General features: G+C 38.6%; 1 protein-coding gene across 2 annotated transcripts; it reads right to left on the reverse strand.

The window, feature by feature from the left end:
• Positions 1 to 40,084: 40,084 nt before the first annotated feature.
• BBOX1 (gamma-butyrobetaine hydroxylase 1) lies at positions 40,085 to 104,276 on the reverse strand. 2 transcript variants are annotated; one of them, XM_056134850.1, is made up of 8 exons: positions 104,075 to 104,276; positions 100,719 to 100,974; positions 99,184 to 99,298; positions 84,321 to 84,519; positions 63,738 to 63,843; positions 55,244 to 55,440; positions 43,317 to 43,483; positions 40,085 to 40,477 (listed from the first exon to the last, which is right to left on the reverse strand). In XM_056134850.1, exons 2-8 carry the CDS (start codon positions 100,935 to 100,937, stop codon positions 40,317 to 40,319), a joined length of 1,164 nt encoding a protein of 387 aa, XP_055990825.1. In that variant the 5' UTR covers positions 100,938 to 100,974; positions 104,075 to 104,276; the 3' UTR covers positions 40,085 to 40,316. The 2 variants fall into 2 exon arrangements, with proteins under 2 accessions (XP_055990825.1, XP_055990817.1); XM_056134842.1 differs by having other exon boundaries at positions 100,719 to 100,971; positions 104,075 to 104,275.
• Positions 104,277 to 144,179: the final 39,903 nt, after the last annotated feature.

Below are 144,179 nucleotides of genomic sequence, written 5' to 3' on the forward strand. Positions count from 1 at the left end.
AGGTCCCATAGGGGACTATTATAAGATCCCAGTTGAGAAGTATCTTAAACAATTGTTATGGAATTAATGGTAATTTGTGGCTGAGGGTTGGTTAGATTTGTGTTTGGGAAGTTGAGGCAGCTGCTGTCAAGTGCTGAATACATTGGGAGCTTCCATACAAGGTTATCTAGAAAAGCAATGTTGGGCCTCTATATGGAGTACGAATGTAGGGGAAAGTATAAAATCAAATTCTCTTTCAGACATAGAATTCAGGAGATAGCAAGTGACTAGATGTCTAAATTGGAGGAGAGGAAGCAGCATTAATTATTTTAGATGATGTGCTTTGATAAAGGAATGCAGGATGAACTCTTCATTGAGTTAGGAGACAGGCTGAAGAATCAGATGTCGACTATGTATGGAAAATATAGAATTTTTATATTTAGCTGGGAGATTGGTTCTGCTTCTGGAGTCTTTCTTTTAATTGCTTAGTAAATCACTTAGGTATTGTAGGAAACAGAATATTTCATATATATATAAATGACAAATATTTATGCATTAAATATCCCATTCTGTTTTGTGCAATTGAGGGACTAGGAAAGGTACATATTGAAAGGGGATAGAAATACTTACTGAGTAACCTTCTTGCTTGCTTCTAGTACTTCCAAATTTAGAGTTTTCTTAAATTTAGTGTCATCTAATTGAATCATTCTCCTCTATTTTATCTCTAAGTCATCTTATTTTTTTTGTTTAAGATCACATTAAAAGACACACACAAATTTATACTGATTTTGTTAGAAATTGTGTCTTCTAAATTTTTTTCTTTCAAAATACACTCTAGAAACCCCATTACATACAATACATGCTAGTAACATTTACTGTGATTTTATAGGGAGCAATTTCCTGACAGAGCAGTGCAGAGAAGCTACATAGATCAGTTTGACCTATGCATTTTTTCTTTTCTTCCTCCCCATTCTTCCCATCCTATCTTTCTCTTCTTTCCTCTGCTTATTCATCTAACTCTATCAGTAAGCCCTTATGACCAAGTCACTTAAAATCACTTAACTTCCCGTTAGTCGTCGATTTGCTCGAGCGGGTGCCAGTAACGTCTCCATTTGTCCCTGTCGCGTGCTAGTGTAGCCCAATGGCATCTCTTCGCTCCGGGAACATGGAGGGCCTCAAACCGATCGTTCATGACCTTGACAAAGAAGTCTGACCATCTGGTAGGTGGGCGGCCACGCGGTCTCTTGACATCCCGTGGAATCCAATCAGTAACAGCTCTAGTCCAACGGTCGTCTTTAAATCTCATTACGTGACCAGCCCATCTGATTTTCGACACCTTGGCAAATGAGACAGCGTCCCTGATCCTTGATCGTCGACGGATGTCAGAACTCCGGATTCGTTCTCTCATTTGAGTGAAACGTGATATTCCAAGCATAGCTCTTTCTATTCTTCTTTGGGAGACCTGAATGGCGTTCTCATCTTGTTTGCGTAGGGCCCAGGTCTCTGAGGCATATGTTAATGCAGGAAGAACAGTGGAATCAAAGAGATGTGCCCGGAGCCGGAGGTTCTTCGTCCTCTTAGCTATTTCTTCGACGTTCTTGAAGGCGTTCCAAGCCGCTCTCTTCCTCCTGCGCAGCTCGGGTGCCAGGTCATTTGTCATGTTGACCTCTCGACCTAGGTACACATAGCTGTTGCATTCGGAGATGGTCGTTCCATTGAGAGCGAATGGGGCGTCAGGAACAAGGCTGTTTCTCATAAACATTGTCTTCGTAAGATTCAGCTGTAGTCCTACCTTTCCACACTCACGGTCAAAGTCGGCCAGCATTTGTGCCGCTTGGCTGATGTTTGGTGTTATTAAAACAATGTCATCAGCAAAGCGGAGGTGGTGTAGTTGCCGACCATCTATCTTCACTCCCATTCCTTCCCATTCCAGTCGTCGCATGATGTTCTCGAGGGTGGCACTGAAGAGTTTTGGTGAAATGGTATCACCCTGCCGCACCCCTCTCTTGACATCAACGCCCGAATCGGACGTTTACATTTGAATAGATGTGGCTCACTGCCTGCAGTTTCTATCTTCGTTGTCTACGCACCAACATCTCATTATGATGAAAGAGAAATCGAGAAGTTCTACATGGAGCTAGAGAAATTCTATAAAGAAGACCACACCTTCTACAAGATCATTGTGGGTGATTTTAATGCCAAGATAGGACCGAGAAGATCAGCTGAAGAACTTCACATCGGAACCCATGGCCTAGAATGGAACGAACAGGGTGAGAGACTGTCTGAGTTCATCATGTCGACCAAGACCATTCATGGTAACTCACAGTTCCAGAAGGCAGAATCTAAACGATGGACATGGGAGTCTCCCGGTGGACGATTCCACAACGAAATAGACCACATCATATTCAATCGACGGTTTTGCCTGACTGATGTCGCTGTTGTCCCAAAATTTCGAACGGGATCGGACCACCGTCTCCTTCGTGCAAAATTCTACTTCACAGAGCGGGGAGAAAGGGCTGCAAAGTTCAAAAAGAGAACTCCCAGAACGACCACCAACTGGGAACTCTTTGGTACTATTGCGGCAACATGGGAAGATGCCATTGTTGACAACATTGACGAGGAATACGATCGACTGGTTCAGCACCTCCATGAATGTGCGAGGAACGCCAAGAGAGAGATAGCCACAAAAAGTCGCCTATCTTCGAAAACTCTTGAGCTAATTCGCCAGCGTGGTTTGGCGCATGCCTCAGGCAACCGCAAGCTAACGTCCGAGCTTGCAAAGCAGTGCAGAGATGCGATCAAGGAAGACCTCAAAGAGAGAAGAGCAGAAGTACTGGTAGATGCGGCAGAAGCCGGGAAAAGTATTCGTAACGCCCGCCTGTCCTTCGCCAACTATAAGACCAAGATGACTGCCCTCCGACGTCCTGATGGATCCATCACATCCTCCAGAATGGCAATGGAGAAGATTATCCATGACTTCTACTCAAATCTCTTCGATAGCCATGTCCACTTGCCGACATACCAAATTCCACAGGATGGGTATGTCGTTCCCAACGTTCTCCCTTCCGAAATCCGACACGCCATTTCGTCAGTAAAGAAGCAAACAGCACCTGGCCCAGACAAGGTCAGACCTGAACACCTGAAGAACCTGCCGTCAGTACTCATCAATACACTGGCTCGGCTCTTCACTCGCTACCTGTCTGAATGCAAGGTTCCATCTCAATGGAAAACCAGCAGGACCGTACTACTGTTCAAGAAGGGAGACATCCATGACATTGGCAACTATCGCCCGATCTGCCTATTGTCTGTCATCTACAAGTTGTTCACTCGAGTCATCCTGAATAGGATTGGCAGAACACTAGATGAAGGACAACCATGTGAGCAAGCAGGGTTCCGCAAAGGATTCAGCACCATCGACCATATCCACACGATAACCAAACTCATTGAGGTTTCTCGGGAGTTCAAGATGCCGCTCTGCTTAACGTTCATTGATTTAAAGAAGGCCTTTGATTCTGTTGAGACGGAAGCGGTCATTGAAGCCCTAGCCAATCAGGGCATTCAAGCCCAATACATCAGGATCCTCCGTGAGCTGTATTGCGGATTCACTACCAGGATCTCACCATTCTACAAAGAAGTGATCGTTGATGACCAAGTAGAAATCTAAAAACCATTTAATGCCTAAAATTCCCAAAATGGAAAAGAAAGAGCACAAGGTATATTTATAAAGAGTTAAATCATGGAAACTGGTCAAAACCTTTCCAAATAAAGTGCAGTTTTTGATTTAGTATGGATTCTTTTTCATTTAAAAGGTTGGATCAAGGAGAGAGAGAGAGAGAGAGAGAGAGAGAGAGAGAGAGAGAGAGAGAGAGAGAGAGAGAGAGAGAGAGAAGAGGTTAAGGTGCTCACCTTGCAGGTAGCCAACCTCAGTTTGATCCCCAGCACTAAATAAAGCCCTCCAGAGCACTTACAAGAGTGATCCCTGAACACTGAGTAAGGAGTAAGCCCTGAACATGGCAGAAAATATCTCTCTCCCTGCCTCCACCCCCACTGAAAAGATTATGGGGAAAACTTCACTGTCACTGTCACTGTCCTCCCCTTGTTCATCGATTTGCTTGAGCGGGCCCAGTAACATTGTGAGACTTGTTACTGTGTTTGGCATATCAAATACATTACGAGTAGCTTTCCAGGTTTTGCTGTGCGGGCAAGATACTCTCGGTAGTTTGCCGGACTCTCCGAAAGGGGTGGAGGAATCGAACTTGGGTCTACTGGGTTGGCTGTATGCAAGGCAAATGCCTTACCCGCTGTGCTATCGCTCCAGCCTGGTGAAAACTTAGCATCCTTTATTTACTTTTATTTTTAGTTAATTTGTCATTGGGCTGGAGTGATAGCCCAGTGGCTAGGGCATTTGCCTTGCACATGGCCAACCCAGGCTCAATTCTTCCATCCCTCTCGGAGAACATGGCAAGCTACTGAGAGCATCCTGCCCACATGATAGAGACTGGCAAGCTTCCCGTGACATATTCGATATGCCAAAAACAGGAACAACAAGTCTCACAATGGAGACGTTACTGGTGCCCACTCTAGCAAATGGTTGAACAACAGGAGGACAGTGAAAGTGACAGTGATCATTGGTTTACAATACTGTAGAATTTGAGGACTTTAGTTTTACACCTCTGTGTATAGAATTCACTATACCTGTCACCAAAGTCCAACGCTGTCACAGTGGGATAGCAAGATACCCTTCAATCCATCCCTTCTAACTCCCTTCCTTTTGCTCCAGTAACTAATGTAGTATTTCGTCTGCATTAGTTTTGTTGCATTCTTCAGGTTTAATTGCTTTTGTTATTTAGATTAGTTATGAGTGAAACCACATGGCAGTTGTCTTTAATTCCCTTATATAGTTCACTTAGCATAAGCATCTCAAGTCTTATCTATGTTTTTCCTACATGATTTCATCTATTAACTGCCAGAGTAATATTCTATACTACAGCTAAAAATCTCTTAGGGAATAAAACAAAATATTAAAATGTGAAATCTGTCTAGCAACTTAGCAATAACCAGAACCTGCAGTTTTTATCTTTCCACAAATTCTCTAGCCCGAGGAATATAGGTATGCTAACTGCCTAAATGTGTTTTTGGTGACAGTTGATATTTTGTGTGTATGTTTATTTTATTTTAGGCACTGTGATTTACAGTACTGTTAATGGTAGGATTTCATAAACAAAATGTCCCAGCACCACACTATCCACCAGAGTGTGAGTCCCTCTGCTGTTGTCTTAGTTTCCTCCTGTCATTCTGCTTCACCCTGTCCCCTGCCACGGTAATCTTCATAGAAGATTTGGTTTGGTTCATAGAAAAGAAAAATAGAAGGTAGAGTTACTTCCTGTATACTCCCATCCTTAACATGAAAATGTTCTGGTACTGTAGTGCTACACGGGGTATAATTGTTTGAACCTACATGGAGCTATCATTATCTCTTAGTCATAGCTTGCATCAGGGTTCACTCTTGGCATTGTACATTTTATGGATTTGGACAAATGCCGACATTTTTCTATTACTAGTACAGCATACAGAAAACTTCCATTGCTCTAAAAATTCTCTTCCAGAAACACCTTCATAGACATACCCACAAATACTGTTTTAATTGTTATCTGATTATCTTTTACACCAATTGACACATAAAATTAACCATTGCAATAAGATTTGCTTTAAAATTTATATGAATTTTAAGGACTTAATCACTTGATCAGTTGACTTCCCATTAATTGTCAATTTGCTAGAGCGGGTGCCAGTAATGTCTCCATTTGTCCCTGTCACGTGCTAGTGTAGTCCAATGGTGTCTGTTCATTCTAGGAACACGAAGAGCCTCAAACCGATAGTTCATGATCTTTTTTTTTTCTGCTTTGATTAGATTCATTGTTTCAATAAAAGATTCACCACTATTATTTAGAGTTTACCCCCCCACCCCCCCGCAAATCAGACATGCTGAAAAAGCATTGTGAAGTGATTTGCTTTCTACAGCTGGGTTCAAGAATTAAATGTTGGTTTTGGATTTCTGCTATTTTACTTATTGACTCTGGAAGTATTTCTACTGAAAGTCAGATAGTTAAGAAATTGGTTTCTGTGCTCTGGAGTCGTGGCCGTGCCGGAGAGCCGCTCGTGGGGGGCAACTGGTGGCCTCAGTAGGGTGTGAAGGCCGGACCGAAACGCCCCCCTTCCCATGAGGTTTTAGTCGCCCCCACACCCCCGGCTCATACCTGCTGTCCACAATGCTCCCATGCGGCCGCCATCTTTCTTTCCAGAGAGAAGAGGGCGAATGGGGCAACACCCTTTCCCCTCCAGACAGACATGATGGCCTGGATTAACGCATAGTCCGTTCACTTTTCTGCTCCAAGCTGCTGGGTTCTGCATTAAGTCCTTGTGCTTCTGGGGCTATGGCCGTGCTGGAGAGCCGCTCGTGGGGGGCAACTGGTGACCTCGGTAGGCCATGAAGGACGGACTAGAACGCCCCCCTTCCCATGAGGTTTTAGTCGCCCCCACACCCCCGGCTCATACTTGCTGTCCACAAGGCTCCCATGCGGCCGCCATCTTTCTTTCCAGAGAGGAGAGGGCGAATGGGGCAACACCCTTTCCCCTCTGGCAGACATGATGGCCTGGATTAACGCATAGTCCGTTCACTTTTCTTCTCCAAGCTGCCAGGTTTTGCATTAAGTCCTTGTGTTTCTAGGGCTGTGGCCGTGCTCCAAACTTAACTCTGATTTTCAGGGAGAAACGCTGGGTGGTTTACTTCCCATTGATCACTTTGTATATAGAGAGATGTCGCGCGGCCGCGTAAGCAATTCTGAGGAAAAGTCCTAGTTCCCGCATACTCGAGCTGTGCTTGTAGAGGCTTCTGGTCACCGGGGTTCCATCTGGGGGAGGCGGGATGCGGTACCTACCCCACCTGGGACTTCCCGATGATCTTGGCTCTTTTTGGAACCTGTTTTTTTTTTTTTTCCTCCAGGAGTGTGGATCCCGCCCTCCATGTGGCCCTTCTCTTCGGCTGTATCGATAGTTCATGATCTTGATGAAGAAGTCTGATCATCTGGTAGGTGGGCGGCCAAGTGGTCTTTTGACGTCCCATGGGATCCAGTCGGTAACGGCTCTAGTCCAGCGGTCGTCTCTAAATCTCATTATGGTGTCCAGCCCACCTGATTTTTGACACCTTGGCAAACGAGACAGTGTCCGTGATTCTTGATCATAGAAGGAGGTTGGAACTCTGGATTCTTTCTCTCATTTGAGTGAAATGTGATACTCCAAGCATAGCTCTTTTAATTCCTCTTTGGGAGACCCAAATAACCTTCTCATCCTGTTTGCATAGGGCCCAGATCTCTGAGGCGTATGTTAATGCAGGAAGAACAGTGGAATCAAAGAGATATGCCCGGAACTGAAGATTATTCATCCTCTTAGCTATTTCTTGAAGGCGTTCCAAGCCGCCCTCTTCCTCCTGCACAACTCAGGTGCCAGATCATTCATCATGTTGACTTCTCGACCTAGGTACACATAACTGTTGCATTCGGAGATGGTCGTTCCATTGAGAGTGAATGGAGCATCTGGAACGAGGCTGTTTCTCATAAACATTGTCTTTGCAAGATTCAGCTGTAGTCCGACCTTTCCACACTCGTGGTCAAAGTCGGCCAGCATTTGTGCCGCTTGGCTAATGTTTGGTGTCATTAGAACAATGTCATCAGCAAAGCGGAGGTGGTGTAGTTGCTGACCATCTATCTTCACTCCCATTTCTTCCCATTCCAGTTGTCTCATGATGTTCTTGAGGGTGACACTGAAGAGTTTCGGTGAAATAGTATCACCCTGCCGAACCCCTCTCTTGACATCGACGATTACTTCTTTGTCGAATGGTGAGATCCTGGTAGTGAATCCGTAATACAGCTCACGGAGCATCCTGATTTTGAATGCCCTGATTGGCTAGGGCTTCAATGACTGCTTCAGTCTCAACAGAATCAAAGTTCTTCTTTAAATCAATGAACGTTAGACAGAGCGGCATCTTGAACTCCCGAGAAACCTCAATGAGCTTGGTTATTGTGTGGATATGGTCGATGGTGCTAAATCCTTTGTGAAACCTGGCTTGCTCGCATGGTTATTCTTCATCTAGTGTTCTGCCAATCCTATTCAGGATGACTCGAGTGAACAGCTTGTAGATAACAGACAATAGGCAGATCGGGCAATAGTTGCCAATGTCGTGGATGTCTCCCTTCTTGTACAGTAGTACAGTCCAGCTAGTTTTCCATTGGGACGGAAACTTGCATTCAGACAGGTAACGTGTGAAGAGCCGAGCCAGCATATTGAGAATTTTAAGGACATAAAACAAGAAATCTTACTTTTAAATTTACTCAGTTTTAAAACTTCTGAGTGAGTTCTCATACTTAAAGGTCTATGTTCACCTTGCAACCAAAACTACTAGTGTGGATTTGTTGGTATTCATTCTCTAAATTTATTGTCTATAAAGTGACTGTTTCTCTTTCATTTTTGGAGGATATATTTTATGAATATAAGGTTATAGGTTTACAGTTTTAGCAATTTAAAGATACATTTTATGTCTTCTGGTTTCATAATTTTTGATGAAAATTTCATTCTTGTTTGCATTGTTGTTTCCCTTTATGTAATATGTTCATTTCTGGTTACTTAGAAAATTTTCTCTTTATTTTTTAATTTTGAATGTTAAAAAATATTTAAATTTAATTGAGTCACTGAGAGATATGGGCTGGAGCAATAGCATAGTGGGTAGGGCGTTTGCCTTGCACGAGGCCGAGCTGGGTTCTATTCCTCCATCCCTCTCGGAGAGCCCAGCAAGCTACTGAGAGTATCCTGCCCGCACAGCAGAGCCTGGCAAGCTCCTCTGTGGTGTATTCAATATTCCAAAAACAGTAACAACAAGTCTCAAAATGGAGATGTTAATGTTGCCTGCTTGAGCAAATCGAGGAACAACAGGAGTACAGTGCTACAGTGCTACCAAGAAATATATATATAGTTATAAGGCTGTTTATGATCAGGTTTCAATCATGCAATGATCCAACACCCATATTTCCACCAGTGCCCATTTCCCACCACCAATTACCCAAGTTTTCCTCCCCACCCAGAATCCTCCCCTCTCCCGAGCCTGCTTCCGTGGCTCTATGGCAGGCACTTTCCTTCTCTCTCTCTCCTGAACACCATGGTCTATAACACAGATACTGAGGTTATCATGTTTGTTCCTTTACCTGCTTTCAGCACGTAGTTCCTGTCCAGAGTGATCATTTCCAACTATTTTGTCGTGTTGGTTCTTTCTCCATCCAATTGTATTCTCCCCCAGCTCTTGAGGCAGGCTTCCAACCACAGACTAATCCTCCTTGCCCTTGTTTCTACTGTCCTTGGGCTTTAGTCTCATATTATGTTTTTTTTTTATATTCCACAAATGAGTGCATTCATTCTATGTCTGTCTTTCTCCTTTTGACTCATTTCACTCAGCATGATACTCTCCATGTTCACCCATTTAAAAGCAAATTTCATAACTTCATTTTTTTCTTTTTTTATTTATTTTAATTTTTATTAGTGAGACACCATGAGGTACAGTTGTAGACTTACAAATTTTTGTGTTTGGGTTTCAATTATACAAAGATCAAATACCCATCCCTCCACCAGTGCCCATTTTCCACCACTGAACCCAGTATCCCTCCCACCCCCATACCCCCATCCTACCCTGCCTCTGTGGCAGGGCATTCCCTTTTGTTCTCTCTCTCTCTCCTTTTGGGTGCTGTAGTCAATGCAAAAGAGGCATTGACTGGCAATCATGTTTGGTCTATAGTCTACTTTCAACATGCATCTCCCATCCTGGGAGAATTCTCCCAACACCCTTTATTTGGTGCTCCCTTCTGTATCTGAGCTGCCTTTCCCCCTAGTATGTGCAGCTGGCTTCCAAGCTATGGAGTAAACCTGGTAATTATCTCGGCTATTGTTGGGTGTTAGTCTCCTATTTTGTTACTTTATGTTCTCCAGATGAATGCAATCTTTCTATATCTGTCCCTCTCTTCATGACTCTTTTCGCTTAGCATGATACTTTCCATGTAGTGCCCACTTGTATGTCAATTTCATGACTTCATCTTTTCTAATAGCTACATAGTACTCCATTGTGTAGATGTACCAACGTTTCTTTAACCAGTCATCTGTTCTCGGGCACTCAGGTTTTTTCCAAATTCTGGCTATTGTAAACAGTGCTGCAATGAACATAGAAGTGCAGATGTCACTTCAACTATACTTTTTTGCCTCTCTGGGATATATTCCCAGGAGAGGTATTGCTGGATCAAATGGGAGCTCAATTTCTAATTTTTTAGAATTGTCCATACTCTTTTCCAAAAGGGTTGAACCAGTTGGCATTCCACCAGCAATGAAGGAGTGTCCCTTTCTTGCCACATCCACACCAACATTGGTTGCTTTTGTTCTTTTGGATGTGGGTCAGTCTCTGTAGTGTGAGATGATATCTCATTGTTGTTCTGATCTGCATCTCCCTGATGATTAATGATGTAGAGCATTTTCTCATGTGCCTTTTTGCCATTCGAATTTCTTCTTTGAGAAAGTTTCTGGTCATTTTGTCGCCCCATTTTTTGATGGGCTTGGAAATTTTCTTCTTGTGGAGTTCAACCAGTACCTTGTATATCCTTGATATCAACCCCTTGTCAGATGTTTATTGGGTGAATATCCTTTCCAATTTCATAGACTGTCTTTGTATTTTGGTCAATTTCTTTTGAGGTGCAGAAGCTTCTTAGTTTAATATAGTCCTATTTGTTTATCTTTGTTTTCACTTGCTTGGCCAGTGGGGTGACACCTTTGAAGATATCATTAGCTTTAATGTCATGGAGAGTTTTTCCAACTTTGTCTTCAAAGTACTTTATGGATTCCAGTCTGATGTTGAGGTCTTTTTTAGTCCATTTTCATTTTACTTTTGTACATGGTGTTAGACAGAGATCTGAGCCTATTTTTTTGCATGTAGCTTCCAGTTTTGCCAACACAATTTGTTAAATTTTGTTAAGGCTTTCCTTGCTCCACTTCACATTTCTTGCTCCGTTATCAAAGATTAGATGATCATATGCTTGGAGGGTGATGTTAGTATGTTCAACTCTGTTCCATTGTTCTGCAGCTCTGCCTTTGTTCCAGTACCATGCTGTTTTAATTTTTACTGCTTTGTAGTAGAGTTTGAAATTAGGGTGGTTGATTCTTTCCATTTTCTTTTTCCCAAGAATTGCTTTAGCTATTCATGGTTTCTTATTGTTCTATATGAATTTCAGGAGTATTTGCTCAGCTGTTCTCTGGCCAGGGGTTGTTTCTAGATTCTGGCTATTGTGAATATTGCTGTGATAAGCGTAGAAATGCAGATGGCATTTCTACAGTGTGTTTTTGGGTCCCTGGGATATATTTCTAGAAACAGTATTGCAGAGTCATATGAAAGCTCAATTTCTAGCTTTTGAGGAATGCCCATACTCTTCTCCAAAAAGATTGAAAGATTTCTTTGAAGAATGTCATGGGTATCATTATGGGGATCGCATTGAATTTGTACAATGCTTTGGGAAGTATTGCCATTTTGACAATGTTAATTCTCCCAATCCATGTGCAGGGGATATCTTTCCATTTTTTCGTGTCCTCTTTTAATTCCTGGACTTCATTTTTCCTACCTGCTGTGTAGTATCCCATTGTGTAGATGTACCATAGTTTATCAGGTCAGCTGTTCTCTGGTCAGGGGTTGTTTCTAGATTCTGGCTATTGTGAATATTGCTGTGATAAATGTAGAAATGCAGATGGCATTTCTGCAGTGTGTTTTTGGGTCCCTGGGATATATTTCCAGAAACAGTATTTCAGAGTCATATGAAAGCTCAATTTCTAGCTTTTGAGGAATGCCCATACTGTACTCCAGAAAGATTGAACCAGTTGGCATTCCCACCAACAATGAAGGAGTGTCCCTGTCTCTCCACATCCACACCAGCACTGGATGCTCCTGTTCTTTTTGATTTGTGTCAGTCTCTGTGGTACAAGATGACATCTCATTATCATTTTGATTTGCATTTTCTCTTTATAAATTTTGGTTTCAGCAGTTTGACTATTATAGGCCCACATATGAATTTTGTCTATATTTACCATGTTTAGTGTTTCAAAGTTTTAAAAGCTATGTGGATTATTGTACAATAAATCATTAAGTAATTTTGGTTTTTCTTTTGTTTTCTTACAACATTGATAAGAAAAATATTGACTTTCCACCAATTCACTGTTTGTCTGGAATTAACTGTGTGAATCTTCTTTTGTCTTTTGTGTGAGTTTTCCCTAGATCAATCAGTTTCCTTCATATTCCAAAGATTCACATCTAAGTTTAATTGCTGTGTCATCATTGGTCCATATAAAAGAACATGGGGAAATGCAAGAGCATGTTCTGTGCTAGAGGAATATTCTGTCCCAGATTGGTTTCTGTCTGGTTACTCATGATTGTGAACTGAAATGAGTATAGATTGCCAAAGTAGTCTCCCAGATTTAGTTTTAATATTAAGGTAAATAAATTATTCATGTAATATATTTTTATTATGGTGTAAGATTTTTATATGTTCCCCAGAAGAACAATTTGTTATATTGTCATCATTTTATAACTAATTCACATTTTCCTTTAGGATTATGCTACTGTTTTTTTATACAATAAATAATTTTATTCATCAGACTGTTATTTCTAGATTCTCAATTCTATTACATTGAGTTGTTTGGATATCTACTACTATTATTATAATGATTGGGTTGAAGTGATTGCTTATTAAGAACTTGAATCATTGATGCCTGAGCTGAAATTACTCTAAGGATAGTTCTGTAACCAGGAATCAAGGCACTTTTTCTGAATTATCAATGTTAGATATAGCTTCCCATTTTAACTGGAAATGCATCAGTTTTTTGAGATGCCAAATGTGAAAGGTAAAATTGATCAAAAATAATCATGTAAGATGATCTCATAGTTTTTTTTATTTTTCCCTTTAAATAGATACACAATTACTGTCTGCCACTAAAGGGAAGCAAATGGTATCTTAGACGATCTTATTTTAAAAATTTTCCATTTGGATCCTAGTTCAGTTTCTTTGTAGATAATCCTTCTGGGAAATAACTTGGTGATGACTTCAGATTCAAGGTTCTTCAAACTAGATATCAGGTCTTCCTTTAGTTCCTGGAAAAGAAAGTACATTATTCATCATCACCAATACTTTTAGTTGTTTCCAAGAAAAAAATGCTAGACTATTCCAGATGTCATTAGATACTGGCATTCATGAGAGTTCTGTTTTCATTCTGATTAAATCCAATATTTCAGACACTGTCCAAAATTTGAAAGAAAATTGTAGAGGGGCAATCACAAAAACCACTAAATAATTTTTCCTTTTATGTGGATATTTATATTCATTACATCCCTTTTCCTACCTGGTTTTGGTCCAAGAATTGGGGCTCTCTAAGTGTGACCTAACTTAAAACAACTGGGACTGCAATTTTGCCCAGTATATTAAAATGGAAGTTCTATGATTTATGCCTTAATGAAATGACATATTGGTATGCATTCCATCTATGTACACACTTTACCTACCACCAGTCAATGAGCTAGGTCTCTCTTTTTCTGACTTAACCCAGAACAACTCGGGTGGCAAGATCTGTAATTTTTCATGAATGTGTTAATAGAAAAACCATGTGATTTATGACTTTAAACATAAATGAACACTAAGCAGTTGGGCCAGCACGCTGATATTTCTTGGAGAGAAACCACTGCAATATTTGGGCTCATCAAGTATTATTGACAGTGATATTTTCCATATGGCTTCCAAAGAATGTAAAGTTTAGTTTAGAGCCACTGCTTGCATCATACATAAGTGAGCCAAAATCACACTTTTTGAAATCATTGTCAATGTTTTTATTATTACGCCGATTTTAGCAATTTGGGAGTATTTACAGCAAGCATCTTCTTGGTCACACAGCATAACCTATTGGAAATGCCATCTTTTCCCAAGGATGGGAAAATTTTCCTCTCTTCTCATTATCAAATAAGATATTTGAATGATTTTTAAAAAAGAAAAATTTGGGGCTGGAGCGATAGCACAGCAGGTAGGGCATTTGCCTTGCACACGGCCAACCCGGATTCGATTCCCAGCATTTCATATGGTCCCCCGAGCACCGCCAGTAGTAGTTTCTGAGTGCAGAGCCAGGAGTAACCCTTGTGCATTGCCAGGTGTGACCCCCCAAAAGAAAAAAAGTCCTGTACCCCAAAGTGATAATTGCATCTTTATTCACTAAATGTCTTTTAAATGCTGAATATAATGGATATAGCAATGACAAGGGAGGAAAATAAAACCATGGATAATGAATTACAAAGAAATCCCTTTGATTATAGTCATGGTAAATACTTCCAAGGAAAACTTCATATAATAAAGAGAGTATGTGGTGGGCTAGAATAGAGGTAGAACACGATGTCTTGTGGCTGATAGAAGGATCTAGAGCCTGAATAACAGAGATGGGCTTAAGGAGACTATCTTCTTTTTATGCCCCCTTTTGTTAATATTGTGTCAAAGGAGGCAAGGGAAAATTTTTAATGATGAATCTGAAGCAAGTTTATGACAAGGAATTACTATTAAATAACTCAGAGATCTTTTCAGTCAGTACTAGAATTCTTGATTTAGTTTTGTGTTTAGCTTTTTGGGCCATACCAAATGGTGTTCAGAGACTACTTCTGGCTCAGTGCTCAGGGAGTTCTTCTGGTAGTACTTGGGGCACCTGTGTTGGGGATCCAACCCAGAATTTCTAAATGTATTCTAGCCCTTTCAGACATCTTTCCAGGCCTAGAATGCTGCTTTTGCACTGCAGACTCTGAATACTGTTTGTTGGTGGTCTGTGGCTCTCTTACAGTCAAATCCTCAGGATGGTTGTTTTAATATCAAGATTCCTAGAACTAGGCCTACTGAATTCAAATGGGATTTTATGTAGTTAGAGTATGCCTTTGAAAAAGTTTTTCATTGTAATTTATACTCCATAATTAAAGAATTTATGCACCAATTTAGATTCTCATGTTTATTAGATCTCTAATGATCTCTGGATATCTTTCACTTTCCTCTTTAAATAAATTCTGAGATTATGATTTATTTACCTTATGGCAAAGTAAAGTCATTGGTTAGATTTCACAAAGTTGCCAGGAGTCAACCTAATTCCACATGAAATTGAAATCCTCACAATGTTGGGAAGGGAAAGAGAAATAAACTAGAAACAAATTTGTGTTTGAATTCTGGCTTTGTCATTGAGGACATATGACCATGGAAAAGAATTTCTCCTCTTTCGTTCTGTTTACTTGTTTCTAAAATAATCAGCACTCTTCAAACTTCAATCATTAGAGTGTCACCTTGAGAATTTTACAACAAAATTATTATAAATACTTTTTTCTTAAGCAAATTAAGTTTAATTTGAAAAGCTGCTTAAATGGATTGCAAATCAGTATTTACTGTAATTATAAAATGATAGTAAAATATAAAACGATATAATGCAAAAGTCCACTTGTCAAACTAAAGTAATCTCATCTACTAATAATGATATTGTCACATTTTGTGAAACAGTGAATAAAGTCCCTAATATAAATATATTTATTAGAGTATTATAAAAATGGTTATTTCACTATTTCTGTGAAAAGAGTGTTCAAGTTAATGAGCAGTTTTTGAAAAATTAACTTAGGGTGATTATCAGGCAAAAATTTCATCATGAAATAATGAAATGCCAGTTTTTCCTCAAAAGAAGTAGATTTCAATGCAACTCAAACATCTAATTAAGTGCTTATATCAAGTATACAATGATTAAGCAAGAAATATTTTCCTTAATAACATATGCCAACACCATCTGTTTCTTTTTTAAAATCATTAAAACTAGATTGGAATTGGAAAAACATTACAGTTTTAGCTGAAATTCCAAATCTGTTCCCAATATACTCAACGTGCTTTCTTTGTTCATTTTTAGTTATATATATACATATACATATATATATAGTGAACATATAACATTGGGAAAGATTTAATGTAGAGAGGTGGAGCCTAGATGGCAGAGAAAGGGGCCTGGTGAATTGCACTGGGAAACAAAATTATCCTAACAGAAACAGCGATCAATTTTAAGAAGCCCTTGAGAAAGGAAGTACAAAACTCAAAAAAAAAAAATGTTCCAGAGAACTTCTGTGCTGGAACAATGACATTAAAGTGAGTAACTGATCACTGGTCTGGGAGGGTAAAGAAGGTGAATCAAAGGTAGTAAACCAGCAAGCAGGAGTTGGAAGCAGAAGTCCATGGCATGAACTAAGAAAGAGCAGTGAAACTGTGGGTCCTAGTCACTCCCATGGGCTTACAGCATTATAACAGCACAAAGCCTAGTCAGGAAGCCAGTCAAGTGCCAGAAAAGATTAGAAAAAGCTCAGAAACAAATACTAAGGCTGCCAGACATTTGGGGAGACATCACAAGCTAAGAATTATGACACTAGGTGGCACCAGACAATTTCAAGAGATCATACTTTACTCCATCGTTCCCCCCACCCACCCACCCAAAGCTTTGAGTTTCAACTAAGTCCCGCTAAGGTCCTTTGAATTCTGGCAATCTTAAACTCTGAACCCTATAACTGAAGCAAAAGGAGGTTTTGGAAACCACAAATCCAGAACTCCATCTATAGCGCTCAGAACACAGTTGTTAAAATGGTCAAGTGAGGATGACAGAAACAGCCTGGAAGGCTTTGTCGGCACCAATCAACTCTATCGCTTCTCAGACAAGGACCTTAGAGGTTCCATGAAGGAATATGTCATGAGCATACAGAGAACAATGGTACAGGCAGTCAATAAAGCACAAGGACCTATGAGGGGGGAAATGAGAAAGACACACACAGAGAATCAGAAATGACACCTGGACACATTTGGTGAAATAGAAATTTCAATAAAAAGCTTTTTGGAGCAGAGTGACAGTATCCAAAGTAATAATTCAACCTCCCAAGGATATAATATAGGAAATGATCAGAAAACAACAGGCGTAGAAAAAAAAATCTGAAGGAAAAGGGACAACATACCAGAGAATTATGGGGTGAGTTCAAGAGGAATTTCTGAGGAATAGAAAGGCACGATTAATGAAGAGCTACTAATCAAAGAAATTATAATGAAGAATTTCCTAGAGTTAAGGGAGCACATGCACTCAGATTTCAGAAGCTCAAAGTGTTCTAGCCAAAATAAACCCAAAGAGAAAACTGTAAGAACACATAGTGATAAAATGAAAAAAGCCAATGATAGAGGGTACTGAAAGATGCAAGATCAAGGAAGAAACTTACTTACAAAGGAACTCTTATAAGATTCACCACAAATACATTAAATGAGACTTTACAGTTCAGAAGAGAATGGTGAGTAAGTTCTTGTGTAATGTTCTGATACATGTATTATTGCAATGCTTACTATTGCAGTGTAACTATCCTGTCACTTAGTTACATTTCCTTTTTTATTTATTTATTTATTGCTTTTTGGGTCAGACCCAGCGATGTACAGGGGTTACTCCTGGCTCTGCACTCAGGAATAACCCCTGGCGGTGCTCAGGGGACCATATGGAATGCTGGGAAACGAACCTCGGTTGGCCATGTGCAAGGCAAACGCCCCACCCGCTGTGCTATCGCTCCAGCCCTTGAGTTACATTTCCTTTTGTGGTGAGAATATTTAAGGTAAACTTCCAAAAATACTATTACAATCAACAAATGATATAGAATCATAATGCTGAACAGTTCTTATTCTTCTTATTTTCTAATGGAAGTCAAAACTGTTTACCAAAAATACTGCATTTACCAGTCATTTAGTAACTACTCACTTATATATAGTGTGTTTTTTTTTGTCTCTTTACTCCTTTCACTCTGAGACTATGTCTGTCCTTAAAGAGGAATTAAAAATCTCCCCCAACTCCTCACTTTATTTAAATACCATGTTTCTAAAGCAACAAAATGGGAGACTAACACCCAGGAATGGCTCAGATTAGTACCAGGAATTTTGCTCCATGACTTGAAGGCCAGCCACATGTGCTAGGTGAAAAGGAAGCTCAGATAGAGAAGAGAGCACCAAATAAAGGGTGTTGTGAAGACCCTCCCAGGGTGGGAGAGACATGCTAAAAGCAGTCTATAGACCAAACATGATTGCCACTCAATGCCTCTCTGGCAAAACACAGTACCCAAAAGAAGAGAGAGAGAACAAGGGGGAATGCCCTGCCACAGCGGCAGGGTGGGACGGGGGTGGGGGTGGGGGGGGATGGGGGGTGGGAGGGATGCTAGGACCCGTGGTAGGGGAGGATGGGCACTGGTGGAGGGATGGGTACTTGATCATTGTATAACTGAAACCCAAGCACAAAAATTTATAAGTCTATAACTGTACCTCATGGTGTTTCACTAATAAAAAAATGATTAAAAAAAAGAAAAGTAAGTTATTTGTACAATTGAGAAATAAAATAACTATCATTTGAAAAAAAATACCATGTTTCACAAAGTTGTTCATGATGATTTGTTACAGGCATTCAATATTCCAACACCAATCCCATTATCACTCTTACCTTCCCTTCTTCAATGTCTCCATTTTCCTAGCCACCTCCACAAGCCTGTCCCCATAGCAGGCCCACAATAAGTTATTTTTTTATTGCTTAATCACTTAATCACTTAATCCCCGTTATTCATCGATTTATTCGAGCGGGTGCCAGTAACATCTCCATTCCTCACGGTTGCGTGCTAGCGTAGCCCAATGGTATCTGTTCGTTTTAGGAACATGTAGAGCCTCAAACCGATCATTTAGGGTCTTGACGAAGAAGTCTGACCATCTTATAGGTGGGCGTCCACGTGATCTTTTGATGTCTCGTGGAATCCAATCAGTAATGGCTCTAGTCCAGCGGTTGTCTGTAAACCTCATTACGTGTCCAGCCCATCTGATTTTTGATGTCTTGGCAAATGAGACAGCGTCTCTGATTCTTGAGCGTTGACGAAGATCAGAACTCCGGATTCTATCTCTCATTTGAGTGAATCGTGATATTCCAAGCATAGTTCTTTCGATTCCTCTTTGAGAGACCCGAATAGTGTTCTCATCCTGTTTTCGTAGGGTCCAGGTCTCTGAGGCATATGTTAATGCAGGAAGAATAGTGGAATCAAAGAGATGTGCTCGTAGTTGGAGGTTCTTTGTCCTTTTAGTTATTTCTTCAATGCTCTTGAAGGCATTCCAAGCCGCTCTCTTCCTCCTGCGTAACTCAGGTGCCAGGTCATTCATCATGTTGATTTCTCGACCTAAGTATATATAACTGTTGCATTCGGAGATGGTGGTTCCGTTGAGAGCGAATGGAGCGTCAGGAACAAGGCTGTTTCTCATAAACATTGTCTTCGTAAGATTCAGCTGTAGTCCAACCTTTCCACACTCACGGTCAAAGTCCGCAAGCATTTGTGCTGCTTGGCTGATGTTTGGTGTTATTAGAACTATGTCATCAGCAAAGCGGAGGTGGTGTAGTTGCCGACCATCTATCTTCACTCCCATGTTTTCCCATTCTAGTTGTCGCATGATGTTCTCGAGGGTGGCACTGAAGAGTTTTGGTGAAATGGTATCACCCTGCCGAACCCCTCTCTTGATATGGATGATTACTTCTTTGTAGAATGGTGAGATCTTGGTAGTGAATCCGCAATAGAGCTCACGAAGGATCCTGATGTATTGAGTTTGTACGCCCAAATTTTTATTGCTTATTACCACTAAATGACTAATGGAATGATCAAAAAATCTTTCCATAGAAGAAAATTTGTGAAAATTGTTGCACCTCACCATGAGGACGTTAAGACCTTGTCTGAAGGTTTGTTAAGCTGTTGTTGTAGCTTAAGCCTTCTTTTTTTAAATATATTTTCTTCATTTTATTTTTCCAAATTTTATTTGCCATTGTTTTTATTAGTGAATTACCATGGGTTACAGTTACAAACTTACAAACTTTCGTGTTTGCATTACAGACATACAATGATCGTTTACCCATCCATCAACCAGGACCCCTTTTTCCCTGTCAATGTTCCCAGCATCCCTTCTACCACCACCACTCCATCCCCCACCACTCCAACCCACCTCAGCAGCAGGGTATTCCCATTCATTCTCTCTCTTTTTGGGTATTGTGGTTTGCAATAGAGGTATTGAGCAGCCATCATGTTCGGTCTATAGTCTACTTTCGGCATGCATGTTTCAACCCGAATGGGTCCTCCCAACATCCTTGATGCTCCCATCTCTATCTGAGCTGCCTTTCCCCCCAGCACGTGAGGCCGGTTTCCAAGCTGTGGAGCAGACCTCCTGGTCCTTACCTCCACTACTTTTGTATTAGTATCCCATTCTGTTACTTTATATTCTACAGATGAGTGCAATCTTTCTATGCCTGTTCCTCTCTTTCTGACTCATTTCACTTAACATGATACTTTCCATGTTGATCCACTTAAATAGCTTAAGTCTTCTGTGCCAGTGTTTTTATTAGTCAAAATTGGCTGACTTCTATATTATATCCCATATGATCTGGTGTTCTATTACTGGGATGTCGGTGTTATAGAGTTTGGATATGTAATATGGCCACGAATGTGACCTTGTTCTCCAGAAATCCCAGATTGTTTGACTGGGCAGTACCTCTAGAGGCATAACAGCAGCTGTGGGGTATGGGAGATGCTTCTGGGGCATTGTTAGGGTGAGAACTGGTCTGCCTTCTCTGAAAAATTTTTGCTGCTAGTTGATCTCTTTTGAGATTTATTTATGAGTGTTTGGAATAAGGCTGTTACCTGAGCTTTCAGGCTGCCAGTTCTTCTGGAAGTACAGGGAGGTGGGAGGCAGGGAGGTATTGTGAAAAGACTGGAGTTTTCAGTCACAAATGCCAGTATTCCTGAAGTTTCTGGAGGATTAAGTTCTCTGGAGCTCAGTTCTGAGGTGGTGGATTCTGGTCGAAGGCATGGCATGACTTTGAGGTGTAGGAGAAACTGCTGAGGATTTGCTCTTAAAACTCTTATAGACAGTGAATAGTTGAGTGTTTTTTTTTTTTTTAAATCCATCTAATCATTTGGTGCCTCTTTGGGGAAGAATTCAATCTATTTACATTTAGCATAGTTAATATTATTGTTTTCTGGTTGTTCTATATTTCCTTTTCTTTTTTGAACCTCCAGTGCTTCTTTGTGAACTGCTGATTTTTTGTGCATCTTTGTGTGTGTGTGTGTGTGTCTATGAGGGGAGAGGGATAAGGTTATATGTCTGATTCCTTTCAATTTATCATTTGTAAATATTTGATTTGTATTTACCATGAGATTTGCTCTTATTTGTATTCCCTTATTTGTATTTACCGTGAGATGACAATAAGGCACTTTATAGAAATACCAGTATAAAATATTTTATACTAATAACAATTTCTATTATACACAAATTTCTACCCTTTTATTATAATTTTTAGTTTTTAATATGGAAAGTTGCATCTTTTTATATTATGTATAGTTAATAAATATTGGTAGCTATAGTTAATTATCACTCCTGTTCTGTAATTCTTATATGATAATTAAATGGCCATCTATCCACTATATTACATATTGGAGTTTTCTGACTTTAACTGTGTATTTGCCTTTATCAACATATTGCAAAATTTCTTATGTTTTCATGTTACTAGGTAGCATCCTTCCATTTAAAAATGAAGAATTCCTTGAACATTCTTACAGGAAGGCCTAGTGGTGGGTGATATATTTCCTCAGTTTCTGTTTGGAAAAACTTATTCTTCCTTTATTTATAAAGATTAACTTTACCCATGAGTGTTTATTTTTGGTTGACCTCTTTTTCCCTTTTAGCCCTTGGAATATATTCTTATACTTTCTTCTAGCTTGTAAGGTTAGTGTTGAAAAAGAATCTGCAAGTAGAATTTTTGTACTTCCCCAAAAGAAACTAAATGGGATGGGCTTATTGTGTAGGTTACAATAGTTTTAAACTTTGCTTCATTTAATATTTTCTCTTTACCTTTGATTTTTGTTATTTTTTGCTATAATGTATCTTAAAGAAGATCTTTTTTTGATTTTAATATTGGAATAACTAGCTTCATGTACATGTATATTCAAACCACTCCACATTTGGAGAACTCTTAGCTATTATTTCTTTAAATAATGTTTTTACACCTTATTCTCTTTTTTTTGGAAGCTATGCTATTTGGGGTATTGTATTTTCTTTCTTGGTGTCTGAAAGACCATCTTGGCTTTCATTGCAAATTTTCTTTCTTTTTCCTTTTCTTTAGACTGGTTGTTTTATTTTATTTTATTATTTTTTAAAATTTTTATTAGTGAAACACCATGAGGTACAGTTGTAGACGTACAAATTTTTGTGCTTGGATTTCAATTATACAATGATCAAATACCCATCCCTCCACCAGTGCCCATTTTCCACCACCATGGGTCCCAGTATCGCTCCCACCCCCACCCCCCCATCTCACCCTGCCTCTGTGGCAGGGAATTCCCCCTTGTTCTCTCTCTTCTTTTGGGTGTTGTTGTTTGCAAAAGAGGCACTGAGTGGGAATCATGTTCAGTCTATAGTCTACTTTCAACATGCTTCTCTCATCCTGGGAGGATACTCCCAACATCTTTTATTTGGTGCTTCCTCCTCTATCTGAGCCCCGTTTTTCCCTAGCATGTGTGGCTGGCCTCCAAACCATGGAGCAAACCTCCTGGTACTAATCTCGGCCACTCTTGGGTATTAGTCTCCTATTTTGTTACTTTATGTTCCCCAGATGAATGCAATCTTTCTATGTCTATCCCTCTCTTTCTGACTCATTTTGCTTTACTACATGATACTTTCCATGTAATACCACTTGTATGTAAATTTCATGACTTCATCTTTTCTAACAGCTACATAGTACTCCATTGTGTGGATGTACCAAAGTTTCTTTAACCACAGACTGGTTGTTTTAAAGTTCCTATCTTCTAACTTACCAGCTCTCTTTTTTTTTCTATTTTTTGACTTAATTAACTAAAGTTTTCAGTTCCCAAATTATACTTTAGTTCTTTTAATTGTTTTATACCTTAATTTTTAAGTGTCTATTTTTCTTTCTTTTACCATATTTGATAGTATTCAGGCACAGTTACTACTCCAGGTACAGTTCTCAGAGGTCATGCATGGCACCACTTGGCTGGTGCTGGGAATACAACATGGAGCTCCTATATATAAAGCATGAACTCTAGCCCATTGACCCATTTCCTGAGATTTAAATGATTACTTTTGGTCCTGGACTAATTTTTGGTCCTGGACTAATTTGGTCCTGGACTAATTCCTGACTAAATTTGGTCCTGGTCTAATTCCTGAGATTTAAATGATTAATTTTGGTCCTGGACTAATGTCAGAGGCCTCCAGGGTTGTTCCTGGTGGTGCTCTGTTCCCCCCCCCCCCCCAGATTTTGTTGCACTGTTTTCTTATAACTCATTCAATTTTCTTAATATAGTTTTTCAGAGTTCTTCATTGGTACTTCGAAGTTTCTACATAGCATTGGTTTAAATTATTAGGTTATATGGGATGGAACTGCCAGGTACACCTAACTAGGCTGAAAATTTCTGGGCTGCTTGGGGCTCAGAACAATAATCCAGCGGTTAAGTCACTTGCCTTGCCTGCGGTCAACTCTGAGTTTGATTCCCAGCACCCCAAATGATCCCCTGAGTATTGCTGGGAGTGATTACTAAGTGCAGAGCTGGAGTAACCTTTGAGCATCACTGGGTGTGGCCCCAAACCAAATCAAACAAACAAATAAACCAACCCACAAATTCAACTCTGTGATATTTTCAGGAGGGGAATGGATCAAGTCCCCACCCTGTTAAAGTTCAAGCAGCCACAGACACACTCCCAGCATAGAACAACTTCTTGGTTTCACAACTAATCTCAAGAGATGTCAAACCAAAGAAGTGTCCCAGTTTACAGCTCCTGGAGCATGCAGCAACATATAAGGCTGTGCAACAACTCCAAATTTCCCAATTTTGACATTCCAGTAGGAGCACAATGAATTATATGAGAAAGCAAAGTTGAAGCCAAGTAAACTCAACAAGCTCAATAAGTGAAAACAACACAGAGGCTCAAGTAGTAATATACTTGAGTACTAGCATACTCAGTACATCCTCAGACAATGACTTTATTTTTTTTTTGTGTGTATGTTGTTAATTTTATTTATTTATTGATTGATTGATTTTCCCCATGAAGTACTTTTTTTTAAAAAATTTTTGTTAGTGAAACACCTTGAGATACAGTTGTGGACTTACAAGTTTTTGTGCTTGGGTTTCAGTTATATAATGATCAAGTGCCCATCCCTCCACCAAAGCCCATTCTCCACCATCAATGATTCCAGTATCCCTCCCATCCCCCAAACCCCCCATTCCATCCCGCCTCTGTGGCATGGCATTCACTTTTGCTCTCTCTCTCCATTTTGTTGCTGAGGTTTGCAAAAGAGGCATTGAGTGGCAATCATGTTGGGACCATAGTCTACTTTCACCATGCATCTCCCATCCTGGGAGGATCCTCCCAACACCCTTTATTTATTTATTTATTGAATCGCTGTGGGAAAAGTTACAAAGCTTTCAGGTTTAGGTCTCGGTCATGCAAATATCAATCACATTTCCCTTTACCAATACTTATTTTTCACCACGAAGAACCCTAATAAAACTCCCCACTCCACCCCCCCAATGCCTGTGGGGCAGATGAATTCTAGTTAACACTCTATCTACTTTGACTAGATTCATTGTTTCGATAAAAGATGCACCATTATTATTTAGAGTTTACCCCCACCCCCCCACCCCCAAATCAGACATGCTGAAAAAGCATTGTGAAATGATTTGCTTTCTACAGCTGGGTTCAAGAATTAAATGATGTCGCACGGCCGCTTTGGATTTCTGCTATTTTATTTATTAACCCTGGAAGTATTTCTACTGAGAGTCAATAATTAAGAGATTGGTTTCTGTGCTTCTGGGGCCGTAGCCATGCCGGAAAGCCGCTCGTGGGGGGCAACTGGTGACCTCGGTAGGGCGTGAAGGACGGGCTGGAACGCCCCACCCCCCCCACTGTCCCATGAGGTTTCAGTCGCGCCCCCAACCCCGGCTCAGACCTGCTCTCCACAAGGCTCCCATGCGGCCGCCATCTTTCTTTCCAGAGAGGAGAGGGCAAATGGGGCAACACCCTTTCCCCTCGATTCCAGGGTTAATAAATAAAATAGCAGAAATCCAAAGCGGCCGCGCGACATCGAACCCAGGTTAGCTGCATGCAAGGCAAATGCCCTACCCACTGTGTTGTTTAAATAAAGTGAAGAAAGAAATTGTTAACTTATATTATTTTGATGATATGCTTCCTTTATTTTTTTCATTCCTTCAAAGTTAATACTCCTTTTATCACAGTGAATTAGCTGGGACTCTATCCAAAATTTACTAGCTGTCTTTAGGTTAGAAATCCTTTTATCAATTCTACTATAGAGTTTAGATTCTCTCAGACCATACATGGATATTGCTCCACTAAGTGAAACTTCCTCTGTGGCAGAGTTCATTAACTTGTTTGTCTTCTCTCTGTCTAACCTAAACACTCAGGGCCTGCTGGAAATGATCTCTTCTTTGCTTTTCTGAAGGTGTCACTAAAGTTCAAGTTTATCCTTTCTCTTTTTTTCTCACAGTCCCTAGCATCTGCTCTTTGTGGATCAAAGCATACTCGCATTGATCTCAGGCACCTGTATAGAACACAGGCTGCAGAGGGTATACATATGATTTTAGTACTGGGCCTCCCTGAAAGTTAATTGGGGAATCCATGAATGGGCTTTTCTCTGTTTTATGATGTGTTCCCTTGGGACGTTTAAAATGAGATAATATGAGCTTCATGCCATCATTGTCCTTTGGGAATTAAGCTTCTGATTTAATATTGCAAGTGCTTGAATAGAGAAATGAATCTTTTTGGCAGAGTCCTGCACAGCTGGGGAATTCGGGCAGCCCTCCACAACATTCCCTTTCACACAGGAAAGAGCACTGGCTAATTTGTTGAGCTTTAAACTGAGTCCTTAATTGAAGGGTGATTCCAACAAAGTCAAGCTCTTTCTTGTGCTTACTCCATTCAATTCAAACTAATAATTTTTTTTCCAGTAGAATGCTAAAACTTAACTTCTGGAAAACTGAATTGTATAGGGGGCATGTATTCTAGCCTCATGAGGAGGCTCTAGAACTGGTTCATAGTCTTCTGCAGCTGAAATTGAGGTAGGTTTATTAACTGATCCACAAATGGGCAAGACTCCTGGGTCCCTCAGCTTCTGCTGTTAGGCACCATAACCTCCACAGAGGCATTTATTGTGGATAAGGGCTGAATTTTTGTGTTAGGTTGGGGGTGAAATGAGTGATGTATTCTTAGATGCATCACTAATTAGACAGAAATGACAGATTGACAAATTGTTGAATTGACAGATTGCTGAAAGATCAATGTGGACAAAGAGTTATCAACTCCATGTTATTTTTAAACTTATCATCTTTTTCTTCTATTTATTCATTTAATTAATTAAATTTTTCATGATGTCATTTCTCATTGCACTTTGGGTTACTAAATATAGGGGAAGTGGGAAAAGCTTGGCAGATCTCTCTCTCTCTCTCTCTCTCTCTCTCTTTGTGTGTATGCATGCTTTAAAATTTTTTTTGAGAGGTAAAAAGTAAAAGTAAGTAAAGGCCCTCCCATTGATCTTCGATTTGCTCGAGCAGGCCCAGTAACATCTCCATTGGAGACTTTTGTTGTTACTGTGTTTGGCATATCGAATACGTCACGGGGAGCTTGCCAGGCTCTGCCGTGCGGGCGAGATACTCTCGGTAGCTGGCCGGGCTCTCCGAGAGGGGCGGAGGAATCGAACTCGGGTCGGCCATGTTGGCTGCGTGCAAGGCAAACGCCCTACCCGCTGTGCTATCGCTCCAGCCCCATTTTGAGAGGTAACCTTTTAAAAAATTATTTAGTCACTGTAAATTACAAAATTATTCATGATTATATTTCAGGCATATAATGTTCTAACACTAATCACTTCACCCATGAGAAAGGTAACCTTTAAAGGGAAATTTCCTCATTTTAGACTAACATTTTGAGGTCCACATTATTCTACTCATATTGCATGATTGGCAAAAAGGGGACAGTTTTGACCAGGCTTGCCACACTAATTATAAACAAAGGTATTTATTAAGATTGTAGGTGAAAATTAAAAATTAAAGAGTTTTTCACTTCAGAAGATAAAAACATAGCCAAAATTAGATGGCCAGACTAATAACGATGGGGCAGAAATCCCTCATCTAAAAATATTTAAACATCAGGATTTAGAAAAATATTCATAGGAGTTTTAGACATGTACTGTTCCAGCACCAAGCCCACCTACCAGTGAGTGTTCCAGGTTCGCTCCCACCTTGCCCCCCACCTCATCTGCCATAGAAACATTTTCCCCCACTTAAAAAAAATTAAAGTAGTGATTTACATAGGTTAGCTTTAGAATGCAAACCAATGCTATCTTATATATATGTACAAGTTTTTAAGATCCACTTATCTGTTGTTGGACATCTAGGTTGATTCCAAGTCTTAGCCTTTGTACTGACTAAATAAAATTAGAGAGTAAATAAAAAAATAGGGAGAGGAAATGAACAGACTCTTCTCTGAGGAAGACTTGTATATGGCCAACAAGCACATGAAAAAATGTTCATCACCTCTTATTATCAGGGAAATCCAAATCAAGACAACAATGAGATCTAGTATTATATTATTATATAAGATTAGATATGTGAAGATGACACATATTAAAAATAACGGGAATAATCTTATAAGTGAGAATGGCGCATATCAAATGTGCTGGGAACACTCTCTCTTGGCAGGGATATGGTGAAAAGGAACCTTCATCCACTGCTGGCGGGAATGATGTCTGATCCAACCCCTATGGAAAACAATACGGAGGGTACTCAGTAGACTAAGACCCAGAGATCCCACTTTGGGATATCTATCCCAGGACAGAAAGACAGGCACATTTTTTAGTTTGGTTGTTGAAGTTTGGATCTCATATATTTTCAGTGTTGTTGACTCTGTAGTTTGGAAACTTAGTTATACCACTCTTTTATACCACCAACATATCCAAGTTCCCTTGAATCTTGCCCCTGTTGCTTCTCAGCTTCATCTGTCTTTTTAAATTTTCTTGATTGATTTCTTTCCTTCTCTGTTCTCCTATCTAGATTCTGGGGCCAAGGGTGATCTAGGCAGCTCCTATTTAAGATATTTTATTTTCTCATCCACTTATTCTTTTTTTTTTGATGAAGCAAAAAATGTATATAAAACTTATTTAGAAAGGTATAAAGGGAGAGAAAGAAAGAAGTAAGTTAATGACTGGGAAAGAACTCAGACTTCTTCAAAGTGGAAATAGGCAAACACAGAGACAAGCAAGTGAGATATGTATTCAAAGGAGAACTGGAGCTTGAAGAACAAGATTTCTCATCTTATTATTTTATATAACAAGAAGAATTGAAAAAGGAAAGAAAGCTCAAGCACATCTCATTAAGATGTGGTGTTATCCCAAGCTAAATAAATAAGATTGTTCCTTTTTTGGGAAGAATGGAGTAATCATTGCTTCATTCAGAAATCTCTTATAATGATAAATACAATAATGGCATAGAAGTGTTTTTGAAAGTATTAAAAAGATCATCAGTGAAAAGATGATCTAGTTATATTTTATTTAATTTGAGGACTAACTGAGATCTTGGTAAGAATAGTATACTAATTTGAGTTCTATTTGCTTCAATATCATTGTTTGCTTCTCTTTCTTGTTTGCTTATAACTTACCAATCATACTGGCTTCCCATATACATTCTAAACTGGACCTCCCTTAGAATATTTTGGCTTGCTTATTTTTCTGTTTGATTGTTTGTGTATGGTGTATGTGTGTGTGTGTGTGTGTGTGTGTGTGTGTGTGTGTGTGTGTGTGTCTCAGGGGCTAAACCTGGTATTGCTCTGGTTTTGCTCCTAGTTTCATGCTCAGAGATCACAATGTTGGTGCTTGTGGTTAAGTTTGAACCATCAAGCTACAGCAAGCACTCTACAACACCATACTATCTCTGTACTAGCCCTTCTAACTGATATTTCTGATCCTAACCCTTCAGTTAAAAGATGGTTAAATTTTATTAAAATATGAATCTTGTGTCAAAAATAAAGCATGAAAAATTACAACTATATATGTATGTGTTGTGATGATCATCTCATGCCAAATATGTATGCTTATATCTGAAACAAATAGAACTTCCTATGTCAATTACACCTCAATAAAGAGTAAAAGAAACAATAGGCCTTAATTTTAATTTCAGGGAATCTAAACTACTTATGAACACCTAATGAAGTAATATTCCTTCTATTTATAAAAATATACCCATACTACAGTTATATCCATACTACTAGTGATCCTGTCAGAGACATTCTTCATTTCTCTTTTAGGGATTTTTATTTCTCACATTTAAAATTTCTTTCTGAGAATTTACATTTTGGTGCTTTCATCATTTACCTGTTCTTACATTTTGTTTACTTTTCCCAGAAAGGTAATTAACAGATAAGATCTACATTTTTAAAATGTCTGGTCTAATAATTTTAGCACTTTTACCATTGATGCTATTTGTTTAGCCTCTTCAGAATGTTTTTAGTCTTTTATTATGCCTGGGAATATTTTTGTTGAAAGGCGGGTATGATGTCAAAGCTGAAAGAACATGCAGTTAATAAGGCTTAGTAATGTGATAGCAAGAGCAGTTAGTGAGTGGAGAGAATGTTCCATAATTCTTGGTTGCATCTCAGTCTTTTGATGAGCTTGTGAGCCTCGACCATCAACTTCAACATTTCTTCTTAGCTCTTTTCCAGCTGAGGTGGTAAAAGATGGAGTTATTTCCTTTTTCCCCAGATAACTTCAACACTGATAAAATCCCAGGAAACTATTTTCATTAAGCGATAGCATAGCAGTAAGGTGTTTGCCTTGTATGTGGCCCACCCGACCGACCCAGGTTCAATTCCTCCACCCTTCTCAGAGAGCCCAGCAAGCTACCGAGAGTATCTTGCCCGCACAGCAAAGACTGGCAAGCTACCGGTGATGTGTTTGCTATGCCAAAGACAGCAACAACAGTTTCACAATGGAGATGTTACTGGGCCCGCTCAAGCAAATTGATGAACAATGGAAGGACAGTGACAATGACAGCTACAGTTTCTCCTGAAGACAGACCTCTAAGCACATTTTAAAATTGTTCCTTTTCTCCTAACCTTGCTGTAAGAATGGGTGTTTTTACTCTATGTATTATGAGAAATGGACAGAAAACCTAAAAATAAAGATAAAAAAGTTCAAGGACACTTTTATGTCTGTTTTGGAGTTGTTATCTTTGAACTTTTTTCACACAGGACATCTGTCAATTATAACTCAGTTTCCTGATACTCGTTCCTCTTGAGATTTCTGATAAATTTATTCTCTGTTTTGCTTCTCTCTCTCTCAAAATTTTTGGGGCAGTACTTTATCTGTGATCTCAATTGTCCGTTGAATTCAAGAATTTCTTGATTCAATAAAAAGAGAAATGCTGATTATTTTTAGTTTAATTAACATTTTACATGTTAAGTTACACTAAGGACTTCAAAGCACTTTTCTTGCCAGATTGAAAGCTATAGTTTCCTGTCGGCATGTTTTTGAATATAAGTGACTAGACTGCTAGACAAAGAGAAAAATGTTGAGGTTAAATTAGGTATGTACACTGAGAAAATTTTTCTACAGATGGAAGAAAGAAAATAAAGGAGGGTTTGCAGGAAAACACAAACGTAAAATATCTTAAAGAATAGCCTAAGGAAATAGGCTAAAGAATTCACCATCTACCGCAAAGTAGATTGATCACCCAAGTTATAGCTGAATGACTTTCATTTATTTTTCCAATGGTACTATTGAAAATTCTTATTGTTTTCTCCATCTGGCACACTCATGCAGTCTGTTTTCCTCTTCACCTAGATATGTATCTTATTTAGAGAAGACACTGCTTGGTTATAGTCAACCGACTCTCACATCAGGTTTTAAAAATCAGCAATACCATGCAGTCATGTGTACCGGGGATAAAGGTCTTCAGTCAGAGAGCAAGTTTAAAACCAATGAAGTTCATGTAAATCTTATTTTATTTTGGCTGTAATTAGTTTAGAAGAGTGTATCTGATCAATTCTCATTGAAGAGACAAGAGAGGAAATCTTTCAGAGGACTTCTGGGAAAAGGTTCTCTACTTCCAAGAAAGAAACACAGAAAGAGTGTCTCTCCCTCCCCATGTAACCATTTACAGATGTGGTGCCTGGATCTTGTGAAGCGTTTTACCAGCTTGAGATTGAAGCATATAAATGAATGAAGACAGTCAAGAGAGTTTGTGGGGCTGAGGATATAGAATAATGTAAGGAGCCTGCCTAACTCCTGAACTTTATGTTTTATAAGATGAAGCATTTCCTTATTGTTAGATATAGTTTTTTATAATTAATTTTTATTGAGGCGCCATGGTTTACAAAGAAATTCATATTTGAATATTCAGGCACACATGGTTCATCACTGTACAGAATTCTTCATCAAATAGCTCAACTGTTGCTTTTAGGTGAAGATTTTCCTGAGACCTCAGTACTCTTAAATTTTACTATTTTCTTACTTTATGTTCTCTAGCTTCTTGAACTTTTCATCTATTATCTATAGCATCCATAAATTCATGATTATTTTCTGTCTTTTTTCATTACTATATTAACAGTGCACTGAATAGTATCTGGCAATATTAATGCTCATGAATAGTTCTAGAATGTATGAATGAATAAAATCTAAGATTCACTGGAGCCAAGTGAAAAGAGTGAATGGGAAAATCAGGGAAGAATTTTTTTTTTTTTTTTGTTTTTTTTTCACTTCCCAGTACTTATTTTTCACCACCAAGATCCCCAATATACCCCCCACCCACCCCTCCCAATGCCTGTGAGGCAGATGAATTCTAGTTAACACTCTATCTACTTTGATTAGATTCATTGTTTTTGACAAAAGATGCACCATTATTGAATTTACACCCCAAAATCAGACCTGCTGAAAAGGAAGTCTCTCTCCGGCATGGCCATGGCTCCAGAGCCACAGAAACCAATCTCATAATTATCTGACTCTAGGCTGAAATACTTCCAGGCTTAATAAGTAAAATATATATTTTTTTTTCTATTTCTTTTTTTTTTTCCCTTTATTTTATTTTATTTTTTTAAAGTTGTAGATTTACAATTTTTTGTGCTTTGGTTTCAATTATACAATGATCAGATACCCATCCCTCCACCAGTGCCCATTTTCCACCACCATGGATAATATCCCTCCCACCCCCATCCCCCCATCCCCCCGTCTCTGTGGCAGGGCAATCCCCTGTGTTCTCTCTCTCCTTTTGGGTGTTGTGGTCTGCAAAAGAGGCATTGAGTGGCAAACATGTTCAGTCCATAGTCTACATTGAACATGCATCTCCCCTCCTGGGAGGATCCTCCAAACATCCTTTATTTGGTGCTCCCTTCTCTATCTGAATAGCCCTTTCCTCTAGGATACCCGGCTGGCCTCTAAGTTATGGAGTAATCCTCCTGGTGCTGATCTCAGCTATTCTTGGGTATTAATCTCATACTTTGTTACTTTATATCCCCCAGATGAATGCAATCTTTCTATGTCTATCCCTCTCTTTCTGACTCATTTCGCTTAGCATGATACTTTCCATATTGTACCACTTGTATGTAAATTTCATGACTTCATCTTTTCTAAGAGCTACATAGTACTCCATTGTGTAGATGTACCAAAGTTTCTTTAACCAGTCATCTGTTCTTGGGCATTCAGGTTTCTTCCAGTTTCTGGCTATTGTAAAGAGTGCTGCAATGAACAAACAAGTGCAGATGTCACTTCGACTATACATTTTTGCCTCTCTGGGATATATTCCCAGGAGTGGTATTGCTGGGTCAAATGGGAGCTCAATTTCTAATTTTTTGAGAATCGTCCATACTGTTTTCCAGAAGGGCTGAACCAGTGGACATTCCCACCAACAGTGAAGGAGTGTCCCTTTCTCGCCACATCCACGCCAGCATCGGTTGCTTTTGTTCTTTTGAATGTGGGCCAGTCTCTGAGGTGTGAGATGGTATCTCATTGTGGTTTTGATCTGCATCTCCCTGATGATTAATGATGTAGAGCATTTTCTCATGTGCTTTTTTGCCATTCGGATTTCTTCTTTGAGAAAGTTTCTGTTCATTTCATTGCCCCATTTTTGGATGGGGTTGGATGTTTTCTTCTTGTGGAGTTTAACCAGTATTTTGTATATCCTGGATATCAACCCCTTGTCAGATGTGTATTCGGTGAATATCCTTTCCCATTCTGTAGACTGTCTTTGTATTTTGGTCACTGTTTCTTTGGAAGTGCAGAAGCTTCTTAGTTTAAGATAGTCCCATTTATCTATCTCTGTTTTCACTTGCTCGGCCAGTGGCGTGGCATCTTTGAAGATACCATTAGCTTCAATGTCATGGAGGGTTTTGCCAACTTTGTCTTCAATGTACCTTATGGTTTCTGGTCTGATGTTGAGGTCTTTAATCCATTTTGATCTTACTTTTGTACATGGTGTTAGGCAGAGTTCTGAGCCTATTTTTTTGCATGTAGCCGTCCAGTGATGCCAACACAATTTATTAAAGAGGCTTTCCTTACTCCACTTCACATTACTTGCACCTTTATCAAAGATTAGATGAGCATATGATTGAGGAGAAATGTCAGTGTATTCAACCCAATCAGGGAAGAATTTTTAGAGGAGTGAATTAGAGTGACATAGGGATAGGGTGGTGGTGGGGTGCAGTAACCGCAAATCAACATCATAATGCTTATATTATTGTAACCATATTACTAAAACTATAATAAAACACACATTATATAAAAAATTGCTGGAGAAAAGGAACTTAAGTTAAATTTTGAAGAAGGAAAATTTTCCATGTGTCAAAGGTCATAGGGAAGAATATTCCAGGTAGCTAGAGTTACATGTGTAAAGACCCACAGATGTAATTCAAGACATTGTATCAAACTAAATAACACTGTAAAATTTTTAAATTCGAATATATCTTCAAATTAAAATTTTATATGAAATAATTTTAAATAATCTCATTTCCTAGTTTATTTAATCACACTTATTGTCACTCAATTTCTCCTTGTAGTTACTTCTTTTGCATTAGTTAAGTCTATCCCTGTTCACTGACACCCTTTCTTGTTTGACTAGGGGTAAAAAGACTAAGGAAGTTACTTCATGACATGTCTTTATTGTGACCTGATTAATTGAGTCACTCCAATTAACCACCCACACAACTAACATTCTCCAAGTAAAATCAGAGGAATAATATATTCAGTATGAATCACTGTGTCAAATAGGGAAAACTCCATATCTAAAATATAAGATCTATTATGAGTTTGGGAAAAAGTCAAATCTCTGTACTATATTTAGCCAGGAAGCCTAATCATTAGTTGGCACCAGTTGCTGTAATCCATAATATATCTGTTCATATATAACACTTTAGAAATGTTTGTAACTACATGGGATTCTTCCATTCTTTCCAGGGAAAAGATAAAATTTTAAAAGAGATGAGACAGAGATAAAAATAGACAGGATTAGTGGTTAAGGATTATGTCTTCTATATACAAATTAGATTATAATACTGATTTTTCATATTAGCCATAATGCTAATTTTAAATATTAGCCACATGTGATTCTTCAGTTTCTGTGTGCAAATGATTCCACAAATGAGGTCAGTATCATAGCGTATATTCATATCATAAGACTGTGATCTTGATCACAATCACTATATGTCTACAAGATAATGAGTGATTATTCCATCTATATACTTTTGCTACACAGGTCTCCAATCAAGTTCTCTGTGCTGAGAAGTATTTGAACTAGCATAGGGCAATTCAAGTTCAGTCTATTTAAAACTGAATTCATTTTCTTGCTCACAAGATTACTTCTGTTATTGTAGCTTTCCTCCTTTTGCATTGTGTCATCGTCAATGTATTTCATCTGATTAGAAATCCAGGAGACAACCTCATTTACATTCAGTGTATCACTAAATCCACTAGAGAAAACTATCCAAGAACTTCCCTACTCCATATCTCAGTATCTATTTCAGTCTGTTCTTAATTTATCATCTGGTTTCCTGAAGATTTATAATCACATACATAGATGTGTTGCTGCCAGTCTTGCTCATTTACAATTTCTTACACAATGTATCCAGATGGATCTTTTAAAAAATCTATTTCTGATATGAATAAGCTTTTGCTTAAAAACCTTTAGATAATTCTTCATTGCTTCAAACACAGTAACAACAAAGTCTCTAATGGAGATGTTACTGGGCCCGCTCGAGCAAATCGACGATCAACGGGAGGGCCTTTACTTTTATCTTCAAGATAAAGTATTAACTCTTTAACATCATAAATATATATATATATATACATATATACATATATGGGGCTGGAGCGATAGCACAGCGGGTAGGGCGTTCGCCTTACAAGCGGCCAACATGGCCGACCCGAGTTCGATTCCTCCGCCCCTCTCGGAGAGCCTGGCAAGCTACCGAGAGTATTCGATATGCCAGACACAGTAACAACAAAGTCTCCAATGGAGACGTTACTGGGCCCGCTCGAGCAAATCGACAATCAACAGGAGGCCCTTTACCTTTTATACATATATATGTATATATATGTCACTGTCACTGTCACTGTCACTGTCCTCCCGTTGTTCATCGATTTGCTCGAGCAGGCACCAGTAATGTCTCCATTGTGAGACTTGTTACTGTTTTTGGCATATTGAATATGTCATGGGTAGTTTGTCAGGCTATATAAACATTTTATATATGTTTATATATGGACTGGAGCGATAGCACAGTGGCAAGGCGTTTGCCTTGCATGCAGCCAACATGGCCGACCCGAGTTCGATTCCTCTGCCCCTCTCGGAGAGCCCGGCAAGCTACCGAGAGTATCTCGCCTGCATGGCAGTGCCTGGCAAGCTCCCTGTGACGTATTCGATATGCCAAACACAGTAACAACAAAGTCTCCAATGGAGACGTTACTGGGCCCGCTCGAGCAAATCGATGAACAATGGGAGGGCAGTGATATAAACTTTTTTATTTATTTTGAGGGGGGTCACATCCAGCATAAGTAAGGTCAAGTGCATGCTCCTGACTTTGTGATTGGGGATCACTCCTGAAGGTTTCAAGGGACCATAAAATGTTCTGGGGACCGAACCCGGGTTGACTGCATGCAAAGCAAGTACCCTACCTGCTATACTAATGTTCCGACCTCAGATCTAAACATTTTATGACTTAGTCTTATCTCTTTTCACTAAACCATTATACTTTATGTTCTCCTTATACAGATTTTGCCATTATAACTAATAATAGTTAACATCTACCGACATTCCTTAGCTAGAAATTATGCTGAATGTTTTATATCAATATTTTCCAAGCCTATGATCCATGCCATGTAAGACCCTTGCTAATAATAGAATTCCTAGTGCTCATTCCAGACTTACTGAGTCATTCTCTTCAGGGAAGAAGTTTGAAATTTGTATTATAAAAGTACAAAACATTGTGTTGACACTTTGTGACTCATGCAAATTATTGCTTAAAACTGCTTTTTATATAAACTTGCATTAAATTCTTGCTGAAATTTGATGAATATAAAAAATTGATTCTATTTATAAATAGAAAAACAGAGGATTACAGAAAAAAGCAATTTGTTTTAAAAATGACATAGTTACTGTTTGTTTTCACTACAGTTTGAGTATAGGTATTCAGTGCTATAACTAATACCATTGCCTTGATCTTTCACCTGTAGATAAACATGTGCTATGTTCACTTTCCATTTTTTTCTGTCTTTGCAATTGAAGTTATATTTTCATTTTTCCTGGAAAAATAATATTATTCCTCCTTTAACAGACCAAAACTGTTATTACCCCCTTTAGCCTTACTTGATTTCCTTCCTCTGAACAAACAATGCTGTTAATACATCATCAAATATTTTTTTTCTTGTTTCCCTATCAGACTATAAGCAAATAAATTCTAGGCGCTTCTAAAATCATTAGTTCAGTGCCTATATATATCAAATATGTGTTAAATATACACTAACTAAATAAAACACTTCTATCTTAAAAAGTTCCTAAAGTTTGCATTCTGTGAGTGAATGAATCTAGGATCACTCCAGAAAATTATTTTAGATATTGAATGCTGCCTCTTAGAATCAGGCCATATCCCTATTGAAAACCCATTTTCATTCTAGGAGTGTTTTAGAAAAGAGAAGATTGAGAAAGCAATTCTCTTTATTTAATATTCAAAAGAATTAAATGTGGGTTTGGGATATGGCTCCATAGAATATGCACCTTGCATTATAGGAAGCCCTGGGTTTTCTATCTGGTACTGTAGAGGGCTGTAGGGTGTGAGAGGAAGGTCAGTGGTTGGAAGTTTGCCACAAGAGTGAGGTCACAGGTAAAGGGATGTATGTGATAACCTTTCATTATCGTATTGCAAACCATAAGGTCCAAAAGGAAAGAGAGACAGAGAGTGAGAGTGAGAGAGAAAGAGCGAGTGAGAAAGATGTAGGGAGAAGAGATAGAAAGACAGAAGAGAGAAGAGAGGAGAGAGAGGGAGAGGGCGAGGAAGAGAGGGAGGAAGAGGGAGAGAGGGGGGAGAGGGAGAGAGGGGGGAGAGGGAGAGAGAGAGAGGTGCACCATAGTGGCAAGCAGTGTGATGGGGTGGGGAGGGTGGCAGGAGGGAAAACTGGGACCATTGGTGGTGGGAAATGTACACTGGTGAGTGTCAGAACATTATATGACTAAAATCTAATCATGAATAACTTTGTAAAATAAAATAAGATAAAGGAAATGTCAAGATCATCTGGTTGCAAGATCTGTAAAACTGGCTAATAAATTCTGTAATCAAAATGCATAAAATATCTTTGAAAATATGAAGATTTGTTTCCTCAAGCCTGTTATGGAGAAATATACCACTAAATATATATGCATGCATATATGTATATATTTTATTTTTTCAGGGCTATACTTCAGCTTTATTTCCATATATCCAAGCTCGATTTTAGCAGCTCTCCCAAGAGTCACATGAATCTGCCTGGGAACTGCATATAGAGGGTGAGATGCCTCTGACGGAGCTTAAACTGGAGGAACTGAGCTTTTCTTTATCACCAGTGGGGGAGCTCAGACAGGAAGAGGCCCCTGTGCTCCCTGGAGGGAGAAGAGGGAGACGTGGGCACCAACTCCCAGTGGTTCCTCAACAATGTCACAGTGCTCAGAGCTCCTAAAATTTGTATAACAAGCCATTTTTCACTATACAAAATCAGGACAGGAGGAAGCTATCCATTAGCAGGGAGCTAGACTGATAGTCATGTTCTAAAATGCCTGTTATCCAACAGTGCTCCAACTAAAGAAAGAGTTCTGTGCTGAAAGCTGTGAGGCCCTCAGAGTGAGCAAAGGCTCAGCAAAGACACAGTGAGAGGCTGACAGTAGCGAGTTCCTCACATCTCTGGAGGATACTAAAGTTCTGAGAGAGAAGGCAGGAAACAGGGACCAGCCTCCTGTGCTCTGCCTCATCTGCTTCTGAGTAAGCATCTGTAAGGAAAAGCATAAACTGTCTGGAACCTGTGTACCAGCCTGCCCTGTGTCCATGATCCTTTTCAAGCCCTCCCACTTACCCCCTTTATCAAAGGGAGTGGGCAAAGCTGTTGAGTCAGAGTGGCAAGCCACTTTTTTTTTTTTTTTTGCTTTTTGGGTCACACCTGGCGTTGCACAAGAGGTCACTCCTCATTCTGCACTCAGGAATTACTCCTAGCGGTGCTCAGGGGACCATATGGGATGCTGGGAATCGAACCCGGGTCTTCCGTGTACAAGGCAAACAACCTACCCGCTGTGCTATCGCTCCAGCCCCAACACAAGCCACCTTAATTTTTTTTTATTTTATAAGGTGGTTCACAATATTTGATTATAGTTAATAGTCAAACACCAAATCCCACCACCATTATACCTTCCCACTACCAAATCTGGGATGTTTCCATCTCAAACCCCAATCCCTGTCCCAAAGCATAACCGAAATAACATATTTTGTATTGTCTCTTATGGAAAAACCGCTGAAAATGCTATGAAATAAGTATCCATAGAGGAGACAGTGTGAAGATTGTTCTATTTTTGGCAGGGGACATTAAGGCATTCTTTAAAATATCACTAACATGTTGTTAAAAGTTGAGTGATGTGAGTTTTCATATATATATATCTGAAATTATGTATATATGCATATATATACATTATATATCTATCCCTCTATGATTTGTTGCCTATTATCTGAAGCCCATAAAATGTGGTGTGATACTTATGGAGAATGGGTAGGGAGTGTCTAATGATGTGTTGTGCGGTCCAGGAATACGTTTACTACTCATACATGAGGCTTGTCCAGAACATGAGGGGAATGGCCTTGAGCGTGGAGGCGGATGGGTTCTGGAGGTTTTTGGCTGTCAGGGCTGGGTCTCTTGGGATGGGGAGGGCTCTCACCTGCCCCCCTCTGGGGCATCCCGAGTGAAACAGCCTGGCACAGAGTCCAGTGACAGGCCACTTTTTTTGCAAGGGGCTTCTTCCAAGGCTCCAGGGCCTATCCCTGCTCCATCTGCCTTTGGGGGAAGGTTGGGGCCAAGTGCCTTAGGATCTGAGCTGCAGGTATGTGTACAGCTGAATGCCACCAGCTAGCTCATCCACTAGCCTCATTTGGGCATCTGTGAAGTGGGGCATGGGCCCCAATCCTATTCATTAGGAGGCGACAACCATGAAGGAGTCAGACCGTGACAGAGCTAAGGTGCAGTCAAATATATTTTTGATATGGCAACTGAGCAGAAGCATGTTGTATTTGCAGAAATGTTTACTTTTAAGAAGGCTTTAATTGAAGAAATCTTTTATTTGACAAAATATATTTGCAGTCATTCTTAAGATTCATATGGGTGAAGATAGGATATCTTTCACCTAGCACAGAAGAAGGATGCTTTATTTTGGTGAGAGTAAAGACTATGGCATTATTTTAAAAGTTGTAATTGTATGTGATTGCAATGAAAAATTGTGAGAAAGGTGATATATACAGTGTCAAAGAAATAAAAACATAAATGACATGGTTTATGGTCTGTGGAGATGAATAGTCATACCATTGCTCCCAAAATACACGCACTGGAATCTTACTGAAATTATAGGAGATTTAGTTTATGTTCTTGATGCTCTGCCTTAAGATACGAAGCCTTGACATGACCACATCCCAATCGGCATAAGCTCCTTCTAAGTGGCGGGATATTTCAGTTCCTGCTTCATAGCTGCGTCGGCCATGAAGTAAGCGCCAATTATCAAATATAATCACATCACCTAGACAAAAAAAAAGGGTTTGGCATGAATAATCTTGGGTTTGAATGATCTGCAAAGGTAGAAAATGCCAACTTTCATTGCTACTTAGTCCATATCATGAAACAGTATGCTCGGGCTAGAAAGATAGTACTGGGTTAAGGTACATACCTTGCATATAGCAAATCAACTCTGATTTCTGGTATTGTATGGTGCCTGGAACACCCTTGGATGTACCCTTAGAGGTTCTCTGACATCCCACACAGCATTGGGGCTGGGCCTAGAAGCTTCCAAGCATCTCAGGGGTAACCTTGGTAGTCCCTGGAAGTTTTTCCTCAGGCCCTCACTTTGAAATTCTGGCTGACTGGCCAAAAATCACCTGCAAGGACCCTGGACTTCCTGAGCACTGTCTCAGTGCCTTCTCCCCAAATCAACAAGCCAAACAAAACCTAATATGCTTCTTCACATAAAAATATATGCACATAAAAAAATTAAAAATATAGATATACTTTATATAATAAATATATACATATACCCTTGCATATATATACACATATAGTTTTACATATATACACATTGTAGCTCATATATATACATAATAGCAGCATGCATATATATGTGTGTGTATATGTATATACATATCATATACGTATATGCATATACATATACATATATATGAAATCAGACAATTCAATGTACTTAAAATTTTACTCCCCCCACAGTTATGGGGCTTAAATCCAGGGTCTTATACACACAAGGTAGTCACTCTATTACTGAGCCACATATTTGGCCCTGCTTTAAGCTTTTAAAATTTAATCTATGTAGTCTACCAGGCTCCTATAGAAGCTATTATAATTCACACTAAAATATTGCTAACTAAAGCAAATTAATTTTTATTTCTGATCAATATCTCTTAGAAATATTATTTACAGTTTAAAAGCTTCAAGTAATTGAAGGGGAGTGATATGCTTGTTTTGAATTTCATGTACCCTATATGTAAGTTTGATAAAAATCCCGTGAGGTGGGTGAAAAGATAATGATAACTCAAAGGGCTGACACACACAGGGTCCCAGGTATGGTCACAAGCACTGCATGGCTCCCTAAGCTCTATCAGTATAGCCTTGGTGACCCCAACCACTGATAGTGAGAGCCCTTCAAACAAAATAAAATAATAAAGCAGAACAGAAAAACTACCTGGAAAAAAAGTTTTAATTTTTTTCATACATGAGAAAAAATGAGGGCTAGCACAACGGCTAGGGTGTTTGCCTTGCATGGGGCCGAACTGGGTTTGATTCCTCCGTCCCTCTCGGAGAGCCAGCATGCTACAGAGAGTATCCCGCCTGCATGGCAGAGCCTGGCAAGCTTCCCGTGGTGTATTCGATATGCCAAAAACAGAAACAACAAGTCTCACTTCGTGTTCCTGGAGTGCGCAGACTCCATTGGACTACACTAGCATATGACAGGGATGAATGGAGATGTTACTGGTGCCCGCTTGAGCAAATCAATAGAACCACAGAACGACAGTGCTACAGTGCTACATGAGAAAAATAAGGCTATGAAAAGTTGAGAGATCTTCCCCTCAACTACACTGTTATTACATGGAGAATGGATTCCAACTCTTTTCTTCCCTTTGCATTATTTTCCCATGGAAATTCTATTTTACTTACTACTGCTTTAAAAATAAATCTGTTGTGATTGATAGCGATAGCCTCATGGAAACTTCAGTGTTACTTTATTATTTCAAAGATGATTTATCAATAAACTCAAGTGAAATCTCACTGACCAAATCAACAGCAGAAAAAAATAAAGATTTTTTTGCTGTAACTATAAAAATATCTACAAGTTTGATGTCACTTTACTGAGTAGAGATTGTTCAGAAAAAACAGAATGAATTCTTCTCTATTCTAAACATTTGGAATATTTAACATGCCTGAGATAGGCAGTAATATCTCTTCCAGATCAGGTAAATTTAATTAATAATTATTATTCACTTATTATAGAGAGATAATTAGGAGATGACTATATTTGTTTACCAGGGTAGAAAAATAAATGTCAGTTTACACTGATTATCTATCAGGATAGAACACATAAGTTCTCAGTCTCCATATTGGACATGAAATTTTACTTGATCTATAACCTTTCTTCAAGAATTGATTCCCACTCCCTTTCTCCACCCCAATATTCTGGCATAGATTTTTAGATATGGTGTGCTTAAGGGTTACTTAGCAGCTTGTTTCAATGTTTTTAAAGTCTAGAGAATTGGAGCCAAAGAAATAACTCAATAAGCTTAATAACATATTAACATTATAACAGATTAATAACTCAATAACATATTGGAAGTCTAGGTCCAATGCTTGGTTCCTCCAAACACCACTGGGAATGACACCCTAGCTAGAGACAGGAGTTACGCAGAGAGCTACTGTCTCTCGACACTCCCAGATATGTTGAAAGCAACAACAAAACAACCCATCCCCAAACAAAACCAAGAAAAATCTGGAAAACCAATTTATTACGGGTGGGCCAGAAATTTGCTCTTTATGGTACAGAGGATAGGGCTTTTGCCATGCACATTATCCTGTTTTGACCTCAGACATTGTATATGTTCTGCTGAACATCGCCAGGAGTGATTTCTGAGCACAGAGCCAGGAGGTACCCCTGATCATCGCTAGGGTGGCCCCAAAACAAAACAAAAAACCAAAAACAAGAATAAAAGGAAAAGAGAAATTTGCTTTTTAAGCTGGTTCAGAGTTCCTCAAGATTCTCATCTAAGAGATCTGTAAACCATACTTAAAAACTGCTTAGAAAATTCTCTTTCATGTTAAATGATAAAAGTTCCATTCTTTACATTTGGGAAAATGCTCACCTGGATTCATCTTGAAAGTAAATTTGAAGTCTTTGCAGTTCATGAGGTCAACAAACTCCTTCAAAGCAGCATAAAATGGTTGAACTCTTTCCACAGGTACATCAAATATTGTGTCTCTAGTAGCATTATTGAAGTTGATGCGAACCACTTGACCTTTATCATCTAATCTAAAAATTTTTAGGAGTAAAAGTTAAAGTGTTTAAGTCACAAGATTTTACATTTAGAAGGTGAATTGTTTTCAGGAAGTTTCTGGAATATAGTATTAAAGAATTAAAATAAATGTACAAAAGACATAAAGATTATCTAGCATGATATTCATTTGGTTTTTATTCACTCATTTGGAAAACTCTTTTTTTTAAAATTTTAAACAGGGTTAATCCTCTACAGGGCTGGAGCAATAGCACAGCGGTAGGGCGTTTGCCTTGCACGCAGCCAACATGGCCGACCTGAGTTCGATTCCTCCGCCCCTCTCGGAGAGCCCGGCAAGCTACCCAGAGTGTCTTGCCCGCACGGCAAAGCCTGGCAAGCTACCTGTGACATATTCGGTATGCCAAACACAGTAACAACAAAGTCTCCAATGGAGAAGTTACTGGGCCCGCTCGAGCGAATCGATGAACAACGGGAGAACAGTGACAGTGGACAGTGACTCAAAGCCAGGATCCTAAGGCTCTAAAGTTAAGAGCCTGGGCTAACACTGCTCAGGGGACACTAGTTCTATATCTGCTGCTTCTTGGAATACCATGCAATCCAGGGCACGGAATTCAAGGCTACACATTCTAGGAGTGTATTTGTGAGTTGGTTCCCTGGCCCAGGCAAGTAATTTTGAAATTTTTCTATATAGATGCCAGAATGATTCAAGTCAATGTAAAACAAATGTTACTGAGAGGGGTTATTTAAAAAATATTCTAATATGTAGGGAAATAATTAGTCTTTGTTATTTAAAAATAGATTTGGCAGGGCTAGAGCAATAGCACAGTGGTTAGGGCATTTGCCTTGCACATGGTCAACTTGGGTTCGATTCCCAGCATCCCATATGGTCCCCTGAGCACTGCCAGGACTAATTCCTGATTGCAAAGCCAGGAGCAACCCCTGAGGATCGCAAGGTGTGACCCAAAAAGCAAAAAGAAAAATATTTGGCATAATTAAAATATTTTTATATTACATATTCAGAGCTCCGCTTGTGCATATGTTTCATCTATTGGATTTTCAATTTTGACTTGTTGAGAGCTTAATTGGACAGAAAATAAAGTTATTCTTTGAACATTTGAAATGCATTGCTTTTTAACTCAGTATCTATTTTACAGGAGACAGTGGGACAAGTTCTTTGTATCTTTATACCTATGCTATTTATTTTAGTGTGTAGACTTCAAAATACTGTATTTCCTTTAATGCTGCACTCCCAGCATTAACACAGAGCCTGGACATAGAAGGTCATTATTAAATATTTGCTGAATATGCAACTCTTTATATTTTTAGTACCTTTGGAGAGTATATGGATCATGAACCCAACAATATAGAAGAATACCATTTATAAAGTAAGAAATCATAGCACTACTGATTAATTTAAGCTATGATGATTACATATAGCAATGCATGAACATTGTATAGACATAGAGGAAAAACAAAGATACAAATGGAGTTGGACTTTCAATTAGTCATAAATCACCAAGTGACATCACCTATTCTCTAAGTAGAACCAGGAGGGATTGATAAGAACTGAAGATAGGGAAGGGTTGTGGTTAAGTGCTTGAGATTATTCCTGGGTCAGCCAGGAAGTAGAATTTGAACTAACAACTCTCATCCCAAACTGATGGATCAAATAAAAATTCTACATGTTCAAGTCTTTGGTGAGACTGATGGTGTGGAGAGTGTGTGAATTACTTTTAGCTGAGCACTCACAAGTCACAAGTCATAGAGTATGTTATTACTATTAAGTTAGGGGCAGAAAACTGGATGTGACTGCGTGGGGGGTAAAAATTGCAACTGTTTGTGCCTTGTTCTCTGTGCCATGTGCCTTGGGTCGATGTTGAATCATGATCCACTGTAAGACCTAAGACCATGGTAAACTCTAAGAATTGATTAGCAGCAATTCTCTCATTCTAAAGAATGACTGAAGCTACCTGTTGAATCAACATAGGGAAAGAAAATAAAAAGAAGGAATAGATTTTGCAAAAGATCCTAGATTCTTAAAACCTGAAAATGGGCAAAGACAAATGTACATATATAATAAAAATATAAAAATGGGGTGCTGGAGAGATAGCACAGTATGCAAGGCACTTGCTTTGCCTGTGGCTTACCAGGTTTGATCCCCAGCACCCCATTTGGTCCTCCAAGCTCCAGCAGGAGTGAACCCTGAGCACAGAGTCAGAACTAAGCCCTGAACATGGCTGGATGTAGCCCCAAAACAAACAAAAATATTAAATGAATTAGTATTCAATGAAGTGACTTCTTTAGCCAATCACTTCTCCCCCACCCCATCTTCTCAACAAGAATACTTTGTGATCTACAGTTAGAATATGAGTACATTGCTGGTTAGGGACCCCTTTAAAAAAAGGCCCTAAAAAGGCCCTCCCGTTGATCGTCGATTTGCTCGAGCAGGCCCAGTAACGTCTCCATTGGAGACTTTGTTGTTACTGTGTCTGGCATATCGAATACGTCACAGGGAGCTTGCCAGGCTCTGCCAAGATACTCTCGGTAGCTTGCCGGGCTCTCCGAGAGGGGCAGAGGAATCGAACTCGGGTCAGCTATGTTGGCCGCTTGTAAGGCGAACACCCTACCGCTGTGCTATCGCTCCAGCCGATAGCACAGCGGGTAGGGCGTTTGCCTTGCATGCAGCCAACATGGCCGACCCGAGTTCGATTCCTCCGCCCCTCTCGGAGAGCCCGGCAAGCTACCGAGAGTATCTTGGCAGAGCCTGGCAAGCTCCCTGTGACGTATTCGATATGCCAGACACAGTAACAACAAAGTCTCCAATGGAGACGTTACTGGGCCCGCTCGAGGGACCCCTTTAACAGTTTCTAAATCTATAAGAAACTTTGCCTTTTAATTTTAGATGTCAAATTCCAGTTCTACTGTTCTGACCCATTTTCTATCCTTTTTCTGTATCATTTTCTATATATGTCAGTTATATCCTTTTTTGCCGTTCACTATGTTATTGGTAAGGCTATGATGAGTTTGAAACTTTTGAGGTTTATTCTATTAGTCACACTCTGGGTGATTATTTTTTCCTTTTGGGAGGCAGTTTCTCAGATGATTCTCAGTGGACCCAGAAGCTACTCTTGGCAATTATCAGTCAACAGGCCCCTACAGTTGAAGACTAAGGCCTTAGGATGCATTGGTGTTTGGGCCCTGCAATGTGAGAGACCACCAGACCATCTGTTAGTGTTGAGGGTCTCCAGGGCCACACCCGAATATGCTTGAAGAATCATGCTGTGCAGATCAAACCAGTTCCCACATAGACCAGATTCTCACCCTGACCGTGGTACTATCTCACCAGTTCAAATTTATTTCTTTTATCCCTATAACTCCTTCATGTGAATGTTACCATCTATCTTTCTATCTTTCCCAGAATCTATATGTTTCTTCACATACGAGTGAAATGAACCTTGCAATTCGTTATTTTAATGAAATTACAGTTATGTGTCCCACAGTACAGGGTATTTCTTCCTTTCTTTTTTCTTTTCTTTTTTTTTTTTTGGTTTTGGAGCCACATAAAGTGGTGCTCAGGGGCTAATTTCATCTCAGCACTAGGGTCTTACTCCTGGAATTTCCCCTATGGCTATGCTGTGCCAGGATCATGTACCTGGACTCCAACATGCAAAACCACCCTTTAAGCTACTTCTTATAGTGTATTAAGCTTTCATTTCTAAAAGTTCATTTCTAAAAGTCTCCTGCCCCCATGCCTGGCTGTCCTCACCTGGGCCCCCTGGAGGGGGAGGTGGGTTGAGTTTGCCTTCTTGCCCAGAGCAGAGCCCAGGCAGCTGAAGACCTCTGGTTCCAGCCACAGCCATGCTTAAGACCACTCTCCACATGTTCGGATGAGCCTCACGCATGAAGGAACTGGAAGAGGAACCCAAGTGTGCAGGACCCGGGGTGTAGATCTCCAAGCCTGCTCGGATTGGGACTGGGGCCTCCTCCACCCAGATCCCCCATTTTCCAGGTGATACACCCACCAACTGCCCCCAGCGCCATGTAATCCCATCAACAGCCAAGACCCAGAGACTATTAAAACCCTGCTCCAGGAAGTGCGCGCGACATCTTATTATCTAGGTCTAAGGACAGTGACAGTGATAAACCACTAGCAAGACTCACAAAGAAAGAGAGAAAGAGAACCCTAATAAACCGAATCAGAAATGAAAAGGGGACATCACAACAGAAACCAATGAAATTTAAAAGATTGTCAGAGACTACTTTGAGAGTCTGTTTGCCATGAAACATAAGGACCTAGAAGAAATGGATAAATTCCTGGATTCCTATAATCTCCCAAGATTGAACCAAGAAGACTTGGGATACCTGAATAGACCCATTCATATCAAGGAAATTGAAGCAGTAATCAAAAGTGTTCCAAAAAACAAAAGCCCAGCCCCAGACGGATTCACTAGTGAAATTTTCCAAACATTTAAAGAAAATCTTTTGCCGGTTCTCCTCAAGCTTTTCCAGAAAATTGAAAAAAAAAAAACAGGATCCCTCCCAAAAAGCTTCTATGAGGCGCATATTTCCCTAATAACAAAAGCAAACAAAGACACCACCAACAAAGAAAACTATAGGCCGATATTCCTGATGAACACAGATGCGAAGATCCTCAACAAAATATTAGCAAATAGAATCCAACAACTCATCAAAAAGATCATACACAATGACCAAGTGGGATTCATCCCAGGGATGCAAGGATGGTTTAACATTCAAAAATCAATCAACATAATCCATCATATCAACAAAAGCAAAGATAAAAAACATATGATCATATCAATAGACACAAAGAAAGCGTTTGACAAGATACAACACCGGTTTATGATGAAAACTCTCACCAAAATGGGTTTTGAAAGAACTTTCCTCAAGATAGTCAAAGCCATCTATGACAAGCATTATTTTCAATTGGGAAAAACTAAGGGTCTTCCTTCTAAGATCAGGGACAGGCCAAGGATGCCCACTATCACCACTTCTGTTTAATATAGTACTGGAAGTACTTGCAATAGCGATTAGGCAAGAAAAAGACATTAAGGCATCCAGATAGGAAAGGAAGAAATAAAGCTCCCACTATTTGCAGATGATATGATACTATATATTGAGAACCCTAAATCCTCTACCAAAAAACTCCTAGAAATAATAGACTTGTACAGTAAAGTTTCAGGCTTTATAATTAATGCCCCAAAATCCATGGACCTCCTAATGCAAATAATGAGACAGAAGAAAGTGACAGGAAAAAACAATCCCGTTCACAATCGTGCCTCAGAAAATAAAATACCTCAGAATCAGCCTAAGTAAAGAGGTAAAGGACCGCTACAATGAAAACTACAAAATGCTACTCCATGAAATAAAAGATGACACGAGGAAATGGAAACATATCCCATGCTCATGGATAGGAAGAATTAACATTGTCAAAATGGCAATACTCCCCAAAGCGTTATACAGATTCAATGAGATCCCTATAATGATACCCATGATATTCTTCAAAGAAATAGATCAAGCACTCCTGAAATTCGTACGGAACAGCAAACGTCCATGAATAGCTAAAGCAATTCTTGGGAAAAAGATGTTGGGAGGCATTACCCTGCCCAACCTCAAGCTCTACTACAAAGCGGTAGTAATTAAAATAGCATGGTACTGGAACAAAGGCAGGTCCGTAGACCAATGGAACAGTGTGGAATATCCGTACACACAATCCCAAATATATAAACATCTAATCTTTGATAAAAGAGCAAGAAATGTGAAGTGGAGCAAGGAAAGCCTCTTCAACAAATGGTGCGGGCATAACTGGACAATTACATGCAAAAATATGGTCTTAGACCTCGACCTAGCACAATGCACAAAAGTCATATAAAATGAATTAAAGATCTCAACATCAGGCCAAATTCCATAAGATACATCAAAGACAACGTTAGCAAAACTCTCCACAATACTGAGGCTAACTTTATCTTCAAAGACGACACTCCACTGACCAACCAAGTGAAAATAGAGATAAACAAATGGGACTATCATAAATTAAGAAGCTTCTGTGCCTCAAAAGATATAGTGACTAGAATACAAAGACAATCTACAGAATGGAAAAGGATATTTACCCAATACCCATCTGATTAGGCGTTGATATCAAGGATATACAAAGGACTGGTTGAACTCCACAAGAAGAAAACATCCAACCCCATAAAAAATGGGGTAATGAAATGAACAGAAACTTTCTCAAAGAAGAAATTAGAATGGTTAAAAGGCACATGAGAAAATGCTCTACATCACTAATAGTCAGGGAGATGCAGATCAAAACAACAATGAGATATCATCTCACACCACAGAGACTGATCCACTTTCAAAAGAACAAAAACAACCAGTGTTGGTGCGGATGTGGCGAGAAAGGGACTCTCTTTCACTGCTGGCGGGAATTCCGACTTGTCTAGCCCTTTTGGAAAACAGTATGGACAATTCTCAAAAAATTAGAAATTAAGCTCCCATTTGATCCAGCAATACAACTCCTGGGAATATATCCTGGAGAGGCAAAAAAGTATAGTTGAATTGACATCTGCATTTCTATGTTCATTGCTGCACTGTTCACAATAGGCAAAATCTGGAAAAAGCCTGAGTGCCCGAGAACAGATGAAACTGTTAAAGAAATTCTGGTACATCTATACAATGGAATGCTATGTAGCTGTTAGCAAAGTCGAAGACATGAAATTTACATACAAGTGGTACTACATGAAAAGTATCATGCTAAGAGAAATGAATCAGAAAGAGAGGGACAGACACAGAAAGATTGCATTCATCTGGGGAATATAAAGTAACAAAATAGGAGACTAACATCCGAGAATAATTGAGATAAGTTCCAGGAGGTTCACTACATGTCTTGGAGGCCAGTTGCACATGCTAGGGGTAAGGGAAGCTCAGATAGAGAAGGGAACACCAAGTAAGGGGTGTTGTGAGGATCCTCCCACGATGGTAGATGCATGCTGAAAGCAGACTAGACCGAACATGTTTGCCACTCAATGCTGCAAATCTCAGCAACCAAAAGGAGAGGGAGAACAAAAGGGAATGCCTTGCCACAGATGCAGGATGGGATGGGGGTATGGGCTGGGTTACTGGGATCATTGGTGGTAGAGAATGGGCACTGATGGAGGGATGGGTACTCGATCATTGTATAACTGAAACACAAGTACAAAAACTTGTAAGGTCAACAACCATACCTCATGGTGTTTCACTAATAAAAAAATAAAAAAAACAATTAAAAAAGTTCATGTATTTGGAAGAAAATATTCCATTTTATGAACCAACTCTTGGGGGAAAAATGGTATGGTGATGATTCCTGGTTAGTTGATTCTTTAAGAGATGAGATATTTGGTGGAATTCTTCATTTGTCATAGAAAGATCCCTATGGAATGGCCACTCATGTTAAGTTAAGCTCTAGAAAATTTTTCAGATTGTCAAAGTTCTTTGAATCTTTCAAACTGATTATGTTTAATTCTTAATTTGCTCACTAACAACTTAGCTGAATTTGAAATCAGCGGCAAATGTTAACCTTTATTAGTCAGCCTTTATTCTGCCCTTTATCGGGCTCTATAGTAGGGAGATTCAAATATTATCTTGATATTGAAATTATAGGATAATATCAATTATATGTGATAGGTATTAACATTATTTCATTTATACTGGCAAAGATGACATAATAAGCATCTCTTTTGGTTCAGAGTATACTATTAGTAAGAGTAGGATTTGTTTTCATATGATTGAACTTGGATCCAATAGTATGCATTGTGATAGCTTAATCTCATCAGTATTGTTTTGCTCCAGTTCTCTTTTTTATTTTTTATTAGACTGCATTAACAATAACTCTTTCAACAGCCTTCAAGATCTTTTTATATGAGGTAAAACATAAGCATCTCAAAATAATTAAAATATGTTGCCCTGAGGAAAATGAAATGAACTAGAAAAACCCAGGAAATTAAGACTCCCTTTAAGTGAAACTTCTCTTTGTTTTATTTCCTGTTGTCAAAAATACATTTTAAAGTGGATTAATGATAACCATTTGGCATGCTCTAGGGATATTCCTGAGATCTTGAGAATAACCAGATTCTGGAATTTTACTATAAAAAATTACAAAGCTCAGTATTGATTCAGATGGCAACCATTTAGTTAATCACATTTCATAGCTATGTGTTCTATGCTTTTGTTTACTAGCCTTTTAGGATCTGTATAGTGTGCCATAACTGAATGACAATTTGTCCTTGATTTTTAAGGTAGTTTTGAAATAGTTGAAACTTTCATGTTAAAAACTAGGAAATTTCAGTTATTGATTCTTTTTTCTACCTTGATGGTTGGCCTCTTAGAGATTGTCTCAGGTTATGCTGAACTAGAATTTATTAAGCCTTCCTCTCTCTGGGACCTTTCTTCCAATTTGTCATCAAAATAGTTCTTTCTCCCAGCAAAACATACCCCCAAACAGAACCTTCTTCATGCTGTCACTGGGTTTAGTACTCATGCTTAAGGCACCCTCACCTCTAGTCTGAACTCTTTGCAACTGGCCTTACTCATACCTACCCTTACTCTTCTATGCACTATTTATAATAGCAACCATGTCACCCAATTACACTGCAACCAAGTTTATGCAAATATAAATCTGTCAAAATCTGGTGGTGGTTCTATATTTGACTATGAGTGAAAGTTGGTGGTCTTACAATGATTAACAGAAATTGATACAAATTTATCCCCAACGGACTCCTCCTTCAACACCTTCTTCCTTACTTTGCTCCATACTAGATTTCTTGTTGCTCCTATTTTTGTTTGTTTGTTTGTTTGTTTTGAGGCCATACCCGACAATGCTCAGAGGTTACTCCTGGCTCTGCAATAAAAAATCATTCCTAGCAATATTCCGGGGACCATATGGGATACTGGGGATTGAACCCTGGTTATCTGTGAGCAAGACATACACCTTACCCTCTGTACTATTTATGCAGCCCCTCCTATTGTCCCTTGAACACATCAAACATATTCTTAGGACCTTGGTGCTAGCAGATTCTGAAAAACTATCTTTCAGTATCCATCCCTCTTGTTTTTGCTTAGAAATCATCTACTCAATAAAGCTTTCTTCTACCATAGCACTGTAGCACTGTCTTCCCATTGTTCATCGATTTGCTCAAGTGGGCACCAGTAATGTCTCCATTGTGAGACTTGTTGTTACTGTTTTTGGCATATCGAATAAGCCATGGGGAGCTTGCCAGACTCTGCAGCGTGGGCGGAATTCTCTCAGTAGATTGCTGGGCTCTCTGAGACGGACTCAGCAATCCGAACCCGGATTAGCTGCGTGCAAGGCAAACGCCCTACCTGCTGTGCTATTGCTCCAGCCCATATTATAGCACTGTAGCACTGTCCTCCCGTTGTTCATCGAATTGCTCAAGCGGGCTCAGTAACATCTCCACCGTGAGACTTGTTTTCACTGTGTTTGGAGTATTGAATACCAACCCTCCCTATGCCTTTGGTCCTAGAGATTCCCCTCATCCTCTTCTGTTTTTAATTTTTTTTCCTCAACCACTTTAGGGCTGGAGCGATAGCACAGTGGGTAGGGCGTTTGCCTTGCACGCAGCCAACATGGCCGACCCGAGTTCTATTCCTCCGCCCCTCTCGGAGAGCCCGGCAAGCTACCGAGAGTATCTCGCCCACACGGCAGAGCCTGGCAAGCTCCCCGTGACATATTTGATATGCCAGACACAGTAACAACAAAGTCTCCAACGGAGACATTACTGGGCCCGCTCGAGCAAATCGATGATCAACGGGAGGGCCTTTACTTACTTTACTTTACAACCACTTTATTGTTTTTAACGCTTATGATACTTTATACATATTTAAAAAAATGAGTTTGCTACCTGCCCTACCGGGCTGGAGCGATAGCACAGCGGGTAGGGCGTTCGCCTTACAAGCGGCCAACATGGCCAACCCGAGTTCGATTCCTCCGCCCCTCTCGGAGAGCCCGGCAAGCTACCGAGAGTATCTCGCCCGCACGGCAGGGCCTGGCAAGCTCCCCGTGACGTATTCGATATGCCAAACACAGTAACAACAAAGTCTCCAATGGAGATGTTACTGGGCCCGCTCGAGCAAATCGACGATCAACGGGAGGGCCTTTACCTGCCCTACCAAATTGTAAAGTACTTGAGAATAGGGATCTTTGTTTGGCTCACATCATGAACAAGAGTGGTTGGACCCAATTAACTGTCACTTGTGTGAATAAATAAAAATCATATATGTGCAGTCAACAGTTTAGTGCATGTATCAGGAATTTGATTAGATATTAAATTATGGCGTTTTGTTTGTTTGTGGTCCACACCCAGTGGTGCTCAGGGCTTACTTCTATTGGTGGACTGAAGGACCATATGGGGTGCCAGGGATTGAACCCAGTTGAGCCTCATGCAAGGCAAGCACCTTACTCATTGTACTATTACTTCAGCCACTAAATGAGTTTATTTTCATGCTATCTGTAAATATTTCTCAAAAAAGGAATGCAGATTCAGTTTTAAAGTTGAATATGCCCTAAAATTAATCAACTGAGGTCTGGTTAAATAAACTATGCTGTAGAAATACAATGTAAGATAATTATTAATTCCAAGAATGAATTTAGGACATTTGTAAGTATTTAGAAAAATAAGGTTAAAATAATTTTAAGTAAAAAAAAGAAAAAATGTCTATATAGGGAACATTTCATTTTTCTTCAATTTTGAGAGGCAATTCTGTTTCATTCTCAGCCTGTTTGGTTCATATGAGAGTGATTTTGTTCCAGAGGTGAATATGTGACCCAGGAGTGGCATATAAAAGAACCCTGGCTTTCTGGCTCAGATTATGCCTTAAGGATATACTTGGACACCTTGAGCAGTGAATCATCTAGTTTTGTTGTAGTTTTGGGGAAAATAATGCATTTTCTGGTCTATTCAGAGGATGGAAACTTAGACATTTTAACAAATGTTGAAAATGAAGTCACACAGAGGATAACAAAATCAAGAAGAAAAGAAAAATATTTTTTTCATGACATTGTTTAATTCCTCTATAGTCTTTTGCTTCTAGCTGGAAAGAATTGGACTGGCATAATCATTCATAACTTTATTGAAAGTATATCTTTAAAAATGAAGTGTTTAAATTTTCTCATATATTTACATGCCTTTCCCTGTCTTTTTTTTGAATTTTGAGTCACAATTATTTACAATATTGTTAATGATAGGGTTTCATGCATATAATATTCCACTACCAAAATTTCCACTAAAAGTGTTTGCTTAAAAATAATCAAGTGTCTATCATGCTTCAGTTATAATTACTAGTTATTAATAAAATATATAAAATTTTCTGAAGAAATTCATTGTGAAAATGTTCCATTGTTTTCCTTTAAAATTTTATTAAAGTTATTATGGTGCTGGAGCGATAGGGTGTTTGCCTTGAGGGCAGGGAGGTTTGATTCCTCCGCCCTTCTCGGAGAGCCCGGCAAGCTACCAAGAGTATCTCACCTGCGCGGCAAAGCCTGGCAAGCTACTCATCACATATTCGATATGCCAAACACAGTAACAACAAGTTTCAAAATGGAGACGTTACTGGGCCCGCTTGAGCAAATCAATGAACAACGGGAGGACAGTGTTTGTTTGTGTTTGATTAAAAGTAAAGTTTTGGAAATAGTGGAAATTCATGTACATTTTAAATTCATACATCTTTTGCTTTTTGATTGCTTTGAGAAATTTATAAATGGTACTTACTCTATAATTTTGTGTTTGGATTGTACAGAAAAATCGCAGTAATCCACTCCAATGTCTGTAAAGTCCACAAAGGTGGAGGACAAAATCTGAAATGCCCGAGGATTTCTTTCCTTGAGCTTTCGGCATATATTAAATCCATCTACAATTTCTGAATCACCCCCAGTGACTGTTTGTTTTATGCAATGAAGAAGTTGAACCTATAGAAGTAAATAGAGATGAATACATTTAATGAAATGTACTTATAATTTTTTTCATATGCACTAAAAGAAAGATTTAGAAAAAATGCTCTAAATAAATTATTTTATCCATTTTGTATCAGAAGAGAAAGGGGTTGTGGGAAAAGTTGCTTGTAGATAATATTCTATAGTTAACAATTAAAGATGGGCACAGACATGATAACTTCTCCTTATTAAGCAAGAGGCACATTATCAAAATATCTTCAAGCAGTGTGGAATTCATATTATAGTATTAAATCATTTCATACTGACCTTACAGAGAAGCTTGATTTAAATGTGGTGGAGAAGAATGATAAGATTTCAGATATATAGAATAGAATGCAGAAAGCAAAAAATACAGCAATAATGATGGATATACAAAAATGCATACTTTACTGGATATCAAAAAAATTTGACTACATTCACAGGTTGGACTGGAGTGATAGCACAGCTGTAGGGCATTTGTCTTGTGCGCTGGAGGCCTGGACGAGCTGGGTTCAATTCCTCCGTCCTTCTCGGGGAGCCTGGCAAGCTGCTGAGAGTATCTCGCTCGCAGGGCAAAGCCTGGCAAGCTCCCAGTGACGTATCCGATATGCCAAACACAGTAACAACTAGTCTCACAATGAAGACGTTTCTGGGCCTGCTCGAGCAAATCGATGAACAATGGGAGCACAGTGCTACAGTGCTACAGTGCTACATTCGCAGGTCACAAGTGGTAAAATAGCAGACTCAGTAGAAAATTAACTTGTTAAGAAGAATTTTTAATGTCACATGGTTTTCAACTTTCTCTTGGGCAGTGTAAAACCATTAAAGGCTTTACAGGGGCCAGAGCAATAACAGTAAAGTGGGTTGGACGCTTGCCTTACATGTGGTCACCCCAATTTGGTCCCTGGTTCTTCATATCTCTCCTGATCCTAGCCAGGAATGATCCCTGAGCACACTCCACATTCAGTTCCTATCTTGATCAGAGCCAGGAGAAAAGCCTGAGCACAGCCTGATGTGGCCAAAAACCCAAACCAAAAGATTAAAATAATTAAAGTTTTTTGAATATGTAAGTAATGTTGTCAAGACTGTGTTAAAGAATATTAGTCCAGTGGTGTTACAAATTGTTGAAAAGCTGGGATTTAGTGAGACAGAAACCACCTGGGAGTGAATGTGTTCAGGGTAAAACCCAGGAAACATTGGAATGAGAAATCAAAATTATAGTATTATAATTTTTTTTACTAAAATTAAGGGAAAATGTAAAAGTTCATTTTGTTCGGAAAAGTCTACCAGTAAAAATAAATATTTTGAATGGAGTTGTTTCTATAATTAGACTGAGTTTTTACTTAAACTAACACTATTCAACTGTGAAAATTCCCATCTTATTGAGGAAAATGAAAATAAAATAAATGTTTGATGGATCTTGTGGACAAGAAAAGGATAATATAATCCAGTATACAGAGTAGGAGCCTGTTTGAAAAAGGAAAACAAATACCCATTTAGAAGGTCTATAATTATTCTGGCCATTGGAACCTTCTGTGATGATGAAAATGTTCTTCTATGTTGTCCTACATAGTGGTCACTAGTCCCATATAAATACTGTGTTAAGGAAATGTGATTATTGAGACTCAGTAATTGAAATTTAATTTTTATTTAAATAAAAAAGCAATTATATGGTGAATGAAATAAACTTTTAATAGTTAAAGTAATATAGCTATATACCTGTATGTTTAATGATGCACACCTAAAATTATGAAATGCTATAATGCAATGTTACTTCAATAAAAATCTTATATACATACAGAGTGAAGATTTAAAAATTAATTTGATTCCTAAAGTCACAAAATTATAACATTTGGAGAAAATGATATAATCATGATTTTGCTATGTTGTCATAATGTAAGCTATGGATAATTATGTTAATATATTTTTAATAATGCAGCTGTTTGTTTTGTTTTTCAGTGTTAGGATCGAACCCAGGGGACTCAAAGGTACAAAACAAAGGCTCTACTGCTAAGGTACATTCCTGATCCTATACGATTGTTAATTTTTAAATGAAAAGGTACAACGAATGACATGTTCAGGAAATGACTGTCTTTAAAATAATTTAGGAAAAATTAGTTAATAAATTTTAGTTAAAATTTATATGGTAAGACATGACTAGTGACTCTACTGCTACCCCCCCACAAATTGTACAAATTTTCTCAATATTTTAAGTCTTACATATATATAGTTATCACATTACATTTACTTCTTAATTCCATATAAATCCTTAGAATTTGATATTTTCATTTTCATTTTATAGATAAGGAAAGTGAGATTGAGAAATAAAATTATTGTACAGCTGGTGATAACTCAGCAACAAATGGTAAAAGTGATATTCAAACTTTCATCTGTTTGACTCAAAATTCTTGTATGCAAATTTCTTTTACTTTATGATAAAGGCAACAATATCCTTATGCTGCCCTCACAAATTCAAAAATTGCATTCTTTGTAGGGTTAGCATCCATTTCAGACTAATGAGCTATGATTTTATGAAGCAAGGAGACAACTAGACTAGTATAGTTTATGACTTAAATTGATGCCTTTTTTAAAAAGCTAATAAGTATGTTTATGAGCAAACTATTTCGTTTTGAAAATCATCTCATCATCAGTGCAATGAGGGGTGAAGCTGCATGATTAAAAAGATGATTAAAAGAAAATGTCAACCTTAAATCTATCAAACTCCAAGAAGATAATCAAAAGTATAACTTTGTCTTGAGAAAATTAGCCTGTTATTTTAAAGTCCTTTTACATCTGCCATGATGAAGTCATAGAATTTTTCAAATATAACTCCTTAAAAAATCATTTGATATCTTTTACATATGGCTAGACCAAGTAACTGTTTTTGTAAACTTAAATTTCATGCATCATTGTAAAAGAAAAGATGATGGGACCTGATTACACATACCACCAACTGAAAAGATAAATAAATGTCTGCTCTGTCCCAACTTTATTTTATATCAGTCATTTAGAAGAAAAATGTTTTGGTTCTAGATGTTACTTTATGTCAATACTTATGACTTTTGTCTCAGAGAACAGCAGGCAAAGCAACATCTGTCTCATTCAATATGTGACTGCTTATCTTTGTCAACTTGGTTAAAGTAAATTTTCACAGGTTCCTCTTCATTCATATTATTTCTTGTATATTTGTCTACCTGACTTACACAATTATATATATGCATATATATATATATTGTTGTGAAAGACAAGTAAGGAGAGGCTGCTAAAATCTCAAGTCTGGTTTGAATGGAGATGTTACTGGCACTCAACGGGTAAGTTGATGAACAATGGGGATGACAGTGATACAGCGATATACATAAGCTTTGACATATAAACATTTGAGTAATAAAAAATGGAAACTTGAATGATAGCACAAATAGCTGCCAATTTTTATGATTAATCTCCTACAAGAACAAACACATTTCAAAAATTATTTAAAATTTTTCTAGTGGTGAATTAAGCTTTGGATATTTCATTTTCTGATGGAGACAGGTGCAACTTGTGCTTTTCTTTGCTTTTCGTACATGTAAGGTGCTGGTTTAAGCTTGAGGTGTAGAGAAATATAAGATACAGTTACTGTGCTTAAGAAATTTATGATGAGTTACAATGTTTATAATTACAATATGTAAATTATTTTAATGGTGAAGCCCAACTCAGAATAGTATGAAGAAAACTAGATAGAGGGTAGATTTAATTTCAAGTTCTCTGTTATTCCACGTCACCTTGAAAAGTATTTAACCTTGCTTGAATTATTTCCTCATGTAACATAAAAGACATGATTTTTATGTCTATCTTAAAGGAATATGAAGAAGGATCAAAAAGTCATACAATAATTTTTAAAAGTATAAAATGGTATAAAAATAACTTTATACCCTGCCTCGGGAATATTTATGAAGTCATCTAATCACTTTTTCTTAGTCTTTCCACTTTAACACAAAAGGAAAATCTAAGCTCATAATAAATAGCAGACAACTAAAATATTCAAATCAGAACCTTTAGTTTTATAGTCGATTCTTTCAAATATGATTTTATAATTAAGATTTTTTAACCTATATTTAGATTTTATCCTATTCAGCTTCTTCAACCTATCTTTAGTGGAAGAACTGAGTTGATTATTTTGGTTATAGACCCCAGAATCTTATAGAATCTGTGAATTACATTTAGGAGAAATTATATTTATTTGTTCTGTCTCCGCACCCTCCATTCCCAGCCAAAAAAGTGAGAAAAGTCACTTCACCATCATTTAGTTCAAAGAAATCATGTGGTGTTTTCCAATCACCAAAGTAACTTAAAACACATGAGGACAATAATAGATTAGCTAAATTATACTTCTGAGAACAATTATTAATAATAAGGGCATAGAGAATATTTGTTTCATCAACATGATAGAAAAAGACTAGAGAAAGAGGTAAGAACCTTGCCTGGTTTAATCCCTGAATTTATGGGTGTAGTCCAAATCCCTCTCCCCACGTCCCCACCACCACAAGCAACGCCACCACCAACAAATACAATTAAAAAAAAAAACTAATTTAAAAATTTTTTTCCTTTTTTTTTCCTTCAATGAGAACTGCTTAAAATTTCCTCTTTAAGATAAATAGTTCAGTGTGGTTATTTAACTTAGTGCTACTTAGGTCTTAAAATAGAAACAAAATATCTTTCAAAGGTTGTTTATTGCTATATCTTTCTTTTGGGGGGGGTGGTAGAGGGGGCAAGTGGTAATGGGTCATACTGGGAAATGCTCAGGGACAACTTCCTGACTTCTGGTTTTGTGTTTAGAAGCGACCCCTAAGGAGCTTGGGTGACTGAATATGTACCTGGGGATTTGAATCTGTGTTGGTTTCCTGTAAGACAAGTCCTTTATGTAGTTATCTTTCTGGCCCACAATTTTCTATGGGTGATCTACCTGGTAGTGCTAAGGATTACTTCTGGTTTTGTGCTCAAGGACCGCTCCTGGCAGTGCTTGAGAGGGACCATATATGGTACTGGCTATTGAAGCAGTGTTGACTATATTGCAAGGAAGAAACTTAACTCCTCTTCAGCCCCATTATTTCTTAATTTAGCAACATGATCCTTTTGTAAAAAAAAAAAAGCAGCCGATTTAGTAAAATGACATTTTTGTAAAGGTGAAATAGAAGAGTGTGTTTGCTGGAGTGTATAAACACTGAGGGTGGTGGGAGAGAGGCCCGGAGGCGGTTCTCCCTCTGGCCGCCCGAGTGGGATGGGCCCGGGCTGCTCCCCCAGCTGGGGCGGCCTGGGCCATGGGGAGACTGAAGAAGGAAACAAGGGCCAAGCGGGTTAATTATCAGATGCCATTTATTCCATTCTCCCAATGCACCCGCCCCAGTCTCTCTGAGCCTCCCATTTTAGTCTCATACTTCCCCTCATTCCCCCCTCTTCCTGTCTCTCCCAGTCATCTCTCCATTCTCCATCTCGCAGCCTGGGCTCTATCTCTCCACGTGCCTGCTCCTGTTTTCTTCTTCTACATTCTTCTCTTTCTGTTCCCCTTGCTAGTCTCTCTGTACTCCATCATGCTGCCCTGCACTCTCTCTCTCTCTCTCTGTCTGTCTCTCTCTCTCATCTCTCTCCCTCTTTTTGTCTCTCCAACTCCCAGCACCCAGTCTGGTAGCAAAATCAACATAATAAAGCCCTTCCTGAGGGCCCACCAGGTTCAAACGAAATACCACCTGGGGTATTCCAAAGCCCTTCCTGACTGCCCAAGGGCAAAATACCTTTATTTTTAAAATTTTTTTCTTTTTTTCTTTTTTTATTAGTGAAACACCATGAGGTACAGTTATAGGCTTACAAATTTTGTGCTTGGGTTTCAGTTATACAATGATCAAGTGCCCATCCCTCCACCAGTGCTCGTCATCCATCACCACGGGTCCCAGCATCCCCCCCACCCCCCATCCCCCCTGTCCCATCCTGCCTCTGTGGCAGGGTATTCCCCCTTGTTCTCTCTCTCTTCTTTTGGGTACTGTGTTTTGCAAGAGAGGCTTTGAGTGGCAATCATGTTTGGTCTATAGACTACTTTTAGCATGCTTCTCCCACCCTGGGAGGGTCCTCACAACACCCTTCATTTGGTACTCTCTTCTCTATCTGAGCTTCCTTTTCACCTAGAGTCTGTGGCTGGCCTTCCATTCATGGAGCAAAATTCCTGGTACTAATCTCAGCCATTCCTCAGCCATTCCTAATCAAACCCATTCCTAACAGCTACATAGTACTCCATTGTGTAAATGTACCAAAGTTTCTTTAACCAGTCATCTGTTCTTAGGCACTCAGGTTTTTTCCAGATTCTGGCTATTGTAAAGAGTGCTGCAATGAACAAACAATTGCAGATGTCACTTCGACTATACCTTTTTGACTCTCTGGGATATATTCCCAGGAGTGCTATAGCTGGGTCAAATGGCAGATCAAATTCTAATTTTTTGAGAGTCGTCCATACTGTTTTCCAAAAGGGTTGGACCACCCGGCATTCCCACCAGCAGTGAAGGAGGGTCCCTTTCTCGCCACATCCGCGCCAGCACCGGTTGCTTTTGTTTTTGTGGATGTGGGCCAGTCTCTGTGGTGTGAAATGATATCTCATTGTGGTTTTGATCTGCATCTCTCTGATGATTAGTGATGTAGAGCATTTTCTCATGTGCCTTAGGGCAAAATACCTTTAAAGGTGTTTTTCTCCTTTCCTCAGTCCAATAACTCTATCAACATCTTGATACTAGTTACACAGTAAGAGATACACTGAGGCTTGGAGGGCTGCTCTCCTGGGAACAACCTGCCACAGATTCAGACTACAGCGCTCAGGCCAGATTAATCTTTCCTAACCATAGCTGGGTTTGAATCTAGTTATTACTTTTTGGATCATGACAGCATTTGTCCATGACCAAGCTCTTAGCTTATAGTGAAGCATTAGGCACTTGGGCCAGGCCCATCTCCATGCCAGAGTAGCATATAGCTTACTGCTTGCCCTGGTTCTATCCAGTCCCTCGTCGGGTCTCTGCCTTTGGGGGTGATAGGAAGTAAGGGCAGCTGAGGCTTAGATCTAGAGAACAGATGCCAGGAGGAAAATATCACTGAGAGTCAGGTTACAAAAGCATAGCACAAACTGTCTTCTTGTGTCCATACAAAAAGGACATTGTTCTGAATAAACTATACTAAGGACTTAGGGAGAAGAGTAAAACAGTATCTCCAAGTCAACTGAACACAAGAAAGAAGTTACAAATAAACACAGGGGAATTGGAGCACTGTGATGGGAGCAACCCAATAAATGCAAACTACCTCAGGCTATGCAGGAAGGACAAAACAATGTTATTCTACACCAGAGAATTTCTGTTTGAGTGCTGAACATTTCCATCCTTGATGAGGAATCTAACCCTGATTAGGTGGGAGAGAAGGCGATTTCCAATATCAGTGACGCTTTTCCTTGTAGTAGCATACTTTGTCATGTGTCTTTGTACTTTCTGCCATAAGAAAGAAGCATCTACTTCTTCACCTTTAAAAGTGAGATAATTTTATGACTTGATTTGACTATAAAACACAGGAGAGGTAAATTAACTATACTAGTGTAAATCTCAAAATACCTTGCGAACTTGCTTGCTTTCTGGAAATTCTGCCAGCTATGTGTGTCTGCTTGAGCTGCTAGTAAGCTTTAAGTCAAGTGATGCAGAGACAAGTTACCTTAGCTGAAGTCTTTCTAGGTCAGAAGTTCCTGCCTGGCTCAGCAATAGAAGAGCTTCCCATGTGAACACAGCCAGATACTGTGAAAATTGGTTCTACAGAATCCTCTGCAGAGTGGTAAATGCACAAAGGAACCTCAAGATGGACTCTACTCTTATAAAATCTCAAAACAAGCAAAATACGACAACAGTTATTTCTAGGTAAAAAAATAAGAGAAATGTTTGAAAATATATAGATAGGACCAGAGAAATATTACAGTAGGTAAGGTGCTGGCCTTGTATGCAACTCTCTTGGGTTTATTGAAGAGCAGCAAGTATGGTTTCCCAAGTCCAGCCAGGAATGATACCTGAGCACATTTCCAGGAGTAAACCTTGAGTATTACCAGGGTTGTCTCCCAACCAGCCCCTCTCCCCAAATACATGGGAATATAAATATATTCAGGATTATTGTGTAGACATTCTGTGCTTGGATTGTGTTTGGAGAAAGGTCTAGGTAATATAAATTAGTGAAATATATCTCTCCTAGACTCAAATAAGAAGAGGTCTGTGCCCTGCCTTGTGGAAATATGTTGAGTCTCACCTTACCCCAGGTGGATGATGGAGAGCCGGATAATCAGTATGAAAGCTTAGCTTTCCAGTTGTGTAAGCCACATTGTTTGCATCAATTTTGTCTTGCACTTGCCAAGTATGTCTGTGAAATATAAGAAACATATGTTTAAACAGGCTGCCACTAAACAGAGGAAATTTGTTAGAATAACTTAATACATGGGAAAAATGGAAAAAATGGAAACTTTTCATTTTATGAAATAATTGCCATAATGACTATGAGTCCGAAAGTCTGACCCTTTTTTTGGTCCAAAGTAACCATTTCAGAATCAGCATCTCATTTGGCTTTTCATTTCCAAAGAGGAGTACATTTATAGCTTAATCTAAACCACAAAGTTCAGAAAGAGGTGTATATACAGTTGTAGATGATTTTTTAATAGCTTGGTGCATTTAAAGAGTAATATAACAAGGTGAAATTTATATAAGAAAAAAACCTTTGAAAAAGAACATTTTAGTGACACTAGGCACAAGTACAAAGTTGGTGACCTCCATCTAGTTTCAAAATTTTTCCATTATTCCAAAATAAACCCCTTAAGTAGTTTTTTTTCCATTCTGGGTTTCTCAGAATCCTGCCAATCTATTACTTCCCAGACCCTAAAGATCTTAGTTTAAAGTACAGTGATTTACTTTTGATATTTGTATTTTTGCTGTCATACCTACAAGTCCATTACCCAATTCATTGTGATGAAAATTTATTCTTAAGTTTTTTTCTGGGTTTCGTAACTTTAGCCCTTTTATTTGCTAAGTGTAAGAACCATTTTTGAGTTAATTTCTGTAGATGGTTCAAGAAGGGGTTTGAATTCCATTATTTTATTCTTTTTTAATTTTTATTAGACACCATGAAGTACAGTTGTAGACTTACAAATTTTTGTGCTTGGGTTTCAATTATACAATGGTCAAATACCCATCCCTCCACCAGTGTCCATTTCCCACCACCACGGATCCCAGTATCCTTCCCACCCCCCATCACCCCCCATCCCACCTTGCCTCTGAGGCAGGAAATACCCTTTTGTTCTCTCTCTCCTATTGGGTGTTGTGGTTTGAAAAAGAGGCAATGGGTGGCAATCATGTTTGGTCTATAGTCTACTTTCAGCATGCTTCTCCTATCCTGAGAGGATCCTCTCAACACCCTTTATTTGGGGGTCCCTTCTCTATCTGAGCTCCCTTTTCCCCTAGCATGTGTGGTTGGCCTCCAAGCTATGGAGTAAAATTCCTGGTACTAATCTCGGCCATTCTTGGGTGTTAGTCTCCTATTTTGTTACTTTAAAACTTCATTATTTTTTGATATTTAATATTTTGAGATATCTTAGTTTTCTCACAGTATTATTATTTATGTTTTGACAAGCAATGGCACTTTACCACACCCACCACCAAAGTGCTAAAAGTCCTACACTTATAAAGCTATTTCACCTTCATCCTCTAAACCTATTTCATTTAATATGATACCCTCTAATTTTATCCAAGTACTAGCAAAAGGTAAGGATTCATCTTTTCTTGTAGTTGAACATATCACATTTTGTATATATACCACAACTTCTTTAGTCAGTCATCTGCCATTAGGCACTTGGGTTGCTTCCATATCTTGGTTATTAGATATAGACTTGCAATAAACATGAGTGTGCATACATGATTTCTAATTAATTTTTAAAAATTTTCTTGGGCCAGATGCCAAGGAGTGCAATTGTTGATCATATGGCAACTTAATTTTTAACTTTTTGAAAAATCTCCACACTGTTATCCACTGAGGTCAAATTGATTTATAATGTTATCAACAGTGATTGAGAGTTATTTTTTCACAAAATCCCCGCAGTACTGGCTGCTTCTAGTCTTTCAGATATTGTCATTCTCTTAGGTATAAGGAGATATCTCATTGTCATTTAGATTCTCATATTACTGATAATCAGTGATAAACACTTTTCATATGCTCATTGGTTTTCTTTGCATATTTTTTGAGGAAGTGTCTATTCCACTTTTCCCCCATTTTTGATGGAATTCCTTTTTCTGTTGTTGTTTTGGTGGTTGTGATTGCTTTACATATCTTGTTGATTAGCCCTTTGTCAGATGTATGGGATTGAACATTCTCTCTCATTCACTTGGCTGTTGATTCTTCTGCATTGCAGAAGCTTTCTATTTTGACCTAGCTTTATTTGCTCATGGTTGCTTTTGCTTTCTTTGTTGGTGGAGTGGAAGGATTAAAGACTCCCCTAAAACCAGTACCTTGAAGGATTCTGCTTATTTTATCCTTACTATTTCATTGGATTAGGGGTAATATCAATGCCTTTAGTTCATTTCAAATTATATTTTGTGCATGATGTGAAACAGGAGTACTGTTTCATATTTTTATATATGGCGAACCAATTTTTCTACCCTCATTTGTTGAAGAGATTTTTCTTCTTCCATTTAATTGACCCAGTTCATTATCCACTTTTACTTTACTTACTTTACATTATCCATAAATTAATTGTGCATATATCTGAGCATCCATTCTGGGTTCTCAATTCTATTACATTAGTCTGAGAATTGGCTTATATTTCAGAATCATATACATATATATGCATATACATACACACATATATATTTATATATACATATATATCACTTGATCACTTGATCACTTGACATCCTGTTACTCATCAATTTGCTCAAGTGGGCACCAGTAACGTGTCCATTCTTCCCTGTTGTGTGCTAGTGTAGCCCAATGGCGTCTGCTCATTCTGGGAACACGAAGAGCCTCAAACCGATCATTCAGGGTCTTAACGGAGAAGTCTGACTATCTTGTAGGTGGGAAGCCACGTGATCTTTTGACATCCTGTGGAATCCAGTCGGTAATGGCTATAGACCAGCAGTCAACTCCAAATCTCATTATGTGTCTAGCCCATCTGATTTTTGACGACTTGGCAAACGAGACAGTGTCCCTGATTCTTGATCACCGACAGAGGTCTGAACTCCGGATTCTTTTTCTCACTTGAGTGAAGTGTGATATTCCAGGCATAGCTCTTTTGTTTCCTCTTTGGGAGACCCGAATAGCGTTCTCAGCATTCTCATCCTGTTTGCTATTTGCATAGGGCCCAGGTCTCTGAGGCATATGTTAATGCAGGAAGAACAATGGAATCAAAGAGATGTGCCTGGAGCCGGAGGTTCTTTATCCTCTTAGCTATTTCTTCAACACTCTTGAAGGTGTTCCAAGCAGATTTCTTCCTCCTGTGCAACTCAGGTGCCAGGTCATTTGTCATGTTGACTTCTCAACCTAGGTACACATAATTGTTGCATTTGGAGTTGTTCATTCCATTGAGAGCAAATGGAATGTCAGGAACGAGATCATTTCTCATAAACATTGTCTTAGTGAGATTCAGCTATAGTCTGACCTTTCCACACTCATGGTCGAAGTCGGCCAGCATTTGTGCCGCTTGGCTAAAGTTTGATGTTATTAGAACAATGTCATCAGCAAAGCAGAGGTGGTGGAGTTGCAGTGAAATGGTATCACCCTGCCGAATCCCTCTCTTGACATGGATGATCACTTCCTTGTAGAATGGTGAGATCCTGATAGTGAATTCGTAATACAGCTCAAGGAGGATCCTGATGTATTGAGTTTGAATGCCCTCTTTGGCTAGGGCCTAGATGATTGCTTCAGTCTCAACAGAATCAAAGCCTTCTTTAAATCAATGAACGTTAGATAGAGCGGCATCTTGAACTACTGAGAAACCTCAATGAGCTTGGTTATCGTGTGGATATGGTGGATCATGCTGAATCCTTTTCAGAATCCCGCTTGGTTGCATGGTTGTTCTTCATCTAGTGTTCTGCCAATCCTATTCAGGATGACTTGAGTGAACAATTTGTAGATAACAGACAACAAGCAGATTGTACAGTGGTACAGTCCTGCTGGTTTTCCATTGGGACGGAACCTTGCATTCAGACAGGGAGCGTGTGAAGAGCCGAGCCAGTGTATTGATAAGTACTGATGGCAGGTTCTTCAGGTATTTAGGTTTGACCTTATCTGGACCATCTGCTGTTCACTTCTTTACTGACAAAATGGTCAGTCGGATTTCAGAAGGGAGAATGTTGGGAATGACATATCCATCCTATGGGATTTGGTATGTGGGCAGGTGGACATGGCTATTGAAGAGATCTGAGTAGAAGTCATGGATAATCTTCTCCATTGCCCTTCTGGAAGATGTGATAGATCCATCAGGATGTCGAAGGGCAGTCATCTTGGTCTTGTAGTTGGCGAAGGAACAGTTGGGAGTTGCAAATGCTTTTCCCAGCTTCTACCACATCTGCCAGCACTGTTGCTCCTCTCTCTCTGAGGTCTTCCTTTATTGCTTCTCTGCACTTCTTTGCAAGCTCAGACATTCGCTTGCAGTTTCCTGAGGCTTGCTCCAAGCCACGTTGGCAAATGAGCTCAAGAGTTTTCGATGACAGGCATCTTTTTGTGGATACCTCTCTCTCGGTGTTCCTCACACAATCATGGAAGTGTTGAACCAGTTGATTGTATTCCTTGTCAATGTTGTCAACAACAGCATCTTCCCATGTTGCTGCAATGGTGCCAAAGAGGTACCAGTTGGTGGTCATTCTGAGAGTTCTCTTCTTAAACTTTGCAATCCTTTCTCCCCGCTCTGTGAAGTAGAATTTTGCACAAAGGAGACGGTGGTATGAACCCGTTTAGAATTTTGGGACAACAGCGACATCAGTCAGGCAAAACTCTCGACTGAATATGATGTGGTCAATTTTATTGTGGAACCATCCACTGGGAGACTCCCATGTCCAATGTTTAGATTCTGCCTTCTGGAACTGTGAGTTACCATGGATGGTCTTGGTCGACATGATGAACTCAGATAGTCTCTCACCCTGTTCGTTCCATTCTAGGCCATGGGTCCTGATGTGAAATTCTTCAGCTGATCTTCTCGGTCCTATCTTGGCATTAAAATCACTGACAATGATCTTGTAGAAGGTGTGGTCTTCTTTATAGAACTTCTCCAGCTCCGTGTAGAACTTCTCAATTTCTTCTTCATCATTATTTGATGCGGTGTGTAGACAATGAAGATAGAAACTGCCAGCATTGAGCCACATCTATTCAAGTGGAATTGTCCAATTCGGGTTGTTAGGCATTTGAATGAATCAATGGTCATAGCCATGTTCATGTTGACAAGGATACTGACACGACCGACGCCTCTTTTGTCACATGTTCCGAGGAATAGTTCTTCTCCAGTGTCGAAAACGGCGTGATGTGATTGATTGATGATTGATGCCTTCGATATGCCAAAACCAGTAAATAGTTGATATGCCAAAACCTGTAAATACATGGGTCTCAATCCCCTAACCTTGAAAGAGCCACCAATATGGCAGCATTAAGAAGGATGAGGAAAGAGAGGCTGATAAAATCTGAAGGCCGAACTAGGCTGCCAAAACGAAGAAGGACAAAAATGACAGTCTGTACTTTCAATGCACATATGCTGGCATCGGATGCATTCATGGAGGACCTGATGGTACAAGCGCGAAAGATCAAGTACCATACCACATCTTTGGTATCTCGACCGAGACGAGAAGGCATCAATCATATATATATATATATATATATATATATATACACACATATATATGTAGCTTTATGTGTTTTTTAAAATCAGGAATGCAATGCCTTTCTTTTATTTGTTCCCTACCCCCTACCTCAGCGTTAATCTGACTATTTAAATATCTTTTTTGTTCCATATAGATGCTAGTAGCAATTGTTATGAATCCTTGAATTGTGCAATTAATAAAATATATATTGGAAACCTATTTTATTCCAGGTGTTAGACATTTTAAAAAAAGAGAATGAAAAGCACAAATACCCACCAAATTGAATATAGACCTAAAGCTAAGTGATACAATGATTAAACAAGTTAAGAGACATGAGTTGGAGGCCAGAAGAGTATCATGACAGAGATGATGTTTTGGGAAGTATTCTAGAAAAATCTGAAAATATTCATAGAAACTTGAATAAGAGAAGAAACGTGAATTTCTTGGGAGATCTACTTTCATTAGAAGACTACTTTTCACTTAAATTGAAATGGTAGGGTTTCTTCCCCATTCTCTAGGACTAAGAATAAACTAGCTTGCTTGTTTCATTTTTTCATCCATTACATTTAAGGTGGAAAGCCTGGCTTATCTTTCACTAAAGCTTAAAGAGTCATCCATATGTGATCAAGAACTGGAAAGAGACTGAGTCAAAGTAAAGGAGGATGATCTATAACCTGCTGCAACAGATTTTAAATGTTAGTCAAGCAATATATTTAATTTTAGTGACTGAAGCCAAGAAATACATATTCCTTACAAAGTTCATGTCATCTCATGGCCCATACATTATACTATTGCCAAAATCAACATTCCAAGAATGATCAATATATAGGAAGAGATTTAAGAAGATAAAAAGTAGTTATAGGTAGTATATTCTAAGATGACTTTGATTATACTGTGAGAAGAAAATTGCTACATTCACATTTTCTTTTCAAGTGAGAAAATGGTTTTTCGCATTGATTAACTTACATTATCATTTAGAGTTCCCTATGATCCAGGGTAAACTGACTGAATTTTGCTCCAGTAAAGAGCTACTGACGTTCAAAGTAAAATTTTTAATCAGGGAACAGATCTTTTGTTTGTTCGACACTAAGTGGCTTCTACAGAAATGGAGCTGTGACTTGGCTTCAACCAGAAGAGTCCTCCAGCCCTCTGAGCTAACTGGCAGAGGATGATAAACAAGTTTTAGCTTTACAGTGTTTTAGGCATGATATGTAACCTAAAAGTTTATACTCACACAGAGAAAACAATAAATCTCAGCAAAGAAGAACACTAATTTCAATCACAGAACATTATTTTAATATCTATAGCATAAGTTGGGGAAAAAAATCCTATAAATGTCATCTGGTCTACTTTTATACCTTCTTACAGAATGAGTCTTGCCAACAAGGCTTTTGTTGATTGTAAACTAAGCTTTCACTTTTTTCTCTCAAATTCAAAGTAAACAAAGAAGAAATCAATGCAAACGTGATCCATCTGCTTGTATTGGAATTTTTTTAAAAGCTCATTTGTGAAGTCTTAGTGAAATCAGGGTATGTGTGCATGCATCTTATTAGAGATAGGTTCTAATATCATTCTAAGTAAGACAGTAGTCTAAGCAGATTATCAAGAATTATCAGATTCAAAGCATATGCGGAGGACCACAGTTTTCTCAAAGTAAAGGGCAAGCTCAGTATAGAATGTTAAACAAATGGTAAAGATTTAGTTGATTTCTTCCTGGACAGGTCATTGAAATGTATATAGAATCCTTTCTTTTGACAAAAATCTATTTAAAAAAATTTTGTTGATGAAACAAACTTTGTGTTGAATCAGGCATGTCACAGCATTTAATTAGAACTTTTCTTCATACTTTCTTTCTTATTACGATATTTTAAAAACTAATGTTGAAATGATTTTAGAGGTTAATTTATGGGTTCAGTTCGAATGCTAATTCACTAGATTCACCCAAATCTGTATCTGTATCTATTCATAGGTATTTATCAAATTTTACGATACTAGTAATGTTTTATGTGCTTAAATGCTTGTTTCTGCTACAAGTTTTTCTACTCTACTTTGGATTTAATACTCTTGGTTACTGATTCACTCCTAAAAAGTCATACTGGATTTATTTAAATATTTTTATTTTTTGAATTAATACTTAAATGACAAGATGCCCTACACTTGTAACCCAAATTCATTATTAACAATAGTCACAACTCTTCATTCTTTTAAATTTTTTAATTCTTCTAATTTTTTAAAAATTTTAAAATGTTATAGTTTACCTAACATGTTTAAAATAATGTTCTTATTAGGCATCTTACTATACTTATAATTCACCACTACCAAAGTTTGCAAGACCCTCCAAAAACGTCCTTATGCTACTTTAATCTATTTATTCATTATTCCTAACACCTCATTCACTGTTTTGTAATGTGTTTTATAATCATTAGCTAAGAGTTTATCATGATTTGATACTATTTCCTAGTTTGCTTCTATATATATCATGGATTCGTGAGACCACTTAGTAATTTTCCTACTCTCTTTATCTTGTTTAGCATTGTACCTTCAGTTCCATCCACATTGCAGAGAACTAAAAGATTTTATCCTGTCTTATAGTTATGTAGTATTCCATTGTGTACGTGCCACCACATAATTATCTATTCATGTATTATTGAACATTTTGGCACGATTTTCCATTCTTAATGTTGTAAACTTTTTCTCAGATTATGAAAGAATACTTCATTTTGATAATCTGCAGCTATTCCATTGAATCCAAAACATAATGTTTACATGTTATTTTTATTTTAAAAGATAGAATATAGAATTCTGGAGAGAAACAACAGATAAGGCTTCTTTCAGTCATGAGTACTCTGGCTGCCAATCATTGGCTTTTGTGTTATTTCAAAGGGCAATATTGGAGTACTTGACAAAATTGCTAGAATTGTGTTTTTAAAAGTTCTCTTAATATTATGGACGTTTAATTGCACAAATTTCTGAACCTTTTTATACTAATTTTAGGTGAGAATTAATATCTTGAAAACAAACTAGTAGCATGAAATTAATCTTTCTGACATCTAATATTATGTTTTATTATAGGTGTTAAACTAATAATAGTTGTCTGTTGTGACTGCTGAGTAAAAACCAAGGAGACAGTGGGCAGAGGGCCAAAGAGGAAGAACTGGTGTATTAATGTACTTGAAATTTTCCTGACGTGATTTCTAAAGGAGTAGGCAACTCAAATTGTTTTTTCTTTCATTTATGAGATGATCTCATGCTCAAGTGGTTTTACTGGCAGCATTTAATTACTGTGAAACTTAGCTGATATAATAAACTGAGGCTCACAATGACCAAGAGCTCATGACTTGTTACTTAGGAAACCCTCTTACTCACAGGAATACACCTTTTAAAGTCTCTTCCTACTTGTTCTCCCAACAAACTCTATGGTAAGTACTAAATATAAAACAATAAATCACTATATGAATTTTAGGCAGAAGGAATTACTACCAAATTTATAGCTCAGGCAATTCTTTTGGTTTATTTCTATAGTACAAATTATTTCTAGGTTTGCTTTTTATAATTCAGAAGTCATTTTTATTCAAGAAGGGCTATCTGTTTTTCTCAAACATTGTATTTCCTACAGACCACAACAAAATGGGTAAATTTGAATTCCTTTTGCTGTTCTGTCCAACATTTTACAAATGTTCCTAGTAACATGTATATCAAGCAAGTAATTGCTTCAAAGTCAGCTTTGGAGGTAGCATTAATGGTAGCAAAATCTTCAAATGGGCTAGGTGACAAAAATTTTTCAACTCATACCCTCTTAATCTCTAGCACAACCAAATGTGTGAAATGCTGCTGGGCTGGTTTACAGAAATACTAGCAGAAATCTGACATATTCCCTAGAGGACGTTTCAATATTGCTAATTCTTAACTGGCCTGGCTAGCATATCTGACAAATTGGGATCATTTTCTGTTAAGCTTTATCTCATCAATCTAAAAACTTGAATGGGAGGCACTCTTATTGATGCAAAAGTGAGCAAAAGTGATAGCATTTTCCAATTTTTCATTAAACTTTCATTCAAAGACCTCACTGGATATTATAAGTATTAATATTTTTTTCTCTTCAAAGAAAGAAACAAGTTCTCAGTTGACAAGAGTTATAGAATTTTGAAAAATTTCATTGAAAATAGATTATACCTTCACACCTGAGATGAAATCATGTTTGAATTCTGTTTCCTGATTTGTGCTATGAGAAACTTCTAGCTGTAAACAAGACATATAATTTTGGGGATTGAGTCCTTAATTCTTTCCAAAACTTTTTATTATAATAAAGCTTTACAATGTATTTCTTTATATTTTAGTTTGTGATTTTGTTTTATTTAGCAACTATGCAATTTCCACGTTTGTCCCTAACATAAAAATTTAACTGCCACCAAGTTGCTGTTATATTGCTTTTCCTCAATATCTCTCATCATCTTATTTTTTCCTTATCTTGATGTTCAGATAATTTTTTAAAAAAATTTCCACATCACTATTCCCATTAATTAAATCTTTGCTAAATATATTAATTCGGTTTTCGTATGCCTGAAAATAGAACATTCTTCGAAGAATATCGAATTTCTGAGATATTTTCTGGTAGGGAGGTACTATAGCTAGCTAAAATTGAGATTTGTAATTTCTTCTGTACAACTTTCTGATAAAGGAAAGATCACTTAGAATTGCTCACAAGGCTGATTTTCTAACCTAAAACTGATAACTATTGACAAGACTAACAATAACTTTTTAAAGCATAAAAGGTTCATTTGGGAGTTTTGAGGAAAAGAGAGAGATAGAGAGAGAAAGACAGAGACAGAGAGATAGACAGAAAGACAGAGAGAGACAGAGAAACAGAAAGATAGACAGAGGTACAGAAACAGAAAGATAGAGATAGAGATGGGGCAGAGAGATAAACAGAGAGACCCAATACATAACACGGAATTAAAGAATGAAAATGCACATCTCAAGAGGGGAGATGCAGGCAACACATGTGCTTAGGTATCACACATATGTGCTCAGGGACATGGGCACAGGCATCACATGGACACAGGCATCACATGTGTGAATGAAGAATTTTGATTCTTTAAGAAGTCTTCACTTCCATAAAAATTTCCTAGAGGATAATTATGTATGAGTTACTGTTACTAAAGCAAATATGAAGTCCTGATTTGTGGGGCAGAAGTAGATACAAGATGCTCAGAGGCTATTTCTGACTCAGGGGTCACTCCTGACAGTGCTGGCCAACTATGAAGTGCCAGGTATTAAATGAGGGTCTCCTGCATGAAAACATGCACTCAGCTTGTTGAACTATCTCTATCCTCTAATGTACTCTAATAAACCATAATGGACTATAATAAACCATTATTTATGTCTAAAAATATGACAATGGCAATGGTTATGAGACAGCAAATTCATATTTCATATATTTTTCAATGGCCATGGAGCTTCTTATTTTTCTAGCAAATACAAATGTACACTTCTTTTAAAATTATTTAAATAAAAACATTTTTCTGTAGACTTTTTAGCCTTCCTTCAGAGTTTGTCTCCATGCTGTACCAGATCCCCCTAAATTAACCTAGTTTTATTGTCACTATCCAATGGTTAATTTATTTGTTTTTTTCTGCTACTCAATATAATACAACTACATTTCACACTAAGGTAAAATAATACAATGTTTGTCTTTCTCATTCTGATTTATTTTACTTCACATACTCTCTGGAATCTTCTTTCATTTTATTATGACTGGTAATATTTTTTCTTTGAAAAGTAGTAAAATAGCATATGTAATGTAGCACTTCTTTTCCCATCATAATTAGAAAGGCATTACAATAGCAAAAATATGCTTCTCTATTTTATCATCCATAATACTGCAGTAAATATTGGGGCAGATACATTCTTTAGATATCCAGTAGTGGCATTGCTAGGGCATATAGTAGTAGTCCGAACTTTAGAGTTTTAAAGATGTTCTATATCACTTTCTACAGTAATTGCACCAATTTAACAGTAAGAGTTCCTTTTATTTCACATTCTATCCAACAATTGTTATTAGTGTTGATATAAACAATTCTTATAGGTGTGAGGGTGTATCTCATTGTGATTTTAATCTCCCTGATAATAATGTAGATAAAAATCTTTTCATATGCCTGTCAGTCATGAGATTTTCTTTATTAGTGCTTTTTCTCCCATGAAAGTTTTCACCATTAATCCGGTTGGGGTATTGAATGTTAAAGGTAAAGGTAAAGGTAAAGGCCCTCCCGTTGTTCATTGATTTGCTTGAGCGGGCCCAGTAACGTCTTCATTGGAGATTTTGTTGTTACTGTGTTTGGCATATCGAATACATCACGGGTGGCTTGCCAGGCTCTGCCGTGTGGGCGAGATACTCTCGGTAGCTTGCCGGGCTCTCCGAGAGGGGCAGAGGAATCAAACTCGGGTCAGCAATGTTGGCTGTGTGCAAGGCAAACGCCCTACCGCTGTGCTATCGCTCCAGCCCACTAAAATTGGAATGATTGAATGTTACACAATATTAAACAATAAAAATTGTCTATGTGATGTATTGACAAAATAATCACATGCATCTGAGAAAATATAAATGTGGGGAAGACATATAATATTTTTCCTCAGAGGGTTTACCAGATTGATTTAGTAGTAGATTTATAATTTTGTATTACATATTTTTTGTTAATTATTACATTCATTTGTATCTTTATGTCCTTCAAAAGCATTTAGGTTTGCTTTTTAAATCCATAAAATAATTCCTGCATGCATGAAACTATTCATGAAATAGTTTATGCTACTGCACAAAATTCTGAAATCTACTGATTTTATTTATTCCATCAACCATTTAACAATGGAGATGATAGCCAATAACCAAAGTCACATATTATCATTCTAGTTTTAGACAATTGTGATTAAAATTTCTAATGTATATATAATATTATTTGAATGGAAAAAATAATAGTTGGCATTTGTTTTCCAGAGGAGGTATGCCTGAAGCAACTCTGTTATTATTTCTGATTTTTAAATAGAAATAAGGAATAGAAATGAACTTCTTGAAATTATTTACATGAAGGCAATTATAATTTTGACTTACCTCTTATTACATTATCTATCTCCTATTTTCAAAGTCTCTCTTCTTGATTAATATTGTTCTCATTTATTTATTTTATCATTTCACTCACTAACCAACTGTATTTTGCTCGAGCGGGCCCAGTAACGTCTCCATTGGAGACTTTGTTGTTACTGTGTTTGGCATATCGAATGCGTCACGGGGAGCTTGCCAGGCTCTGCCGTGCAGGCGAGATACTCTCGGTAGCTTGCCGGGCTCTCTGAGAGGGGCGGAGGAATCGAACTCGGGTTGGCCATGTTGGCTGCAATGCAAGGCAAACGCCCTACCGCTGTGCTATTAAGGCACTTTGCCAGTGGAGAAGCAAAGGCGTGTAAGAGAGGTTCCTGGCTAAAGCAGCTACTGGTTCTGTATGACGATGAATCACATTCAGCAATAAAACAAGGAACATGATCAATGCCATTCTGTGAACATAATTGTGAGTGTTCAGAAGATATACAACACTCAAGTCTCATTCCAGCTGAGACCTGTTTTGTCTTGAAGAAGTATCCCATCCTCTCAACTAGAAGTCCTAAATATTTGCTTCACATAAATGCTATCTAAAGAGTTTCATTTTGTTTTGTATGGGTTATAGCTGGTAAGGCTCAGGGATCACTTTTGGTTGGATTCCGGGATTCATATTGGTGCTAGGGATTGAACTTGGATCAGTTATTTTCAAGGCAAGAACCTTACCTACTGTGCTGTTGATCCAGTCCCTACCCGAAGAGTTTTATGAAGTCCTGTTATTCAGACCAAATTCAGTACTAATGAAAAATCTCTGAAGATGGTTCCATATGTAAGTAATTTTTAAACTTTGACTCTTTTATATGCAGTCTAAGGCGATCAATAGTGCTCTAATTATCCCTTCTTGAAGACATACAGATGGCCAGCAAACACATGAAAAACATGGTCATCATGACTTATTTTCAAAGAAATATTAAGCAACACAGCAATGAGATATCACCTCAACGCCTATGAGAACCCCTGTATCAAAATGGAAGAATCAGCAAATATTGGTGTAAACGTGTACAAAAAAAGGTATCCTGATTTTCTGTTGGTGGGAATGTAAACCAGTTATGGTTCTACAGGAAATGGCATAAAGAGTTTTCAAAGTTTTTTTTTTAATGTAACTGCTGTATGATCTACTAACTATAATCCAAGATACCTAGCCAAAGAATACAAAAAAAACACCGGTAATTTGATAATCCATGAACCCTTATGCACATTGCAGCATTATTTGAAATGATTCAAATTTAACAATATTTTTCCACATTACTATGAAGGGGAGCATACAATGGAAGTAGTTTTAGAGAAATATTCATTTTAATATGTTTTTAAATAACAATCCCAAGAAACAAGCAAACTAAAGATAAAGACAAAGTAACAATGGCAACAAAACAACCTTTCTTGTGGTGGAGAGATAGTCCAGCATGTGAGCAATTTGCCTTACTGAGTTCCATTTGTAGCAGCACATGTGATCTCCTGAGCACTGCCAGGACTGATTCTTAGCACAGAGCCAGGAGTAAGTAAGCTCTGAGTGCAGCTGGGTGTGGCCCCAAAAGAAAGCAAAACCAATTCATTTCATCTGTAGTTTAAGGTAGGTGTATAATAATCTTTGGCTGACTTAGCAGTAAGGTAAAAATAAAGGCATTTGCTGATGTTTGGTATAGGTTGAGAGATTAGGGAAAGAAACACAATAATCTCTGAAAGGTTACTTTCAACATATCTAGTTAGGTGAAAAGATTTTGGACAAAGAAAATGTAAAAGTAGTAGGAAATCTGGTTTGTTTTGACAATAAAACTTTAGTATTCATTCCAGTGAATTTCACAATATTAGATTGGTGGCCAAATTATAAATCCTTTTTAGAACTTGTAAAGCAAAACACAAGTTGTAAATCAGGATTAATATTTTGACCTTAACGTGTTGTAAGGGGGTGGAAGTTATGGAACTCCAACAAAGAGATCTAAAGTTTGACCACTGTGAGGAAATAGTGAAATGTGAGGCAATAGATACAAAAAGTATGCTGTTGGTAAATGACAAAGTTTCATTTTGAAGTGGTGTCTAAAAGCATCTTTTCTATGGTCTTCCATTATGTTCTTGATAGATATATTAGGAAGCCAATGAATGGGATCGACCAGATTCTAATTCTGCCTTCTATTTTTTGATAAAGCTAACAATATCAATGTAAAGAAATAATAAGAGAAGCAGTGCATTTTTCTAGACATAATGAAAATGAATACTTAGAACCACAAAAACTAAAAATGAAGAATAGGTATGTAAGTGGTACATATCTAAATAGATCATATTACACAATTATTTTTAGGTATTTATTTACACATTTTATTTTAAAAATATATAGCAAGAGTGATAACTTTAATTTATTTTTACAGAATATGTATGTTTTTAATTTGAGCAATGTGGCTTACAATAATATATGCTTTTGTTTGTTTAAAGAATTTTAAAAGATTGTTTTGGGACCACCCCCAGTGGTGCTCAGGGAATATTTCTGACTCTTTGCTCAAGGATTATTACTTGTAGGGACTGGGGGACTGTATATGATGTCAGGGGTCAAACTTAGGTCATCCATGTGCCAGGCAAGCAATCTGTAGCACTGTAGCACAGTTCATCAATTTGCTCGAGTGGGCACCAGTAACGTCTCACAACAAATTGTGAGACTTGTTGTTACTGTTTTTGGCATATTGAATATGTCACGGGTAGCTTGCCAGGCTTTGCCATGCAGGCGAGATACTCTTGGTAGCTTGCTGGGCTCTCTGAGAGGGGTAGAGGAATCGAACCCAGGTCAACTGTGTGCAAAGGAAACGCCCTACCTGCTGTGCTATCGTTCCAGCCTAGGCAAGCAATCTATCTGCTGTATTATCTCTGACCACATATATATGTTTTTAAAGTACATGTTTATATCTCCTCAAATATGTGTTAAAACACATGCTCCTCACCAAAATGCATCATCAAAATATGGGTTCAATCCTTTGTTCCCTCTCCCTCTGTTCACTTTATTTCTCCAGTCAGAATCACAAAATTTGATTTGGTTTGGTTTTGTGTGTTCCTTTATTTTCTTATCTTCCACATTTTGAGTGGAATCCTCCAGTATCACTTTTCTCCTCTCATTGCTTCACATAATCCTCTACATCTATGTTTTTACAAATAGTAGAATTTCATATTTTTAACGGTTTAATGGTATTCCACTATGTAGATATGCCACATCTTTTTTATCCAATCACATGTTTTTAGGCATTTAGGTTGTTACAATATCCTTTGTTTTTCTAATTGGTGGAATAGAGACCCCAAAGGCATCAATGAGGTCATTGTCACAGAGCATATTGCCTATGATTTCTCTACTTTTTACAATAGTTTAGACTTCTATCCAAGTCCTTTATTCAGTTTAACTGAATTTTGTATATGACATAAATTAGTAGTCTACCTTCATACTGTGTCTGTTTAGTCTTCCCAACAGCATTTGCTAGAGTTTCCTTTCTTCATCACATTTCTCCTTATTTGTTTGCCTTAATTAACAGTTCATATAAATGTGGGTTTATTTCTAGGCTTTCAGTGATGTTCAACTGATCTGTGTATATATTTTCATTCAAGTCCTACTCTGCTTTGGTTACTGTTTTGTATGGCTTTGGTCCACATCCATCAGAACTCATCTATGCTTAGGAGTAACTCCTAATGGTGGTTGGAGGGGCCATATGAAGTACTAGAGATGGACCAGGGACATCCTGCAAGTGCCTAAAACCCTGTACTATCTTGCTGGCTCCAGTACTGTTCTGTTCTAATTACTACCATTTGTAGTAGACTTTGAAACCAGGGAATGCTTTATCACCATTCTTCCTCTTCTTAGGATGGATTGAGTTTTGGGGAGTACTTTGTGCTTTCATACAGATTTTAGTAATGTTTATTATATTTTTTAAAAATGCAATTATAATTAATGCTCACCTTAAATCCATATTATTAATTTACTAAAAGGTAAAGGCCCTCCCGTTGATCATCGATTTTGCTCGAGCGGGCCCAGTAACGTCTCCATTGGAGACTTTGTTGTTACTGTGTTTGGCATATTGAATACTCTCGGTAGCTTGCTGGGCTCTCCGAGAGGGGCGGAGGAATCGAACTCGGGTCGGCCATGTTGGCTGCTTGTAAGGCGAACGCCCTACCCGCTGTGCTATCACTCCAGTCTTAATTTACTGAATGCATATATTACTTTAGATTGGATGATTATATGAGGGATGGGTGCTGGAAATTAAACTCAGGTTGTCATATTTATAAAGAAAACATTCAACTACTTGGTTATATATCTGATCCTGGCAAGATATTCACTGTAACAATGCCAGTTCTGTTTTTCAATGCATGGGTACATAATAGCTTTTCATTCCCTTGTGTTTCCTATTTCTTCTAAAGTGTTCTATAATTTTCAATGCACAGATATTTTATCACAAATTCCCAGGTTTGTGGTGTGTGTGTATGTGTGTGAGAGAGAGAGAGGAAGAAAGAGAGAAATAAATGTGGTGTGTGTGTGAGAGAGAGAGATGGATTTGGTGTGTGTGTGAGAGAGAAAGAGAGAGATGTGTGGTTCTGGTGGTGGTGGTGGTGGTGGTAGTGGTGGTGGTGGTGTGTGTGTGTGTGTGTGTGCATGCACACGTGTGTGTGAGAGAGATTCCTGAAAATATAAGAATATTTTATTTTATTTTTAAAATTGCATTTAATTACTCTGTCCTGCTTTTAAAAAAACTTTCAGAATGATCTTTGGTGATGGTCTAATATCAAACTTCAGATTCCTTATCAGTGAACTGAGTTGATAATAAATATTGTAGAGTATTGTAGAAGTTGGCCTGGAGTGATAGCACAGCGGGTAGGGCGTCTGCCTTGCACGCAGCCAACATGGCCGACCTGAGTTCGATTCCTCCGCCCCTCTCGGAGAGCCCGGCAAGCTATACCGAGAGTATTCGATATGCCAGACACAGTAACAACAAAGTCTCCAATGGAGACGTTACTGGGCCCGCTCGAGCAAATCGATGATCAACGGGAGGGCCTTACTTTACTTACTTACTTTTATTGTAAAGTTAAATAAAGAACAAATACAACTATTTAGTTTCTTAAAAATTTCAAGGTTTTTACACCTATTTTATTTGTTGTTATTTTTGTTATTTCTTAGGCAGCTCAAATTCTTTAAATTTTAAAAAATTTTAATTTAGTTACCATAGATTACAGTTATTTGTGATTGGGTTTCAGACATACATTGTTGAAACACTAATTCCTTCGCCAATGTTCACTTTCTGCCACCAATGTCTGCAACTTCCCTCCCACCCACCAATCTGTATCTATGACAGGCACTTTTAAAATAAACTTTTGGCAGTGAATTATAACACTGTTACTGATAGAGTTTCATGCATAACACTTTACCACTTTTCATCACCCTCTATTCCTCTCAGCTGAGATAGCTCAAATTCTCACGGAAGAAGGGGAAATTGAAATTTTATATCACATAAATTTTACATGGCTCAAAGGCAGTCCTTGGGCTGGGGTTTTGTTGTTTAAGTCTAAATATGTTGCAGTCAGTCTTCTGTGCTGTATTGAAACAGAAATTTTATTAATTTTTTTCTAAAGATTAAATTTGCTGGGGACAAGTGAAACAACATTTTTGATCCAATATCAACAGATCTGTTCTCACTGTAGATTATGGCTGGCAAACCCAGAGGCTATCAAGACCCTTGCAGGTCTGAGGTGAACGTGTAAGTGGTGAGCAGATTTGGCAAACTGAAGAATGAGAAAATGTTCTATCCAAGGGACAATATTTATGTATATCTATCTTCTTGTTGGATTTAATCTCAGTTATTGCCACATTGGATGTTAAAGAAATGTTATATTTAATGTAAAATGTTCTAAAGTGTCAATGACTAATTCCATATTCTTTCAACATGAGATGGGCCAAATAAAATATATCTGGCTACAACCAGTATGCTACCAGTTTTCAACCTTTGGATTTTGAAGACTGTTTCACTTCCAAAGTCTTCTGCTCTATGAAGCCAAAAATAATAATATACATCTCAATAAGGGGTCTTCCCATAAAAACTAGAAATTTATTCAAACCCTTATTTCCAGAGCAAAGTTTGATATTATTAGTGTTTCAGTATCCATAATTAATATAATGAATGCTACTTTATAGGCAATTTTTATGAAAGCATTTTTTTATTTGAAAGTGTAATCAATTACATTTCATGTTATTTGCTAAAAGGTATAGACTTAATTTTTAGTATGCTAATTTTCTTTTCAGAATGGGTGGGAATAATTTGGGCCACTCCCTGCTGTGCTCACTGTTCACTTGTGACATTGTGCTCAGGGATCACTCTTGGTGGGGCTCAGGAGATCATATATCTTGCCAGAGATTAAACTTGAGATAACAGCTTACAAAGCAAGTGACTTATCCACTATTCTGTCTCTCTGGCACTGCATGTTAGTTTTAACTTCTGGTTTGGTTTTACTAATCTAATGGCAAGTGTCAGATTCCTAATGTCTGACTTTATTTTGCATCCATTTCATTAAAGGTAAAAATTCAATACATGTAAACATTGGTAAAGCTGAGTATTTTATAAATATCTCAGAGAAAAAAAACTTCCATCCTACCAATTAGGGACATAATTGTGTTCCCCCAAATTCATATCGTGAAGCATTAACTGAAGTATGATTATAGGTGAAAACTTGGGTCTTTTTGGTGACAATTGGAGTTAAATAAAGTCATAAATGTGTGATTCTGATTTGTTCCTCTAAGAAGAGAAAAAGATTCCAGGAATACCGCAGCACAGAGGAAAGGCTAAGTGAACACAAAATGGGTGACCATCTGCAAACCCAAACAAGAACTCTTAGAAACCTAACCTAGTTGCCCCTTGATCAAACTTCACTGCATTCTGAACTGTGAACTTCATTCTGAACTTCACTGCATTCAAAACTATGAGGAAATAAAGTTTCGTTGTTAAAGATATCTAGTATTTCTGTTATGATAGTCCTAGTAACTAACATAATTTAGCCTGGGGGCTGGAGAATAAGTACAGAGGTTTAGGCACTTACACTGAAGCAGCCAACTCTGGCACAATCCCTCCTTCTGTATATGATCCCCTGAGCACAGTTCAGGTGTCACCTATAAGCCCCCAACCCCCTATGCCAACTCCCCAAATATTTAATGCCTTCAGCATTTTATAATATTTGTATTATATTATTATATATTATTTTATAATATTTATAATATTTAAATTTTTCAGTGGCCCAATAGCACAGCAGGTAGAACGTTTGTCTTGCGTGTGGCTGGCCTGGGTTCGATTCCTCTGTCCCTCTTGAAGAGCCCAGCAAGCTATTGAGAGTATACTGCCTGCATGGAAGAGCCTGGCAAGCTCCCCGTGGTGCATTCAATATGCCAAAAACAATAACAACAAGTCTCACAATGGAGACAGTACTGGTGCCTGCTTGAGCAAATCGATGAACAATGGGAGGACAGTGCTACAGTGCTAAATTTTTCAATCTAAAGTGGGAGAGATTATTCAGGAGTTAAGTCTCTTGCTCTGCATGTGGCTGACCTTGGTTCAAATCCTCAACATAGCATATGGTATTCTGAGCATCAACAGGAGTGTCCTTAATATAGAGCCAGGAAAAAGTCCTGAGCATAACCAAGTATGGGGTATAATCCAATAACTACCCCTTAGCTCCAATATAAGCCATTTCTTGGGATTTCTTGTTTAAGAAATCACACCTTTAGGTACATCGTCCTGTATGACTTCCTGTTCAAGATATCATGGAAAGTTTGGCATATCTAATCAAAGAATACCTCTCCTGTAAAATAAAATATATCAAGCTTTATTCATAATGACAAAAACTATTTGGTGACTCACCCATAAAATGTGAGATAAAGGAAACCAATCCTTTTTCCAAGTTTTAAAATTTCTCCTCGTTTGTCAGAAGCTCCTGTGAGTCTCACTATGCCCACTTTCTTGAGGTTGAAGAGCCACTTGTATGCATGCTCGTCATTTTTTAAAACATCTTCAAAATTTAGTGTAGGTAGCTGGAGCTCTGAGCCCCAGTACTGACATTCTGTAAATAAATAAGATAAATAAAACAGATGGAATAGCATTGTTTTTAACAATAAAGATTGCTTCAGAGGGGGACTATTTCATTGGAAGTGACCTTCGATTTATCATAAAGTTCACTAGATTTTATGTTATTTATTTTTTTAGAGAAGAAATATAGTTTTTATTGAATAAAAATTAGACAGATGTGAGAGGAAAGAAAGCACATATTGAAGAGACAATACCCTGGATTTCTCTAGAGTGGAAAAAGCAAGCAGAGACATAGAGGAAAGCAAGGAAGGATAATGTACAAGAAAGAACACAATCTTGAAGAGCAAGACATTTGACTAGATTTTAGTAAACATTAGAAATGCCCAAGACCTTCAGTATCTATTAGCGATAAACTAAAATAACGTCCTTAACTCTATAGCTCTAGATGATTAAATGCTTATAAAAATTAAGTAGATACCACACCAAACATGATAACCTCTCAGTATCTGTATTGCAAACCATAATTCTAAAAGGTAGAGAGAGAGTATGGGGAATATTGTCTGCCATAGATGCAGGGGGAGGGTGGGAAAGGGGGAAGGGTATACCGGGGATATTGGTGGTGGGGAATGTGCACTGGTGGAGGGATGGGTGTTTGATCACTGTATGATTGTAACCCAAACATGAAAGCTTACAACTATCTCATGGTAATTCAATAAAATTAAAATAAAACTTCCAAAAATATTTTTTACCTAATAAAAGTATAAAGGAAAATAAGTATAAAAGCCATTTTCATGCTAGGGGGAAAGGCAGCTCAGATAGAGAAGGGAGCACCAAATAAAGGGTGTTGGAAAGATCCTCCCAGGATGGGAGAAGCATGCTGAAAGTAGACTATAGACTGAACATGATTGCCACTCAATGCCTCTTTTGCAAACCACAACATCCAAAAGGAGAGAGAGAGAACAAAAGGGAATGCCCTGCCACAGAGGCGGGGTGGGATGAGGGGCATGGGGGGTGGGAGGGATACTGGGATAAGTGGTGGTGGAAAACGGGCACACTGGTGGAGGGATGGGTATTTGATCTTGTAAATTGAAACCCAAGCACAAAAATTTGTAAGTCTACAACTGTACCTCATGGTGGTTCACTAATAAAATTTAAAAAGTAAATAAATAAATTTAAAAAAGCCATTTTCTAACAAAACAAGTCTCTTACCAAAGGAAGAGTCACATAGAGTAAATGTAGTTTTGCTGAGAAAAATAACTCAAATATTAATAAATGCTACCTCTGGGAAAGAATTTGCCTGGGGGGGAACACATTTTTTTTTTAACAAATGACAGAATGAGAAGTTAGGGTATCAATATCATCTTGAGCAATGCTTCACTTTTTTAAACTGGAGTCTATTGTATGGAAAATAACCACAAAAATCCAGTTTCAGACGAAGAATGGAGGCCATAGAGATAGCTCAGTGATCACACTCATGCTAACATGCTTCCCCCAATCCTTGCTAGGTGTGACACATTGAGACCTATTAGGTGTGGCCCCTCTAAAAAGTGCATGCAAATGTGAGGTAAGAAAATAGGTCAACAGTAGAGAATATGTCTCATTGTGTGAGACCCCGTTTTTGATCTCAGGCAACGAACAGCTATGACCTGGATCCCCTAGGACAATTGGGAGTGATCCATAATTAAGTATCAAGGAAACTAAAAATGAAGAATGGGTGGCATGTGACAGTCTCTAATTCAATCATTGGACCACAGTGTTCTTACAGGCACCACCGAGTGACCTTCCCCCACTTGCCCTAGAACTGAATCTGGGATTAGTGCTTAAATAATGCCAGATGTGACCCCAATACTACTCACCCACCCCTCAAAAGGTCAGGGACCGCTATAGTTAGATGTACTGGAAATCATTTCCTCTTTGATTGTCAAGTGTCTGTTATTGCAGAACATAATTTCTTAAGAGTCAGATCATGGCTTTAATAGTAAAAAAGATACTCTCAGGTTCAGGCAGCCACTTTCTGTTCTTCCATCAGGCCATTGCATAAGGATATCTGTGGGTGTGTGTGTAGGTAGGGAGACTTAATCATAAAGTGAATGCATATATTGCCAAATTATCTAGGTTATTAAGCATAATCTCTTACATAATGAGTCAGAATTTCAGGGCTCCCTAGAAAATTAGGTTTCTGTGGTGGCTATATTAATTCTTTGGGACTGACTTGATTTTTATTATTAAGAATTCAATATTTACAGAAAATTTAAGTAACTTATTCTATCTTCCCAGGAAGTTGAACAGTAAATGCCTTAATTTCTCATAGTGAATGTTTTTTAAAGAATTAACAAGTGCTGCTTGCATTTGAAAAAAGTTGAATCGAGTATTAATCAAGTTGCTTTGGCTAAAAACAATAGTTAAGTACAGAAGGCAAAGTGTTATGTCAGATTGTACTGACTAAAGCTATAGGAAAGAGGTGTGAGGGGGTGGGGATAATGATTTAAAATTTTTTCCAGGGATCACTTTGGTGCTTCATTATACAGATTTTGATATTTTAAAAATTATATTACATATCCCAATAATTATGTTTTGTTTACTTCCTTAATAACCCTAGCATTTTACCATTTCACAAGGCACTGTGATATGCAGTAGGTTTTAAACAGGTCAGAGTTTAATGGGAAAATCAAAGCTAAGTAAACATAGTATAATGGAAGCTGGAATTTGAGTATGCTCAGGAGACCATGAGGCATCAGATCTTCTGATCCGTTACTTAAAGTTCTTTCTTTGATGTCCAGAATTCTTTTATATACAGAAGTTTCCTACTTCTGCAATAAAACAGTTGGTTTTCTATGAAAGAGTGTCTTTTCAAAGAGGCTATCTGCACATCTGTTTAGCTTAATTTTGAATATTAGGTTATATAATTATTTTCTTTGCCACTCCTGTTTTCTCATTGTATTTAAATTCCTTAGATTATAACATCTGATACCAATAAAGGAGACAAACTTCATCATTTTGCTTATTGGCTCCCTAAAAAAAAAATCATTTGGCTTCCAGTTAAGAGGAAACTTTCATGGGCAAAATGCAATTGTTAAAAATATAAACAAGAATCTGCCATCTTCTTTTTCCAAAATGTTCAGTAAGTAAACTGATTCACAAATGAATTAAAAAATATTTTAAAAGTTATGAACTTATTGATATACAAATGGAAATCTGAGTCCTCATAGAGATGAATGTGATGTTGGAGACTGACTTGGCATTTTCACATTGATTAGGAATTTCCCATACCAACACTAATTTTTTATTGGGAAAAAGTCACTAAATTATCAATGATCATTCTCCATGTCCTTGATCATTGTGTTGTGACTTTACCAATGACATGGTTAGTATTTCTATATAGACTATTAGATGGATCAGCTGTTGTCTACATTCCCATCCATTGTAAGTGTGTTGTCTTTATTATCAAAGGTAATTTGTTTTTTAACTAATATATATATATATATATATATATATATATATATATTGGAATTGGGAATTGGGTGGCATGTATAGACCACCTATGCTCACTGTGATTCAAATATGGCCTAAGATTCCGTTTATCATGTGATCTCCAGCAGGCACCACTTCTGCTGGTAGACAGTTGTAGCATTTTGTATTCTCAAGAATGTATTGATTTGGCAGTCTCCTGCCCCTGCGCCTGGCTGTCCTCACCGGGGCCCCTTGGAGGGGAGCAGGTTGAGCTTTCCTCCCTGCCCCGACCAGGGCTCCGGCAGCCAAAGACCTCCAGGACCAGCCACCACCATGCTGAGAGCACTCTCGGCACACATTAAGGTACTGGCAGAGGGACAAAGTCACGTGGGTTCCGGGGCCAAGATCTCCAAGCCTACTCTGATTGGGGCTGAGCATCCTCCACCCAGATGTTCCAAATTCCAGTAGGCGGGGGTCACACCCACCAACTGGCCCCCTGGCGCTGTGTAATCCCATCAACGGCCAAGACTCAGAGACTGTAAAAACCAGCTCCCGGAACTGCGCGGCCGCATTCGCGGCCGTGCGACATCTTATTATGACATCTTATTTTCTCATTCCTTCTTTGGACAAACTGGCAGGCTAACCGAATGTAGCCTGCCCACACGGCAGAATCTGGCAAACTCCCCGTGGCGTACCCAATATGCCAAATACCAGTAACAATTATGGGTCTCATTCTCCTAAAGAGCCTTGAATATAGTCTCAGGGCTAGGATGAATGAGACGTTACCGGGCCCTGCTCGAGGAAATCGACGAATAATAACTATTATATATTAAAAACAGTTCTCTGTGTGTATGTCTGTGTTTTTGTGTGTATGTGGTGGAGAATATTTTTTTTATTAAACAAATTTTTAATAGTGAGACATCAGTTGCAGACTTACACATTTTTGTGCTTGGATTTCAATTATACAATGATCAAGTACCCATCCCTCCACCGGTGCCCATTTCCCACCACCACAGATCCCAGAATCCCTCCCACCTCCCATCCCCCCATCCCACCTTGCCTCTGTGGCAGGGCATTCCCTTTTGTTCTCTCTCTCTTATTGGGTGTTGTGGTTTGCAAAAGAGGCAATGGGTGACAATCATGTTTAGTCTATAGTCTACTTTCGGCATGCTTCTCCCATCCTGGGAGAATCCTCCCAACACCTTTATAAATGCCCACAATGAGATATGAGGGACATGTTTTCAGTCTTCCCATGTAGATAAAGGGGAAACAAAGCATCAAGTCACTCAGCTTATGAGTTGCAGAGCTGGTTGGTCAGATTCAGGTAATCAATTGCAAAGTCTGTAATTTTAAGACCTATACATAAAATAAAATTATGATGTCTTGAAATATTGTTGACAGGTGTATTTTTAAGCCTGAATATACATACTTATCCCGACCCTTACAAAGGAACTCTATTAAATAAAAAGCAGGGCAAGTTACAATTAGAAACACTTTGTTTGAACTTGCTCAAGCCTGGATGTTTATAGATAAACCTTGGCTTCCTGTCAGAAAGTTAAAGTCAGATACAAATTAGGAGGAGGTTTTGTTGCACAATAGTGCAACATTATTATTAACCTTTTGTTAAAATAACTAAGGTTTAAAAGTCAGCTGGCCTCTCTAATTTATTCTACTAATGTTAGCATCCAGGCAAGTTTGGTTTTACCTAAGGCCACTATCTGTTTTTATAATGTTCTTGTGACTATTTGGTAAGGAAAATTAACAAATGGAGATTAAAAATCATGTTCACATAATAAAAATGTCTTAAAGTGTCTGAGTTTGTGTTTTAACTGCTTTGTGACTCAAGAATGATTTGATTAGAGTACTAGAATCAGCTCTATAATTGTATTCTGTGTGTTAATAATTTTGTTTCTTTATCAATCATTTTTTCCATCTGAATAACAGATACATTTTAGCTTTAAAAATACAAAACGAAATAGATCTTTTTCCATAGTTGCATTCCTCTGTGCATGTGTAAAATTAGTCATGTTCATAAAAAGAAACTCCAGGGTAAAACAAGGCTGTAAATTCTCTAGAAAGTGTGGTTGGTACTATCCATAATTTCACATGTACAGTTTTTTACTATCAGAGTGTGCTTAAAATGGCTTTTTAAGTTCTGCAAGACTTATTTCCCCTAATTTTAGCTTTCATTTTGGCAGAAATTAGTGACCCCAAACCGGATACCAGCATAAAAACTGTCCCAATCTGAGCTGCCCATCTACTTATTTTTCTAAGTGTGACTTTCAGAGACAGCACCATGACCAACAAGTTTCCAAATTAACAATAATGTCTAGAATGTAAATATTTTCATCTTCAGGCAGAAACAAGTTATATTTCATCAAATTCACCAAAAAAATAATTCTAGGAATCTTCCCAGAGACTTTTTCCTTGGAAAAGTAATTGAAAAAATTATTCCATCATTCCCCCAACTGCAATTCATAATAAATGTGGACACCCAAATAAAACACATATCACAAGGGTAAATTAATTTTCAGGTGAATATGTTATAGAAATTTAAAGTTCACAGTCAGGTCTGGATACACAAACAGTATGAAAACGATGGAATATTTAAGTCATGAAGCATCCTTTCTAATTCAACTTACAGTTTTACCAATAAATCCTTCCATGAACATGTGCTTCACACATCATAAACTTTATGAACAGGCTACATGCTGGCTTTCAAGGAACCATTTGTACACTGTTCCCTTTTTGGGGTTAAACATGACATTCCTGTATCATGAGTTATATTTCAAAAAAGGAAAAGACACAAAGAAGCCTTTTTAGCTAAAGATTCATACATGAGCGCAACATGCTGGGTTGCAATGTATTATTTCAAGAGCTGGAACCTTCTGTTCACCTGCAATGCACTGTTGGCACTAAAACAGCAAACCTCGTGTGCTGAGGATCAGCCAAACTCTTAATATCTTTTCCTATAAATACTTTGCATGGAATCAACCAAACCCCAAATTGACCCTTACTTAAGCAAAGAGACCTAAGTAGAAATAGGACATTGGTTCTCTTCTCTGACTCAAGGGGACTTAGCTCTTTGGATATTTTGCACATTTTATCTTTCAAGATTCTGTTCATTTGTCCTCTCCTAAAAAGAAATCTTTCAGAAGCTGAACTGAGATGAAAATTTGTAACAATTTATTCATCCTTGCTAGTGTTACTGGATGGGGAAGAAAGTCTCTGGAAGATACTTGGATGAGTGGGTTACTGCATTTGGCAACAAGGACTCAGTTCCCTGTAGTTCAAGGCTACGTTGTTGAATGGTCTTCAGAGTTGCCCCATCCAGGTGCATGGAATTTGATTGACACAGGCCATGCACACCTACTTTGGATTGATTAAAGGCTGCTTCTCTGAGCATTTGCTCCTTCTGGCCTTGCTCAAGCTGGCCCAGCACACTTTCCTCAGCAGAAAAAGCTCCCTGCAGAGTGGACATCTTGTACTTGGCAAGTGTGATGAGACACTTAGATTTGATAGAACATTTGCTAACATTAATAACTCAAGGTTTGAAGGTCACAAACTAGTCTTGAATCTCAATTCTGTATGTCCTTCAGAAAGCAGTCATTCTCAGTTCTATTTCTTCATATGGAAAATAAAGAATCAAGCACCTGCAGGTTTGCTGTAAAATTTAAACACTCATCTGTAAAGTACTTATGATAAAGTGCTTAGCATAGTGTATGTGATCAAATCTACCATTGAACTAGAGAAGCTGAATGTGGCAGGAGAAAAAGGTGCTATAATCACTGATCTTGCATGACCTCTGATCTCTCACTAACTCTATGTGATGCTTTTCCAGTTATTTCTCACATTCTCTATGATCAAATTTTCCACCTAATTTTCTTTACAAGACATTAGACAAATCGCTGGAGCGATAGCACAGCGGGTAGGGCGTTCGCCTTACAAGCGGCCAACATGGCCGACCCGAGTTCGATTCCTCCGCCCCTCTCGGAGAGCCCGGCAAGCTACCGAGAGTATTCGATATGCCAGACACAGTAACAACAAAGTCTCCAATGGAGACGTTACTGGGCCCGCTCGAGCAAATCGACGTTCAACGGGAGGGCCTTTACCTTTTTACCTTTACCTAGACAAATCAAGAGAATGTATAAATTAGAATAGCATTCCTATATTAACTTCAAAATTCAATTAAGATATCAGATGTGAGAAATCATGGCTTTTGTTATTGTTGTTGTTGGGCCTTACATGACAGTACTCAGGGCTTGTTTCTGGCTCTGAACTTAAGGATCGCTCTTGGAGGGCTCAGGTAATGATATGGATGCCAGAGATGGAAACTAGACTGACCTAGTGAAATCATGGCTTTTAAAATAAGAAATATTAGGGTTTCGGTTGTTTTTTCAATCGATGATGAACAAGATGTGAGAAATAAGAGCTTTTTAATCAGTGAGGTTATTGTTTTAATTTTATTTTGTTGATAAATCACATTATGTGTAGGCACTAGAAAAAAAATGGCAGATGAAATTTTAACCCAAGTGTACATTTGGTACAAACGAGGCCTGCATATGCATCGTGAAATCCTCCATCTTTAAATTGCCATATTTTGAAGTTTTCTAAATTTATGAGTTTAAAATTTACAATCTAACTGGCAGTGTTGTAAGACTCATTCTTGGGCTGCAAGAAAATGTAAGCCTTGTTTGTGAGAAGTGGAAGCCTTTCACTCATTTAAAAAAGCTCTGCTACAAAAGAAAAAAGAAAATAAACTTATTTTAGAGTAACTAGAGAAAATCATACATTTTGAGCATAAGTAGAAGGAATAAATCTTCCTTGAAACAGATTTACTTTAGCTTCTCAAAAATCTCCTTAAAATTTTACAATACTTTTAAAGACACTAGCTTTTAAAGGACATTGCATTTCAAAATTCTCTTTAGCACTAATATTGGGTTTGTTTGAACTTCCAGCAAGTTGTTAAATAATTTATTTTTTAAAAAATAAAACAATTAACTTCTCTTACCTGATAAAAAATTAAACTGACAGTGTAGTATTATATAGGACTTTTTTCTGTTTTTATAATGTGTCCAGTTGCAAAGCAACATTAATATTTTTCTCAGTGTGCAGTAATATTTCCAAGGGGAGGTAAGGATAGAGAAAAGAAAATACCAAAAAAAGAATTCTAAATCAATTCCCATGTCAGATTGATTGCCATAGGATCCATCTCAGCTTTAGAATATGTGGACCATTTTTTAGGGTCTAAGTCTATTATATTAGACTCACTGACAGAACAAAGGCCCCACACCTTTTAAGTTAGGATGCACATATTTACCGAATACAGTGCAAAAACTGAATGGGATAATAAATGATAATTAACAAAAAAAAATAAAACACTGGTAAGATATCAATAGGTTACAAAGTGAAAAAATGAAGCAAAATATGCATTGATAAACTAATTAGCATTTAAGATACCTGTATTCATTTCATCAAAACTCCAAAGACACTTATCTGAAAGTAAATTGGTAGTATGGTAGGCATATGGTATACAAAACAGGTTAAAGATGACTTTTTTCTTCATTTTATGAAGACTATTGTTCTCTCATTTGTGCATCAGAATAAAAACCTCAGTTGCCTGTGGGAAGGAATCTTTATTTGTCTTTCCTGGGAAGGGGATGTATTTTGGTACATGAACAGGTTGCTTTATTACTCTGTTCTGTCTATTTGGAAAGAACTGTGTTCTGATATACCCTGACTATCACAACCCTCAGACCATTTTATAATAACCAAGTATGATATGAAACCAGTACCCTCACTCCTTTCTCAGCTTATATTATAGATTCCTTCTTCTAGGGTTCAAGATCGGCAAGATAGGCAAGACTTGGAGTTAGGGTAAAATATGACATGGGAAATAGACATATTGTGCATACTACTTGCTGATAAAAATCAAAACTGTTTTTGGGACAAATCTCTGTAAAAATAGATTCTGAAGCAACCCAATGATTCTTTGTGTTCTAAAAAAAACAATTTTTCATCAAGTGAATATATGTGCCTTACTCTCTCCTGTGCCTTGCTCCTTCTGAAACAAAGGAAGGCCTATAACTCTGGGGTTAAAGGTCAGAACACTATTAAGTGGACTGATGAAGATTATTAGCTCTGCTGTAAGAGTGGTACATTAAAATGAAGGGAAACAGTTTTTTCTAATGGTGAGATGTTCTCAGTGCTTTACTGAGAAAACTGAACAGACTCTTAAAAAACTGATTGTATGCTTTGGTTTTCGGGGAACTATACCTGGAAATACTCATGGGCCACTTCCAATTCTGAGCTCAGGGTTCACTTTGAGCAGTGCTTTAGAGAAGCATGCAGTTACTGGGGAGAACCTTGGTCTCCCACTTGCAAAGTTTACACCCAGCTTTCTGACTTTCTCTGGCTCTGGAAAATTACTCCCCACTCTAACTATGACCTTTAACATCTTTTAGCAATAACAAATATCACGAAGGTCAGAGCATAATATACAAATGTTTCATTATCAATTCAAAGAGATAGGAAAACAAGCACTCTTTATACTGAGTATAAAGAGGGAAACCATTTAGGCATGTATATACATTCATATCACTGTCACTGTCCTCCCGTTGTTCACCAATTTGCTCGAGCAGTCCCAGTAATGTCTCCTTTGTGACACTTGTTACTGTGTTTGGCATATCAAATACGTCATGGGTAGCTTGCCAGGCTTTGCCATGCGCGTGAAATACTCTTGGTAGCTTGCCGGGCTCTCAGAGAGGGGTGGAGGAATCGAACCTGGGTTGGCTGCATGCAAGGCAAATGCCCTACCTGCTGAGCTATCACTCCATACATTTATATAATAACAGTATATACTGATTTTTTTTTCATCTTAAAGTTTCCATCTTTATATTAAGCACAGAAACTAGTGTGTAATTATGTCAAAATTTCACCTTGAAGGCAAAATACATTTTAGTTAAAAATCTTTATATTTTTAATGTTATATGAAAGTTGTCAGTTTTCATCACGTGTTTAGAAATGTTCAAAAGCTGGACTTCAGAAATCAGGTTTTCATCTGGAGATAATAGAACATTGCCAGCAAAACCTTGTCTCTAGGTCAGTTGGCATACAAATTCTATCCTCTTCCTCTCTACTACTTTCAAAATGTTATCATCTCAGTCTTTCGTAGAAAAGTCCTAGCCCCTTCTATGCTCATTTTATTGGATTCACAAGAGGAAATACAAGGTTGGGGAAGAAAGGGAAGGGTAAAGTAAACCTGAGCTATATATTGAAAAAATGCTTTCTTGCTTAAGCATTTAGATGTGAACCTTTAAGGAGAGCCCCAGAACCACTTCTTCACTGTACCTCCTATTTTTTCCTTAATAATTTTGACTTTATCCTTATTGTAGTTTCCTAAATCTTTCCTGTGATTCTACACTTGCAACATTGCCAGACAATCTCCTTTTCTCTGTCAAGAATTTTCTTACTTTCTTATCTTTGCCTGACCCAAATAATTCTTTAAAATCATTCTCAAACAGCACCCTTCTAAGAAATATTTTCTCGCTCCAAATTCCTTTCTTTATCACAAACCTTCCACTCTTGTTTTAATTCTCACAGTCTATTTTAACTATTTGTTTCATGGATAATATCCCTTTCTAAACTTGATAAGCACTCAAAGAATCCGTGTGATTTTAAATTTAATATTTTCTTGAAGAGTTTCTACCATAAAATAGGTGTCCATGTATGTATGATTGAATAAAAATTTTTGAGGGAATGAGTTTTTTTCCATGTCTTTCTTCCATATGTGAATGTCCCGAGGGCATGAAAGTGATTTATTTAAGAATTATATTTCTTTTCATTTTTGAATTAAACATTTAGTGCCAGGAGGAGATGAAGGAAACATGTTCTGCATCTTGATATTAGAGTTTAAAAGTCTCAGTTCTCACTTTAAGGAAGAGAAAAAAAGCAGAAGATAAAACTATACTACTGAGGAAAAAATTCTTTTCATAAGCATAACTCAGTTTTTTTACATGCTCTGGTAGCATTAATGCAAAAAAATTTGTAGTAGCAGTGAAATAACCTACCATATTAGACAGACAAAAGGCTATGGAATTAGGATTCAAACCACAACTCATTAATTTCTTCCTTAACTTACCAACTGTACTACTTGAGAGCATATTGTTAATATACTTTCCTCTTGGGAGCACAGTGCCGCCAACAGGTCAACCTGTACCTGTGAGGCTAGTGCATCAGCAGCTTGATGGTGCCTTCAGGGTTCCTGGTACCCCCAAATTTGCCGCTGAGCCTCTGGCTGGAACTCAACAACTTGGGAGCAAGTTTCCCAAGATATTAAAGAGCCTAAAGTTAGGTATATGAGAGTCACTCCCACAAACCACCTCCAGCTCAGCTATACAAGCTCATGTATCTGCCTTGCTTCAGAGACCCATAAATAAATCTCGAGATTTATTTATTAGAGATCAAATATTTATTTATTAGATCAAATATTTTTAGATTATTTAGATCAAAGATTTTTAGATTATTTATTAGATTATTTATTAGATAGATATTATTAGATATTTATTAGATAGGTTATTTATTAGATCAAAGATTTATTTACTAGAGATCAAATATTTATTTATTAGAGATCAAAAGCAGGTCGTGTAAATACATTAGTGGCCGTGATTAAGAGACTCACAAATGAATCTCGGAGGAGAGCAGCACACAGCAGAGATGTCTTTCCACCCTATGCCAGGCTGATTTCACCAGGGCACCTTGTGTGTGTGTTGGGGGGGGGGCATGTGTGTCCCTCTACCTTTCCCAAATGAATCACAGAAGCTGTAAACCTCCAGAACCTAGTTGCCACCATGCTCATGGCCGACCTTCATGAGAATGAACCCTCTGAAAAACCCAGGTATGTGGGAATAGTGACTGAAAACTCCAGGCTTCACAGAGTTGGGGATGGGTGACCTCCTTCCATCTCCCTGCCCTTCCTGTTTTCTCACAGCCATGCTCAAGAACTGCCTCTGGGTACCATATAAGCACATTAATGGCCATGATTCAGAGAATCACAAATTAATCTTGGAAGAGAGCAGCACATCACAGATGTACCTCCAGACTCCAAATATTTAAAAATTTTAAATATGTCTAGAAGCACATGGACACTTTCACGGCCATTTAATACCTCATACTACTCATGGCAAGCAATATAAAATAAATTATTTAGCATATGACTAAGGGGTGGTAGTAGTGGGAAGATTCAAAGTAATAGTGGTAGGAAGGCACAATGGTGGTGAGACGGGCATTAAAATATTGAATATAAACAATTGTGAACAACTTTATGAAAAAAAGCATTTTAAAAATAATTTAAAAAATTTAATGCAGAGTTCATGTCTTCTTCCATCTGCTTAATCAGAGGCTGAATAAATGCAGTACTCCTATATAAAAAATACATTCCTTCCTTAAACCATTAAAATATTTTCTAGTGTCTAAGTAGCAGTCAGTTCTTTACATTCATGATCACAGTCTCTCAGTGTGACTAGTATTTCCCACCACTTATTTGATTATAGTATCATTTTCATCTTGCTACTTCCTGATAATATTAAGATCATAAGCTATAAAATTTTGCTCCTCAAAAAATATTAATGGAAGGAGTGACTATATTAACTTACAATGCTTAAAAGCTTAAGCTATAATCATTAGAAAAATGGGTTTTATTTCCTGGAATAATCAAGATAAAACCCTGAAGGAAATCAAAGTAAAATCCAAAAAAGATTACCAAATTAAGGCAAAGTTAAGAAAATAGTATTTTGAGTGCCAGAAGAAATCTAATATAAATTTTTTTAAAATTCTATTTTTTTCCAAAACCGTATTATTTGACCCAGACAATTGGTAGCCAGTTATGTAAGTGGAGATTCCTTGAAAAATCTAGCAATGCACTTACTGCTAGAGGCAGAAAAACATTTCCCCATGGACACTCATCTGGATTCCACTAGGTAGCTGGGCTAGATAAAACTGAAAATGTATTCAAAGTGTTTCAGAAAGAAAACAGTAGAGCAAAACTGTGTCAGCTGTAAGAGTTATTATGAGAGTAGGGAACTGAAGAAACATTGTTTACTGTCCTACATGGAAAAGAAGAAACAATAGCATACACTATTGATAATTATTGGACAGGTTGAAGGTTTACAGGTAAGTTAATGTACTAGAAATATCTCTAGCACAGTAAACTGTTAAAAGTCTATTATTTAAAATCACAAAGAATTATCACTCATCCTAGAGAATTTCAAGTTTGAAAGGAGTGACGAGAAATCTTTATCTTGACACATGACCCAGAAGGCTCCTAAGAGGTATTACAAAATTAGCAGGCTACCCAGCTGTTCAAAGGACTTCAGCAAAGAAAGTTCAAAAAAAACTTGCCCTTGCTCATGTGTTTGTAAACGTCAAGACTCTGGCAAAGACAAATTATCTTTTTTGAAAGAATTTGCCTTTGATCAGCATAATCTTTCGTAACAAAATTTCAAAACATGCTGTAAGTCAATTACTGACCCTTCCCACTTCTTCCCACTGCTTTAATTTTATTAAAGTGTTTCTCCTAAAAGTCACACTTAAAAATTACATTTCTATTTGTATTAAGTAACTGGTCTCTTGGCTCAAGAGAACACTTTTATTCTTATTCAACTCACCTTTGAAGACTTTGTAAAAAATTTTTGGTCACAAATTTCAAGATTCATGTGAACTTTTTCCAAACCAATGTGTTTGTGGCCACATGTGGTCATACACACACACACAAACACACAAACACACACACACTCACACAGTCATGTACTCTCAATCTCTCAATGTGTGTATTTCTTTTCAGTGCATTCATCGGACACATACTTTTATATCTGATGCCATGCTAATTCCTACTTTATTAAGTTTCTGTTTCTGACCTTAGTTACAATTTTTAAGAAGGGCCAGTCAACCTGTAGTTTATTGTGTTGTACCTTTGTAGTAAACACTTATGGGATTACCTTCCATAAATGTCAGGTTTTGCAATGAGATTAAGATAAAAATTTAATATACTACTTTCCTCCACCTCTTTATGATGTCCCAATTATCTATACTTAGCTTCATCTCTACTTAAATGATCAGTGTTGTTAAATCTTTGAACATTTTGCATGAGTCACAATAATATTTATTCAAAGCACAGGGGAGTGAATTTGCTTCTAAGTGATTTTCTTACTATTAGGATTTAAAAAGATACTGAAGACAATGTCAGCGTTACCTGGCAAAAACAATTCTTTTTGAAGTTTTTCTCTGGCCTTCTGTGAAAAGCATCTTTTCTTCAGCCAGTCAGCTTCAAATTCACTATAGTGTTCATTTGGCCATGTGATATGAACCTTGTAACACAGAAAGCAAATATTATCTATTTGTAAATTATACTACAGTATACTTGTAGTTCTTCTATTGCCATGCTTCCAAATGCTATTTAAAAATAATAACTATTCCAACTAGCACTGTCTCACCCCCTTTTAAACGATGTACTCACAGTGATAGATTAAATTTTTGAAAAACTAGAAAATGTAAAGTCAAAATGATACATTTGAGGTCTTACGCCCCTTAAATGCCACATATGAAATTAAAACCCTTAAGACATCTGAAGTTCTTATTTTATGACTGCTAAATTTGGATTTGCCGAACTTTTTGACGATTTGAAATTAGATGTCAATCTAAATTCCTGTCAAAAGTATTAATATAATAATGATGATGAGGCAGAAAAATGACAGTATTAAAAACACTACCACTTGAATGTATATTAGGTAAATAACACCATATACATAACTCACTTTTTCCTCATATAATTCTAAGTAGAAAATACTACTAACATTCACATTTGAAATGTAGGGACTACAAGAGAAAAACAACAAATCTTAGGGTACATTTCTGGTAAGCAATAAATCCTGAGAGTGAGTTCTCAAGCCAAGACGAAGAGTGGAGATGAGCTAAAGCAATAGCATAGTAGATAGGGGCACTTGTCTTGCATGCATTCTCTTGGGTTCAATCCCTGGCACCTGAGAGAGTCCCTTGAACCCTTCCAGGAGTGATCTCTGTGGACAGAGCTTGGCGTAAGCCCTAAGCAAAATCAGGTGTGGCCCATACTCCATTGAAAAAAACAAACCAACAAAGAAACAACAGAAAACAGAATGGGAAATGATCTTTCTGTTTGCATTTAATCTTCTGAACATGGTCCTTCTAAACTTGGATGAGAAAAACATAGGGTAACAGTCATACTGATTTTGTGGTTTTAACAGCTATGCTTTTGGGAATCTCCAAATAAACCTGATAAACACCTCCAAATAAACATCTGCTCAGTAATCTGACCACAAGTAATGTTAATCAACGCAAGTTTTTGAGTGCACTGATTTTATGCCAGGCACTATATTAAACATTTCAACCCATATTATCTCATTTTATCATTCCATTATTTCTACGATCAAATTCTGTCAGTATTCCTATTTTACAGATAACTAAATTGAGGATTAGATGAATTTCTTCTATGACAGAAATAGTTTATGTCTTCAAAGCTGCCACTTAATGAAGGAATATTGGAAAAGTTGAAACTTATTTAAAACATAGTAGTAGTAGTAAAAATTGTAATGATAAGGAAGCTTCCATTTATTGAATAATTTACTTTTCATAAGTACTATACAAACATAGTTTTATATGTAATTGAATAGAAATTCATGGATTATTTTCATTATTAAGAATTGCCCTTTTACTTAAATCAGAAGAAGGAAGTGTTCATTCAGAGATAATTACCTGGTTTCTGTCAAAGGTCAAGTCCTTAATACCAATGTTCACATCAAGAGCTTCAACGAGAAGTTTCCGCGCTTTTGCAGAGTCTAGATAGCAGTCTGGGCACTGACAATTGTCTCTCAGCCAGACGGAGGGGTACAGAGACTCCACACCATCGTCCCAGATGATTCGCATCAAATGAGCCCCATCAACAACTTCTGCCTTTTGTATGGCACAGTGCATTTTTCTGGTCCTTGGGGTAAATCTTGTCAGTTACCTGCTGTGACAAATCAGTGTTAGTTGACTGTCAGCAGACTGGATCTGACCTTAACTCTAAGAGTGCTAGCAATCAAGTGGACTCTGGCTTCTGCTGTTCTCTGAGCTGCCAATGTGGTTTGACTTATCAAAGTTAGAAACTCTGTTCTAGTGGGAGCACTTCATACCCTGTGGATAGAAACATAGTGACCAAAAGTAAATAAATCCTGAATCAGGATCCAGAGGAAAGAATCCTTTGTTTTTCTCACAGAAATTTTAGACAATAGAAAGAGAGGGACAGACATAGAAAGATTGCACTCTTCTGTGGAATATAAAGTAACAGAATGGGAGTCTAAGACCTACGAATAGTAGAGATAAGGACCAGGAGGTTTACTCCACGGCTTGAAAGCCGGCCTCACATACTTGGGGAAAAGACATCTCAGATAGAGAAGGGAACACGAAGTAAAGGGCGTTTGGAGCACCCACTTGGATTGGGAGATGAGTGCCAAATGTAGACTATAGATCAAACACAATGGCCACTCAATGCCTCTATTGCAAACTACAACACCCAAAAGGAAAGAAAGAACAAAAGGGAATGCCCTACCACAGAGGTGGGGGCAGGGGTAGGAGGGGTGGTGCGAGGAATACTGGGATCATTGATGGTGGAGAATGGGCACTGGTGGAGGGATGGATACTCAATCATTGCATGACTGAAATGCAAGCATGGAAGTTTGTAATTTTGTAACTGTACCTCAAAGTGATTCACTAATTTTAAAATAAGAAATTTTAGACAATAAGTGCTGTGCTAAACAAATGATGTATACATCCTTACAGTTACAACTGTGCAACAGATCTAGAAGGATTTTTTTTTTTTTGCAGTGGGAACAATAGTAGAATGGGTTTGTGGTATTAAATATCAGTATCTGTTTTTTTTCTTTTTAAAAATGTTTTTAACTGATTGATATTTCATGGTTTATAATACTATTTATCTGATTTCTCATACACATAATTCCAACACTATACCCATCACCACTGTACGCAATCTTTCTCCCAAATACCCCAATACTAGTCCTCCTCAAACTCCTCAAATTAGTATCTGTGAATTTGTATTCTCTTCTTCCAGTCAAATAATCAAAACTGCTATCATGTAACACAATATTCTACTATTTTTGATCCCTCCTTTATATTTATATTCAGCATTTATATTCTTGCCACTTAGCAGATGCTTTTTATCACATTAATCTTGTTCTACAGAAAACTCTGTTAGATTGGTGCCATCAATTCCATTTTACAGATGATTTTGTGCCTGGAAAGAAATTAAGAGGAAAATGGAGGAAATAGGATCACTGCACAATACTATAATGTGAAGAATCTAAGTCTGGATATTTTTCTAGTCATAATTTTTATATACCAAAAATACATTACTAAAAGAATAAATCTCAAAAATGTTAATTGGCCATGCCAAATAACATTTATTCTTTGGACAGTGAATATTAGAAAAAGTTTTCCAGACATTATACCATAAAGATTTAAAATATTACTATTTTTAATAATTTTTCCTTCAAAGAAAAAATTAATTAATTTCCACTTAGCAAGGAAATATACTATAATAGTAATATAGCATGTTTTTTTTTTCTTTTTTTTTTCTTTTTTTTTTATTAGTGAAAAACCATGAGGTACAGTTATAGGCTTACAAATTTTGTGCTTGGGTTTCAGTTATACAATGATCAAGTCCCCATACCTCCACCAGTGCCCGTCATCCATCCCCATGGGTCCCAGCATCCCCCCCCCCTCAACCCCCCCCCCCCCCCCGTCCCATCCTGCCTCTGTGGCAGGGTATTCCCCCTTGTTCTCTCTCTCTTCTTTTGGGTACTGTGTTTTGCAAGAGAGGCTTTGAGTGGCAATCATGTTTGGTCTATCGACTACTTTTAGCATGCTTCTCCCACCCTGGGAGGGCCCTCACAACACCCTTCATTTGGTACTCTCTTCTCTATCTGAGCTTCCTTTTCACCTAGAGCCTGTGGCTGGCCTTCCATTCATGGAGCAAAATTCCTGGTACTAATCTCAGCCATTCCTGTGTGTCACTCTCACTTTTTGTTGCTTTATGTTCCCCAGATGAATGCAATCTTTCTGTGTCTATGTAATATAGCATGTTGACAAGACTGTATTTGTAATATCTGAAACTCAATATAGCTTGAATGTATGCATACTCATTGCACTTCTAAGGTCCTTCAATTTAGAAGATATTTTTAAAAACTTTAATAAATGGCTAAACTAATAATTCATCTATATATCCTCATATGAACAATAGATTCTATAAAACTTTTAGAAGAACTGATCCCCCTCCAGTCTCTTGAGTAGTTTCATAGTCAACTCTCTATCTGTTTAAAGAACAAAATTTTGTACAAATACTTGCTAAATTAAACAAAGAACATTCTTGCTTGCTTCTGAGGAAATTACCACAGTCAAAACTCAAAATATGAAGTCACTGGTGAAATGTAGAGTAGTGAAGCTAACTAGGTTTTAGGAATATTGAAAAAATAATTTGGAATAATATTGAGCAAGATTATGCTTTAAATAAAATCAATTAAAAATACTTGCCATATCTCTTCTTGGACTACATTCAGAGAGAAAAGCAACTAAAAGCATGCAAATGGAATTAAGTGATCAGTATTCTAAGCAAGCATGATGCATTCAGCTTTTGAAAGGTGTTACAAAAGGGCTATCATGTAATAAGTGATCACCTATCTTTGGACTGGCTTGTAAATCACTTAGAAAACATTTCCAAGATCCAGCCAGAGCCCTTCCTTCCTCACCACCCTGACAGTACCCACTCTTGTCCTCTGTATGATCTAGAGATCATCTTAGGGACTGTAAAATAATTTTATGATAAAACTAAGGCCAAATTATATTGGGAAAAGGAAACTGCCAAGGCACAATCAGATCCATTGCATTACTAAATCAATCCTATTCCAAAGCCCAATGGACTATCCTCATCGCACACAGCCCGCGAGTATAATATATGTGATTGGATTTTTCCAATGGATGTTCCCAACCCCCACCCCAAAACCATAGACTGGAGTCCACAAACTCTTCAGGTAAGAGAAGACCGAGTTCAATCATACCTGTTCTCAGAGGTGATTTGGGTGCCAAACCATGCGCTATTTACCAAGGCAAATAAAGATCAGCTTTGGTCTTCAATTTCTCTTGGGGAAGGAGATTCCTGGAGCCTGTAATATCCCAGATTGATCTGTCACTGTTTTCCCCATGTCTGTTGCAGGGCTATTTAGAAGCGTTTCTACTCCTGGCAGCTCCACTGTGCCCTGCCCCCAGACACAGCTGAGGTTTGCAAATGAGGAAGGATGTCTCAATCTGAAGGTGTAGCAACTCCTGAAGGCAGTTTGGAAGATTAAAATAAAATAAAGAGCTTTCATAGCCTAGAGAGGAAACAGAAAGAAATGGTTTCTTTCCTACAAGTCTCTGAAACCACAAAATCCAGGGACTCAATGCAAAAAAATCGCTCTCGTTTAGAATCTTTCTTGACAGAAACAAGAGCGGTTCCCACCTGGCTAGTCTCTATGGCCTGAACCACCAGCAGCAATAGAAACAAGAACAGGAATAGGGTAACTCCTGTCACACCTGTTCACAGTGACAGGTCTCTTATTGAAATGTTCATTTGGAGAAAAGGCATTGAGACATGTATGAGTTCCCATTTGAGTATAAAGTGAGGGGGCAGCTACTTGCTTGAAGAATATTCCACTAGAACTTCTTAGAAGGGAGAGAAAAATAGATGTCAGAGGTCCGTAGGAATACTAGAATAATATGTTTGCCTGAGTTAGTGCCCTTCTTTCTCTACATCTTTGACTGGAATACACAAATAGTAGCACATGAGTTTTTCTTTGAAGGTTCTTGGTTGCCCAGTGACTTGACTAACAATACACAGCCCTTAGGGCAATAAAAAGAAAAAATCCAAGGTGGGCAGTATGCCAGGGACCCAGAGCTTGGCTTTCAAGCATTCAACTGGAGAGAGCCCAGCACAGAGGAGGGCTGGACAAGCCTCAGGCCAGTTTCCTCACAGAGATCAGATTCTATTTAAAGCAAACCCGAAGGTATCAACTGAAGTCCAGGAAAGAGATTCAGGTGCCATGTGCCTTCCTCCCACTTGCACCACCCTTCCCAGGAAGACTTGAAGCAGCCCCAACTTGCAACTTGTTGCTTCTTGCCTGGAAGGGCTTTCACAGCTAGGAGGCTCAGGTAGGCAGGAATAAAGAGAAGAGAAAATGCCAAACTACTACTCTCCTGGGATCTGAAACCAGGGGAAAAAGAAAACAAGGAGTTATGATTTCTTGCTCAGGACAATCCACCCTCCAGAAGTGCTCCCTGTCAGTTCCCTTCTGAGTAAAATTTAAATTCTGCCCTTGTAGTCTGTGCTCTCCTCCTGTCTACTTCCTGTCTCTAGTTCTAGATCAAATTACTGACTCCCAGTGTCTAGTGAAAACAATAGCGTGCTTTGTTTCCCGCATATGGGAGTAGGATGTGTGGGCTCAGAGGGGCAGTCATCCATGATGCCAGCATTGTAAACCCATAGCAACTGAGCTTATAGGTGTGCTAGAATTACGTTTAAAAAATTCAGATGACATAACAGAAATGCATTCAACTAATATGTCAGATCTCATCTTTTACAAGCAATTGTTAAAGTAAATTAGTTAAAATCTGTTCCAGTTTTGAGAGCATTTTTTAGCACTGTCCTCCCGTTATTCATCGATTCGCTTGAGTGAGCACCAGTAACGTCTTACAAAAAATTGTGACACTTGTTACTGTTTTGGGCATATTGAATATGTCACGGGGAGCTTGCCAGGCTTTGCCATGCAGGTGAGATAATCTTGGTAGCTTGCTAGGCTCTCTGAGAGGAGCGGAGATATTGAACCCAGGCAGGTCATGTCTCATTATTGAAAAAATTGTGATGTATGTACATAGTTGCTAATAAAAGAGTTACACAAAAATAAGGAAATACAAATAAAACCTGATAGTAATTAAAATTCTAATGCTACACATAAGAAACAATTCTCTGGGGGTATGGTGCCGCAAGCAGGTCAGTCTGTACCTGTGAGGTGAGTGCATCAGCAGCCTGATGGCGCCTTCAGACTTCCAGATACCCCAAAATTGTTGCTGTGCCTTTGCCAGAACCAAGAACTTGGGGAAAAGTTTACCAAGAAAGTAAACGGCCAGAAGTTAGGTATGTGGGAGACATACCCACAAACCACCTCCGGCTCAGCTATTTGATTGGAGGGATGACCACTCTGGTTTCTACACTGGTTGAACTACTTAACGGCCATGATCCCAGAGACCCAGAAACAAATCTAGGAACCTAGCGGCTTTTGGCAGAAATGCATCCAGTTCCTGCAGTAGGCAACTGGTGCGGGGCCACTTCAGGTGAGATTAGATTTTGTGCCTTGGCCTGTTCACCCTGGCGGCCCGGTGGCTGTCATCCTCCAGAAGCCACGGGACAGTCAGGTTTGGGCCTGCAGTGATGAGACACACAGGGCCTCACAGGATGGGGGTGCAGCCAGTCCTTTCCTCCCCGTCCCAAAGAGACCCCGAGTTGCCACCCACGAATGGCCTCTCTGGCTCCTCATCAAGCTGCTTAATGGCCATGATCCCAGAGACTCAGAAACAAATTTCAAAACCCAGCAGCTTTTGGCAGATATGCGTTCAGACCATGCAGTAGGTTACTGTTGCTGGACCACCCGAGGAGGGAAAGGGTTCTGTCTCTCCTCCTGCTCCCCCTAGGTGGCTTGGTGGCTGCCATCTGCAAGAGGCCTTTGGACAGTCAGGTTTGGGCCCGCAGTGACGAGACACGTGGGGCCTCGTGGGATGGGGGTGGAGCTGGCCCTTTCCTCCCCATCCCAACGACCCTGAGTTGCTGCCCCACAAACGGCCTCTCTGGCTACTGATCAAGCTGCTTAATGGCCATGATCCCAGAGACTCAGGAACAAATCTCAGAACCCAGCAGGTTTTGGCAAGAAATTCCTCCAAATTTAGTTGTTAAAATTTTGGAATTTCAAAATCATGTGGTCACTACTGCAGCCATGCAACATCATATGTTATTCATAACCAGCAATAGAAAACAAATTGTCTACTGTTGCCTTTTTGGCAGATCTGAGTGTTGGGGTAAAATCCCAAATAATAACGGTGGGTCTGGTGTCAAAATATTGAATGTAATCAAAGTAGAGAGAGAGAGTGATGTGGAAATCATCTGCTCCACAGGTAGGGGGAGGGTGTGGGATGGGGGTATACTGGGATTTTTGGGGTTGGAGAATGGGCACTGGCGAAGGAACAGGTGTTTCATCGTATGACTGAGACTTAAACCTGAAAGCTTTGTAACTGCTCTCATGTTGATTCAATAAATAAAATTATAAAAAATGGAAAAAAAAGTAAGGTGGAATTCATGCCCAATTCAATCAGCCTAATCAGTGGCTGAATAAATAACAGTACTCCTACATAAAAAAATAACTATTCTCACATTGAAGACAAACAATAGGGAAGCTATTACCAATGGTTCCTATTATGTACACCATTTCTTATCTTGAAGAAGGAAAATTGTCAGGTCTGCAGGTTCCATCCAGTACTATCTGTTGGCAGAGAGCATATCCTTTTAAATTCAAGTAAAAGGTAAGGTAAAGGTAAAGGCCCTCCCGTTGATCGTCGATTTGCTCGAGGGGGCCCAGTAACGTCTCCATTGGAGACTGTTGTTACTGTGTCTGGCATATCCAATACTCTCGGTAGCCTGCCGGGCTCTCTGAGAGGGGCGGAGGAATCGAACTCGGGTCGGCCATGTTGGCCGCTTGTAAGGCGAACGCCCTACCTGCTGTGCTATCGCTCCAGCCCTTAAATTCAAGTAATTTTATGAAAGTTTTAAAAATGCAAAAGGTGTTTTTACACTAAAAAATAACTGATCTCTCTATACTTCTACATAAAAAAGAACAAGTGGTCCACAATTTGACTGCTCTTGCAATATTAAGAAAATATAAGGACTGGAAAGATAGTGGGTAAGGTGCTTGTCTTATATGTGGTCAACCCTGGTTCAATCCCTACCAAGCTATATGGTCCCCTGAGCACCATAAAAAATGATCACTGAGCACAGAGCCAGAAGTAAACCCCGAGCACTGCCAGTCGTGGCCCACAGACGCATGCGCACATGACACACACACACACACACACACACGTGTACACGTGCATGTATGCGTGTGTGTGTGTGTGTGTGTGTGTGTAAAGTGAAAAATATGTCTCTCTCTTTCAAATTTATTTTCCCAAAGGTGCTTAGGTTAATGATTTTTTGGGTCCATACCAAAGTATTTACTATACAAATGTGTAATTCACTGATATTCTGTAAACATTGAGCAAACAGCTCTCTGTGCACGTGTGTTTCTAATCCTCAGGGAAATACTAATAAAGCACTTATTAACCACATTCACAATCACAAATCACAAATCATCCTGTTATTCGTCGATTAACCACATTGACAGGACCAATATGAAAAGAGTAAGTATAGTCCAGAATCTGCAACATGATTCATTTGAGTATGTAGAAGTTTTAGTTATAGTAAGTGGGAAGCTGAACTGAGTTCTTCCAATGACAAATACTATAACAAAAAATATCAATAATCATTTTGCTAACTAAAATCAATGGCAAGCTCTAAATCTTTGTTATCAGTCTCAGTATTTTTGAATAGATAATAATAATGGACAGCCAATAAATAGTGATTATTAATGTTGTTCTACTTAAACTAAAAAGAGAGGTGATATAGTCAAACTGATCTTGAAAGCATTGCTTTTTAATATTTAAACTTATATTTCATTTAAGCAGAACATGGATTCTGTCAGGGCTTTGGAGCTTTGTACTTAGTTCTCTCCTTAAAATAGACATTAGAGACCATTACCATGGCAGTGCTTTAAAGTACTCTACTTTGACACTCCTTCATTTATACCCTTACTTAGATGCTAAAGGATCCCTCCAGAGCCCACATCATCCCACTATTCTGGAAAGTGACTATAGCTTGGACCTTGAAGTCTCCAAAGACTTGTTTATGCATCCAGATGCTTAACTCAAGAAGTGGTTCAGGCAAGCATATGTTCGAGTAATATATAGACGGATTATGCCTAGGTGTGTATGTGTTCTAGATTCATATGTGTTTACATGATCTCTTTCCCTGTGTTGATGAAACTTGTGATCAGTTAAAACATTGAGAAGACTGTGGACTTCAGTTCTAGGCTGCAGTTAGCATTTAGGCTCTAGATCTCCATTTCTAACAAATTCTGGTGTGAAACTATAAGGAATTTGAGGATTCTAAATTAAAAATTTCATTTCTAGGTTCCTATGATGGCATAGTTTTCAAGATTGAAGGTAGTGCATATTTAACTTAATGACTAAGTTGTTTATAAGCAATGGTATGTTAACAATGTTTTAAAAATAGGTTCTCTGGAGAGCAGCAGCCCATGTCATCCTGCTGGCCATTTGCTACTGTGCAAATGCTCTCACTATAGAAAAGTTACCTATATATCATTACAATTTCAAGCTGCCAATACAATGATTGTATTTTACATGCATTAAAATTTCTGTAAACTAAATAAAAACAACAACAACAACAAAATACTAGGGCTGGAGCGATAGCACAGTGGGTAAGGCATTTGCTTTGCATAGGGCTGAACTGGGTTTGATTCCCAGCATCCTATGTGGTCTCCCAAGCACTACCAGGAGTAATTCCTGAGTGCATGAGGACAGGAGTAACCCCTGTGCATTGCCAGGTGTGACAAAAAAAGCAAAAAAAAATGCTATACATAATAAAATAGACTTCTAGCCAAAAAAAAAAAATGATAGCAAGAGACAAAGATGGACTTTATAGAAAGGAATACATAGGCACTCCTGGGCTGATAACAGCTTCTTCTGAAGTCACAATCTCATCTTTATAATTTTAAATATTTAAAATATTTAGAAATGTCATACTATTTACCTAAATTTTATAAGCATTTTGCCCCCCACCCCCGCCACACATCCCAAATGTAAATGATGTACTCTTCTGCATAGAAAAAAAAACTGTCATGCAATAGAGTCCTAATAATTATGTTCTGAATAAAAGGCCTTCTGGGTCCAAAGAGAGTATACAGGAGGAAAGTCATTTGTCTTTCCCACTAGGAGTGATCCCTAAGTACAAAGCCAGGAGGAAGCCCTGAGCATTGCTGGATGTGGCCCCAAACAAAACAACAACAAAAGATTAAAAATAAATTTTAAAAAGGTTTTCTTAGTTACAAATCATTAGGTCCTACAAGTATTTCCAAAATAATCTCTACAGAATTCTAGATCAAGCGATACAGTTCCTATGAAAGCATCTCACACACATTTCTTGGCACCCTACACAGAATCAAGAAATGTTGAAACAATGAGTAATAGATATTCAGTACTTTTTAATATCTTTTCATTATTTTATTCAGAAAATTCAATTTTTTAGTTTAAATTTTTCTTAGGTTCTTGTTATTTTCGGCAGTTGTCTTCAAGTCAGGAAAAATGCCCATTTTTTTAGGGTTCTTCTTGAAGAAACCTTTGTAATAGACCTCTCACTTTCCCAAGGGGATAGAACTCACACAATGTAACTCAGTTTAGAAAACTTGATAGAATTCCATTTGGCTGCTGTTCTGTTATCTGAGCTTAGAGAAGGAAAGGCTGTGTTTAATGCTTCAACTTTGTTCTCAGTTATATTTTGTATCTAGGGATAAGAAGGAGAAAAAAGACATTGAATTGATAGTTGAGATTTAGTCATTCCATATGTATTAGCACTGTAGCACTGTCCTCCCATTGTTCATCGATTTGCTTGAGCGGGCCCAGTAACGTCTCCATTGACACTTGTTGTTACTGTGTCTGGCATATTGAATACATCACGAGTAGCTTGCCAGGCTTTGCCATGCGGGTGAGATACTGTGTTTGGCATATGTATTAATGAACAATATATTACATTTCAAGATGAATATGTGAGAAATAAGTGGGTATAAAGGTTTTATCAGTGATATTACCCACAGTTTTTGGCTAATTGAATAAAGCTTAGATATGGCAGTAATTTATTTATATTTGAGATAGAAATCATCCATGAATTACTTCATAGGTTGGTAATTGATAAGAGTAAAAGCATCCACCCCACCTCCACAAATCCTAAGAGCAAATATTTTTGTTCTAATAAAAATTTTTTATAAAGTGTTTTTATATAGCTTCTATGTACTTCTTGGACAATATATATTGGAGAGGAGGTGGAAAGAGGAAAAATCTCATATACTATTTATGAGAATAAAAATTTTCACAATCTTTATGGAAAATTACGTGCAGTTTACTCAAAAAGCTAGAAATAGAAATTCTATATGATCCATATAACAGTTTTGTGTTGCATTTACCAAAAAAATGAAAACAAAAACTCAAATTTATTTGAACTTCCAAACTTATTGTACCAATATTTGTGAAAAAAATCTAAGTACTGTATGAGAGTTGTGGTATATATACACAAAGAAATATTATTCAATGACAAAGAAAAATACTACCATCTTCAACATCATGTATGGGTCTACAAGATACTATGCTTATTTTTGTAAGTCAGACAATGAAAATGCATGCTTTTATTTATATTTAGAAAAAAACTATATACAACAATAATAAACATTTAAAATATAAGACCATTTAGTGGACGCTAGAATGGATGGGAATGAGTGGGATGATATATACCTGAAACTTATGTAGCCTTATAATGCAGTTTTACTCCTTAAAAACAAAGTTGTAATATATCTATAAAAAAAACCTGTTTCTTCCTAATACGTTTTCAAATGCAAATGACATTGAGGGAAACATTTTGAGAGAAATCTCTTAGGATACATTACTTTTCCACTAATGTTTATTGGGCGTTTCTCATAGAACAGACACTTTGAACAGAGATTTATTTCTTATCTTAATAAATTTTCACAGAACTGAATGAAGTAAACACTATCATTCCTACCCTACAGTTGAGGAAATAAAGTTCACTCAAATTTGATAAAATGTCCAATTTTACTGAGCATATTATCTAATTTGAGTTATCAAAACTAAAATTCAAATGTAACTCTGATTTCAAAACCTGAAAGTGTCTGTATTATTGATTTATTCAGTCAATATATATGTTTAAGATCCTGCTATAAGGTCAACAAGATGCTTCTCAATGAGCAATGATTCATTGATATTAGAGACCATAAATTATATCATGGTCACAATTCTCCCAATTCATCGATTTGCTCGAGCGGGCCCAGTAACGTCTCCATTGTGAGACTTGTTACTGTGTTTGGCATACTGAATATATCACGGGTAGCGTGCCAGGCTTTGTCGTGAGGGCGAGATACTCTCAGTAGCTTGCCAGGCTCTCGGAGAGGGGCAAAAGAATCGAACCCGACTCGGCAGGGCCAGCTGTGCACAAGGCAAACGCCCTACTGCTGTGCTATTGCTCCAGCCCACATAGATTATAATTTCAGATAATTTTATAATTTCAGATAAGTGATGTAAAAATGCTTTCCAGGGAAAATAAGGTAGGGAGAAATTCAAATAAGCAGATATCAGTCATACTGGTCAGTGAAAGCTATTTAAAAACAAAAAGCATTATGGAGAAAATGTTTAAACTGATACCTAAATTAAGAGTGAGTTAACCTTTTACAAAAGGTGAAAACGTGGCAGGCAGAGAAAACTAAGTACTAAAAATATAGTAGGAAAGATGATGAGAAATCCAAAGGTGAGATGAGGGTCCAATGACTGAATTTGAAGTACACATCACTGGGGTGCAGATAGTGACAAGAAGAGTTGGGGCAGATAATCTTAGATAATAGGAGTTAAGCTTTTGATGGATGGTCTTGGTCGACATGATGAACTCGGACAGTCTCTCACTCTGTTCATTCCATTCTAGGCCATGGGTCCCGATGTGGAGTTCTTCAGGTGACCTTATCAGTCCTATCTTGGCATTAAAATCGCCGAAAATGATCTTGTAGAAGGTGTGGTCTTTTTCATAGAACTTCTCCAGCTCCATGTAGAACCTCTCAATTTCTATCTTCATAGACGACAAAGATAGAAACTGCTGGCAGTGAGCCACATATATTCAAGTGTAATCATCTGATTGAGGTTGTAAGGCATTCGAATGAATCAATGCTCATTGCCAAGTTCATGTTGACAAGGATATCGACACCACCGATGCCTCTTGTCACATGTTCCAAGGAACAGTTCTTCTCCACTGACGAAAATGGCATGATGTGATGGATGCCTTCTCGTCTCCCTCAGACCAATGATGTTGTACTTGATCTTTTGCGCTTGCACCATCAGGTCCTTGATGGATGCTTCTGATGCCAGTGTACATGTGTTGTAAGTACAGACAGTCATTTTAGTCCTTCATTTTGGTAACCTAGGTCGGCCTTGATATTTTATCAGCTTCTCCTTGCTCATCCTTCTTAACACTGCCGTATTGGGGATCTTCCAGGGTAAGGGGGAATGAGGCCCATTGTTTTTACTGTTTTTGGCATATCAAATATGCCACGGTAGCTTGCCAGGCTATACTGTGTGGGCGGGATACTCGCGGTAGCTTGCTGGACTCTCCGAGAGGGTTGGAGGCTTTTAGGGCAGCCTCTAATCGCCCTTACAGGTGATCCCATGGTTCACACCATATTTGAACCCCATCAAATATGGTGCAGAAAATGGGTATTAAGTGTCTTGTTATGGGGATTATTATGAGTATTAAGTGTCTTATGATGTGTCTTCGAGGCCACATGGTCTGGAAAGCGGCCTGGAGTGTGTTGGCGGCTGGGTAGTGGAGGTAGTGGAGGTCGGTCAACAAGGTATTTATCATTTACCTCCACTACCCAGGTAACCGCCATGCTCCAGGCTGCTTTCTAGATGCTAGGGGCTGAGCCTTACACATAAGTGAAACCCCCAAATAAAGCAGAACTTTGTGACCTTGGACTCCAGGCTCAACGGGACCCAGAAACAGAGATCCTCTGCCTGTTTCCACCAATCCCCAGCAACCCAGAGATCACACTCAGAAGACCCACCCTGCTGGTGCCAAGCACACATTATCACAAATAATTAAGTCCCAGTATCTCCACCCCTTTTAGAGTAGTGTTTTGTATTTTGTTCTGGATTGGTTTGGTTTTGGGGTCATACCCAGTGGTGCTCAGGGTTTACTATTGGTTCTGCACTCAAGTTACATTCCTGGTTGGGCTTGAGGGACCATGTGGGGTGTAGAGGACTGGGTATTGAACCCGGGTCACCCTATAAAAGGAAGCACCCTACCGGCTGTATTACTGTGAGGCTCAGTCTCTCAGTCTCTCAGTCTTTTGTATTTTTGCAGCCTCTAGGTATTTTTACTTTAGAAAAGTATTACTTGTGAATAGTCCCTAAAATTATCAAATGGTTCTCAAATCAGCAACATTATAGTCTGTATCAAACAAATTCAACATAAATTTATGGGTTATTTCTGAGTTTCAGAGAAAAGTTCAAGAAATCTCAAAGATGGAACATGTCCCTTACTTTCTGGCTAAATTGAAAAAGACCAGGTTGGATACGAGAAATTCTTGCTATTTCTTGTGAATAGATTTCCTACATGAACCTTTCTGGGGACCAGATACTAAATTATTTCAACTAAGTAACAGATAATATTTTTTTAATTTAATAAATAAAGTGCTTTTTAGGCACTTATTTGAAAGCTTCAATTAAAATCTTAGACAAATCCAAGGACTATTAAATCCAGAAACTGATAACATGATGTGGAAATTGAGTTTATAATTGAACTACAAAAAGCTTTATTATGCACTGAAATATTTTTAAGGACATGATCTAATGTATGCCAATGTATGTAATTCATTTGGGAAAATATGCTAATGTGTTTTCTGATTTGAAAGTAGACCTTTTAGATCTCACATTCCTTTTTTGTCCAGAAGTACTTACAAACTTTAAATTTGCTCTTAGCTTTATATGGCCTATAATATTCTTTATTATTCTTTCATAAAAATTTTCCATTATTCTCACAAGACTGGGTTTTTGGCATAAAAAGGATGCATCAATTAACTATATTATTTAAATAGTGAGGAACATTAACATATCTTCTATATAAAGCATTTGGAAATGATGCTTTGAGAGTTCTTTGTTTAGCCAGATCTAATTTCTCAACATACTCTATTGTTTTTCCTACTTCAGAGATTATGTCATCTAATATCACTAGCCACTAAAAGGTTTCATCCAGACACGTGTACTTGATTTTCATGTAGAACGGGTGTAGAAAGATTGAATTATAATTTTTAGATTAAATTAAATAAATAGAAGAAATAAGAACATCTCAGTGGGGATTTTATTTTACTTCTAATAAATTAGTTGAAAGGGTTATGCTGCCCCATTATTTAAAAAAAATGTTAAACACAAAGCTCTGATACTGAAAAACTTCTAAAATACAAATGGAAATCTGGAATTCATTTTGTTTTATACAACACTAGCATTAGTTGGTTATTTCCTTTAGTCTAGTCACAAATACAGAGAGTATATGTAGTAAAAAGATTTTCTTTTAATTTCATCAACCCTTTTTATTTAATAAGAGGATTATGATTATTCACTGCTATCAATAAATCATATTTAAATATTTTTACATAAAATTTACTGTATTTGATTTTATTTGTTGCTTATTTTTGGCCTGATGTGTCAGGTGATGTTCAAGGGTTACTTTTGGGTTCTGAACTCAAGAATCATTCCTGGTATTGCTCAGAGAACCAGTATGGGATGCTGAGATCAAATCGAGGTTGGCCATATGCAAGACCAATGCCCTACCTCATATACTATCTCTGGCCCCATTATATTTGATTTTTTAATGTCAAATAACTGTCACTGCGATAAGACAGCAGTAGGGTGTTTGCCTTGCATTTGGCCAGCCTGGCCAACTCGGGTTCGATTTCTCCGCCCCTCTCGAGATCCTGGCAAGCTACCGAGAGTATCTCACCCACACGGCAAAGTCTGGCAAGCTACTGGTGATGTATTTGATATGCCAAACACAGTAACAACAAGTCTCAGAATGGAGATGTTACTGGGCCCGCTGGAGCAAATCAAAGAACAATGGGAGGACAGTGCTACAGTGCTACAATGTCAACTAACATGAATGGTAAGAACATGAGATTTGTGAAATAAAGTAAGAGTATGCTAATTTATTTCTAAGAGAAATTGAATGTAAAATAAATTAAGAGGAGTTCTGGCTGTATCATGCATCATTCTGGATAATAATAATCTTTATTTCTTCGTTAAAGAAATATTTTATCTGTAAGCTGCTGCCAGGCAAACCATGCAAATGGCCCAAATTCACTGCTTTATGATTGATCTCTGCAGAGACGCTGAACTGAAGAAAAATTCCAGGTACACCGGTTTTGGTGCTGAGAACTCTGAGGTCTTCATAGATTTTGGGTGAGAAGCCTTCCAGCCACACCTCTTATTGCGAGAAGCTCCAGCAGCCACACCCACACCCACACCCAGTAATGGCTCAGTTCCCCAGCTTCACCACTAATCTCTGAAGAGATGCCACCAAACCAAGCAGCTGAAATTCATTGGTGCAGTTCTACAGATGCTGGAATTCCTGGAGACTGTGCCACATATGTGTCTCTGCAAAACCTCCAAATTATACAATATTGACAGCCCATACGTGACTCCGCAAAACTTCCGAATTATACAATTATTGACAACCCAACAGGAGCACACCAAATTAGATGAGAAAATAGCATAGAGCAAACTGAGCTCAATAAATAAAAAACAATAACCCAGAAGACTCAATTAGCAAACAAACAGCTTGGCAAATCCCCAAACAATGACTTTAATGACCTCAGTAGGAAACAAGCAATACGAAATAAATTATTTTGTGCTTGTTAAAAGGGAAGTCTTGGGGAGAGGGAGAGGTTGGTGGACTACTGGTAATAATGGTGAAGGAGGGTCACACTGGTGGTGGGTTTGGTGTTAGAATATTGAATGCCTGAAATAACTTTATTATGAACAACTTTGTAGACCACTGTATTTAAAAAAAGAGAGAAATATTTTATCTATATCACTCTTATAAAATCTTATATTAGCATTTTTGTCATACTTCATTCTATAATTTTTATTCATTTATTTTTATTTATATACATTTAAAATTTTTATTTTGGGTACAGTGATTTACAGGTTTTTATTTATTTTTTTTTTTGCATAAAACATCCCAGCACCACACCTTCCATCAATGTCTGCTTCCTTCCACCATTGTCCCAATGTCCCCTTCTATCCTGTAAGTCTCATCTTCCCCAGTGATAAGCTTTCTACTTAAAGAACAGTTGTCAGTTTCTGTTGCCTTTGGTCATCACATTCCCCTATTATGTTTCTTTGGCTGGAGCGATAGCACAGTGGGTAGGGCGTTCGCCTTACACACGGCCAACATGGTCGACCCGAGTTCGATTCCTCCGCCCCTCTTGGAGAGTCCGGCAAGCTACCGAGAGTATTCGATATGCCAGACACAGTAACAACAAAGTCTCCAATGGAGACGTTACTGGGCCCGCTCGAGCAAATCGATGATCAACGGGAGGGCCTTTACCTTTACCTTTATATCCCACATATCAGAGAGACATTCTTTGTCTCTTCTCCTTCTTACTAACTTCACTCTGTATGATACTCTCCAGATCCATTCTCACAGCAGCAAATTGCAACACATTCTATGATTTTCATCTTTTTTTTTATAGCTGAGTAGTATTATGTGTATATTACCATAGTTTTTTTTTTTACCCAATTATCTGTTCTTGGACATTTGAGTTGTTTCCAGGTTTTGGCTAACGCGAATAGTATTGTAATGACCATAGAAACTTAAAAGCCTTTGTAGAATAGAATTTTGCAGTGCTTGGGTAGATGCCAAAAAGTGAAATTGCTGAGTCATATGGAAGCTCAGTTCTTAGCTTTTGAGAAATGTAAATATTCTAATAAGGCTGGGCCAGTCTACATCCCCACCATCAGTGTGTAAGTTTCCTTTTCCCATACAGCCGTGCCAACACTGGTTGCTATTGCTCTTAGTTTCTGTTCTTTAGCATGTAATTGTAAATAATACAGATATTTTTGTAAACAACTAGCATCTCTTCTTATTCCCCTGCTTTCAAACTAATTTGTAAAAGAAAATTATGTTGAGAATATTTTTCCAGATTTGTAATATTTATATAGAGCCACATTAAAATGCCCTCACAAACACACTCATATACATTTGTACACAAACATACACAGACATTTGTACAATGAAATGCATGTAAGTTAATATAAATTCAAAAATTATACCATATTATATGTAGTTCTAAAATTTGCTTTTTTATTTAATTGTAGAATTTTTTTCATGTATACATATAGGAATAATTTTCTATCTTCAAATATTTTTTTCTTTTTGTTTTGGGGCCACATCCAGTGGTCCTCATGGTTTACTTCTGACTCTGTGCTTAGGGATCACTTCTGGTAGGGCCTGGGGGATCAAATGGAGTGATAGAGATTAAACTCAGACCAGCCATATGCAAGGCAAATACCCTACCCACTCTACTACCAGTCCTGCTATTTTCAAATTTTAATACAGAAATTGGGAGATTCTGTTTTTAATAAAGTTTGGGAATATTTGAAAATATTGTTGAAATATCTTTTAGGAGGGCATAGATTATTATTTCTTTTATTTTTTATTTCTTTTTAATTTTTTTTAATGAATCGCCATGAGGTACAGTTACAAACATATAAGCTTTCGTGTTTGTATTTCAGTCATACACTGATTGCGTACCCATCCCTTCACCAGTGCCCATTCTCCACCACCAATGATCCCAGTATCCCTCCCATCAGAAAATGGGGTGATGAAATGAACAGAAACTTTATCAAAGAAGAAATCTGAATGGCCAAGAGACACATGAAAAAATGCTCTTCATCACTAATCATTAGGGAGATGCAGATCAAAACAACAATGAGATATCATCTCACACCACAGAGACTGGCCCAGTCCAAAAGAACAAAAGCAACCGATGTTGGCAAGGATGTGGGGAGAAAGGCACTCTCCTTCACTGCTGGTGGGAATGCCAACTGCATCAACCCTTTTGGAAAATAGTATGGACGCTTCTCAAGAAATTAGAAATATTGTTCCCATTTGAACCAGCAATACCACTTCTGGGAATGCAAAAGAGTATAGTAGAATACTATATATAGAATATAGTATAGTAGAACTGACATCTGCACTTGTATGTTCATAGATTATTATTTCTTAAACCCAGATGATAGAAATATAAAAGGTTATGATATTAATATTTATAATAATTTTCTAGGGAAATTATAAGTAACACACAGAAAGTTCTAAAGCACAATTAATGTATTTTATCCATACTTTTTAAATAACTAAAATTATAAAAGTAGTTTTTCATATAAACAATGACATGTGAAGAAATATTAATTGAATTGAGAAATTTGAAAATGTTATGCAACGCCTATCAATATAAAAGGCAAATGAATTTATCTCAATCTGATTATTGCTCAATTGTGCCAATTGGCTAAGTTCCAGTGTTCTAGATCAGAGATTTCTTAAGCCTTTTCACTTATGAACCCATTTCATCCAAGAAATGCAACATGTGCCAGCACTATCACATCAGATTCAACACGTAGTTGAATTTCAATTAATTTTGGTCATTGCACAACCAAAAAACTTTTACTGTTGGCAGTTTTCCATTAACTCCACATTTTCTTTGGTGACCCCATATGGAGTTGCAATGCACAGTTTAATAAGATAAGTTCCAGACTATGCTTGGCTGCAGTTCTGAGTTTGATTTATGGCTGCTCTACACATTTCCCATCTTCTTTATGTGAGTGATCACCCCAAGCATGTTCTTTTATAGTGAAATGCAGTAGTGCAATAAAATCAGCCAATCTGCATAAATAGCTTAAGTTCTTATTGGGTTTTCCAACATTCTATGATCCAACACAAAAACTATAGTCAAGCGCAAGATGAATAGGTAGTATTAATGCAACTGTCTTCTGTCTGTGGAAGAGATTGATGGGTAAGAGGATGACCTTAAGTAAAAGTATAGATTAGTCAAGACATCCAACAAGTTTTCAATAAAGTTTAGTAAAAAAGAAATCACTTGCAGTCTAGTGAAAATTCAGATTTCATTGCCGTATTCAACTTACTGCTTATATTTGACCCACTGCATCCAACTTCAGCTTGATTTAGGGCCAAGGCCCATACAAAGATTGCCATATTCCTTTTCTTATTTTTCTCGAGGAAGAATATTAAATAGGACAAGTGTCTTTATCTTGGGAAGGGACATCAATACTTTGTTTTTTGGCAGTCTCTGATTTTCTGGCTAATTCTGGCTATTGGTCCCGCTGTTGGAAAAGCAGGCACATGGTGGCTTTGTTGTAATACTCAAGAGAGATTTTTTAAATTTAATTTAATTTTTTTTATTTTTTTGGGTCACACCTGGCAATGAACAGGGATTACTCCTGGCTCATACACTCAGGAATTACTCCTGGTAGTGCTTGGGGGACCATATGGGATGCTGGGAATCAAACCCAAGTCGGCCTTGTGCAAGGCAAACACCCTACCCACTGTGCTATAGCTCCAGCACGAATTTTTTTTCTTTTTTCTTTTTTTTTCAATCACTGTGAGCTACAATAACAAAACTTTCATGTTTGAGTTTCAGTTGTACAATGATTGAATACTCATTCGCCCACTAGTGTATATTTTCCACTACCAATGTCCCCAGTATCCCTCCCTGCTCCCTTCCCACCCCTCCCCCTGCCTCTATGGAAGACAACAGCCCTCTTAGTCTCTCTCTCACTCCACTTATGGGTACTATGGTTTGCAATGCAGATAACAGATAATGAGAGGACATCATATTTGGTCCTTTATCTATTTTCAGCACATATCTCCCATCCTGAGCGATCCCTCCAACCACTATTGACTTAGTGATCCTTTCACAAGAGAGAATTTTATTAATTTTATATTTTTATTAAGACATTTGCTCGAGCGGGCCCAGTAACGTCTCCATTGGAGACTTTGTTGGAGCGATAGCACAGCGGGTAGGGTGTTCGCCTTACAAGCGGCCAACATGGCCGACCTGAGTTCGATTCCTCCGCCCCTCTCGGAGAGCCCGGCAAGCTACCGAGAGTATTCGATATGCCAGACACAGTAACAACAAAGTCTCCAATGGAGACGTTACTGGGCCCGCTCGAGCAAATCGACGATCAACGGGAGGGCCTTTACTTTACTTTAAGACATTGTGATTTACAAAATTATTCATAGTTGAGTTTTAGGCATACTTTGTTCCAGCACCAATAATACCAGCAGTGTCAACTCAACCGGTATTCCCAGCTTCCCTCCCAATCACCCCCACACCATGTCCTCCTACCTGACTCTTTGATAGTCAACTTTTTGGAAACAAATTTTTTTAGTAAAACCTAACAATCATCCACCCCAGAGAAAATACTGTGAACTAGTTTTTACCCACCAGAAAACTTAAACTCACTCCCTGCTTTCATTCTTTCCTCAAATTTCACCTTTTCCTTATGGGACATTAACCTCTAAACACTTTTTAAAGATAATTCAAATTTTATTCATAATTATTTTTAAACATTCATTCTTTTTATTGAATAATAATAAATTACAAAGTTACAAAATCATTCACGATTTCATTTCAGACGTACAATGCCCAATATCACTTTTTTCACTAGGGTTCACTTCTTGCCACCATTTTCCCCATTTCACTCTGCCCCCCAGCGTGCCTCTCTAGCAGTGCCTTTTTCCTTTTTATTTTTAAATTTTCCCCCTTTTAGGCACTATAGTTTGCAATGCTGTTACTGATAGGGTATCTTGTATATCACTTTACCTCCTTTTGGCATCTAGTCCTCATCTGGAGTGACCACTTCCCTCTATCATTGTTGTAGTTGTTGCTTTCCTGACTTGTCCCCCCCACTCTCAAATGGCAAGCTTCTTATGAAGGACCAGTTTTTCTGCTGCTTCTTTTAACTGCTTTCAGGTGTTAGTTATTCCCCTACTATGTTTCTTTATATCCTGCACATGAGTGAGATCATTCTGTGTTTTTGTCTCCCTTAGACTCATTTCATGCAACATAATACTCTCCAGATCCTTCCACATATCAGCAAATTGCATGATTTCCATCTTTCCTTAAGTTGAGTAGTATCCCATTGTGTATATGAAATACACACAGAAACAAAGCTCTTTTTTATCTAGTCATCTGTTCTAGGACATTGGGTTCTTTCCAGATTTTGGTTATTATAAATAGTACTTCAGTGATCTAAGGAGTGTAGCTGTCTTTTCTGCACTGTGGTTTTGGACCCATGGGGGATATTTCCAGGACTGAAATTGCTGGGTAATATTGAAGCTCAATTCCCAGTTTTGAGGAATGTCTATATTGTCTTCCAAAGAATCTGGACCAGTAGACATTCCCAACAGCAGTGAATGTGGATCCCTTTTCCCTTGCATCCATGCAAACACTGGTTCTTTTTAATCTGTTCCAACTGCTAGAGGGTCTTTTTAGGCTTTCTTGTGGATTAATATTTTAACATGGAATTATTATAGTTTAACCTTGAACTAATTTAGCTTTTGTTCCTGGCAGTTTATCTCATATTTTTTTTAGTGCTCTTGTTATCTTCTTAGGTGCCCAGCTCTCTTGGGTATGTTATCAGCAAGACAATTCCTGTTCAACCACCTATTGCAATGCTTCTTAGCCTTGAAAATTTTCACACCTCTGCCAAGTTTCACCACTGATGCCCTTATCTAAAGGCTGGCATCTCTGTAATTCTTCTCCCACTGCTTGAAACAGATGTATAATAAGCACATGTGATATGTAATATGCAAATAACAGGTTCAATCAGGGAATGGGATAAAAATTCCATGTTGGTATAGGTACTTGAGCTCTCAAGAAACTCTGAAACCATATGTCATCTTTCCTCTTCTTTAGAATGCCATATCTGGGGAGGAGGTACTACACTTCTCCCACATGAGAGGAGGTACCACACTTCTCCCACATTTAGGCTGATGCATGTGGAGGTGGAAAGACAAAGAAGGTTTAAGTTCCGACAAATCTGGAGTTCAGAAGAACCAGGTCTACATCTTCTAAATACACCCTGGAGAAATACTGTCTATTGTTTGTCAGCAGCATTGGGTCCTAAGATCAAGTCTAAAGAGGTAGGATAAGTTTTATTCAACTTAATATTATTTAGGACCCGTGAAACTGGGGTTTTCAGTCAAGAGCACCCAGGTTACTGTGAGAATTGCATTTCTATATTTACAGAGAATAATCTGAACATCTTGAAGTGATCTTATACTTTGTTGAACACTTAATCACTTAACTTTCCTTTAGTCATCGATTTGCTCGAGCAGGCGCCAGTAACGTCTCCATTTGTCCCTGTCGCGTGCTAGTGTAGCCCAATGGCATCTGTTCGCTCTGGGAACATAAAGAGCCTCAAACCGATCGTTCATGATCTTGACGAAGAAGTCTGACCATCTGATAGGTGGGCGGCCATGCGGTCTTTTGACATCCCGTGGAATCCAGTCAGTAACAGCTCTAGTCCAGCGGTCATCTTTAAATCTCATTACGTGACCAGCGCATCTGATTTTTGACACCTTGGCAAACGAGACAGCGTCCCTGATTCTTGATTATTGAGGGATGTCGAAACTCCGAATTTTTTCTCTCATTTGAGTGAAACGTGATATTCCAAGCATAGCTCTTTCTATTCTTATTTGGGAGACCTGAATAGCGTTCTCATCCTGTTTGCATAGGGACCAGGTCTCTGAGGCATATGTTAATGCAGGAGGAACAATGGAATCAAAGAGATGTGCCCGGAGCCGGAGGTTCTTCGGCCTCTTAGCTATATCTTCGACTTTCTTGAAGGCGTTCCAAGCCGCTCTCTTCCTCCTGCGCAGCTCGGGTGCCAGGTCATTTGTCATGTTGACTTCTCGACCTAGATCCACATAGCTGTTGCATTCAGAGATGGTCGTTCCATTGAGAGCGAATGGCGCATCAGGAACGAGGCTGTTTCTCATAAACATTGTCTTCGTAAGATTCAGCTGTAGTCCTACCTTTCCACACTCACGGTCAAAGTCGGCCAGCATTTGTGCCGCTTGGCTGATGTTTGGTGTTATTAAAACAATGTCATCAGCAAAGCGGAGGTGGTGAAGTTGCCGACCATCTATCTTCACTCCCATTCCTTCCCATTCCAGTCGTCGCATGATGTTCTCGAGGGTGGCACTGAAGAGTTTCGGTGAAATGATATCACCTTGCCGCACCCCTCTCTTGACATCAACGATCACTTCTTTGTAGAATGGTGAGATCCTGGTAGTGAATCCACAATACAGCTCACGAAGGATCCTGATGTATTGGGCTTGAATGCCCTGATTGGCTAGGGCTTCAATGACCGCTTCCCTCTCAACAGAATCAAAGGCCTTCTTTAAATCAATGAACGTCAAACAGAGCGGCATCTTGAACTCCCGAGAAACCTCAATGAGCTTGGTTATCGTGTGGATATGGTCGATGGTGCTGAATCCTTTGCGGAACCAGGCTTGCTCGCATGGTTGTCCTTCATCTAGTGTTCTGCCAATCCTATTTAGGATGACTCGAGTGAACAACTTGTAGATGACAGACAATAGACAGATCGGGCGATAGTTGCCAATGTCATGGATGTCTCCCTTCTTGAACAGTAGTACGGTCCTGCTGGTTTTCCACTGGGACGGAACCTTGCATTCAGACAGGTAGCGAGTGAAGAGCCGAGCCAGTGTATTGATGAGTACTGACGGCAGGTTCTTCAGGTGTTCAGGTCTGACCTTGTCTGGGCCGGGTGCTGTTTGTTTCTTTACCAACGAAATGGCGTGTCGGATTTCGGAAGGGAGAACGTTGGGAACGACATATCCATCCTGTGGAATTTGGTATGTCGGCAAGTGGACATGGCTATCGAAGAGATTTGAGTAGAAGTCATGGATAATCTTCTCCATTGCCGTTCTGGAGGATGTGATGGATCCATCAGGACGTCAGAGGGCAGTCATCTTGCTCTTGTAGTTGGCGAAGGACAGGCGGGCGTAACGAATACTTTTCCCAGATTCTGCCGCATCTACCAGTACTTCTGCTCTTCTCTCTTTGAGGTCTTCCTTGATCGCATCTCTGCACTGCTTTGCGAGCTCGGACATTAGCTTGTGGTTGCCTGAGGCATGCGCCAAACCACGCTGGTGAATTAGCTCAAGAGTTTTCATTATGATGAAAGAGAAATCGAGAAGTTCTACATGGAGCTGGAGAAGTTCTATAAAGAAGACCACACCTTCTACAAGATCATTGTGGGTGATTTTAATGCCAAGATAGGACCAAGAAGATCAGCTGAAGATCTTCACATCGGGACCCATGGCCTAGAATAGAACGAACAGGGTGAGAGACTGTCTGAGTTCATCATGTCGACCAAGACCATTCATGGTAACTCACAGTTCCAGAAGGCAGAATCTAAACGTTGGACATGAGAGTCTCTCGGTGGACGATTCCACAATGAAATAGACCACATCATATTCAATCGACGGTTTTGCCTGACCGATGTCACTGTTGTCCCAAAATTCTGAACGGGATCAGACCACCGTCTCCTTCATGCAAAATTCTACTTCACAGAGCGGGGAGAAAGGGCTGCAAAGTTCAAAAAGAGAACTCCCAGAACAACCACCAACTGGGAACTCTTTGGCACTATTGCGGCAACATGGGTAGATGCCATTGTTGACAACATTGATGAGGAATACGACCGACTGGTTCAGCACCTCCATGAATGTTCGAGGAACGCCAAGAGAGAGATTGCCACAAAAAAATGCCTGTCTTCGAAATAAATACCCTAATCAAAGGAAATTATACTAACTTTTTATCAATCTGAATAACACTGTGACTGAGCTAGACACCTGGCTACTTACTATTAGGGAAATTTTAGGACTTGGGAGTTAAAGAGAACAACAGTTACCTAACTCTACCTGAACATTTTTCTATTCTGTTTTTTCTTTCTGGGTCACACCCAGTGATGCTCAGGAGTTACTCCTGGCTCTGCACTCAGGAATCACCACTGGCGGTGCTCAGGGGACCATATGGGATGCTGGGAATCAAACCCAAGCTGGCCACGTGCAAGGCAAACTGTGCTATTGCTCCAGCCCCTGAACATTTTTCTAAATATGTGAATAGGCAATCAGCTTTTCTTATTTCAGTGTCTTCATCTGAAAATCATTACTCCTAATAACTGATAGCATAATTGTTTAAAATGCTCATAAACTCAGTATATAATAAGTTGCTTCCTAAATGGTTACTATTATTATTTCAAAATGTTGGAATGGAGACTTATTGAAACACTAAAAATAGAATTATTTTTAACCCAGTGATTTCACTACTTAGCACCCACTGAATAAGAATAAAAACATTAAATTGAAAGGTAAATTCACATCTGCCTTTATGGCAGTGTTCATTTCAATAGCCAAGATCTGGAAATAACACAAATGTCCTAAAAAGATGAATGGGTAAAGAAATTGTGATATACTAATAAAATAGACATTTTCCTAAAGTGTGGATGGAACTAGAGGGCATCAAGTTAAGTGAGATAAGTTAGAGAAGACAATAAGACAAATATTGATGATGTCAGTCTTACATTATATACAAAAAAAGAAAACAAAGCAAGGAAATAAGCAGTATTTTATGGCAAATTCTGAACTCTGACTTAGATTTCAAATTTGAGGTTGTCAAGTATGGGGAAGAAAAAGGCAAATGAGAAATAAGGTTAAGACAAAAGTGGAGGTTCTTTGGCACTTTGGTTGTGGTAAAAGTGCAGTATCTTTTTTTCTCTTTTGCTTTTTGGGTCACACCTGGCAATGCACAGGCGTTTTTCCTGGCTTTGCACTCAGAAATTATTGCTGGCGGTGCTCAGGGGACCATATTGGATGCTGGGAATTGAACCCAAGTCAGCCGCATGCAAGGCAAACGCCCTCCCCGCTGTACTACCGCTCCAGCCCCTAGTGCATTATCTTTTTATGCCAATGAATAAAAAACAGTTAACAGTATTTTGTTATTATTATTTTGTTTTTATTTTTGTGCCACAATCTGGTGGTTCTTGGGTGTTACTCCTAATTTTGCTTAGTGATGACTCCTTGCAGTTCTTGGGGAACATATATCGTGCTGGGAATTGACCAGGGACAGCAGATTGCAAGCAAGTGCCTTAACCTCAGTATTCTTTTTCTGCTCTCCATTAACACTATTATAATCATGTGACCTTAAAAAAAAGGAAAGAAAAAAATACAACAATGGAGTTGTTTGACATTCGCATGCTTGGCTACAAAGTCTTTTCTATGAATTCCTAAGAGAGAGGTCATATTACATAAAGATAAGGTAAAGGCCCTCCCGTTGATTGTCGATTTGCTCGATCGGGCCCAGTAACGTCTCCATTGGAGACTTTGTTGTTACTGTGTCTGGCATATCGAATACTCTCGGTAGCTTGCCGGGCTCTCCGAGAGGGGCGGAGGAATCGAACTCGGGTCGGCCATGTTGGCCGCTTGTAAGGCGAACACTCTACCCGCTGTGCTAAGAACTTTAAATTTTATTTGAACATTCTCTTGTAAGTCTTAATTTTGAAGACCTATGAATAATATTTTTTAGGGTAGAATGGTGTGGCCCTTATTGTTCTGTCCATAGTAAAAAGTGAATTGAGAAAATAACACCTTTGTGAAGCAAGACCTAGAAAAGTTGACCTTGAATGGCAGCCATTGAGGGGAGCGGGTTGAGCTTTCCTCCCCACCCCGACCAGGGCTCCGGCAGCCGAAGACCTCCAGGACCAGCCACCACCATGCTGAGACCACTCTCCGCACACATGAAGGTACTGGCAGAGGGACAAAGCCACGCGGGTTCCGGGGCCGAGATCTCCAAGCCTACTCGAATTGGAGTCGAGCATCCTCCACCCAGATCCTCCAAATTCCAGTAGGCGGGGGTCACACCCACCACCTGGCCCCCTGGCGCCGTGTAATCCCATCAGCGGCCAAGACTCAGAGACTACAAAATGCAGCTCCCGGATGAGACCAGTGCAGTCAGTCTCCTGCCCCTGCGCCTGGCTGTTCCTCGCCGGGGTCCCTTGGAGGGGAGCGGGTTGAGCTTTCCTGCCCACCCCGACCAGGGCTCCGGCAGCCGAAGACCTCCAGGACCAGCCACCACCATGCTGAGACCAGTCTCCGCACACATGAAGGTACTGGCAGAGGGACAACGCCACGCGGGTTCCGGGGCCGAGATCTCCAAGCCTACTCGAATTGGAGTCGAGCATCCTCCACCCAGATCCTCCAAATTCCAGTAGGCGGGGGTCACACCCACCACCTGGCCCCCTGGCGCTGTGTAATCCCATCAGCGGCCAAGACTCAGAGACTACAAAATGCAGCTCCCTGAACCGCAAGGCCGCGAATAGATAAGATGATATGCAGCTTCCGGAACCGCGCTGACATCTTATCAGAACATCTTTTTATGATATCTCATTATCTCATTCCTACTCTGGACAAACTTGCAGGCTATGGAATATAGCCTGCCCACAGGGCAGAGTCTGGCAAACTCCCCGTGGCGCACCAAATATGCCAAATACCAGTAACAATCATGGGTCTCATTCTCCTAAAAAGCCTTGAATATAATCTCAGGGCTAGGATGAAAGAGACGTTACTGGGGCCTGCTCGAGGCAATCGACGATTAACAGGATGATGAATGAATGAATGAATGAATGGCAGCCAACATATACTAATTTTTTCAATATTTATTCAGTATTCAGTATTACTCAGGGTTCAGTTTATTTTTTTCATTATGTGCTTTTATTTATTCAAATGCATGCACAATCATACACATACAGACCATAAATTGCATCCTTCAACCCCTGTCACATTACCAGCTGAAGAATGAACAGTACTTTGTAAAATGCAGTTGTTTACTAGAGGTGCAAGGATTGAAGCATAAAGAAGAAACAACTCACAATTACTTTGCTTGGGATTTTTTTTTATATTCTGGTCAAATTAGAGCTTTGGTCCTAGAAGCACATGTGCCCGTATATCATAGAATTTATGGTACATGTCCTGTCATTATCATGTGATAATTTAAAATTATTTTAGCCATTTTTATCTTCATGAGGAACAACCTGTTACAAAGAAAAAAGCATTATATTTGAAATCACTAGCTATCTACTCAAATTCAGTCTTACCACAGTTTCAACTGCCCTAACAATTGACTGTGTTGATGTAACTTTATTTAATATAATGCAATTTCAATAGGAAGATAAGCATCTTTCCAAATCTGACCTGTACAGTTCTCCCTAATGTATTCTTCCAGTCCTTTTCTCCACAAACACGTATTTATGCATGCATGTACTTATGTATATGACAAAATAATAACCCTATATACATAAAAACATGCATATATGTGTGTATATGTGTGTACACACATATATAAGTCTCACATTTAGGATTTAGATAAGGAATGTAAACCATCTGAGTTTGTTATAGAACTATTTCTTTTTTGTTTTGGATTTGGATCTTAGAATGCAGGATTGAAGTGATCCTAGATTTTAATCATGAGGAAATTTTATGATTTCACTAGTTGTTTATAATTGTTCATTGCAATAATACAACAAATTAGATTAATAATCAATGTAAGAACTAGGATGCAATTTGAAAAGTCCATCTGCTTACATCATTACTGGGCAACTCCAAAGGTATTAAGGAGACTCAGCAGTCAGAGAAGAGGACAAAATCCTGGTTCTTTGTAGTACTTATCTGTATGGTTAAAAATACTCCAGCTTTTCTCCAAATGTGATTATAGTCCAGCTTGAAATACCAAAGCGGCATGGCTGAATTTTGGTCTAACTTTTTCCAGTTGGCTGATTCTTTTTAGTAGAGATAACATCAACTTCTCCTTTTCTGCCTATCCTTGGTCTCTCAGAAGTTCAGACTCTAAATTTTTCATTTGTAGCTGTGCCATTATATGAGTGGTCAAATTTTCCATTTGACTTATGTAAAAGTCAAATGCACTTTTGTTGCAAGAGAAACCAGTGCATCGTTCGTCATAATCAAGTGCTAGATTCTAAGTTTTGTGATGGACTAGGTTGAAAGGCAGACATATTTGACTAATGCAGATTTTTACGGAATTTTGCAGGTGGTCAGCATCTTTTCTTAGGAACTAACCTGAAAATAGCCTTGTCTGCAAAGTTATACCTTAAAATTTTTTCTAATCATAGTAGAAACTTCTATTAAAATATTTTAAGTGTTTTACTTTGACCAATAAAATGTATCTAAAATGTTTCCTATAACAATAGTTGAATTTTCCAGTTATCTTAAAAAGAACAACAATATATCTTGGTCTGTGTATTCTTTTGAGTTTTTTTTCTCTTATGTGCTTTCTTTCTCTTGAAGTACTTGCTCATGTCTTTTGACCGTTTGTTATTGTATTAGAAAAATTTCCCAAACTCTCAGATGCTGTGATTAATCTTTTATTGGTTATACAAGTGAACCTAGTTAAATTGATTTCTTACATTTGTCTTAGTGGCAGCATTATTTTATTTTTGTTGCTTTGAGCCATTTCTCTTGACCGAGTTCTTTCAGGGTCATTTTCTTGGACTGGGCATTTTATTGTTGCCTCCAAAACTCCTTTCTGGATCAGAATGACTGGTGAGGAAACCTGTGTGCCTTGAGTTTCTCATTTCCATTAGTGGAGGTTTTTCATCAAGAAAATTCAAAAAATCACTTTGAAGAAAATACATGCTTGAGTGTTTTGCAAAGTTGTGGGGAAGAAGGATTTGGTCAAGACTCAAAGAAGATGGTGTTGTCTGCCTAGCTTATTGTACCCTGTAAAGATGAGGGGAGCCTCACTGATGAAATCCAGATCTTTGTGTTTAGTAAGAGCTAGTGGTTTTTAGTGACAAATTCATCCCAGGATGATGGGGTTCATTCCCAGAACAAATAAAAATCTACAAAACTAGCATTGGTCCACTTTTGAGCCACAAAAACAACTTTCCATTAAAAAATAAATTTTATTTTTATTCTTTAAAATATTCTCTTATTGAGTAAATTTCTTAAGTTTTTTTTTCAAAAATACAGCTGTAATCTCTCATTTTTATTTAATAGAGTTTTGGCATAACTGCCAAATAGAATTGATCTAATCCTGGATAAAGGAGGTACTATAAAAACCCAGTATTATAGAGAAAAAGCATTCCCTTCACACCAGACTTCAAAAGAGAAAATATAATTCATACTATTATCTGAAAATCCTATTCAGCATTAAGTTACTTTACCTGATTCTGTAACTGATAGTTGCTGTTGAGTAAGATTCCGTGGTTAAACCAGAGGTCTGGACTATATACTGCTGTCTGTTAAAACCACATCCCAGTGACGCCACCTACAAACATAGGCATTGTTTTGGGGATTTTTCACTTGCACATCTTTTGAAATCCTAGTAACATGTGGGGTGTGTAATTTATTTAAGAACTGTTCATATAAGGAGTTGCTGAAATCTCATCTTGGACTCCAAAATGTAAGCATGCAAATAGTTTTCAGAATGGTGGTGAATATTCCAGTTTCACAATTACTATGGATCTGAGGAAAACCTGTACATTTCATTCCAACCCAAATCTCCTGCAGTTACTGAATGGCAAATATTGCAATGATGTAAACTTTATTGAGAACCTTTTATTTGGAAGCTTTGTACTGGGGAGGTGGGTAAAAAGCCATTTTGGCCACTTTCGATTTACATGAAGAAACTAAAGATGTCTTTATCCTTTTTTGTTTAATAATGTAGGAGTACTGCCATTGATTTTGCTGATTGAATTGGACATGAACTCCACATTACTTTTTTTTTCTTTGTTTTGGGTCACACCCAACGATGCACAGGGGTTACTCTTGACTCTGCACTCAGGAATTACTCCTGGCAGTGCTCAGGGGACCATGTGGGGTGCTGGAAATCTAACCCAGGTCGGCTGCTGCAAGGCAAATGCCCTACCCGTTGTGCTATCACTCCAGCCCCACTTTTTTATTTTATTGTATCACCGTAAGATAGAGTACAATGCGTTCAGGTTTGAGATTCAGCCATACAATGAGAGAACACCCATTCCTCCACCAGTGCACATCTTCCACCACCAATGTCCCAATTATAACCCTCGCCCCCCCCACCCCTACATACACACACGTACACATCGCTGTCCTCACCCTGCCTCTATGGCAGACAGTTTCCCCAATACTCTCTCTAATTTTGGGGATTAATTTTGCTGGAATTTTTCCACCACATTCAAGCCTATTTGCCAGGGGCAGATGCTAGATAATATATTTTCCATAGCTCATTTCGAATATCATGAGAGCTCGCACAGGTGCAATTGTAAATATAAATTTCTAGATTGTAAATGGTTGGGTTCTAGAACATCTTTGTATGGCACTAATCCATTTTGGGATTCAGTTGGGAGTCTCTGGGCCAGGGCTGTTGGTGCGCTAAGACTGCGTCCAAAGGCAAATTATGGGTATGACAGCCAGTCTTCTGGGTGGGTGGTGACCCAGGGAGGGACATCCCAAGTCCTCCGCCTCCATGCAGCCTGGAGATTTAGTCCTGAACCCGCATACCTGGGCCTTGCTTGTGGAAGCTCTTGGTCACTGGGATTCCATCTGGAGTAGGTGGGAGACTGCACCTGCTCCATCTGGGGTACCCCAGTGATATTGGCTCAGTATGGGGTCCGGAGAGATCTCTGGCGCTGTGGTGTCTTCCGGGACTCGCTGCTGTGTCTCTGGGCCAGGGCTATGGGTGTGCAAGGATGGTGCCCGGAGGCTAATTGTGGGCTTGACAGCCAGTCTTCTGGGAGTATGAGGACCTGGGGAGGGACTGCCTGGGTCCTCTGCCACCATGCAGCCTGGAGATTTAGTCCTGGAACCTGCATACCTGGGAAGATGTCTTGATCTTAAGAAATAAAAATCGCTCTGGATATTCTTAAATTTTATTTGAGGCATTATGATTTACAGTAGTGTCAATGATAGGATTGTGTGCATACAATGTTCTAACACCATATCCGTCACCAGGGTGTCGGCCTCCCTACACCATTGTTTCACTGTTTCCCTACTCCACTCCCAGAGATCCCTCTCCCTGTCTGCAGTAAATTTACTACTTTAGACTAGTTCTCATATTCTGTTTCCTTTAGCCTTTTTTCTGTTCCTTTACTATGTTTCTTTATACCCCACATATAAGAGATATAAAGAAGGTTCCCGAAGACTTGAGAGATCCTAAGGCATTCCAGGTTCCATATTGAGGCCCTGCAGTCATGGGATCATGTGCTTATACCAAGTGGGCAAAGTTAGTGATGCTTGAGCTGAAGGTTCTGAAATCCCACCGAGGTGCTGGTTTACAGCTTCTGTTTGTACAAGCCCCGTACCAGGTGGGAGCTGCAATCTCTGGTTGAGTGGCACCAATGAAAAGAGAGAGGAATTCTCAGACTGAGGAAGCAATGGATTCTCTGGAACTAGGCCCTAGGAGGAAGTGAAGCTAGTTTGTAAGCAGCATACCTAGGAGCAGCATGCCCACAGAAGTAGGTTGTGGGCCAGAGCTGGTTGGGGATCTGGCCTGGACAAAACCACTTTTTCCAGCATCTCCATCTGTGCCTCTTAAGTCCCGTGGTAGCCCCAAAGGTTACAAATTAAAGAATATAATTTGAAAAACAAAAACAAAACATGGACACAGTAGATTCCACGTCAGTCTATTTATCCAAGAAGCCATAAACCCATAAAGAAGATCATTTTGTAGCTGTCATTTCCCTTTTGATTAACTTTGCATGGCATGATACTTTCCATATCCATCCACATAGCAGCAAGCTGTAGGATTTCATTTTTTTTAATTGCCTAGTGGTATTCCATTCTGTCTATACATAGTTTCTTTGTCTAATCACCTGTTTTTGGACCCTTGAGTTATTTCCAGATTTTGGCCACTGTGAATAGTGCTACAATGAGCATAGAAGCGTAAGTGTCTTTTCAAAATAGTTTTTGCATCTTTGGGGTAGATGTCAAGAAGTGGAATAACTGGATTCTGTGGATGTGTAATTATCATAGAAGGTCCATATTGTTTCCAAATTGTTGAAACAATGGACATTCCCACCCACAGAGAAAGTTTCCTTCTCCCTAACATCCAAACTAATATTTGTTGTTTTGTGTTGATTCATACCAGTCTCAATGGCGTGAGTTAATAACACATTGCTTTTATTTGCATTTTTCTAATAATTAGTGATGCAGGGCATTTTTTTCTCCTACACACAATACCTAATTGGCCATATATATGCATATCTTCTTTGGGGGGAAATTTCTGTTTATTTCTTCTGCTTCACAAGTTGCCTTCTGATAAAGTGACTTTCATCTTTTTTCCCTCCTGGGGAATAGACTGTGTGATAGAGATTCCTCAAAAGTCCTCTTCTTTTATTTCATCTACTTTGGCTTATATAAAATCAGTATGAGTCATAATCCCATGTATAAATCAGTTAAAAAAACCTATAGCACTGTCACTGTCCTCCCATTGTTCATTGATTTGCTCTAGCGGGCCCAGTAACGTCTCCATTTTGAAACTTGTTGTTACTGTGTTTGGCATATCAAATACGTCATGGGTAGCTTGCCAGGCTTTGCTGTGGGCGAAAGACTCTCAATAGCTTGCCGGGCTCTCCGAGAGGGGTGGAGGAATCGAACCCAGTTTGGCCGGCTGGCAGCTTGCAAGGCAAACACCCTACAGCTGTGCTATGGCTCCAGCCCAGTCAGGAAAATTAAACTGACACATTCTTGCTACCATGTCAGTCTATAATCAAAGAGTCATAAGACCATCCCTTTTTCAAAGGGGAGAAAGTAAGTTTCCACTTCCTGACTGGTGAAATTACAAAAACTTGCACTATCTTTGAATAATCTGAAGGTAGGAGATACTGACTTTCATCACTAGACTTAAAACTTTAAGAAAGCAGGACTAGTATTCATGTTCACTATTGTTACACTAGTGTAGTGCATTGGTTCCGAACATCAAATGTAAATTTAATTAAAGTTCAGGAAATTTCAAGAAAAGCAGGTACTTGGTTCACATTTCATCTCTCCATCTTGTAAACATGAAATGCATTGCTAATGGATCATAGAATATTTTCTTTAAACATTGATAAAATCTAATCTTCTGCTTGACAGAGTGATTCAGGTAGTCTTTCCTAATCAAAGTTGATATATATTGTATCACTATGGATAGAAGACCTGAGAAGGCTTTAAGTAGATAGAATGACTGGTGCTTAAAAATATATGTAATATGTGAAAAGCAGAAAAATGACCTTTAGTATCTCATAAATTATTCCATTGAAAAAAGTCAGAATAAAATGTCACCTCTTGGCAAATAAGTAAGAAAAAGAAAGAAACACAGAAATAGAACATATTACTTCTGGATAGAAAAATTTCTTGGGTCTTATGTGTAGTGATAAAAGAACCCTTTATACAGTTGATAAAGTCCAGGTATAGGAAATGTAGTCCTGATATAGACAATATAATGCTTTCGTTGTTTGCATAAATTTCCCAGAGATAAAAAGTAACTTTGAGAGGGTAGATGAATATGAGCAATCAAAAGGGGACATACATGAAGGATATGCCTGGGTTCTTCATTTTTGACTATACAGAACCTTTTACTTAAAAGCAATGGTTCTTTGGACTGAAGATTCCTTTCTGTAATTATTTGTTTTATGATTAGTTTATTATACGATGTGATCAGCTGGGTTTGCAAAGTTTGTGTTTTCTGTGTTAAATCCACCAAGTGAAAGCGCTTTTCAACCCTGTTTTGTCTACATATGGCAAAGCATTAGTTAGACTAGGTCAACTCCTTTTGTGTCTTTTAATTGTCTTCTAAAAAACCTTAAGGATGCCCTAACCAATACAAAGGTCAGAAAGTCAGCCATTAAAAAAAAATTAAAGCCAAGAAGATAAAATTAACCAGTTGATAGAAGCTTTTCTTTTTTTTATTTTTCCCCCACATTTCCCTGACTCCCATGCCACCCATTTCTTCTAATTATATCCTAAATATTTAGTAAAATTCAATGCAATATTTTAGCCAGTTGCACATAGAGAATAGACATTATTTTCAGTTAATGCTTTTACTTTACAAGCAGATGCTGGGACAATATAGCCATCATACTATATAAAAGACTTTAATTTGCATCAGGATGTCTGTAATTCAACTCTAAGTTTTAAAACATCAGACACACCATTATTATGTAAATATTCATAATATGACACTTCTTCATACATAGAATCATATAACATGCTCATTATTTGGGGAAAGAATTTTGGCCAAAGAGTTAATATTTCAATCTAACCATTCCCTTCCTCTTGTCCCATAGTGACCATGTATGTCTACTAGGGTTTGTCAATATTGTAATTAATGATATTTTATTAATAGTTATTTGTCACAGTAGTTGTATTTCCTATTTCGGGGTATTTACTAGCAATCTTAATCTCTAGAACTTTACTTTTATGTCATATTCCTCACCTTGTGAATATGGGTTTTCTTCTTTGATAATGTTTTTGTTGGGGATTAGGGGGATCTTGGATTAGGGCCATGCTTTCCTTTCTACCAAATACCAGAAGACAGGCAGGATAAAGAAGAAAGGCCACTTACCAAGCTACATTCTGTCCTTTAACTATTTTCCTATTTGTTTATAACAAATGACATTATATTAATTTATAGTGAAGACAGAAAATCCAAGGGGTTTCAGTCATTTGTCACAGATAGCCCCAATCACAATGATTCCGAACAAGGTAGAGTGTGTCCAAGTGTCCCTACTTAATGCTATGTTAAAGTTTATAATTAAGTGCTTCTGAGGGCTTGCTTTGATTTCATCTTCCTGTTATTGAAAGATGGATGACCTGAGAGGAAAAAACGGCAATTGAATTCCCATCTTCCTTGTGTATTTCCATTCCAGAGCTTTCAATTTCTTTTAACGATTTTCTCAGACCTTCCTCTCGAGAGTGAGACCTTCCAGGGCTTAGCTCAGCCCAAACATGAAACTTTTGGGAAGTGAATTAGGAAAGTTTGTCAGCTGTTTATGTAGGAAGGATTTAAAAAATATATGAAGTACCTTATTTTTTCTCCTTTCCCAAATTACTTAGTATTTGAACTTTCAAATTAGCATGTGGTGAGACCTTTATGAGAAAGTTCATAATTATTTGAAAAAGACTTGAAGACTCCTCCCCTCCTTTCTGCTCAGAAAGTGAAGTACATTATTCCTGAAATGGTAGGTGAAACATGACAGAATGGATTGTGTCAGTCCCCTAGACATAGAAAGATCATCAAGAATGTTAGCTTTAGAGATTCTCATTTTGAACTTCTCCTTCATCCTTATATGACTCTCTACACTGCTGTGTTTTCTTCTGTTATTGAGTAAAAATCTTTTAGCAGTGCTGTTTAGACAGAGCCAAGCACCCACTCAGGGATATATTCATTTATCAATCATTACTTTTATTTGTTGAATTTCTGCAAAGAGCTAGAAGTGGTACTTTGTATTTTAAATAGTTATATATATTATATATGTGTGTATAAAATTTCATTTAATCATCCTTACAATTCTATGGAGTAGATATTATTACTATATATTGAAATAAAAGAAACACATGTTATTATCAGAATAATAAGTAATTTCCCTGAAGGAATGTTACAATTATAGAATAGAAATCCAGCCCAGAGATTTGTGTGTTTGAAAAGTTTATGCTTTAACCACTTTAAATCATTGTTTCAGGGGGCTGGAGCGATAGAACAGTGGGTAGGGTGTTTGCCTTGCACACAGCCGACCTGGGTTCGAGTCCCAGCATCCCATATGGTCCCCTGAGCACCGCCAGGAATAATTCCTGAGTGCAAAGCCAGGAGTAACCCCTGAGCATCGCCGGGTGTGACCCAAAAAGCAAAAAAAATCATTGTTTCATGGTAATAAAGTGGAACTTGGATGTATTAAATAAAATATGGATTATACAAGGAAGGGTTGGAAGAACTAGGGACATTCAACTCAGTCAAAAGAGCTGCCAGTTTCTGTTCAACTCTGTGTCCCCAAGTGATATGTAACATAGAGAGAAAGATCAGTTCAAAATATTGAAGGACTTTCTAAGAGTTGGAACTCTCCAAGACTAGAATATACACTCCTGAAAAAAGGGGGATATTCTATAAGTTAAAGAAGTACAAGGTGGCTAGATAATCTCTGTCAAGACTATAAAATCCTGGTAAAGATTTAGGCAGCTGATAACCAGAACAGGAGGAGCTTGGAGTGTCAGTTTGTGATTCTATGACTTTCTGACATTCACATTCTGGATTTGTAGAGCTTGTAATAAGTTTCTCCACTTCACTTCACATATATTCACATTAGGCTTCAGATATTCCATTTCTGAAGATTGTTTCTACTTTAAGGTACTCATTATATAGCTCTTACCATTTAGGGCCAAATCTATATTGAGGGATACAATTAAAAGAATAATTTTATTATTGTTTTAGCTTTGTGGAGGTTAATATAGTGCTCAAATATTGGTTTCATTTTCAGTTTGGCTGACTCAATCTTGGGAATTGAGCATGGGGGCAAGATCTATCCTTCTAATTTTTCTCATTTCTTTTTTCAGTTATATCCTAGGTTTGCTTCATATAATTCCCTCATCAGTGAGGAAGGACTTTTTCTACACATGAAATCATGATTTAAAGTCTTCTGGGTCTTTTCAAAATTAGTGTTCCATTAGAGAATAATAGAATAGGTAGTCAAATGAGACTATGGCAAATTTAGAGATGGGAGGAGGCAAAAGGAGGTTTGGGAAAAGCTTCAGAAGATATTGTAAAAAGAAAATTGGTGGGGGTATGGTGCTGCCAGCAGGTCAGTCTGTACCTGTGAGGCGAGTGCATCAAAAGCCTCATGGCGCCTTCAGACTTCCAGATACCCCCAAATTGCTGCTGTGCCTCTGGCCAGAGTCCAAAAACTCGGGGCAAAGTTTACCAAGAAAGTAAACAGCCAAAAGCTAGGTATGTGGGAGACACACCCACAAACCATCTCCGGCCCAGCTATATAATTGGAGACATGGCCTCTCTGGTACCTGATCAAACTGCTTAATGGCCATGATCCCAAAGACTCAGAAAGTAATCTCAGAACCCGAAGACTTTTGGTGGAAATGTGTCCTGTTCCTGCAGTAGGTTACTGGCACTGGGTCACTCCAAGTGGGAATAGGTTTTGTGCCTTTGCCTGTTGCCCCTGGTGGCCCAGTGACCACCATCCTCCAGAGGCCACTGGACAGTCAGGTTTGGGCCTGCAGTGATGAGACACGTGGGGCCTCACCAGATGGGGGTGGAATCGGCCCTTTCCTCCCTATCCCAACGAAACCTCGAGTCGCCGCCTACAAACAACCTCTCTGACTCCTGATCAAGCTGCTTAATGGCCATGATCCCAGAGACTCAGAAACAAATATTGAAACCCAGTGGCTTTTGGCAGAAATGCATCTGGATTGCATACAAGGTGACCGCTGCCTCAGAGCTTATTGGAAAGCCAGGTATGGTTGGCAGTGACGGGGCAACTACAGTCTCATGGGAAGTGGGGTGATACTGGCTCGTCCTTCATTCCCTACGAGGTCATGAGTTGCGCCCACGAGCAGCTCTCTGGCATGGCCATGGCTCCAGAGAAAAAGGAACTTAATCCAGAGCCCGGCAGCTTGCGGCAGAAAAGTGAATGGACCATGTGTTAAACTATAGCGCCATGCCTCCCTGGAAGAGAAAGGGTGTTGCTCCTTTCCGCCTTCTCTCCCCCCCCCCCCCACCCCCCCCCGCTGGCAGCAAGGTGGCCACCGCCTCAGAGCTTATTGGAAAGTCAGGTATGAGCCGGCAGTGATGGGGCAACTGCAGTCTCATGGGAAGGGGGATGGTACCGGCTTGTCCTTCACGTCCTATTGAGGTCACGAATTGCCCCCCCCCATTGTCCCCCCCCCCCCCATGAGTGGCTCTCTGGCACGGCCATGTTTCCAGAGGCAAAAGAACTTAGTTCAGAGCCCAGCAGCTTGTGGCAGAAAAGTGAATGGACCATGTGTTAAATTACGGCACCATGCCCCCCCGGGAGGGAAAGGGTGTTGATCCCTTCTACCTTACCCCCGTCCCCCCAGTAGCAAGGTGGCCGCCATCTCAGAGCTTAGAGGAGAGCCAGGTATGAACCAGCGGTGATGGAGCAACTGCAGTCTCATGGGAAGGGAGACCATACCAGCGCGTCCTTCATGCCCTACCGAGGTCACGAGTTGCCCCCCACCAGCAGCTCTCTGGCACGGCCATGGCTCCAGAGGCAAAAGGACTTAGTCCAGAGTCCCGCAGCTTATGGCAGAAAAGTGAATGGACCATGCGTTGATGTACATCTCCATGCCTCCCCGGGAGGGAAAGGGTGTTGCTCTCTTCCGCCTTTTTCAGAGCCTATTGGAAAGCCAGGTATGAGCCAGCGGTGACGGGACAACTGCAGTCTCATGGGAAGGGGAATGGTACCGGCTTATCCTTCACACCCTACCAAGGTCATGAATTGCCCCCCACAATCGGGTCCCTGGCACAGCCATAATACCAGACACACAGAAACCAATCTCGTAATTATCTGGCTCTTTGCAAAAATCCAAAATCATTATATGATTCTCATAACCAGCTATAGATAACAAAGTTTTTCACAATGCCTTTTCAGCAATTCTGATTGTTGGGGGGGGGGGGGGTGGAATTCTGAACAATAATGGTGCATCTTTTGTCGAAATAATGAATGTAATCAATATAGAGAAGAGTTAAGTAGAAAACATCTGCCTCACAGGCATTGGGAGGGGTGGGAGGGTGGTATATTGGGGTTCTTGGTGGTGAAAAATCAGTACTGGTGAAGGATGGTGAAAAATGAGTACTGGTGAAGGGAAAGGTGTTTGATCATTGTATGACTGAGACTTAAACCTGAAAGCTTTGTAACTTTTCCCACAGTTATTCAATAGATAAATATAAGAAGAAAAAAATAAAATTTTGAAAAAAAATGAAAATCGGGCATTTTATATATTTATTTTTTATCTATATATCTAGAAGCTATTTCTTTTTTATTTTATTTTAATGAATCATCATGAGATACATTTACAGACTTAACAAACTTTTTTTTGTATGTAGGAGTACTGGTATTTATTCAGCCACTGATTAACTGATTGAATTGGGCATGAACTCCACCTTACTTTTTTTGTAATTTTTTTTATAATTTTATTTATTGAATCACCATGAGAGCAGTTACAAAACTTTCAGGCTTAAGTCTCAGTCATACAATAAAACATCCGTACCTTCAGCAGTGCCCATTCTCCACCACCAAAAACCCCAGTATACCTATATCCCACGCCCTACCCTGCCTGTGGGACTTTACTCTCTCTCTACTTTGATCACATTCAATATTTTGACACCAGACCCACCATTATTCTTTGAGATTTTTCCACAACACTCAGATCTGTTAAAAAGGCAATTTGTATTCTATTACTGGTTAAGAAAAGCATATGATGTTGCATGGCTGCAGTAGTGGCTGCACGATTTTGAAATTCCTAAATTTTAACATTTAAATCTGGAGGGATTTCTGCCAAAATCTGCTGGTTTCCGAGATTTGTTTCTGAGTCTCTGGGATCATGGTTGTTAAGCAGCTTGATCAGGAGCCGGAACGGCTGTTCATGGATGGCGACTCAGGGACTCGTTGGGATGGGGAGGAAAGAGCCCACTCCACCCCCTTCCCATGAGGCCCCACATGTCTCGTCACTGACGGCCCAAACCTGACTGTCCAGTTACCTCTGGAGGATGGCAGCCATTGAGCCACCTAGAGAGCAGGCAGAGGGACAACACCCTTTCCCCCCTGGGATGGCTCAGTGACAGTAACCTACTTTGGGGTCCAGAGGCATTTCTGCCAAAAGCCACTGTGTTCCGAGATATGTTTCTGAGTCTCTGGGATCATAGCCATTAAGCAGCTTGATCAGAAGCCAGAGAGGCCATTCGTGGGCAACGACTTGGGGTCTCGTTGGGGTGGGGAGGAAAGGGCCGGCTCCACTCCCATCCCAGGAGGCCCTGCATGTCTCATCACTGTGGGCCCAGACTGTCCAGTGGCCTCCGGAGGATGGCGGCCACCGGGCCACCAGGGGAAACAGGCCAAGGCAGAAAACCTATTCCCACCTGGGTTGACCCAGCGCCAGTAATGTACTGCTCGAACTGGACACATTTCTGCCAAAAGCTGCTAGGTTTCAAGATTTGTTTTTGAGTCTCTGGGATCATGGCCATTAAGCAGCTTGATCAGGAGCCAGAGAGGCTGTTCGTGGGTGGCAACTCGGGGTCTCATTGGGGTGGGGAGGAAAGGGCCCACTCCACCCCCATCCCATGAGGCCCCATGTGTCTCATCACTGTGGGCGCAAACTTGACTGTCCAGTGGCCTCTGGAGGGTGGCGGCCACCGAGCCACCTAGAGAGCAGATGGAGGGACAGCACCCTTTCCCCTCTGGGAAGACCCAGAGACAGTAACTTACTGCAGCGTCTGGACACATTTCTGCCAAAAGCCGCTGTGTTTCGAGATTTGTTTTTGAGTCTCTGGTATCATGGCCGTCAAGCAGCTTGATCAGGGGCCATAGAGGCCATTTGTGGGTGGCAACTCGGGGTCTGTTGCGGTGGGGAGGAAAGGGCCATTCCATGATGCCCCGCATGTCTTGTCACTGTGGGCCCAAACCTGACTGTCCAGTGGCCTCTGGAGGATGGCGGCCACTGGGCTGCCAGGGGGAACAGTCCAAGGCACAAAACCTATTTCCACCTTGGGTGGCCGAGCGCCAGTAACCTACTGCAGGACCGGATGCATTTCTGAGTCTCTGGGATCATGGCCGTTAAGCAGTTCAATCAGGAGCCAGAGAGGCCATGCCTCCAATTATGTAGCTGAGCTCGAGGTGGTTGGTGGGTGTGTCTCCTACATATATAACTTTTGGCCCTTTACTTTCTTGGAAAACTTTGCCCCAAGTTTTTGGGGTCTGGCCACAGGCACAGCAGCTATTTTGGGGTATGTGGAAGTCTGAAGGCGCCATCAGGCTGCTGATGCACTTGCCTCACAGGTACAGATTGACCTGCCGGCGGCACCATACTCCCCCAGACTTACAGACTTTCATGATTGTGTTTCAGTCAAACAATGTTCGAATACCCATCTCTCCATCAGTGCATATTCTCCAGCACCAATGTTCCCAGTATCCCTTCCCCTGCCCCCACCTCTTCCCACCTCCTGCTTCTGTGGCAGGCAGGCACAATCGCTCTTACTCTGGCTTTCCTTTTGGGTGTTCTGGTTTGCAATACAGATAACAAGCAGCCATCATGTTTGGTCCACAGTCTACTTTCAATATGCATCTAGTATGCCAAGCGATCCCTCCAACCATCATTTATTTAGTGTTCCTCAGTCCATCAAATAGGGCATTTTAGAAGTAACTCTTGTGAAGAGTTTCTCTAAGGGTTAACTGTGATAAATATATGTAACATTATTAGAATAGTGTGATGGTAGATATGTAAATATATGTACATATGGTAGATATGTACATATAAAAATATATGTAAATATAAGTATAAACAAATAATACTTATTTACTGACTCATTTTTCACATGTATAAATGTACTCTACTGTTTTTATTATGTTACTCTTATTAAAATTATTTTCTGAATTTTAGTGATTACATATAGTCTGCACTTTATAAATATTTTTGAATTAAATAAACAAATAATTCCTTTGAAAAATACTTTTTCAACAATGATTGAAAGGCAAAGTTATAGCTGCATGTTTTGGGAATGGTAAGATTTTTATAGAGGAAATGGGAAAGCCCTATAAACCCTGACATCCTTTTAATAATATGTCGTTATTGTGAACTGTCAACTAGATCTTTCACTGTGATTCTTTTTATGGAAAAACACTTGGAAATTTGAGGGTCTGTGGAAAATGTGATTATTGGGTAAGTATTTATCATTAGTATGGCCTTTGCCAACTAAGCCTGAAAGAGTTTTTGTTTGAGCCAAAACAGTTAAAAATTGTTCTATTTTTGAAGTTTTCCAAGAGACAAATGCCTCAAATTAGAAAAAAAAATGCTGCCTGTTTGTTTTTATACTTATTGCTATATTAGTGTTC

The sequence above is a fragment of the Sorex fumeus genome, unplaced genomic scaffold (assembly GCF_029834395.1).
Source record: "Sorex fumeus unplaced genomic scaffold, SorFum_2.1 ptg000007l, whole genome shotgun sequence".
In the NCBI taxonomy this organism is placed as follows: domain Eukaryota; kingdom Metazoa; phylum Chordata; class Mammalia; order Eulipotyphla; family Soricidae; genus Sorex; species Sorex fumeus.

Bases quoted from the DNA above. Each gene is read 5' to 3' on its own strand.
- BBOX1 (XM_056134850.1), bottom strand. From the start codon at position 100,937: ATGCACTGTGCCATACAAAAGGCAGAAGTTGTTGATGGGGCTCATTTG. The intron at 55,441-63,737 runs GTAAGGTGAGAC...TTACTTCTATAG, and splicing joins CTCTCCATCATCCACCTGGG to GTTCAACTTCTTCATTGCAT. The intron at 43,484-55,243 runs GTAAGTACCATT...AAAAATTTTTAG, and splicing joins TCCAAACACAAAATTATAGA to ATTAGATGATAAAGGTCAAG.